This window comes from Balaenoptera physalus (genome assembly GCF_965194825.1).
Source record: "Balaenoptera physalus genome assembly, chromosome: 13".
Lineage (NCBI taxonomy): Eukaryota > Metazoa > Chordata > Mammalia > Artiodactyla > Balaenopteridae > Balaenoptera > Balaenoptera physalus.
The window spans coordinates 551,700-685,272 of NC_138892.1; the positions used below are offsets into that span (position 1 = coordinate 551,700).

The 133,573-nt window shown below is 59.4% G+C and overlaps 8 protein-coding genes and 1 long non-coding RNA gene across 37 annotated transcripts in view; 4 read left to right on the forward strand and 5 right to left on the reverse strand.

Annotated features, from left to right (window-relative positions):
* The first annotated feature begins 3,454 nt into the window (after positions 1-3,454).
* On the forward strand, positions 3,455-9,899 carry MAPK11 (mitogen-activated protein kinase 11). Of its 4 annotated transcripts, XM_082420454.1 has the most exons (12): positions 3,461-3,719; positions 5,978-6,107; positions 6,182-6,240; positions 6,311-6,422; positions 6,497-6,526; positions 6,609-6,656; positions 6,742-6,856; positions 7,179-7,250; positions 7,459-7,538; positions 7,998-8,076; positions 8,163-8,336; positions 8,617-8,842. In XM_082420454.1, exons 1-12 carry the CDS (start codon positions 3,604-3,606, stop codon positions 8,694-8,696), a joined length of 1,095 nt encoding a protein of 364 aa, XP_082276580.1. In that variant the 5' UTR covers positions 3,461-3,603; the 3' UTR covers positions 8,697-8,842. The 4 variants fall into 4 exon arrangements, with proteins under 4 accessions (XP_082276579.1, XP_082276577.1, XP_082276578.1 ...); XM_082420453.1 differs by having other exon boundaries at positions 3,455-3,719; positions 8,163-8,759; XM_082420451.1 differs by lacking the exon at positions 7,998-8,076 and having other exon boundaries at positions 3,458-3,719; positions 5,966-6,107; positions 8,617-9,899.
* A 589-nt stretch (positions 9,900-10,488) lies between these two features.
* Positions 10,489-20,056, forward strand: MAPK12 (mitogen-activated protein kinase 12). Of its 4 annotated transcripts, none has more exons than XM_082420461.1 (12): positions 10,552-12,068; positions 12,141-12,270; positions 14,016-14,074; positions 14,941-15,052; positions 15,160-15,189; positions 15,444-15,491; positions 16,063-16,177; positions 16,401-16,472; positions 16,616-16,689; positions 16,769-16,847; positions 16,942-17,115; positions 17,590-18,641. In XM_082420461.1, the coding sequence occupies exons 1-12, from the start codon at positions 11,944-11,946 to the stop codon at positions 17,742-17,744; spliced, it is 1,173 nt and encodes a 390-aa protein (XP_082276587.1). In that variant the 5' UTR covers positions 10,552-11,943; the 3' UTR covers positions 17,745-18,641. The 4 variants fall into 4 exon arrangements, with proteins under 4 accessions (XP_082276589.1, XP_082276587.1, XP_082276586.1 ...); XM_082420460.1 differs by having other exon boundaries at positions 10,792-12,068; positions 16,610-16,689; XM_082420462.1 differs by lacking the exon at positions 17,590-18,641 and adding an exon at positions 19,502-20,056 and having other exon boundaries at positions 10,820-12,068; positions 16,610-16,689.
* LOC309640963 lies at positions 18,615-22,105 on the reverse strand. The gene is made up of 2 exons (XR_014252465.1): positions 22,032-22,105; positions 18,615-18,920 (listed from the first exon to the last, which is right to left on the reverse strand). It is a non-coding gene; the product is annotated as an uncharacterized lncRNA (long non-coding RNA).
* Positions 22,106-22,188: 83 nt separating this feature from the next.
* Positions 22,189-27,846, forward strand: HDAC10 (histone deacetylase 10). Of its 11 annotated transcripts, none has more exons than XR_014252462.1 (19): positions 22,189-22,508; positions 22,588-22,722; positions 22,951-23,047; positions 23,278-23,375; positions 23,475-23,579; positions 23,742-23,810; positions 23,992-24,118; positions 24,297-24,362; positions 24,530-24,589; positions 24,667-24,756; positions 24,895-25,001; positions 25,082-25,149; positions 25,243-25,510; positions 25,636-25,720; positions 26,117-26,208; positions 26,351-26,449; positions 26,684-26,762; positions 27,021-27,147; positions 27,234-27,372. XR_014252462.1 is itself a non-coding variant. In XM_082420445.1 (19 exons), the coding sequence occupies exons 1-19, from the start codon at positions 22,450-22,452 to the stop codon at positions 27,420-27,422; spliced, it is 2,037 nt and encodes a 678-aa protein (XP_082276571.1). In that variant the 5' UTR covers positions 22,191-22,449; the 3' UTR covers positions 27,423-27,846. The 11 variants fall into 11 exon arrangements, 9 of the variants coding, with proteins under 9 accessions (XP_082276569.1, XP_082276571.1, XP_082276576.1 ...); XR_014252463.1 differs by having other exon boundaries at positions 22,190-22,508; positions 26,351-26,407; XM_082420445.1 differs by having other exon boundaries at positions 22,191-22,508; positions 25,282-25,510; positions 26,965-27,147; positions 27,234-27,846.
* A 137-nt stretch (positions 27,847-27,983) lies between these two features.
* On the forward strand, positions 27,984-49,860 carry TUBGCP6 (tubulin gamma complex component 6). 7 transcript variants are annotated; one of them, XM_082420437.1, is made up of 25 exons: positions 27,984-28,977; positions 29,846-30,009; positions 33,419-33,629; positions 38,984-39,157; positions 40,167-40,288; positions 41,052-41,130; positions 41,242-41,351; positions 41,514-41,605; positions 41,694-41,833; positions 42,868-43,017; positions 43,550-43,631; positions 43,716-43,804; positions 43,884-43,999; positions 45,197-45,335; positions 45,649-45,720; positions 45,913-47,542; positions 47,710-47,768; positions 47,973-48,108; positions 48,189-48,357; positions 48,446-48,587; positions 48,666-48,860; positions 48,939-49,071; positions 49,150-49,363; positions 49,436-49,635; positions 49,715-49,860. In XM_082420437.1, the coding sequence occupies exons 1-25, from the start codon at positions 28,237-28,239 to the stop codon at positions 49,804-49,806; spliced, it is 5,451 nt and encodes a 1,816-aa protein (XP_082276563.1). In that variant the 5' UTR covers positions 27,984-28,236; the 3' UTR covers positions 49,807-49,860. The 7 variants fall into 7 exon arrangements, 6 of the variants coding, with proteins under 6 accessions (XP_082276563.1, XP_082276564.1, XP_082276560.1 ...); XM_082420438.1 differs by having other exon boundaries at positions 49,017-49,071; XM_082420434.1 differs by having other exon boundaries at positions 47,710-48,108.
* A 69-nt stretch (positions 49,861-49,929) lies between these two features.
* SELENOO (selenoprotein O) lies at positions 49,930-70,880 on the reverse strand. Of its 2 annotated transcripts, XM_082420440.1 has the most exons (9): positions 69,643-70,880; positions 58,189-58,392; positions 57,071-57,251; positions 55,963-56,093; positions 55,274-55,554; positions 51,885-52,023; positions 50,748-50,933; positions 50,503-50,659; positions 49,930-50,409 (listed from the first exon to the last, which is right to left on the reverse strand). In XM_082420440.1, exons 1-9 carry the CDS (start codon positions 70,206-70,208, stop codon positions 50,233-50,235), a joined length of 2,022 nt encoding a protein of 673 aa, XP_082276566.1. In that variant the 5' UTR covers positions 70,209-70,880; the 3' UTR covers positions 49,930-50,232. The 2 variants fall into 2 exon arrangements, with proteins under 2 accessions (XP_082276566.1, XP_082276567.1); XM_082420441.1 differs by lacking the exon at positions 50,503-50,659 and having other exon boundaries at positions 50,239-50,409.
* Positions 70,881-74,703: 3,823 nt separating this feature from the next.
* Positions 74,704-84,245, reverse strand: TRABD (TraB domain containing). Of its 2 annotated transcripts, none has more exons than XM_082420464.1 (10): positions 84,122-84,245; positions 79,089-79,157; positions 78,704-78,782; positions 78,138-78,304; positions 77,803-77,943; positions 77,122-77,232; positions 76,887-77,026; positions 76,369-76,541; positions 76,173-76,284; positions 74,704-76,054 (listed from the first exon to the last, which is right to left on the reverse strand). In XM_082420464.1, the coding sequence occupies exons 2-10, from the start codon at positions 79,119-79,121 to the stop codon at positions 75,877-75,879; spliced, it is 1,134 nt and encodes a 377-aa protein (XP_082276590.1). In that variant the 5' UTR covers positions 79,122-79,157; positions 84,122-84,245; the 3' UTR covers positions 74,704-75,876. The 2 variants fall into 2 exon arrangements, with proteins under 2 accessions (XP_082276590.1, XP_082276591.1); XM_082420465.1 differs by lacking the exon at positions 84,122-84,245 and adding an exon at positions 79,822-83,791 and having other exon boundaries at positions 79,089-79,687.
* A 3,605-nt stretch (positions 84,246-87,850) lies between these two features.
* On the reverse strand, positions 87,851-97,377 carry PANX2 (pannexin 2). The gene is made up of 3 exons (XM_082420481.1): positions 96,954-97,377; positions 89,458-90,888; positions 87,851-89,102 (listed from the first exon to the last, which is right to left on the reverse strand). The coding sequence occupies exons 1-3, from the start codon at positions 97,177-97,179 to the stop codon at positions 88,759-88,761; spliced, it is 2,001 nt and encodes a 666-aa protein (XP_082276607.1). The 5' UTR covers positions 97,180-97,377; the 3' UTR covers positions 87,851-88,758.
* Positions 97,378-102,157: 4,780 nt separating this feature from the next.
* MOV10L1 (Mov10 like RNA helicase 1) overlaps positions 102,158-133,573 on the reverse strand; it is a 32,803-nt gene continuing 1,387 nt past the window's right edge. Inside the window, exons 3-22 of one of the 5 annotated variants that reach the window (XM_082421588.1) lie at positions 133,550-133,573; positions 132,010-132,204; positions 127,922-128,036; positions 124,552-124,729; positions 124,187-124,257; positions 121,058-121,149; positions 111,665-111,723; positions 111,114-111,211; positions 110,643-110,751; positions 110,187-110,359; positions 109,544-109,690; positions 108,958-109,079; positions 108,678-108,777; positions 108,421-108,585; positions 106,934-107,107; positions 104,405-104,554; positions 103,542-103,649; positions 102,844-102,981; positions 102,661-102,752; positions 102,427-102,553 (exon numbers count right to left, since the gene is read on the reverse strand). The exon at positions 133,550-133,573 is cut by the window's right edge and continues 88 nt beyond it. In XM_082421588.1, the coding sequence (XP_082277714.1) occupies positions 102,523-102,553; positions 102,661-102,752; positions 102,844-102,981; positions 103,542-103,649; positions 104,405-104,554; positions 106,934-107,107; positions 108,421-108,585; positions 108,678-108,777; positions 108,958-109,079; positions 109,544-109,690; positions 110,187-110,359; positions 110,643-110,751; positions 111,114-111,211; positions 111,665-111,723; positions 121,058-121,149; positions 124,187-124,257; positions 124,552-124,729; positions 127,922-128,036; positions 132,010-132,204; positions 133,550-133,573 (2,341 nt within the window). In that variant the 3' untranslated portion in view covers positions 102,427-102,522. Of the gene's footprint in view, positions 102,554-102,660; positions 102,982-103,541; positions 103,650-104,404; positions 104,555-106,679; positions 107,108-108,420; positions 108,586-108,677; positions 108,778-108,957; positions 109,080-109,543; positions 109,691-110,186; positions 110,360-110,642; positions 110,752-111,113; positions 111,212-111,664; positions 111,724-121,057; positions 121,150-124,186; positions 124,258-124,551; positions 124,730-127,921; positions 130,691-132,009; positions 133,324-133,549 lie in introns of those variants that run through there. The other 4 variants (XM_082421586.1, XM_082421590.1, XM_082421587.1 and 1 more) reach the window with 4 other exon arrangements.

Here is a 133,573-nt window from a genome sequence, read left to right on the forward strand (position 1 = left end):
ACAGCAGTAAAGGAGGCAGAAAGGGCCTTCCTTGAGGGAGCCCTTGTGTTCCAAGAATACCAACCCTAGCAGAAAAGGGATTTAGTGGCTCCATAAAGGCAAGTGAAGGGGTCCAGCTTCAGATATGGCTGGATCCAGGTGCTCACATGTCTTTGGGTTCCGTCTATCTGACCCTCTTCCCAACATGTGCTACTTTATTCTCAGACACCTGGGACGCTGGTGGCAGGCCACCCGAGCCTGTGTCTCCTCCACTTGGGGCACACCATTGTGGCTGAGAAGTCTCAATGGGCTAGGCCTTGATCATAAGCCACTTCTGTACAGGGACAGCCAATTTTGAGCCACATGGAACAAGAGTGGATATCTCCCACATGGAAGGGGTACTAGGCAAACAACTGACATCCCCCACCGCAGGGACCCCTGAAATGACAGTGTACTATGGTCAGGACCAGAGACCCAGATGGGCAGGAGATCTGAACAAGGTACTGCTAAACCAGAGCAGGGGCAGCATAGTCTGGGAGTGTTCACCCTGGGGGGAGCGGGGGCAGGGGGAGCAGGAACCTGGAGGCCTGGCTTCTAGACTGGACCCCTGTGGGCCACTTTCTCCTCAGCCAGGCATGAAATGGAGAAGAGTCAGTGAGCCCGCCTTTTGCTGCAGGTCCAACAGGTGGGGTTCCCTTCCCCCTCGGAGGACAGCAGTGTGAAGGGATCCAGGGGCCATCCTTTCATGGGGCCAGTGAAGAAACTGGGCATGGATGTTGGGTGCACAGGGGTGGGCAGGCCAGCTGGAGTGGTCAGGAGGCTGGCAGACCAAGGGGTGATCCAGCCTTCTGTCACTTTCCACTTCCCACTTTCCTCCCAATGCAGTGGGAGTGGGGAGATGCAGGGATGGAGGTGACCAGCGACCTCGATGACCTTTCCTTCCAAGTTGCAGAAAACAGCCCAGGACCACACCCCACTTGCTTGTTAAGAGCATGAGACCTCACCTAAATCATGGGGCCCCTCTGACAGGGCCAGATAGCATTTTAGGAAGCTCGTTCTGACCTCAGGGAGAAGTGCAGCCAGGAGACCAGTGTGGGGCTGAAGAGGGGATGGCCTGGACCTGTGGAGAGGGGACAGTGCACACGGAGGGTGGGGGCATCTCGGTACTTAGGGGTAGCTGTGAATCACAGCAGAGAGTGGAAGGAGGCCAGGGGTGGGGTGCCGGGAACCCAGGGCTCATAGGAGGCTATTCCGTGCCGCCCCATCCGTGCCCCATCCTCACACCCACTGGCAGGGCCTGCCACTCCTGGCTGCCCTCCATCCGCACCACCCTCCCTCCAGGCTCAGTCCTCGACCTGCCGGCCAGGACGACACTGTGAAAACACACAGCACAGTGCGAATAAAAATCTGAAATCCTGTCGGTGCTCCCTGCCCAGCCTGCCACGGCCCTGCACCCATGGCCACCACTCTCCATTCTGGTCCTCAAGTCAGGCTAAGTCCTGAGAGGCTGGACTGTCTGGAAGCTGGCCCAGCATCACTGCGGTCACTCCTGGGGGCTCTGACTGCGCTCTCCCTGCCACCCCACCACCACAGGGAATCCTCCCTGGTCATTCCCCTGCAGTATCACAGCCCCTTCCCCTCCAGAGGGCAACTTGGCTGAGACTGATCTGCCCGGGCGGCCGGGCACACTGCGGGCGCCCCTGTGCCAGGGCAGGTTTGCTGAACGCTGAGGGAGGGTCTCAGCGCGGTGTGTGACCGCTGAGCAGGGCAGTGAGGCTGCTCCCCTCTGGTCAGCGCTGACCACTCGCAGCTGGGATTCTGGGTCGACAGACACCCCTGCCCCCGTGGAGGAGAGAGGACAAAGGCCGCCCCTCCCTGCGGCGCGCAGCCGGTTCCCACGGCCCGCTGCTCCCTCCCGCCTCCTCTTCCCCTGCTTTAGCTGAAGCTCCATTAACTCCGCACAAAACCTCGGCTGCTTCGCCCGGCAGGCCGGGAAAGTGCCCCCAGCGTGAGGCCCCGAGGAGGCCCCGGGTGGGGCGGCTGGGGGAGGGGACACCGGCGTCCTCACCCCATCCCCGCCGACCTCCGCTGGCTCCCAGAGAGGGAACTGAGGCCGGAGCAGCTGGGCCTGGGACCCTGCTTCCTTTCTCACTTTTGGGCTCCCCCCAGGGTCCGGATTTGCCAGGCAGAAGTGTCCGTTTGCCTGGTACTGTGTTGACATGTTTTATTTTAATTTGGTTATCAATATTTAAATATCAGGAGATTTCACATGAAAACTCAGGTTTTAGTTTGTTTCAAAAAAGTGGAAGGTTGGGACCTCAGCCTGATTTCCCACTCTCCTGGGAGCGGGCAGCCCAGCCTCTACCCACTGCTTCCGCAGGGTGGAGGGTCAGGAGGCTATTTATATCCCAGGCAAGTGTTCTCTCCAAACCACTGTCACTTTAAGTGGGAAGTAGAAGTAATCGCTCTGGCCTAGAGCTCTAGGCAGATGCTGAAATAGGGAACATTCCCCTTCACAGGTACAGCCGCCTGTGCGAACTGCACCTTCCAGGTGGAGAGAGGAAATGTGCAGTGCTGGGCAGAGTTCACCAGATCTCGGGAACTGTGGTTTCCAACTAGGGGAGCCCCGCAGTACCTAGGAAAGTCAGGGTGGGCTTCCTCGAAGAGTTGACAGCTGAGGGAGCTGTTTCAGAAGGAGGAAAGGTACCAGGCCCCAAAGAGGACCCATTTGGGGAGAGCTTCTTACGGGCCCAACACCCCAAAGGCCCCTGGTGCCGCCGCTGTCCCTGGTCCTGAGGGCTGGTCTCTGGGCCTGGCCCAGCAGTCACGCTTCTCCCAAGGGGCAGCTGGGCCCAGCCCTGGAGCCAGCCCGTGCAGGATGCCACATCAGACTGTGGAAGGGTTACCGGGAAGCGAAGCACACCGCCAAGGCCGGATGGCCTCCACGGGGGAGGGAAGCCAGGCTGACCCAGGATCCAAGGCACTTCCATCTGCCCACGGCGGACGGGCCCTATCCAACCGAATGCCTAGCTTTTATTAGGGGGTATATTCTCTTCTGATAAAAAATACCTCCCATGGTTTGTCCCTGGCTTCTTTGATTTAGAGGATTCTATCTTCATTTCTGTGGGAACACGCTGGGGGAAGAGGTGCAGGGCCCGGAGCAGGTGAGAGGAGAGAAGGGATGCACGGACCAGAGCAGGTTGAAGGGGCGTTAAACGCAGGACCCGGACTAGGCGGATGGCGGGGTGCGGGGACGGGAGGTGGACAGCGGGGAGGTGCCGGCATCTGTGCCAGCAGGGGAGGGTGCGGGGAGCGGAGTCCTGAGAGGTGGTGGCGGCCTTGGTCCGGGCAGTGCCGCGCCGAGGACCCACGCGGCGGATATTGGGGAAGTGCGTGGACCCCGGGAGGTGGGCGGTAAGTCGTTCCGCGGCATCCCCCACCCCGCCCCGGGAAGGCCGGTTTCCGCTCGGCCGCCGCCTCGGAGGGGCAGGAAGCCGCGCGTTCCTCTGCGGGAACCCCCTCCCCGGCCCCGCCCCGCTCTGCTCCGCCTCCGGCCTCCGGCTCGGGCTCCGCGGGGCGGGGGGCGCGGGGCGGGGCGCGGGCCGAGCTGCGGCCGCTCCGGACATGTCGGGCCCGCGCGCCGGCTTCTACCGGCAGGAGCTGAACAAGACGGTGTGGGAGGTGCCGCAGCGGCTGCAAGGGCTGCGCCCGGTGGGCTCGGGCGCCTACGGCTCCGTCTGGTAGGGGCGGGGCGGGGCAAGGGCGGGGGGACTGAGCGCGCGCCCCCTCCCCGCCCGTGCGGGGTTCCCGGCGTGGGGAGGGGCTCGCCCTGCCTCCGCCCCCGGGCCTTACGCGGATCCGAGGAATGAATGGGGGGTGGGGGCGTGAGGGAAACTTTCCTACCCGAGCCTCTCCCCGGCGGGAGAGGGGTCGTCCTCCCGCCCCTCGAACCCGGAGTGTCCCCCTCCAGGCCCGAATCCTGCGGCGTCACAGCTGGCGAAAGGGCGGGCAGGTCTCCCGGGCCCCTGGATGTCTGAGCATGCATCTGGGGTGCCCCCGGTCAAGGTCCAGGCAGCCCTGGGCTCTGGCAGATACCCCCGCCCCAGGGTGGGTAGTTCCGTTTGAAAAAGAAGAGCCCAGATTGGGGGGTGGGGGGCAAAACCCCTCACCTGAGAACGACCTCAAGCTCCCCCGTGGGTCCAGTCCACTAACCCCATTTTCCAAGGGATCTCAGACTCCGAATGGGGCTTAGGCCTGATCAGAGACGCCTACCATCCCCCCTAGGGGGCGTCTACCCCCACCCCATTTTTGCCCCAACCAAGAGAGCTCACACCACAGCCTGCAGTTAGGCCCTGGAGCCCAGACAGGAGGGAGGGTGGGGACGGGGGAGGCCTCTGGACCTGGTGGGGTGGAGGCTGGAGGGGGCTTTGGGTGGCAAGGGGCTTGTGGACAGTCCAGGTTGCAGTTGCAGTGTTGACAGTGAGCCTGATTGTGGGTGTGGATGTTGAGAGGTGCCCCCCCAGAATCCAGAACCCGTGAAGTGTCAGGTGACTGCGGGGTCATGGGTGTGGGGAGGCAGGGCCCCTGGGGGCAGGGTGTTGCTCCAGGATCCTGCAGAAGGTTAGGAGTGGGACTTCTCAGACCCTCTTCCAAGGCCCAGCACTGGAGCCTGGAGCAGGGGTTTGGGGTCCCCTGGGCCTCAGATCTCACTCTGCCACTGGCCAGCCATCAGGAACCTCAGGCCATTCCAGCCATTCCAGCCACAGGCCTCTATCTTCATCTCTAAGACCACAAGGGCAGGAAGAGGGTGTGGGCCAATGTGTGAGTGGTCCCCGGGGGATCTGACAGAGCCCTTGCTGGAAGTGCCTTCTGGGAACTCCTAGGGATAGTCAGGCTCCCCAGGGGAGGTCTCTCTCCACCACTTAGCTCTGCAGGGCCCCCATGCCGGTGATGGGCTCCCTCCCTCCTCTGATGTCTGAGGAAGCTGGTGACCCGCTGCCAATTCCCACAGTCCTTTGTTGACTGTGCAGACACAAAAGGATCTGCTGCGCGCGCATAAGCGCGCGTGCACACACACACACACGCGCGCGCGCGCACACCCCGTGAAGTGAAGAGCCACTCCCCTACTTCCCACCCCAGCAGTGGCTTGGATGGGGGAGGGGCTTTCCTCCACCACCGCCTGGGCCCACGAGCACCCCAGGTCCTGCAGGAGCTGCTCCCTGGGCCGCGTGGGCGTGGGAGGTGGGCTGAGGCTCCACCCACTCTGGAGGGAGGCTGGATCCTGGAGACGGGAGATCAAGTGGGAGGGAAGGGGCGAGCAGCAGCCAGAGGGAACACTGGGCGAAGGCATCCCTTCCCGAGGGGCAGTGGGGCCACTGGACGACCCGGCCACTTGTGTTTGAGGATGATGCCCGTGAGTGTGGCATCTCCTGTGAAGAGTAGCTGCGTGTGGGGCTTGCGGGTCTGGACCTCAGGGGAGTGGGGTTGCACGAGGGGAGATGTTCTGTGGGTCCAGGCACCACCCTCTGCTGGGTATTTCCTACTGTCCAGTTTCTCGTTGTGAAAAACAATGATGGAATAAACCCCTTTGGTCAGGTTTTCCTCCATATTTTGAATATATGGGGGCTTTGGAGGTGACTCTGGAACCCCCTCAGGGGGCCTCCCAGACCCCCTGGCCTATGGGGGAGCTGGAGGACTGCCTGCTGTCTGCTGCTGGCTGTTTCCCTGGGCTGTTATTTCCACCCTGAGCTGGGGGCAAGAGTCACTGGGGCCAGGAGACAGGAGAAATCCAGGTCCTGCCCTGGGCTGCCAGGTGGGCTGGGAAGGCTGGGGGTCAGAGGGCAGGGTGGAGGGTGAGCTGACTCTGGAGGAAGGTGCAGGACCCCAGGAGGGAGGGGAGAGGCTTGGAGGGAGTGTTCAGACTGCCTCCTGGTGCCGGAGGCCTTCTGGCCTGTGGGGACCGCGCGATGGAGGCTCGGCCTCACAGGCCGCCTTGCAGCTCGGCCTATGACACGCGGCTGCGCCAGAGGGTGGCGGTGAAGAAGCTGTCGCGCCCCTTCCAGTCGCTGATCCACGCGCGGAGGACGTACCGCGAGCTGCGGCTGCTCAAGCACCTGAAGCACGAGAACGTGAGCCGGGGGCGGCCGGGCCGGGGGTCGGGGCGCCCGCGGGCCGCCGAGCCCTGACTGCCCTCTGCACCCAGGTCATCGGGCTGCTGGACGTGTTCACGCCGGCCACCTCCCTCGAGGACTTCAGCGAAGTGTGAGCGGCCGTGGCGGGGAGGGCGCGGGGTCGGGGTGGGGACTCTGTGCTGATCTGTGCCGCTACCCAGGTACCTGGTGACCACGCTGATGGGCGCCGACCTGAACAACATCGTCAAGTGCCAGGCGCTGAGCGACGAGCACGTTCAGTTCCTCGTGTACCAGCTGCTGCGCGGGCTGAAGGTGGGCGCGGAAGCGGGGGGCGGGCGGGGGCGCAGGGGGCAGAACCTGACGCCCCCGCCGTCTCCCCCTCGCAGTACATCCACTCGGCGGGGATCATCCACCGGGTAGGTGCCGCGCGCGAGGGGGGGCGCGTGGGGCTCCTGCGGCGGCGGCTTTGCCTGCGCTCACGCCGCGCCCGCCCTGCAGGACCTGAAGCCCAGCAACTTGGCTGTGAACGAGGACTGCGAGCTGCGGGTGAGCGGCTGGGGGAGGGGCTGGCGGGTCGGCCGGCGGGGAGGCGGAGCCCCGGAGGCGCTGACAAGCCTGGGGGTGCCTCTAGATCCTGGACTTCGGTCTCGCGCGCCAGGCGGACGAGGAGATGACTGGCTACGTGGCCACGCGCTGGTACCGGGCCCCTGAGATCATGCTGAACTGGATGCACTACAACCAGACAGGTGACGTCAGCCCGCGTGGGGCCGCCCCGTGGGGCCGGCGGGCCTGGGGAGGGGGTGGGGCCGGGGCCCAGAGGCCAAGGACCCCGGGGGGCAGGCCAGGTGTGGGACCTGCGTTCACAAACAGACCTTCAGAAAGGCAGAGCACGGTGGGTCCTGGGCTGACGCTTCCCCCTGCCCAGGGTTGTGTCTAGAGAGGAGGGGCTGCTGGCTTTGGGCCTGAGCGTGAGCGCAGGGCCACTGGGCTGGCGCAGTGCAGCCAGCCCCCGGCTCTCTGAGGAGGGACTTGGGGTGGGCAGACTGATGGAGACGCCTCCTCCCACAGTGGACATCTGGTCTGTGGGCTGCATCATGGCCGAGCTGCTCCAGGGAAAGGCCCTCTTCCCAGGAAATGACTGTATCCTTGGCGCAGGTTAGGGGTGAGCCAGGGTCTGCTGCTGCGCGGTGGGGGTCGAGGGGGGTGGGCTCTGCCCCACTCCGTGCCACCTTGGGCTCACTGTCCCCAGCGGCAGGAGAGCAGGTTCTGGGCAGTGACCCAACGTCTGGGGTTTGGGGTCCCGGGGAGAGTCCATGCTTGGCCGTTGGGCATTTCCTGAGCCAGGCAGACATCGACCAGCTGAAGCGCATCATGGAGGTGGTGGGCACACCCAGCCCTGAGGTTCTGGCAAAGATATCCTCAGAACATGTGAGTCATCGGTCACCAGCCCCCTCTGCTGACCAACCACTCCCCCGCCCGCACTCTGGAGGAAGGGGCGCTGTGGGAATAGATGGGGCACCACGGGGGAGCATGGGTCACAGTGGAATAGACCCCAAGGCAGGCGCTGACCCCTTCAGGGGGAAACAGGTGAACTGCGGAGACATTCCGGGCATGAGGGACAGTGAGGGTAAAACCTTGGCGCCTGCAGTGTCCCGGCCATGCACAGTGGAGTGGCACCAGGCCTGTGACCTGCAGGCACGTAGGGCCAGGCAAGGTGCTGGAGCCGCCACATCCAGAGTGGGGAGGTCTCTGGTCCGCGCATGCCCTTGCCCAGGCCTGCTGGAGTGACTGAGTCTGGGGGCTTCTCCTGGCAAGCCTCTGCCTGGCTTAGGGCCACGGGAGGCGGGCGTTGAACAGCCCCCTCACGCCCTTCCGCTGTGCTCCTAGGCCCGGACCTACATCCAGTCCCTGCCCCACATGCCCCAGAAGGACCTCAGGAGCATCTTCCATGGAGCCAACCCCCTGGGTGAGGATGGCGCCTAGGTCCGGGCTGGGCTCCACGTCTAGCCCTGGCTGTGGAGCTGACCACCCCCGCACCCCGCCCCTCGGCAGCTGTGGACCTCCTGGGACGGATGCTGGTGCTGGACAGCGACCAGAGGGTCAGTGCAGCCGAGGCCCTGGCCCACGCCTACTTCAGCCAGTACCACGACCCCGAGGATGAGCCCGAGGCCGAGCCCTACGACGAAAGCGTTGAGGCCAAGGAGCGCACGGTGGAGGAGTGGAAGGGTGGGCCTGAGGGCTGCATCCCCCAGAGGCTGGGCGCTGCCTGTTTTCTGCAGGAAGTGCTCCAGTTCCTCTTGAGAGTGGTCTGAGCGAGGCAACAACACGGCCCCCCAGCCCCGCTCTAGTGGGGGGCAGGTAGAGCTGGGGTTGGGTGTGTCCAGCAGAGGCTTGGGGGCAGCACGGGGCAGGCCCAGGAAGGGGCCCATGGGCCGAGGCTGCTCTCAGAGGGTGGTGGGCCTGGGCTGCTGAAGGCCTGAGCTCACCCTTCACCCTCCTCTCGCAGAGCTCACCTACCAGGAAGTCCTCAGCTTCAAGCCCCCAGAGCCACCGCAGCCGCCTGGCAGCCTGGATGTTAAGCAGTGAGGGGAATGCGGCTCGCCAGCTGCACTCGGACCCGAGGAGGGGCCTGAGCCTGCCTGCCCTCCCTCCTCGGCCTGCCAGACTTCCACGAGGGGCACCTCCCAACACCACTGCGGCCAGCAGTGCCCACCCCTGGCCTGGGACCCTTGTCTACACGCCGCTCCTTGTGGGAAGCCTGCACGTGTGTGAGCCATGGGTGTAGGAGTCTGGATAGAGCATCCTGGACTTCCTTGGTCCTCCTACCCCCTCCCAGCAACCTGGGTCTCTATTGGGACCTCGCTATGGGGGACCTGGGTGCCATAAGAGCTCCCCCCTGGGGAGTGTGTCTGTTTCCAGATCTCCTGGCTCGCAGAGGGCTGTCTGTGGGGGGTGGTGCCTTGGGGCCGGAGCCTCCTGGAGACAAAGGAAGGGGTCTCGATGGTCAGAGCTGCTCAGCCTGGAAGTGGGGGCTACCCTGGAAAGTGCTGAGACTCAAAGGATCTTCCATGGGGGTGGCAGAGTGCGGACAGCTGCCTGGAGCCATGTGTTCACCTATGCTGTGTGGCACATATATGCTCCTGGAATTCACATGTCAAAGCAGATGCAGGCGCATGTGAACCTGAGGGCACCTGAGGGCCAGTGGCCATGACCAGCAGGAGGCCCAAGTTGGGGTGGCTCTACTGTTGCCTCCCCTCCCCTCAGTTCCTGGTGTGGGTGGGGAGGGGGCATTGCTGAGATCCTGCTGGGCAGCATGCAAGGGGCTCAGGTGGCCGTGGGCAGCCATGTGAGCAAAAGCCCCCTGCTCCTTGGGTGTGAGGGCTGCAGCAGGGTTCTGAGGCATGAGGGCACCGTGCCAGCTGGGGGACTGGCAGGCATGGGGGCCTCCAGCCTTGAGGACACACACGCCGATGTGGACCCGGATCCTGGACCTTGGCCAGAGCTGATGAAGAAATCTCTGCCCACTCTACCTCTGCCCACCCTCTGGCCCTGCAGCCCGGCGCTGGGGTGCTCAAGTCTGTGGGTCAGCCCTTGTCCTCTTCCCACCTTCCAGAGTGGAGCTGACCTAGCGACCTCTGGGACAGGGCCCTGCTCCAGGCGTGTGGGAGGTGTGGGTCCTCCATCAAGGGGCGTCTGTCAGGTGGTGACCTCTCACCTTGCAGGACCAGGGAGGTCTGAATGCCAAGTGCCTGCCCCAGGGTTTCGCAATAAAGTTCCCCTCTCACTCGGCTTGTGTCTCCGGCTCTAGGTCCTGCTCCCCCGCTGCCCCCACTGCCTGGAGAGGGTGGCCATATCCCCCTGGTCCCTGGTCAGAGCAGCCATCTTCACCCTCCCTGCTCCCTGAGGGCCAGTGGGATCTGAGTTGGACAGGGCGTGATGTCCACCAGCAATCAACCCGCTGCCCTCAGAGGTTCATTGGGCAGGATCTGGCCCAGATCCAGACCTGCCCCTTCACTCAGTGGTCAGGGAGGACACGGGTGGGGGCTGTTGAGGTCTCTGGGAGCAAAGGCCTGCCCTTCCCCAGGGTCAGGGAGACAGCTTTCCTTTCCTTCCTGGTTAAGGGGAAAGAGGGCTGCTTCAGCCTTCGGGACACACACTGAGCTACCAGCCCCTGCTGCTCACTGCAGCTCAGGCTGGGAAGGCAGGGTATCCCCAGGATAGGGACCTTCTATGCCTTTGCCCTAGGCCCTGGGGGTGGGGGTGGGGATCATCTGGGAGCTGGGCCTGCAGAGGCCTGGTCAGTGTGGGTGCTGGTCCTCAGGTCTCGGAGAACCCCTGGAGACCAGGCTGGGCCAAGTCCTGTGGGGGGGGGGGGCGGGGATGGGAGCAGAACTGGGACATGCCCCATCTGGGAGTCTGGCCTGATGCAGGACCCTTCTGGACCCCTGGACCCCATCACAGGGAGTAAGGAGGCCAGCAGGGGGCTTCCTGGAGGAGACAGGTGGAGTGCCACAGGCAGCTCAGGGCATGAAGGGCACGGGGATGGGCGGTTGTGGCTCCAGTGACAGCAGGCTGCCCCCACTGACAAGCCTGCAACTCCTCAGCACCCTGATCAGATCACCGCGCAGCCCAGCTGTAAAGCTGCTCTGGCCAGGCCGGAGCTGCTGAGCTGCTGATTCATGGCACAGGGCACAGAGGGCGGGGCAGGGGGCCCTGGGGATCTTATTACCCCACTCTCAGGTCTGGGCCACGGGGCTGGGGGCTCTGTCGTCCAGCGGCATCTGGTCCAGGATGGGGCCAGACCCATGAAATGATGATGCCCCCACCTAAGGGTAAGGGGGCACCCACCGAGAGAGCCCCAGTAGGGCCCCCCTTCACCCCTGGGGTCAGGCACACCTCCCTGGAGAGAGTGGAGAGGCTCGGGCTGGGCTTTGAAGAGCAAACCTGAGGGCCTCCGCTGGGCAGGGGTGGGACAGGCAGAGGGACGAGCAAATCTCTGGAGCAGTCTCCACCCAGACGGGGGCAGCGAGGAGCAGCCTTCAGAGCACAGGGGCCCAGGGGGACCTACAAAGCCCACCCTCTCTGCTTCCGGCTTGGGAGGCAGCCTGAGTTTGGGAGACAGAATCAACTTCTTCACTGGGAGAGGGGGATGGAGGCAAGATAGGGGCCGGGGAACCCCGTACTGGGGGGTGGATGGGTCAGCCCCAGGGTGAGGGCGTCCTGGGGGCGGGGAGTTGGAAGTGGGCGGGGCTGGTGGACAGTGGTTTGCGGTTGGGGGTAGCAGTGGACAAGCTCAGGCTGCCAGGACGGGCCAGCGCCCTGGGGGCGCGGTCGTGAGGAGGAGGCGCGAGCCCCACGGCGCCCCGCTGACACAGCCTCCGCTCGGGTCCGCGTAGTTCATCCCGAGTGCGGAGTGCGGAGGCGGGCCGGGGTCTCGGGCGCCGCGTCTGGGTCTAGGCTGGGACAGAGCTGCGGGGCGGCGCTCCCCTCCCCCAGCCTTCGGCCTCCCCGGCGGCGGCCGCCGCCTCAAGTTTCCGGAGGGGCCGAAGGGCGGAAGGGGCGTCACGTGCGCGCGGCCCGGGGGCCGGTTGGTCCGCCCGCAGGGGAGGGGCCGCGCGCTACCCGGGCGGGGGCTGGGCTCGGGCCGGGGTCGGCGGCTCCGGAGAGCCCGGACGCGAAAGCCGGCAGCAGGGTGCCCCGGCGGCGGCGCGGAGCCGGCTCTGCCCGCGCAGTGGCCCGGGGTGCGCGCCAGGTCGTCTCACGGATCCCGGGTCCCCGGCCCTCGAGGCGAAGCGCCCGCGGGGTCCGCGGCGGGGGCGGTGCCCGGCCAGCCATGAGCTCTCCGCAGCTCGCCCGCAAGGGCTTTTACCGCCAGGAGGTGACCAAGACGGCCTGGGAGGTGCGCGCCGTGTACCAGGACCTGCAGCCCGTGGGCTCGGGCGCCTATGGCGCCGTGTGGTGAGCACAGGCCGGGCGGGGTGGCCGGGGGCGGGGTGGCCCGGGCCTCCCGCTAAGCGGTGCGCCCCGCAGCTCGGCGGTGGACAGCCGCACGGGCGCCAAAGTGGCCATAAAGAAGCTGTACCGGCCCTTCCAGTCCGAGCTGTTCGCCAAGCGCGCCTACCGCGAGCTGCGCCTGCTCAAGCACATGCGCCATGAGAACGTGAGTCGCGCAGCCCCCAGCTCCGGGCTCGGCGTCCATCACCTCACCTCTGCTCATCTCCCTCCTCCCCCCAAATCCTGCCCCGAAGACCCGGTCCTTTCTACCCAGCCCCTGGGCTGCTCCCCTGGGTGGCGGGGCGGGCGGAGGCGAGGGGTCAGGCAGTGTCCCCGGGGGTGGGGGGGTCACAGTGGTGAGGGCCGAGCCCCGCCTCGTGCTAAGAGAGCTGCTTCCCCGGGGTCTAGTCCGCTCCGCCTGGGCCAGTCCCGGGAAGGACTTAGCTCTTTGGCGTCTTCCCGGAGCCGCATCTGGCTCCTCGGCCCAGGGTCTGGTCAGGGGACGGCCACTTGCCCAGGCCGAGGGGATCCTCCAGGTCTCACTCCAAACCCTGCCTCCAGCCAGGAGCCCCGAGGTGAGAGGGGACCTCAAGTGGGAGGAGCGGTTTTCCTGGAAGCGGCACTTAGCCTCTCGCGGGCATCCCCTTGCCGCCCCACCCGACCCCCCTCCTCCAGCCCCTCTCCTGACCCCACTCCGCCTCCTGAGCCTCAGCAACCCCTCAGCGGCCGGGTGCCGCCGCCTCCCTCCAGCGCTGCCTTTCATAAACCCCTTTTTCTGGAGGAAGTAGGCTCTGAGAGGCTGAGGTCCCAGTCCTGCCCTTTCTGTGCCCGCTTCAGGCCTCCTCCCCCTCCCCCCAGTCCAGGCTGCCCTCTGCGCTGCGGAGGCCCAGAAGCCTCCACCAACCTGGTGGACCCCGTTTAACTTCCGGGATTCTTGCTAAATCCTCCTCCCGATGCCCGGGCCTCACCTGCCTCCAGGCCTCTCTCTGGACGTCCCACTGTTCCCTCCTCCCGCCCGCCCATGTCTCTGGCCCTGGTGGCTGCGTTGGTCATCTAGCTGTCCCTCCACCTAGTGTCCACTCTCACCTCACTCCGGTTTGTCTCCGTATAGCAGCCAGGGGACACATTCAGCATCACACCGATTTAAACTCTTCCGCTGTGGCTCCTAGGATTAAAGCAAGCCTTCACCTGGTGTCGAGGGCGTGCTTGGGTTTTCTTCGGCTGCTTTTTGGCTGCTCCCTGGCCTGGTCCTCGGCCACCTGGCCTCTCTCCCCGTATTCCTCAAGCGCTCCGAGTGTTCTGCCTCCTGCCCGGCCACCATTCGCATAACCTCTGCCAGGTGTCCCCCTGCCAGCACATCCACCTGTCCCTCCAGCCACTCTGATGTGCAGGCCTCCTGGGGTCCCTGGAGGCCCTGTCACCAGAAGCCCCAGGTGCCAGTTGTCACATTACCTGTCTGCTGTCCATCACCCCCGACCAGAGGGCTGCGGGGCCGGGTCTGGCTGTCGGTTTGGTCATAGTGCTGCTTGCCTGGACTTCTCTGGCAGAGGCATGGCCCCTGGAAGGGCCTGCTAGATACTGGCTGTCCCCACACTGTTCCTGGGTCTTCAGTGGGGATAGGAAGAGTGGGAGGAAGGGCCAAGGGGCTGGAGCTCCTTGGATGGCTGGGAGCTGACCCAGACTTGGGGCTGCCCCTCCCCCAAAGGACCCCGGCTGTCACCATCCAAAAATAGCCCTTGTTTATGGGCATGTGTGCCAGGGCAGGGTTGAGCTGCCAGTGGGCAGAGCTGGGCCCTGTGGGCAGCGGGGGGAGACCAGGACAGCTGCAGGGGCCTTTCCTGCCCAGAGCAGGGTGTGCCCTCCGCTGTATCTGTGTCCCCAGCCCACCTGGTGCTCTGGCCTCCTCCCCAGGTAATTGGGCTGCTGGATGTGTTCACACCCAATGAGACCCTGGATGATTTCACAGACTTGTGAGTGCCGGCCTGGGGCTGGCCGGGCAGAGCAGGTGGTGTCGGGTGGCTCTTGGGTGTCTGCTTCAGGTGTGGGGTTGGCAGGTGGGCCGCTTGAGGCAGGCCTTGCCTTGCAGCCTGGATGGGGGTCAGGTGCACACTGCCCACCCGCTCACCACACCACCGTCCACCCCCTGCCGCATGCCCCGGGGACCCACGGTGCTGGTACCACTGGGTGGATCTGGGCCTCCTCCTCCAGTGCTGGAGGTGTGAGCCTTGTACCTGAGCGTTTGTTAGTGGGTCCCGTGCTCTGGAAGCTTGGCGCTAAGGGTGTGGCCTGTAACTGGAGCTGCTGACCTTTGCTGGCGGGCAGGGGGGACCCAGTGCTGCCCTGCGCCTGCCCGGGTGGCCACCCCTGGCCTCACACTGCTGTTGGCCGAGAGCCAGGGGCCTGGCCCTGGAAGGGCGGGGCAGGACAGGCTCCTCGTTGCCTGACCTGGCAGAGGTCAAGGACTCATGCTGGCAGGGTGTCCTGGCGGGGTGCTAAGCACCCGTCCAGGTGTCTCCGTCCACCTGCCCAGCCTGCCCCTCTGACCCAGATGTCCTGCTGTCACACCCCTGCCCGCAGGCACTTCCCTCCTTTCTCTCGCCCCCTCCCCTGCCTATGAGCCTCGGTCTCCCAGCCCCTAGGCCACCCTTCAGGAGTCCCCAAAGCACAGTCCGACCTGCCTGGCATCGCAGGGCCCGGTGGGTGGCCGGAGGGTAGAGCCCAGTGCAGTGCTGTGGGAGGTGGGGACCGGGTGCTGCGGGGTGACAGGGTCTTCCAGGGCCTGAGCCCAGGCCCACGGGCGTGACCCTGGCTGTCTGGCCCCTCCCTTACCCCGCAGTTACCTGGTGATGCCGTTCATGGGCACCGACCTGGGGAAGCTCATGAAGCACGAGAAGCTGAGTGAGGACCGAATCCAGTTCCTCGTCTACCAGATGCTCAAGGGGCTGAAGGTGGGGACGTGGGGGGGCCGCCAGAGTGGGTGGGGTCCCCCTAGGCGGGGCCAGGGCTCTGACGTTCCTGCGCACTGACCGCTGCTGACCCCTCTGTGTCCCCACAGTACATTCACGCTGCTGGCATCATCCACAGGGTGAGTCCTGGCCACGGTGGGCGCTTCCCCTGGCGGTGGGCGCGCGAGGGGCTCCACCTTCGGAGCTTCCTGTCTCACCCGCCAGGGGGCACCCTGCCTGCACACAGCCTGGGGGCTGTGCACCTCCACCCTTCCTGGAAGGGCTGCGGGGTGGCCCGGCCTAGCCCGATGCTCGCACATTCAGTAGCTGCCCGGGCCCGGGCGCTTGCGCCCTGGTGGGCGGGGCTGCACGGCCACCTTTCTTCTGTTCCCAGGACCTGAAGCCCGGCAACCTGGCCGTGAACGAGGACTGTGAGCTGAAGGTGTGTGTGGGGTTGGGGGCTCGGGGCCCCCCCAACACCTGCCCATTGGCCCGCCGGCCCCTTGGCCCTCAGGCCTGGAGGTGGACTGGCCCAGGCCCGGGCGGAGGGACAGACCACAGCCATCCAGGCAGTGGCCGAGCAGCTGATGGGCAGATGGGCCCTGGGGAGGCACTGGGTGAGGTGGCACGGGGCACACTCCCATACCTGCTTGAGGGGAAGGGCGGGTGGTGTCCCCAGCTCCCCGTGCCTGAGCCAGGGCAGGGCTGAGCAGGCCTTCCCAAAATCGCTGGCTAGGGCCCGGCGGTTCGCAGGGAGTGGAGGAGCAGGGGCAGGAGAGCCCCCTGGGGTGCCTGTTCTAAGGGTCAGGGGCAGGCATGGTCGGTTGGGCTGGGTGCACTGGCTGTGGGGAGGAACCCGCAGGGAGGCTTAGGGGTACCTGGCTGCGACCTCGGGCCCCAGAGGGTTGGCACGAGGCCCCGGTGTGCCCAGTCCCCTTGGGGTCTTCTGGACCACTGCTGGCCCACCCACTCCCCAGGGACTGCTTTGCCCTACCTTCTGATTCTGGCTGTAGATCCTGGACTTTGGCCTGGCCCGGCAGGCAGATAGCGAGATGACTGGATACGTGGTGACCCGGTGGTACCGGGCGCCTGAGGTCATCTTGAATTGGATGCACTACACACAGACGGGTGAGGAGCTGCCCGGAGATGCGGCCCCGCGGCACCAGCTTCCTAGCCCGCCCCTGCCCGAGCTGCTCTGCGGGGAGGCTGCTGAGCTGGGCCGGGGCTGGGCAGGGCGTGGTAGGCTCGATGGCTCCTGGGCCCATGCCCCCCTCCACTGCCCCCACTCCCGCGTCTGTGTGTGCCCCCCTCCCCAGCCCACAGGGCCCTGATGGAGGGGCTTCTGTCTCAGTGGACATCTGGTCAGTGGGCTGCATCATGGCTGAGATGATCACAGGGAAGACGCTCTTCAAAGGCAGCGACCGTATCCTACACTTGGAGCCGGGTGCGGGGGAGGCTTGCCCTACACCTGCGGGGAGCAGGCCAGGCACACTGCCCAGGCTGGGTGGGTAGGTGAGCTCTGCTCTCTGGCCCTGCACTGTGCTCCTGACCTCAGCCAAGACCTAGACCAGCTGAAGGAGATCATGAAGGTGACAGGGACGCCTCCCCCTGAGTTCGTGCAGAGGCTGCAGAGTGCCGAGGTCAGTCGGGAGCCGGGCGTGAGCTGGAGGCCTGGGTCTGGGCCTGGGGGCCGGCGCCTCACCCTTTCTTCCCACACAGGCTCAGAACTACATGAAGGGCCTCCCTGAGCTAGAGAAAAAGGATTTTGCCTCCATCCTGACCAATGCGAGCCCTCTGGGTAGGGTGGGACTGCGGTGGGCATGGGGTCAGTGACATGGGTACTGGGGCCTGGGACCCTCCCCTCGGCCTGGCCTGATCCGCCCTTCCCCCAGCCGTGAACCTCCTGGAGAAAATGCTGGTGCTGGATGCGGAGCGGCGGGTGACGGCGGCCAAGGCGCTGACCCACCCCTACTTCGAGTCGCTGCACGACACAGAGGACGAGCCCAAGGCCCAAAAGTACGATGAATCCTTTGATGACGTGGACCGCATGCTGGACGAGTGGAAGCGTGAGTGGGGGGCTCTGGGCAGGGCCTGTGGCTGGACCCCACCAGCCCCGTGCAGGTGGCCAGGGCTCAGAGTCCTGGGTCCCCCCACCCTGGGATGCAGGTTAGGTGAGGAACACAGTGGAGGTCGGGGCAGCTGGGCTTCCGGGCCAAGGCCACCTGAGCACTTGGCCTCTCCCGGCCCCCAGGCCTGCCAGCGTGCCTCCCCATGTCTAGGCCAGAGGCCGGGCTACCCTGGAGGCCCTCAGCACCCACTCCCCCAGGCCTCTGCTCATACCTCTTGAATCTTCTGGCCTGTGTGCCCCTTTCAGGACCCCTCCTACCTAGACAGCTGCACTCCCCTCTCGTCCTGCCAGCAGGATGAGGTCCACTCCAGGCAGCCCATAGCACCTCCCCCTTCCTCACTACCCCTTGCCCGTCCCCTCTAGCCCCACTGAGCACTTCAGACCTCCCTTTACCTGTGCTCTGCATCTCCAGGCTTTGCATTGGCCTGGAGACCAAGGGCCCCTCTCTTCATCTCTGAGGGCTCCCAGCACCTGCTCAGCCTGAGGCTGGGCTCGGACGCCTGCCCAGTCCCCGGGCCTCCCTCTGCTGGGGCCCTGACGTCCCATGCTGGAACGGGCCTTGTCTAGCTCCACTCCGGCATGGCAGGCGTCTTCTCTCGGTGGCTGCGGGACCCGCCTGGGGGAACAGGGACGTCTGAGGGCAGCAGTTAGCGCCGACGGAGCTGTGGCACTGGTCGCCACTGTCCTAGACCCCGTCCTGGCTGTGCCTCAGACCTGGGGCCGCGGTCCTGGATGTGGGGGGTAGGGGTGGGGCTGGACGGGTTGTGCTTCTCAAACCACATTCTTCAGGGTCATCGGGGAGCCCCAGCAGGGGCTCTGCCCTTATCCGTGCTGTGTTTTGTGCTTGTAAGTTCTCTGTTGCTAGAAAGATAACAAGAAGACCGAAAACCATGGGCCACAGGATCCTCTCTGTGGTCTCCGCCACAAACTGTAGTGAGAGCTTTTGCTTTTACTACAGACCATGGTGGACACGTGGTCTGTTTGTGGTTGAGCCCCTGGTCAGGAATGCAAACTCATCACCTCCTGTTTCCCCGGGAAAAGCCAGCTTTACAGCAAGGACCTCTCCACACAAACCTTCCCTGTGTGGATGGGCTCCCGCACCAGGGTTAGATGAGGGCCTGGGAGGCACCCCACGGGGTAGGGATACAACTGTGCCGTGTACTGTGCAAACCACACAGACCACCTGCTCTAAAGGCACAGTCCCTCCTGAACTGGGCTTGTGGAGTACCAGTGGTCCCCCAACGGGCGTTCCCGTGGCCAGGTGAGCGTGGGCACCCTGGGGCAGGTGGCGCGGAACTGTCCTTTTGCAGGCTGCTCAGAGGGGAGGCGGAGCAGCACCCCCCTTCCTTTGGGACGGCTTGCTCTGGGCATGGTGCAGGGGACATGAGCACTGGTGAGGAAGCTGGATGCTGCAGGTGGTTGGTGGGAATTCCACACTCGTTTATAAATTAATTTATTTATTTATGTATTTCTGGCTGCATTGGGTCTTCGTTGTTGGGTCTTAGTTGCTGCGCGTGGGCTTTTTCTAGTTGCGGCGAGCGGGGGCTACTCTTCGTTGCAGTGTGAGGGCTTCTCATTGCAGAGCTTGGGCTCTAGGCGCGCGGGCTTCAGTAGTTGTGGCACGTGGGCTCAGTAGTTGTGGCTCACGGGCTCTAGAGCGCAGGCTCAATAGTTGTGGCGCATGGGCTTAGTTGCTCTGCAGCATGTGGGATCTTCCCGGACCAGCGGTCAAACCCATGTCCCCTGCCTTGGCAGGCGGATTCTCAACCACTGCGCCACCAGGGAAGTCCCCACACTTGTTTAAACCTTTATAGATGTTCTGGATCCAGAAGCTGGGGTGTGCCCTGGTGGGACCCTGAGCAACTCCACTCAAGTGAACACATTGGTTTACATTCCTCAGATGTCCTCTGTTCACTGAGGCATGCTGTGGAGCCAAGGCCACCCTAGGGGCCGTGGGTGTGGGTTACAGGAGCCCTGTCAGGGTGGACAGTCCCTGTGGATGGACACAGGTGGACTTGCACATGTGGGACAAAGGAGCCCACCTGGTGCCTGAACCCCAGCGGTGATCTCTGACCCTGTTATTTTGGGGGGCGGGTGGGCCCCCTAGTTCAGTGACTAACAGCCTGCGCTCTGGGCCTCCTCTCTCCACCCCCACCCCAAGTGGAATCTCATGGGACTTATCGCTGGTCCCCGTGAGCACCAATGAGCTGGGCCCAGTGCTTCGTCTTGGTCACTGGCGTCCCTCCTTGGTGCGCACTGTGGAGCTGTCTTAACAGGTGATGGGCCCCTTCTCCCATGACTCTGTCCCTCTCACCCTGCCCCAGGTGTCACATATAGAGAGGTGCTCAGCTTCAAGCCTCCCCGACAGCTGGGGGCCAAGGTCTCCAAGGAGACGGCCTTGTGAATACCCCTGGGCCCTGGGCCTGGAAGGGAGATCCTGTTTGCCACTGGGACCTTGGCTGGGGCTTGCATCCCAGGAGTCCCCTCGTTCCATGGAGCCTCTTCTGGAAGCCTGTTCCCCTGCTCTCAGACCCCACCTCAGCCTAACCTTGGAGGAGCATCTGGACTTTCTGGACAGGACGCCCCCCTGACCTGGGGCTGGGCTCTGACCCCCTGAGCAGTGGTCCCCTCCCCCAGGGTGCAGCAGAAGCCACAGAACCTGTGGGGTGGGATGGGGTTTGGGGTCAAAGCCTAGTCTCTGACCCTGCCTGCTCTGGACTGTGCTGAAAAGGAAGGACGGGAGGGTGCAGAGCACTGACTCAGGGACACGTCTCCTGGGGGCGTTGGTGTGGACGCTCCTGCACCACCCCCCTTAAATGTACATTGGCCGCGTGGTGTGGCCACACGGCTGGAGGAAATAAACCCTTTTGTAGCTCCCACTCTGCTTCACTTCCTGATTCCTGGGCTGGATCTCCACCTTTAGGCTTCTGTATGGAGTAAGGGGGCTGGCCTGGGAGCCTCGGCCCCGTCTTGAGCCACTGGGCCTGGGCACCTCCTCCCTCCCAGGTCACAAAGCTGGTGCCCACCTACCCCCAACCCCCCGTCCTGTGCCAATGAGCCCCAAGTCTGGAGCCCCCCACATTAGGGCTTGGCCCTGCCCCTCTTGTGGTGTGGCCTTCCTCTAAGCTAAGACCCCGGACCCAGACCCAGGGCAGGGCCTGATGGGGGTGAGGGGGTTAGGGTTCAACTTGGGTCTCAGTCCCAGGTGTTCGGGCTCCCTGCACTCTCCAAGGCCAGGTTCTTGGGGAGGTGGGGTCACGCCAGACACCTCCAGGCACCTCGGGTGTCTCTGAGACGCCTGTGCCTTAGAAGGGTGGTTTCTGTGCTCTTTTTCCTGCGCCTCCCCCGGCCGTGCCCCACCGCCATTGGCGAGCCCGCGGAGCCCTCTGCCGGCCATTCGACATCTCCGAGGACTGGCAGCTGGGTCAGGGGCCACTCTAGGGCTCCTGCGCCCGCCCTTGCTTCTCTCACCTGTCCCCCGGCAGGCGCGCCCAAAGCGGGGCCAGGCCGTCACCCTTCTCCCGGCATGGGGCTCAGATGGACGCGCCCAGTTGGTCCAGCCGAATACGGTCAGACGAGTTGCCAGAGTGGATACACGCCTCCTCTGCCCAGGGGCCCTCCCGCGCCTCCGCCGGAGCCCCGCCCAGGCCCTCCGCTCTCAGCGATCCAGGCGGGGCGGTCTGGCGCAGGCCCCGCCTTCGCGGCCACGTGCCCAGGACGGCCAATCAGCACGCCGTTTTCCAGCCGCCGTGATTGGCTCAGGGGCGGGCACGTCTTCCCAGAGCCCCGCAGGCCGCCGGCTACCCGCGCCAGCAGGTAGCTTGGCCAGGACGGTGGCGATCCACGCGGGACTGCTTGCCGCGGGCAGCGGGGCCCTGTCAGGGCCTCCCTCTGCATCCATCCTACCTTGGGGATCGCCCCCGAACGGCCGGGGCGACCAGAGAACGGGACGGGGGCACGCCCGCCCCAGGGCCCCACCTCCTAGATTTCAGGGCCCCTGCTCACGTCCCGCCTCCAAGAGACCCGCCTCCAGGGCTCCGCCTACAAGACCCGGGACCCCACCCGCGGCGGCCCCGCCTCCAAGATGCCCGCCTTCCCAGACGCCCACCCCAGGAACCGCCCCCTCATCCAAGCCCTGCCTCAAAAAGGTCCGCCCGGGCCCCGCCTCCAAGACCAGATCCCGCCCATGTCCCCGTCCCCAAAGACCCGCGGTGTCTTCAGTCCCCAGAACCTCTCCGTTTGAGGCCGGGGGCTCCCGGTTTCCTCCCCTCTTTGGCCATCTTGTTCTTGGCTGGGCCCGCGCCTCTTCCTTTACTGGCCTCATTCGTTCACTCACTCATCCCTCGCCCAGACACTCCCTCTGTTGGCCTCCGCCCTGCCTCCCCCGACGCTGCGCCTCTCCTGTCCAGCTTCTCTGCCACAACCCTGACCCTCCGACTCTTCCGCTCTTCGGTCAGGGGTCTTCCTGGAGCTTAAATCGGATACTGTCACTCCCTTCTTGAGCCTTGGGGGCAGCGCTGCGCTGCGGCCGGGCTAAGCCACGACCACCGTCCCCTGTCGAGGCTCTCTCCTCCTTGTGGCCTTGCCCCTGAGGACCCTCGGCCTCGCGCTCCTTCCCGCGTAGCTCCTCCCTGAGCCCTTGCTGGGGGGCCTCGGTCAGCGCTGGGCGCAATGGGCTACTGACGCGTCTGACCCGTGGCCTGCGGGGTCAGGGTGGGCCTGGGGGAGGCTTGGGGCGGAGGGGCACGGACCCGCGTGGCTCGGCTCATAGCACGCAGGTGGGGCCTACGTGACGGTCCGCAGGAGCCTGGGCACACTGGCCCTCCGTCCTCGCACCCGTCCCCTCCGACTTACGCAGGGGCGCCGAGGCCGGCGACCCTCTCCCGGCTCCGGCGAGAATAGGAGGTGGAGCCGCAGCTGGAGGGAAGGGCGGCGTGGGCAGAGCCCCGAGGGGCCCAGTCTTCGGCCCGCCCCGCTGCATCGGGGCGGGGTTTGGGGCAGTCGGAGGCGGGTCCATGCCAGGTCCGAGTTGGAGGAAGACGGAAGCCAAGCCCCGCGAGCCACCCTATCGACCCCTGCCCAGCTCTGGCGCCAGCCGGGCCTGGGGCCTCCTTCCTGTCCGGGCTCCGCGCCCGCGCCCCCGGCTGTGCTCCAGGCGTTGGGCTGCTCCCTGGGGCTGCCAAGGGGGGCGGGCAGTGCACTCACCTGCCTGTGAGTGGTAGTGTTTGGGTCCTGCCCACCCTGAGTGGCCCAGAGCGACCACGGTCAGGCCATGGGGACCGCACTTGTGTACCACGAGGACATGACAGCTGCCCGGCTGCTCTGGGACGAGTAAGTGGGACCTGGCAGAGGCAGAGACGGGGGATGAGGAGGGGCTCTGCTCTGGACTCTGAGCTCTCTGTCCATTCAGCCCCGAGTGTGAGATCGAGTGCCCGGAGCGCCTGACCACAGCCCTGGAGCGCCTGCAGCAGCGTGGCCTGGAGCAAAGGTGTCTGCGGCTGGCAGCCCGGGAGGCCTCGGAGGCGGAACTGGGCCTGGTGCACAGGTCAGACTTGGGGCGGGCCTCCTGCCCCTGAAGCCGCGGTCCAGGACCTGGGCCTGCCCCAGCCTGCTGGTGCCTGGCAAACAAGCCTCCCCCCAAAGCCTCAGTTTCACCGTTGGATGGGTGGGTGAGGGAGCAATGAGGGGGGCGGTCCCACTCGGGGTCCAGGCCCTGTTTCTCCTCCACCTGCTCCTCCAGGTGACCCTGCCTTGCCTGCCTGCCCCTTTGCAGCCCGGAGTATGTGGCCCTGTTGCAGGGGACCCAGGCCTTGGGCACCAGGGAGCTCCAGACCCTGTCTGGACAGTACGATGCCGTCTACTTCCACCCGGTGCGTGCCCTGGGGACACACCCACCCACACAGTCACACATCCGGGTACTCGTGCCTGTTCACGGGCAATGTTCCCGTGTGCCAGTGCCCTGCTGGCTGCTGCTGCGGGCACCCGGGACTGGCCTGGCCAGTTCTGCTCAGTGCTTGGTGCCCTGCAGCCTGGCACAGGACTTGGTAGAGCCTGTGAGGGGTAGTGGGCAGGGGGCTTACCTGCACCCCTGCCCTGGCAGAGTACCTTCCACTGTGCCCGGCTGGCCGCGGGGGCGGCGCTGCAGCTGGTGGATGCAGTGCTGGCGGGAGCTGTGCGCAACGGGCTCGCCCTGGTGAGGTGAGAGCTGCCCCCTCCCCTGGCCGCCCCGACCTGTGGGTGGCCCTGTGAGGACACAGGATGACCCTGACACGCCCCACACCCCACTCACACCCCCAGGCCTCCTGGGCACCATAGCCAGAGGGCTGCCGCCAATGGATTCTGCGTGTTCAACAACGTGGCCATAGCAGCCAAACATGCCCAGCGGCAGCACGGGCTGCACAGGTTTGTGCCAGTCTGGCTGCAGGGTGAGGCCCAGGCCAGAGGGGAAGGCTGTGGAGGGGGCCTTTGAGGGACCCTACCCAGCTCCTTCCCATCCTGGGCCTGGCTCCTGGCCTGGAGGTGGGAGGCCCTGCCCTCAGTGACCCCAGAGCTGTCTGTCCCCAGGATCCTCATCGTTGACTGGGATGTCCACCATGGCCAGGGCATCCAGTATATCTTTGAGGATGACCCCAGGTAAGCTGGGGGTGGGGACAAGACCCCCCCCTGCGACCCTACTTTTCAGGACGAGCACAGCCCGGCCTGGGAAAGTCTGAGGGAGCAGACGTGGCTGTGTGCTCGGTGGGGTGGGGTTAGGCTTCTGCAAGGAGCCCTGGGGCTGAGGGGCCTGCCCTCTGGCCCCGGCTGACTGTCGCAGTGTCCTTTATTTCTCCTGGCACCGCTATGAGCACGGGCGCTTCTGGCCCTATCTCCGAGAGTCAGATGCAGACGCTGTTGGGCAGGGCCCGGGCCTTGGCTTCACTGTCAACCTGCCCTGGAACCAGGTGCTTGCCCCTCACCCCGGGCCCCCCACCCAGAGCCCCTCCCCCTGCCCACATTCCCCCCTCCACCGAGTGCAAGCCCAGGGCGTCGTGCCAGGATCCCCCCCAGAGCCCGGGCCCCAGGGGTGAGGACCCTGCCGTCCTCCCTGGCAGGGCCAGCACTGATGCCCCTTGGCCACAGGTCGGGATGGGAAATGCTGACTACGTGGCCGCCTTCCTGCATGTGCTGCTGCCCGTGGCCTTTGAGGTGACCGTGTGGGGGGTGGAGGTGGTCTCAGTGGCAGGGGGTGGGGGCGATGCGGTGCCCAGAGTGGAACAGAGCCCCTGGGGTGAGGAGGGTCTCTCTGGAGGGGCCTCCCCTCCGCCTCAGCTCCAGCTTCTTTTCTGCCTCTCCCCACCGGGCCCTGCCTGCAGTTCAACCCTGAGCTGGTCCTAGTCTCCGCGGGATTTGACTCAGCCATCGGGGATCCCGAGGTGAGGGCCTGGCCTGGCTGGGGAGGGCTTCTGGAGTCCTGGGGCCAGGTCCTCATCACACCTGGCTCTGGTTGCAGGGGCAGATGCAGGCCACGCCAGAGTGCTTTGCCCACCTCACGCAGCTGCTGCAGATGCTGGCTGGTGGCCGGGTCTGCGCTGTGCTGGAGGTGATTGTGGCGAGCTGGGAGGGTGCGTGGGCCGGAGGCTGAGAGGTGGTTGGAGGGGTCCTGCCTCGTGGGGCAGGGCGTCCTGCCTGGGACCCTGACACCCCTGCCCTTCGTGTCTCTGCCCCCTCCTCATCCCAGGGTGGCTACCACCTGGAGTCACTCTCGCAGTCCGTGTGCATGATGGTGCAAGCGCTGCTGGGCGACCCTGCCCCGCCCCTGTCGGGGCCCATGGTGCCGCATGCCAGGTGCGAGGGGCAGGACGGAGGAGGGTGGGAAGGGCCAGGGGTGGGAGGCCCGGCCTCACTGATCCTGCTTCTCCTCGCAGCGCCCTGGAGTCCATCCAGAGCGTCCGGGTAGCCCAGGCCCCTCACTGGATGAGCCTCCAGCAGCAAGGTCAGCGTGGCCCGGGTCGGGATGGTGCCTCAGGCTCTCGGGATGGCGCCTCAGGCTCTCATGCAGTGGCTGTGACACTGAATCACCCCCTAGGTGTGGCCCCTGTACTGAGTCCCAGCCCCCGCTCCCCAGAGGGGAGGCCCTCGCCTCTGCTGCTGCCTGGGGGGCCCGAATTCAAGGCAGCAGCGACCCAGGACGTGGCTGCCCTGAGCTCCCTCCTGGACCAGCTGCGCCTCAATCCCACGCCCCCTGTACGCACAGCTGTTGCCTTGACTGCGCCAGATGCTGCCCTGGCCCTGCCCTCTGATGTCCTCTGTGAGGAGAGGTCAGCCCCACAGGAGGAGACGCAGGCCTGGGCCAGGTGGGCCAGGTGGGCAGGGTGGGCCTGGGGAGAAGCCCAGGACCATGTCTGCACGTGTGCCTGTGTGACTCATCTGTGGTCTGTGTGTCATTTTGTGTCGTGCTCTTCTGGTTTGTCCACCACAGGCCACATGAGGCCCTGGCCCAGGACAGGGCCCTCACTGCACTCGGGAAGGTCCTGTACCTCTTGGACAGGATCTTGGATGGGCAGGTAGGGGCACTGGGGAGGGGCTGGGGGGTGGCCATGGAGTCAGGGGCAGGGCCCAGGACCTGCCTGCGACAGGTGGCCTGTCTAGGGGAGGTCTGGGTGGTACAGAACCATGTGGACATGAGCATTGCCTTGTGCCTTGTGCCCAGGACCCTTCCCAAAACAGCCCCCAGGGACAGGGTTCAGGAACACCCCCCTCAGTTCCCTCAACGAAATGCTCTTTGGTAGACAAGTGAAGGGGATGATTTATAGTTTTATGCATCTTATTTTCAGAAATGGAGCAATTTGACCTCAGAGTGCACAGGTGACAGCCATGTAGACACGAGCCAAAAGAAGGGACAGATGGGTCTGTTTATGTGGTTTGGGAGTTACCCTCTACACCTGTTATCCACTCCACAGGTGAGCAGTGGCATTGCAGTCACCCCAGCCTCTGCTGCAGCTGCCACCCTGGATGTTGCCATTCGGTGTGGCCTGTCCCACGGAGCCCAGAGGTAAGCCTCACATGGCTGGTCTGAGGCTACGAGGCAGGGCCCATGGGCACCCCCTGCCCTGGCTGGCCACGTGGCAATGGCTCTGGGAATGGGCTCCAGGCGGGGTGAGTGCAGCTTATCCAGGAGCCAACTCTTCCTCCAGGCTGCTTTGTCTGGCTGTGGGACAGCTGGATCGGCCCCCAGATCTCACGGATGATGGGTATGACTCTCAGGTCATGTGTATGTCCGGTTCTGCAAGTAGGTGGGTGGGCACATCACCCTGGATCCCCAGGGGTGACAGGTGGGTGGGGCGTCCCGCAGCTGGAGTTTGGCAGAAGGGCCCCTGGGAGCAATGCCAGGAGGGTCTCCAGCACAGAGGGTCAGCTGTCTTAGCACCGCTGCCCCCTGAGCTGTCCTTCTTCTGTCCGGGCTCTGGACAGTGGGCGGCGTCTCACACACAAGCTCATGTATCCATATGCTTGCTCTCCCCTGGAAGGAGGAATCTATGGCTGAATATTGGGGGCAAGGAGGCAGCTGCCCTGTCCATGTTCCACGTCTCTGTGCCACTGCCAGGGGTGAGTGGTGGTGTCACAGGGCAGGGCAGCTGCTGCTCACTGGCGTCGGCATGAGGGCCAGACCCCTGGCCTTCACTTGCCCTTCCTGGGGGGGACTGTGGGTGTGTCTGCCCACCTGAGATTGGGAAGTGGGGTGGCCTGAGCCAGCTGGAGGGGTGTTCCCTGGATGAGGGGTTGGGCTATGCTGCTGTCCCTCCCATAGACGACTGGAGGGTTTCTGAGCTGTGTCCTGGCCCTGGTGCTGCCCCTGGCCTACAGCTTCCAGCCTGACCTGGTGCTGGTGGCGCTGGGGCCCGCCCATGGCCTGCGGGACCCCCAAGCTGCACTCCTGGCTGCGCTGCTTCGGGGCCCAGCAGGGGGCCGAGTCTTGGTCCTTGTGGATGAGGTGAGTTGGGCGGGGTGGACCTGCTGTCGGGTGGGAGGTGAGGAGAAACCAGCAACTCACTGCTTCCACCTCTGCTGCTGACTCAGGAATCCACACCCCAGCTCGCGGTGGTCCTGGCCAGGGTGTTGCATGGAGCGGCAGCCCCTAGCCTGGGTCCCTTCTCCATGGCCTCCCCAGAGGAAGTGCAGGCCCTGATGCAGCTGAGAGGGCAGCTGGAGCCACGGTGGAAGATGCTGCAGGTGGCCAGTGAGGCTGGGGGGCCAGGCTCAGGCTGAATGCTTGGGGCCTTGGGCGACAGCTGCCTTAGAGCTCTGTGGCGGGACGGGCTCACGTCCTGGGGAGTGGGGTGCTGCCCTGAACCAGCTCATAGCCGCGTCAAGCAGTTGTGCACCTCTTCCCAGCTCCTCCTTGAGTGCTGTGACCTGGTAGCTTGAAATCGGCCAGGGTGGGAGTATTCACACCCCGGAAAAGACACCACCAACTAGTCCCCCAAGAGCCTGTTGTTAACCATTCACCAGCACACTTCTGCGCGAGGCCTCTTTCCTGAGGGCTAGGCTACGGGGCTGCCCGGGACACTGGTTCAGGGGCCCTGTATCCCCCGCCCCAGCGCAGACTCCCCCCTCCGGCGACCCGCCTCTGCACGGATGGCCCCTCCCTCGCTCCCTCCCCGCCCAATCAGTAAACGTCGGTTAAGCGAAAGTCTGACTCCGTCTCCCTTATTGAGCCCGATTTAGTTAACTCAGTTGATTACGGCCCCAGTTTCCCCACCCGTGGGAACGAGGCTCCAGGCCGGAAGTGCCCTTGGTAGGCGGCCTCCAGGCTCCGCCCCCTCCGCGCGGGCCGCCCGCCTCCCGGGTGACGCAGTTCCGGTGCGCTTGCTCCGGCTGTGTAGCCGGTCGCGTGGTGGTGACGCGGTGTCGGGAGCTGGGACCGCGCGCTGTCCCCAGAGTGAGGGGACCCGGCGGGCAAGCGGGCGCGTGGGCCTGGCCCACGCTCCGTCCTCGGCGGTGCCTCTGCCGGCCGTCCCCTCTCCGAGGCCCCGAGAAGGCGAGCCAGGCCGCGCTCGAGGGCCCGGCGTGAGGAGGGGGCATGGCCAGCGTCCCCCAGCTGGTGGACGACCTGTGCGAGGCCCTCCTGCCGGCCGCGAAGGCTCACTATGGCCAGCGCCGCGGGAGCCGCAAGAAGGCCAAGCAGAGCCTCAAGAGGGTGGCCTACAACGTTCTGTTCACGAGCCTCTTTCAAGATGAGACCCGCAGGCTGCAGCCCGGCCTCCCGAGACTCCCGGTGAAAAACAGGATCCTCATGCTGTCCTTCGACTTGCGAGTGAGCGGCCTGGGTGCCGAGGCCGACCGCCTGGAGGAGTTGGTGGAGGAGCTGGAGGCCGCGCATCGCCGGCCGCTGGCGGAGCTGGGATCCGTGCTGGACCTGCTGGTGCGGCTGGCGGGCAGCGGGCCCCCGCGCATGCTGCGGCGCCGGCGGGACTTCTTCTTGCACAGCCGGCCCGTCGGGAGAGACGTTCCCTACGGCGGCTACGACTGCGCCGACCTGAGCGGGTTGGAGGCGGACGTGCGGTCGCTCATCTCCGGAGAGGAGTATTTCTGTCGGGACCTGGTCCGGAAGACGCTGCAGGTGATGGAGGCGGCGCCGGGCACCGGCCTGCCCGCCGTCGGGCTCTTCTCGTATGGCGACCCCTGCGGGGACAGGTTTGAGAGGGACACCCGTGTCTCGCTCTTCGGAGCCCTGGTGCACAGCCGCACGGCCGACCTGGACGTCCGCCTGGACCTGCCCCCGGTGCCGGACAGCGCAGACCTCTCCGGACTGGCCATCAAGGTAGAGTGTTTGCTTCCTGCCTCCGGCTCCCCGGGCTTGGGAAGGGCCTCGTTTGACCTTCCTTCCATCGGGGCAAAGGGAGGACAGCTGGAGTCCGGGGCACTGGCGGCTGAGCCGTGGGGCGGGGCTGCCGGTGCGGACCCCCACCCCACCTCCCTCCCGCGCAGCCCCCGGCCACGTGCCGCTTTCCTCTTGTATTTAGTGTTCAGTCACTTCTGTTGTCGAGTTGATGTTTAAATTCAAGTTCATGAAGATGAAATAAATCCGGTTCTTCCCTGCGTTTCAAGTGTTCAGTAGCCGTAGGTGGCAAAAAACATTTGTCCGTGCTGTTCGTGCAGTGTTATATGCTTTTTTTCTCGGTAAGGTGGGATTTTTCCGTTATTAAGTAAATTGCCGTTTGCCTTTGCATTTTGCAGTTTTGCTGAAAGGGTGCTCTGTCATCGTTCAGTTATTCCCTTACTGTGAGGCACTTAGATTGTTTTCAACCATAATGCTATAGCAGACATCTTGGCGGACGTGAGTTTTTCTGTGTCTATATGATTTTTTTATGCTGGGTTCCCCAAAATGGGATTTCCAGATCAGAGACATCTTGTGAAAAATGTCATTGTAAGTTATTTTGAGGCTCGTGAGCCTCAACAAGCCTGTGTTGTGTGAAATTGAGAATTGGTAATGAATTAGTTTAATTCCTTAAGTGATTCCCTAGGGGTGAAAACATGGTGTACTACTTACGTGCTTGAGAAAAATAGAAGAAGCGTTCTGTCGGGTCTTTCCCATAGTGTAAATGGAAGCGTCCCTGGAACTGTCATCCCACTCGGGTGAAATCTAGACACCACGTCCAGGTGAAATGTCCTTTTCCCTTGGCCTCCAGGTCCCTTCGAGCGTGGATCAGTCGGAAGATGAAGGGTTCCAATCAGCATCCAATCTGACTCCTGATTCCCAGTCTGAGCCGGGCGTGACTCCAGACATTGACCTGTGGGACGCTGTACTCACCTACGAGGCCAGCAAGCGGAGGTGCTGGGAGCAAGTTGGATGGTTCGTGAGCTTTGCCTTAAAATGCACAGTGCCCTCCCCCCTCTCCTGGCCTTTACTCGGAGAGCCCAGGTGGTTGGGATTCGGAACTTGGAAGTTTCAGTCAAGCTGTGTACAAGTTGTCTGCACCCTAGGGGTTGAGAGAAGTGCAGGGGGAAAGGGCTCTTGGGCCTATGGAGGTTCCCACTGAACCAGTAACTTCTGCACATCACACTTTGCAGTCCGAGTGGTCAGTTGGCAACTGAGTTACATCCTGGCCACGGTGGCTCCCAGTCCGAGGTGTCTGAGGGCGGCCTGGCAGGCTGTGTGGTCAGTGCCGGGCATGGGGTGCTGACGAGGGAACGTTCTTCACATCTAGAACGACTGAGGGTGGTCCTCTCTGGTGAGAAGTTCGGTCATCGCAGTGTTTCCCTGATTGGTGCTCTTCCCGTCCACGGCCTCTGCACACAGGACCTCTCAGTCTGTAGTGTGCTGGTGTCTCGCAACCTCCCAGAGCGGGGGTAGAGGACACATTTCCCAAATGTTTGGTCATGGGATACTCTTGTTGCATCTCATCTGCGGCATTTCTGTGGGATGCCGGTTTGGGGAGCACTGAGTGAGAGAGGTGGGGTTCACAGGGAGCCGAGTGTCTTCTGGTGCAGCCTCGGCTCCTGCAGGGTCTCCCAAGGAGGAGCACGCACTCGGGGATGTTGTGTGGGCCCTGCTCCTGCTGGGGTAGCTTTCCTGGCGTGGTCATCTTCCCCCACGTGGATTCCTCCAGGCAGGGCCAGCTTCCTGCTTCCCCAAGCACCGTCGGTTTTGGTGGTTGTCTTGTCTTTGAGGGGCTTCTCTGCCCTGTGACTTCCTGTTAAGTCTTCACCCTGTCTTGTGTGTACAAAGCAAATCTAATCACTCCGCTGTTTGCTCACCCCTCACAAGTCTAAACACTGGCCATCAAGCAGCTACTACTTTCTTTTGTAAATCTTCGCTAGCGCTGTTTCATTGAGCAGTTCCCACTTTTCTAGGCTCAGTTTTGCAGGTCACTGTTCAGGAGACGTGGTTGCTCAGCTGGTCAGCATCCTCGTCCCTTTTTCTGAATGCGCCTAATCTCCTCAGTGTCCCCCGAAAGCAGAGCTGACCCCACAGCTCCAGCGTGAGGAGTACCTCGCGGTGTCCCTTCCAGGAGGACGGCAGCCAGCGCGGTGGCCTGTGCCCCGCGCTCCCGCAGGAGACGCCCGGCCGCCTCGCGGCTGGGCACGGCCTGAGCTCACTCCCCCCAGGCTCTTCCACTGCCTGCTCCGTCATAACCCGGTGCCCCAACCCCTGAGGCCTGTCACTCAGGTTCATTTGGAGAATCTTGGGAACTCGTTGCAGCGAAATCCCAGCCGCCTGCTGGTTTCCTGCCGGGGCTCTGACGAGCGGGCAGTGGAGGCTCCCTGCCCACCTGCAGCCCCTGGACTGTGAACTCTGCCCTGGCCTTGAGAGCCCCCAGAGCGCCCCCGCCCCTGCGCTTCAGCCTGTGAGCCAGCGTCGGTCTCCCTGCTCCCGGGGGTCCTCTGCGTCTGTCGCCCTCTCTGGGGAAGTGGTTTCACTGGTGTTAAGGGCCAGGTTCTCTGTGGGGACAGGCGTGAGTTTGTTTTCCTTCACGGGCTCCCCTCCCTCAGCTCTGAGCCACCGAAAGGCTCGTGTGGCCACAGGGGTCGGGAGTTGACCCTGGAAGGGTGGGCAGGAGCCTAGCACTCGAGTGCGCGGTGGGATGGCGCCCGCAGCACATGCACCCCCCCCGGGGACCCCTGGAGGGCCGTTCGGAAGGACCCTGGAGCTCCGAGTCTCCTCCTTTCCTCGAGCTCTTCCTGCCCCGAGGGAGTGTGGGCTGGTGTCGTGGCCCGGCTGGGCCCCACCTGCTGATCGGGGCACTCAGGACCGGCCTGCCCGTTTCTCCTGCCCACTCAGCTGTCCTCCGCTCGGCCAGCACCACTTTCCAGGGATGGAGATCAGAGGTGCGCCGCCCCTTCCCCTGCCACGCCTCACGGCCTCCCCATCTGGACTGTGGACCGCCGGCCCCTGCCCTCGCCCTCCCCACACTGAGCCCCCAGCACCTGGCCCCTTTCCCTTCCTGTCTCTGGGCTTTCACGCAGGCCGCTCCCTCCGCCAGGGGCGCTGCTCCAGCGTGGCCTTGCTCCCAGGGCCTTCCCACCGGGACCGTGTCCTGGGCGGTGAGTCGCGCCTCCTCGTAGCTTGTGTCTGCGCACCTGCACCTGCCCCGTGAGGACAGGACTGGGCTCGTCCTGCTCTGGCCGCTGCTCTCAGACACTTGCTCGATGAGGGAAGGAGCGCATTATGGTGCAGTGTTCGTTAAAAAGCATTTTTGGTTTTAACAAGTTCTGAGATTTTTCCTGGGCTCCTTTTATTAAGAAATTACTTTTTCCAGTGGACTTTAAAAAACGATTCTTTCATACTTTCAGTAGGGGTTGATGGTTTCCAAAGGAATATTTAAGAAGTGATACTGTCTTTTTGGCCTTTTTTGAACAGTGTGACTGGGCTGGGCAGACACTGGTAGTTCCTGAACTTCCTACAGGACCCCCATAGGCAAAGACCTCAGGGGTGGACGTGTGCCCAGAGCCACCCTCTGTGAGACCCAGCCCCCCTGATTTCTCCTGGAATTGCAGGAGACTTTTTGCTCTGTACGTTCTTTGTGCTTTTCTGGGGGGAGGGTGATAAAATGCCCGTAACATAAAATTTAACATCTTAACCCTTTTTAAGTGTACGGTTCAGTGGCATTAAGGACATTCATGTGGTGTGACCATCACCACCATCCGTCTCCAGAACTTTTTCATCCTCCCAAACTGAGACTCGGTCCCCATTACACACTCACTCCCCCTCCCCCAGCCTCTGGCCCCCACGCTTCTCCTTTCTGTCTCTGTGGTGTGACTACTTCAGGGACCCCACAGGAGCGGGGTCACTCAGTACTTGTTCTCTCGTGACTGGCTTGTATCACTTAGCGTCACGCCCTCAGCGTTCCTCCATGTTGTAGTATCTGACACGTTGTGTCAGAATTTCCTTTCTTTTTAAGGCTGGATAACAGTTCCCTCGTGTGGACGGATCACGTCTTTATCCACTCCTCTGGCGATGGACACGTGCGCTGTTGTTAATGTTCTGCTCCGAGCTTGGGTGTTGTTTCCCACGTAGAGGCCATCGCGAGCGAGTGGTCAGCCGGAGGACCGCCGTGTGCCCGGAGGCGCTGGGCGGTGCGGGCATTTGCTGCTGCTGCTGGACCCTTTCTGCGCGGCGCTGTCTGACTGCCTGCCACACGCTGCTGGGGGACTGGGGCCGTGGGGAGTCACACCTGGTCTTAGACGTTTTATGCTCTTGAACCGCTGTTTGTCCCGCCTTCTGTTCACGTCCGCTCGCTGCCCCCCTCTGTCCCCCACAGCCCGCCTGGCCACCGAGAGGAGCCCTACCTCACCGAGGCCGGAAGGGCCGCCTTCGACAGGTCCTGCCGGCTCTGCCAAGCGGGACTGCAGGTGCTGGGCGGGGGCCTCCTGCAGGCCCCGCAGCCCGTCCTGGTGAAGGAGTGCGAGCTGGTGAAGGACGCGCTCAACATCCTGATTGGGGTCGTGTCCGCCACGTTTTCCCTCTGCCAGGTAAGGACACGCTCACACGCGACACACCTGGGCGCTGGGGGAGGGTGGGGCAGCGGCCACAGAGTCCAGGGTGGCATGTGGTCGGGAAGCCGACTTGGCCTCCTGCCTGGTGATCGTCTTCTCGTTTCAGTTCTAAAAAGTATTAATTTATTAACATCCTTTTAAAAACTGAGTAAAAGATGTTTCTTGCCATCAGTGAAAGAAGAGAAATGTACCCGTTTCCGCAGATCCTCGAGAAGTGCTGGGGTTGGGGGGCCCTCTGAGCCTTCCCTGTCGCTCTCTCCTGGCCGCGGGGGGCCTGGCTCAGCTGGGCAGTCGCTGCACTTTATCCAGCCTTTGCCTCTTGCTGGGTGTTTACTGAACAAAAGACATGTTTACGAGAATGAAGCCTTTCGTATGTGTTGTTCTGCAACTGCTTCTTTTGTCCTGTGCCCGGTCTCTGTCTTCAGTGTACTTCCCAGGGCTGTTCTCAGGTGGAGCGTGTGCTAGAAGCACATCCTGGGCTTGGCTCAGACACGCTCCAGCCGGCTCCAGGCGGTCCTGGTGCTGGTGTGGGTGCTGGTGCTGGCGCTGGGGTGCCCTCTGGGATGCTGTTCCAGACTCCGTGTTCATGGCCTCATAGTGTTCTGTTGTGTGAATGGTCCTTCTCTATGGAGTGGAATCAATCCTCTCTACCCTTTTTAAATTGTGGTAAAACAGACGTAACTTAAAATTTACCGTCTTACCCACTATTAAGTGTACTATTCAGTAGCATTAATTACATTCACAATGTTGTTGTAATCATCCCACTATTTCCAAAATTTTTCATCTTCCCAAACTGAAACTCTGTCCTCGTTAAACACTGACTCCCCATTTCCCCCTCCCCCAGCCCATGGCACCCACCTTTCTACTTCCTGTCTCTCTGATTTTCCTCATATGAATGGAATCATACAGTGTTTGTCCTTTTGTGTCTGACTTATTTCATTCAGCATAATGTTCTCAAAGTTCATTCATGTTGTAACCAGTGTCAGAATTTCCTTCCTTTTTTAAGGCTGAAAAGTATTCCATGCATATATAGACCACATTTTGCTATCCATTCATCAAGTTGATGGACACTTGTGTGGATTTCACCTTTTGGCTGTTGTGAATAGTGCTGTGTGAACATGGGTGCACAAGAATCTGTTTGAATCCCGGCTTTTAGTTCATTTGGATATATTCCTAGGAGTGGAATTGCTGGGTCATACAGTAATTCTATGTTTAACTTTCTGAGGAACCAACAGATTATTTTCCACCATGGCTGCACCCTTTTACACTCGCTCCAGCAGTGTCCTGGGGTTCCAGTTTTTCTGCATCCTTACCAATACTTGTTATCCCCCCACCCCTTTTTTGGTAAATAATAGCCATCCCAGTGGGTGTGAAGTGGTATCTCATTGTAGTTTAGATTTGCATTTCCATCATGACTAATGATGCTGAGCATTTATTTTTTTTAAGATTTTTTTCCCTTTTTGTTTTTAATTAATTAATTAATTAAGTCTTGGCTGCGTTGGGTCTTCGTTGCTGTGCGCAGGCCTTCTCTAGTTGCGGCGAGCGGGGCTACTCTTCGTTGCGATGCACGGGTTTCTCGTTGCGGTGGCTTCTTTTGTTGTGGAGCATGGGCTCTAGGCGCATGGGCTTCAGTAGTTGTGGCACACAGACTCAGTAGTTGTGGCGCATGGGCTTCTTTGCTCTGTGGCATGTGGGATCTTCCTGGACCAGGGCTCCAACCCATGTCCCCTGCATTGGCAGGTGGATTCTTAACCACTGCCCCACCAGGGAAGTCCTGAGCAATTTTTCACGGGTATATCTTTTTTGAAGAAATGTTTATTCTAGTCCTTTGCCTTTCTTTTTTGGGGGGGGGGGGTTTAGAGACCGGAAATGTATTTTCCCATAGTTTTGGATGCTGGAGGTACAAGGTTAAGGTGCTTGCAGAATTAGTTTCTCCTGAGGCCTTTCTCCTTGGCTTTCAGACAGTTGCCTTCTTACTGTGTTCTCACATGTCCTTTGCCCATTTTTGAATTGGGCCGTTGAGCTGTAGGAGTTCTTTATACATTCTGGATATTAATCCCTTATCAGATATATGATTTGCAAATATTTTCTCCCATTCTGTAGGTTGTTTTTTCACTCTCTTGATAGTATCCTTTGAAGTACAGAAGTTTTTAATTTTGATGAAGTTCAGTTTATTTATTTTCTTTCTTTCGTTGCCTGTACCTTTGGTGTCATATTTAAGAAATCACCAAATTCAAGGTCTCTATGTTTCCTTCCAAGAGTTTATTGTTTTAGCTTTTAAGTTTAGGTATTTGATCTATTTTGAGTTAATTTTGTATATGGTGCAGGGGGAGGGTCCAACTCAAATCTTTTGCACGTGGATGTTCTGTTTACTGAGCACCATTTGTTGAAAAGACTGTTCTTTCCCCATTGTATGGTCTTGATATCCTTATGCATTAATTGACCATATATGTGAGTGTTTATTTTTGGACTCTGTTCTGTTCCACTGGTCTTCATGTCTGTCCTAATGTCAGTACTACACTGTTTTGTTTTTTTGGGGTGCCGTGCCGCACAGCTTGTGGGATCTCAGTTCCCTGACCAGGGATTGAACCCGGCCCATGGCAGTGAAAGTGCCGAGTCCTAACCACTAAGGTAGCAGGGAACTCCCCAAGTTCTACACTGTTTTGATTACTGTAACTTTGTAGGAAGTTTTGACCTTGGGAGGTGTGAGTTTTTTTTAAGATTGTTGTGGTTATTCAGGGTCCCTTGCAATACCACTATGAATTTTAAGATGGTTTTTCCTATTTCTGCTAAAAACACCATTGGGATATTGATAGGGATTGCATTGAATCCATAGATCGATTTGGGTGTATTATTATTATTATTTTTTTTTGGCCACACCGCACAGCATGTGGGATCTTAGTTCCCTGACCAGGGATTGAACCCGTGCCCCCTGCAGTGGAAGTGCTGAGTCTTAACCACTGGACAGCCAGGGAATTCCTTGGGTGTATTATTATCCTAACATTATTAGACATTCCAGTCCATGAACATCGGATGTCTTCGCATTTATTTAGGTCTTTAATTTCTTTCAGCAATGTTTTCTAGTTTTCACTGTAACAAGTCTTTTGCCTTCTCAGTTAAATTTATCTCTTAAGTATTTTATTCTTATATTACATTTGTAAATGGAATTGTTTTCTTAGTTTCCTTTTTTTGGATTGTTCGTTGCAAGTGTATAGAAATACAACTGATTTTTGTATGTTGATTTCATATCCTGGAACTTTGCTGAATTCGTTTATTAGTTCTAACAGGTGTTTTGTAGATTCTTTAGTGTTTTCTGTGTATAAGATCATGTCATCTGCAGACAGATAATTTTCTTCTTCCTTTCCAATATGGATATTAAATTTTCTTCTTCTTACCTAATTGCTCTGGCTGGGACTTCCAGTATTATGTTGAACAGAAGTGGTGAAACAGGCATCCTTGCCTTGTTCCTTATCCTAGGGGAAAAGCTTTCAGTCTTTCACCACTGAGTGTCATGGGAGTTGTGGGTTTTTCACACGTGACCTTTATCCTGTTGAGAAAGTTCCATTCTTTTCCTAGTTTACTGAGTGTTTTTATCATGAAAAAGTATTGAGTTTTGTCAGTTTTTTTTGCATCAGCTGAGATGATCATATATAATTTTTTCCTTCGTTCTGTTAATGTGGTGTGTTACATTGATTTTTTAAAAATAAATTTATTCATTTATTTATTTTTGGCTACCTTGGGTCTTCATTGCTGTGTGTGGGCTTTCTCTAGCTGTGGAAAGCCGGGGGCTACTCTTCATTGCGGTGTGCGTGCTTCTCATTGCAGTGGCTTCTCTTGCTGCGGAGCATGGGCTCTAGGCACGCGGGCTTCAGTAGTTGTGGCATGCGGGCTCAGTAGTTGTGGCTCGCGGGCTCTAGAGTGCAGGCTCAGTAGTTATGGCGCACGGGCTTAATTGCTCTGCGGCATGTGGGATCTTCCCGGACCAGGGATCAAACCTGTGTCCCCTGCATTGGCAGGGGGATTCTTAACCACTGCACCACCAGGGAAGTCCCTACATTGATTTTTGTATGTTGAACTACCCTTGCATTCCTGAGATAAAACCCACGTGGTCATGGTGTATGGTCCTTTAACATGCTGATAGATTCAGTTTGTTAATATTTTATCAAGGATTTTTGCACCTGTGTTCATAAGGGATGTTGGCCTGTAGTCTTTTCCTTGTAATGTCTTTATCTTGCTTTGGCATCAGGGCAATACTGGCCTCTTAGAATTAGGAAGTGTTCCCTCCTCTTTAATTTTTGGAAGAGTTTAAGAATAACTGGTGGTAGTTCTTTAATTGTTTGGTAGGATTTACCAGTGAAGCCATATGGTGTTGGACTTTTCATTTTTGGGTTTTTGTTGATTTTATTTTCTTTAAATTATAAAATTCACATGACGTCAACAGTTACCATCTTAACTTGTTGGGAGGTGTTGTGCTGGTCCCAGCCTATTTTTTTTTTTCAATCAATCAATCAATTAATTAATTAATTAATTTAAGGCCGCGTTGGGTCTTTGTTGCTGTGTGCAGGCTTCCTCTAGTTGTGGCGATCGGGGGCTACTCTTCGTTGTGGTGCGTGGGCTTCTTATTGCGGTGGCTTCTCTCGTTGCGGAGCACGGTATTTGTGGTGCGCAGGCTCAGTAGCTCCACAGCACGTGGGATCTTCCCGGACCAGAGCTCGACGCGTGTCCCCTGCACTGGCAGGCTGATTCTTAACCACTGCACCACCAGGGAAGCCCCTCTATTCCCTTTTTTATTGTTTCTCTTCTTCTGTTAGCTTTGGGTTTCATTTGCTCTTTGTCTGCTTCATTAAGGTGTACGGTGTGGGTATTTATTTGAGACCGCCTTCTTGTTAATGCAGGTACCTGCAGCTGTACGTTTTCCTGTTCACACTGCTTTCACTGCATCCCACGAGTTTGGTTGCAGTCAGCCCTCTCTTAGGTCGTTGCCGTGCTCTGCGGTTGTCAGCCATATTGTGGGGAGCATGCCATGGCAGATATCTGTGTGCCTTTTCCATTATTTCCTTGGGACAGGTGCCTGGGAGTTGAATTGCCAGATCTAACGGCAAGCACTTTCTTACAGCCTCAGCCCCAAGCAGGTGTTTGTGTGCCCTCCTCAGGTAGCTTGGAAGGCCTTCTGCCTCCTGCGCCCTCTCCTGTGTGTGTCTGGGTCGGGGCACCTGGTCTTGGGGGCGCTGTGGGCAGCGCTGTGGTTGGGTGCAGGGCTGGAATGGGATGCAGCACCACGTGGGGCTCTGGATACCCGGCCCCAGTGACCTCCCCTCTGTCCTGCGCAGCCAGCTCCGGCCTTCACGGTGAAGCAGGGCGTCCACGTCTCAGGAGCGTCCCCCGAGAGCGTCAGCGGCCTCCTCTCGGAGGTGGCCGAGTGCGGGACCCACTACGCGCGCCTGAGCCACTTCTCTCTGCAGCCTGTGCTGGACGCCTCGTGCAGCGAGGGCCTCGTGTTCCAGGTACGGCCCCGCCTCACGCTGCTGCAGGCGTGCCTGAGAGCCGTCCGCAGGTCCTGCACCAGGGCCTCTGAGCACAAACAGTGTTCTCCTCGGTGACGTCCAAAACCCGTCAGTTACCCGCCAGGAGTGGGGTGGCCGGCGATTACGCCTTACCTGGCCCGTCACTTCACTGGAAGCCTGGGGCAGACGTGTTGGGGCCACGAGAGAGTGTGAGGCAGGTGTGGCCAGTGCTGGGGGCCCCGGGGGCAGGCCAGGCGGTGTGTGGGGGGCCCATGCTGCCTGTTCCCCACTGGGTCCCTGGCGTGGGGCTGAACCAGGTCCTCTTGAAAGCCTTGTCTTTGGCCCATTCGCGGGCCACAGCCCCCAGGACAGCGGGGGCAGCTGCGTGGGAGGGGCATCCAGACTGAGAGAAGGGCGCGGGCGCCGCGGCGGGGTTGCTGGGGTGACGTGATGAGACTCAGGTTCTAGGACGGGTCCCACAGGGCTGGGAGGGCGGAAGGAAACCAAGACAGGACTGCTGTGTCGGCTCTCTGGGGTGTGAGGGCGGGACGGCCGTCTCCTTGCTGGTGGGTGCCTGACGTTTGTTCTGGAGTGTTCCACGCAGACCTCCTGGAACGGCGTGAGCTGAGCTGGGGCCGTGCTGCTGTGGTGCTGCCCAGGACACGTGTGTCCTTGAGACCCCAGTGGTCTGAGCAGCCAGAGACCCTCTGAGGGCTGGCGTCTGTGCGCAGAGCCCAGCTGCTTGGGATCCGCAGGGTCCGATTTCCCGGTGCAGCTGGCCCTGGCTGCGGGGACAGGATTTGCAGTGGCCTCGGGCTCCCGGCCAGGCTGGGTGTCTGCACGTGACCCACAGATGCCCGTTCCTTGGAGCACGGAGCCCCAGGACTGGGGGTGGAAGCCCTGCCTTTTGCCTGCACCGGCTCACGCTCCGGTTCTGAGCTTGGTGGCAGTGCCCCAGCGCCCGGCCGCCCTCCTCCCAGCCCCCTGCCCCCTGCCCCCTGCCCTGCAGGCCTTCACCAGCGGCCTGAGGAGGTACCTGCAGTACTACCGGGCTTGTGTGCTCTCCACCCCGCCCACCCTGAGCCTCCTCACCATCGGCTTTCTCTTCAAGAAACTGGGCCGGCAGCTCAGGTGAGCCTCAGCACGGCAGCCTGGTAGCTGGACAGGGGCAGGTGTGGGGCTTGCTGGGTGGTGGGCAGCCATGAAAACAGCCCTCCTGGCGGGCGTCTGGACAGCCCCTTGACCCAGCTGAGTTCACGAGGTGCTGGGTGCTGTCTGTTGGCAGCCCACCACGCGGGCCCTGCCCAGGATCGGGGGCTTCTGCCTGACAGGCACACAGGGTGCCTACAGACAGACCCGGCCCCTGGCACCCAGGAGCCAGTTAGTAAACGCCAGGCTGAGGCCCGCTGGCAGGTGCCACCTGGAGAAGGCAGAGTGGGGGGCTGGGGCGGGCTGAGGGGTTCAGTGGGAGAGGAGTTCTTGCAGGCAGAGGGGAAAGAGTGTGGAGGTCCCGGGGCTGGAGATGGGAGCCTGGGGGCGTCTGGAGGGTGCTGTCGGGGGCCACGCTGCCGTGTGGAGCACGGCCTGAAGCGGGGTGTCGGGGGCGAGGGCCCCGAGGGGGACTTGGCAGCCATCCAGGGCAGAGGAGGTGGCAGCCTGGGGGAGGCGGGAGAGTGGCAGGTTTGGGGAAGGGTGGTGGACTCAGGGGAATTCAGTCTTGGCCAGACCTGGGAAGGAGGTGGAGATGCGTGGGGCGCCCTGGGAGGGGCCCGGCAGGAGGCTCACACCTGAGGTCCTTGAGGTGCAGGTGGTTTTAAAGCCAGACCATCTGGACAGGCAGAGGAGGGCCTGGGACGTGTTCTGCTCCCCTGGTCTCACCGGCCTGTGTGTCCAGGTACCTGGCTGAGCTCTGCGGTGTCGGCACTGGACTCCTGGGCGCTGGGGGCGGAGCGCCTGGGGCTGCGTTCCCCACTGTGAGTCTGGGTTCCTGCTGGGTGCGGGCCTGGCCGGCGCCGGGGGACGGGCAGGGCTCCCTGCCTGCTGCCTGTGCCATGTGCGCTGAGCCCTCGCCTTGCCGCCCGCAGGGGGTGAGGCTGCTCTCCTACCTGTACCAGGAGGCCCTGGATAACTGCAGCAACGAACACTACCCAGTCCTGCTGTCCCTGCTGAAGACCAGCTGCGAGCCCTACACGCGGTGGGGGCCGCACGGGCTCGGGGCGCCTGCTCGGCGCGGGGATCAGAGATCGGGGCGGCGCGGGGAGGGCGGGATGGGGGGTTCGGACTGTGGGCTCCGGGGCGCAGCTCTCTACCCCCGTGGGTGCCACCCGCCTCACCACCGGCCCACCCGCCCTGGCAGGTTCATCCACGACTGGGTGTACAGTGGGGTCTTCAGAGACGTCTACGGCGAGTTCATGATCCAGGTGAACCATGAGTACTTGGGCTTCAGAGGTAGGTGGTGGCCGGCTGGGGCCCCGCACCCTCAGGTGGGCCAGGGCCGTGGTGGGACGCAGACCCGGCTGTCCCGTCCCTCACGTAGATAAGTTTTACTGGACCCACGGCTACGTGCTCATCTCCAAAGAGGTGGAGGACTGCGTCCCCGTGTTCCTGAGGCACGTTGCCCACGACGTGTACGTCTGCGGGAAGACCATCAACCTGCTGAAGCTCTGCTGCCCCCGGGTGAGGAGGGGGGCTGGCGCGCGCCACCTGCAGCACGCTGCCCGCCTGTCGCCTGCCAGCCCCGGCCCCCTGAGGCCTGGCCATCTGTCCTGAGCTCTGGGTCAGCTGTGTTGGACCAGGGGTCGTGGTGACCTCTCCCTCAGTTTCCCTTGAGAGTTTCACGAGCTCAGCTTCAGTTGAGTTTCTGGGCACTTGTTCACAGACGGGAGGAGAGCTGAGGGCATTTCAGAGGCCAAGGAGGCAGTGGGCTCCTCCCCCCGCCCTCCGCATTGGAAGCTGCCCCGGCAGGACAGGGGTGGGCTGCGTCGCCAGGAAGGTGGACCCAGGGAGTCGTGTGCAGGCGTCACAGGGCTTGGCTGTGCTCCATGCGGCTGAGGCTCTGTGGAAGATGGCCAGGTGGCAGTGGTCACCTGGTGGGGTGTGGACCGGCAGCCTCTGCCTGGAGGCGCTGTCTGATGTCTGAGCAGGCTGGCCAGGTGTGTGGACCTGGGGGTTCCTGGCAGTGGAAACGCCGGGTGCAGGCCGGATCAGGGGGCAGCAGCCGGCTGAGTGCAGGGCTGAGACCAGACTGGAGCGGCCAGGACACGCTCAGGGCTGGGTGGGAGCGGCCCATGCAGGGGAGGAGACCCATATTGGTGAGCCCCCAGGAGCAGCCTAGAGGTTGGCTGCGGGGAGGTGGGGCTCTGGGGAGGGCGGGACTACATGGTGGGCTGGGCCCTGGGGAGAGGGCTGGCGGCTGGGGCAGTCCCGTCTGAGCTGACCTTAGGAAGTGCGTGTGGGTGTGTCCGGCTCTTGGCGGCTTCTTCTGAAGTGTTACTTGTGGGAGCCAGACCTGGCTTCTGCCACAGGGCAGCCTTGGCCTGGGCGGAAGCCCACCCAGCCTGTGACGTCCCGGAGCCGTGGAGGATGTCAGTGAGGAGTGCAGCGTCTCTGGGGAAGCAGGCTGTCCGCGTGGGTCGCCAGAAACAGGGAGGCAGAGAGGGGTGTGGGTCTGAGTGCCTCTGGGCTCATGGCAGGTCCTCCCTCCTCGGCAGCATTACCTCTGCTGCTCCGATGTCCCCGTCCCTCGCATCTCGGTGATATTCTCCCTCGAGGAGCTGAAGGACATCGAGAAGGACTGTGCCATCTACGTGGGCCGGATGGAGAGGGTGGCGCGCCACAGCTCCATCAGCAAGGAGGAGAAGGTGAGGGGGCACCTTGGGCCACGGGCCTGGCCTTGCGCCTCCCGCTCCTCTCTCCTCCCAGGGTGGGCTGGACAGTGGGCTCCCCTCCTGCTCAGGAGGGGCACGTGTACTGGGGCCCAAGCTGTGCGCCTCCTGTGGACTGGGGAGGGGTTTGATGGAAAGTCCTTCCTGGCCTGGCACCTGGTGGGCAGCGGGGAGATGTGGGCCGGGCAGACCCCAGAGAACAAGTGGTGGGGTGGCGGGGAGCGCTGGAGGTGCAGGAGGCTGTATACCCCACTGGAGCGCCCTGGCCTGGCCCTCCGTCCCTGCAGGGAAGCCCGTCCCCTTCAGGGTGGGCATACAGGCCTGGGGCCTTGGCCCCAGATTGCTCTGGGAGAGTGTGTCGACTGCCTGGGAACCAGCCTCACCACTGTGTGGGGCGGGCACCGTGCCCCCGGAGCCCACCCGGGGTCTGAGCGGACCCCTCTCCCAGGCCGTCCCAGGGGCACGGGAGGGAGGATTAGATGCATCAATCACTGGTGGTCTTTTTCAGGAATTACGAATGGAAATTGCAAAACAAGAATTAATTGTCCAGGCCCGGGAAGCTGCGTCCAGGGTCCTGAGCGCGCTCAGCGGTGCGTGTGGCTCGGGTCCCCCTCTGTGTTGGGGGGCTGCCTGCTGGGGCTGCTCATAACGTGCCCCTTACTCTCTCGTCGCAGATCGGCAGCTGTCTGAGCGGATGGCCTTAGATGCCCAGAAGCGAGAGCAGTTTCAGAGGCTGAAGGAGCAGTTTGTGAAGGACCGGGAGGTGAGTGGGGTTGGCCTGGGGGTGGCACAGGCTCGGGAAGTCGGCCTCACCATTGGGGCCGCCGGGGGGTGTTGTGCAGCGCCGCCGGGTGGCCAGGCAGGAGGAGCTGGATGATGACTTCAGCTACGCCCGCGAGCTCCGGGACCGGCAGAGGAGGCTGAAGGCCCTGGAGGAGCAGCTGGAGAGGAAGGCCAGGTAGGCGGCCGCGGGCGCAGGGGCCACTCCGGGTCGGCCTCCCTGGGACGAGGGCACCGCGGGGACACCGTGGCTCATTTGATCTCTGTGATGGCCCTTTACCTTTTATTTTGAAACCTTTCAGGTGTACGTTCAGGCTGGAAGAGTAGTGGTCTGAACTCAGAACGTCTTCTTGCGGTCGGTTTGTGTGGATTGGGATTCAGGATCGGTCCACACACTGTGTTCCTGTCGCCTCTCTGTCTCTTTGTTTCTTTTAAGTTAAACAGCTCCTGTTCTTCTAATTTATTCTTAAACCTGTTAGCAGTTTGACAGAGAGACAGGAATTTCTCCAGCACAGTACCTGAGAGTCTGTCTCTTGCTGTGCCGTCAGCTTGTCCCGCCCTCCCCTGCATTTCCCATAAGCTGGCAGCAGAGCTGGCATCTCGAAGGGGGGACCTTTGTGGGAGGGGCTGTCCCTTCCTACTCATCGTCTCGGGGTCTCAGTTGTCCTGACCTTGGGGATGGTTTATGGAGCTGTGACGGAGCCAGCAAGTGATGAGTGCACGTGCCTCCGTGCTGTCTTGTGTGTACACACGTGTGTGTGTGCGCATGTGAGTAGATGTTATTCACCTGTTTACACGAGGAGGAAACTAGGTGTAGAGGCCGTGTCCCTGGCCTGTGGCAACCGAATTAAAAATGGCCGGTCCAGGTTTGAAACCAGTTTCCTGATGGCGAGAGGATCAAAATCGTTGGGTGTTGACATGCCAGGCCAGCTTTGAATTAAGCAAATAAAATGTTTACACTGCACCCTGTGTACCCTTTTGCATTAACAATCAGTTCTCTGGGGTTTGCTTCAGCGGAACGGGAAGTTGCCTTTTATGCGGCTGAGGAAGCGAGGCCTTACCTCCTAGAGGGCCTGGGCAGCCCCCGGCCCCTCGCCAGTCCCTCTGCCCCAGGCTGTGTAGGCGCTCATTCTGGTGTTCACTCAGCAGAGTGAATTCACTGGGCCTGCCCGCTGGGGGCTCCTCGTCTGGGGGCCAGAAAGACCTGCCCAGCGAGGCCCCTGCAGGTGTTGCGGAAGCAGCTGCCTGGCCGGGGAAGGCGCTGGGCGTGTGGCCTGCCCATCGGGGGCCTCTGCCACGGAGAGCATCCAGCCCACGGGGCACTGGCTGGACGGTGGGGTGCCCGTGGTGACCAGTCCCCTGTCGGTGGCTCCAGGCAGGCGCTGGTGGATCGTTACAGCCAGCTGTCCGCAGAGGCAGCTCGGCGGGAGCAGAAGGCGCTGTGGACGGTCCGGAGGCACAGATTGGCTGGCGCTCGGCTTCGGTTTCTCTTGGAAGATCAGAGACGCGTTCAGGTAGCGCTGCCGTTCACCCGGGAGCTCTTTCCCGGTCCCCGGGGGCCTCAGAAGCCCCTGAGGTCGCATGCAGACCTTCCCGTGTGCCCGCTGGAGGAGGATGAGTAAGGCTCTCATCACATGCTCAGAAGGGTCGTGACCGGGAGAGGCCATGCTGCCCTCAGACGACACAGGTGGTGCCGGGCGCCAGCCGGGCTGCGAGCCAAGTGCTGCGTGAGCCCCGCCGCATCGCGGTGCCCGACAGGCGCGGGCCGTGGGGCTGTGGCTTCCACCCCCACGGCTGCCGCCGCACATCCTGCTGGTTGAATTTCAGGAGCTGCTGGAAGACATGGCTGAGGGGAAGCCCCTGGAGCCGCTGGCCGTCCTCCCGGGTGCCCGCTCCCAGGTGAGTGCCCGCTCCCGGGCGAGGGGCCGGGGCAGGATCCAGGGCATGTAGGGTGGGGCTCGGAGCTGGCTGCCCCGTGCCTGGCCTGTGTCCCCACTGCCCCCCTAGCGTGGGTTTTGGTGCTGGTTGCAGAACTGAACTTGGGGGACAGAGCCAGATAATGGGAGGGATCAACGCGCACTTGTGTTTCAGGCTTCCTTTCTGGGCCCTGAGCTTCCAGACGGAGGCGGCAGCTGCAATTCTGGGTGTGAGGAGCAGCACGAGGCTGCCCGCGACGGCCCCGACAGGCAGAGCGTGCTGACGCCGCAGCCCCTCGAGTCTCCAGCAGCGGGTGCCTGCGGCTCAGGGCCAGGCGCAGGCCCGCCGTCAGAGCAGGCGGAGGAGCCGGGGCCGTTCTCTGTGGGCCTCAGCATCCAAGACTTCCTGCCCGCGGCCCAGGGGGCTGAGCAGCCTGTGCTCACCAGCGCGGCCCCCGTCCTGGACGAGGCGCTGCAGACCATCGGCTCGGACCTGCCTCCCCTGGCTCCGTCCGCAGCAGCGGACACGGGGCCCTCCGGGCCACAGGAGTACGATTTCAGAACCATCCTGAGGCCGGCTGTGGCCGCCCCCGCTTCCCCAGGGGCCCTCCAGACTGCAGGAGGCAGCTTGGGCAGTGAGGGGCAGCAGCTGCGGGAGGACACTCACGTGCAGCCGGACACGTGTGTCCCAGATGGGCGGGTGGCTCTGCCTCACGCGCACCCCCCCCAGCACCCCTCCCGCCAGGAGGAGAGCAGCCAGGCCACGGGGCAGCTCTGTGGGCAAGTGGCAGAGCCTGGTGTTCCCACAGAGGGTTATGCTTCTGGAATGGCTCTCTCCCGGCCACGGTGGAACGTCCACGGACACGTGTCTGATGCCAGCATCAGGGTGGGGGAGAACGTGTGGGATGTGGCCCCCTCCCGGCCACGGTGGAACGTCCACGGACACGTGTCTGATGCCAGCATCAGGGTGGGGGAGAACGTGTGGGATGTGGCCCCCTCCCGGCCACGGTGGAACGTCCACGGACACGTGTCTGATGCCAGCATCAGGGTGGGGGAGAACGTGTGGGATGTGGCCCCCTCCCGGCCACGGTGGAACGTCCACGGACACGTGTCTGATGCCAGCATCAGGGTGGGGGAGCACGTGTGGGATGTGGCCCCCTCCCGGCCACGGTGGAACGTCCACGGACACGTGTCTGATGCCAGCATCAGGGTGGGGGAGAACGTGTGGGATGTGGCCCCCTCCCGGCCACGGTGGAACGTCCACGGACACGTGTCTGATGCCAGCATCAGGGTGGGGGAGCACGTGTGGGATGTGGCCCCCTCCCGGCCACGGTGGAACGTCCACGGACACGTGTCTGATGCCAGCATCAGGGTGGGGGAGAACGTGTGGGATGTGGCCCCCTCCCGGCCACGGTGGAACGTCCACGGACACGTGTCTGATGCCAGCATCAGGGTGGGGGAGAACGTGTGGGATGTGGCCCCCTCCCGGCCACGGTGGAACGTCCACGGACACGTGTCTCAGTCCAGTGTGATGCTGGGGGTGCTCTCAGGGGAAGCCGAGCCCAACGTGCCTGGGCCCCCCTGGGCGCCCCCTGACCATGGGTCCCAGTCAGGCCTCAACTTGGGAGCCCAGAGCCCTGCCCGGGAACAGGAGCCACGGCTGCCTGCAGAGACGGCCTCAGGCGGCTCCGGTGCGCAAGTGGCTGGACCTGGCTCTGGCCGTGGGGAGGAGAGCGGCCTGCAGGCCTTGCTGTCTGCGGAGGCTGCACCCGCTGCTCTGGAAGATGGTATCCCTGAGGAGCCAGGTCAGTGGGGCCCCCAGGGCTGTCCTGTGATGGGGGGCGTCTGTGAGCCCAGGGGGGGCGGAGGGAGGGCGGGTGAGAAGCTGGCTGCCCTGGGGACTTGGTGGGGCGCTGCCCTGCGGCAGGTGCTGGGCCCTGATGCCCCCTCCTACCCCGTTTGTTTCGCTCAGGCTCGGGGGCGAGTGGGGACTCCCAGGATCTCTCTCCAAGTGGCCCTCCGAGCTCACAGGTCAGGGCAGACGTGGTCAGGGGTTGGGGATCGGGAGTCGGGGGAGCGTGTGCTGCTGGTGGGCCCGCTGCCCCCACCTGGCCTGTCGTGGGCAGTGAGGGCTCCGTCCTGGGACTGGGCAGCACGTGGGGGATTCCCCCCGCCCCGTCCATCCTCTTCCACACGAGGGGAACAGGCGGGTTCCTTGAGGCTGGGTTGTCTCAGGAGGGCGTGGACACCCGGAGCAGCCCAGGCCCTGGCGAGGAGGCGGCCCAGCGCTGGGACAGGGAGCAGGCCTACTTGGCGGGCCTGGCGGGGCAGTATTGCCTGGAGCAGTACCCGGACAGCTACGAGGCCATGTGTGAGTGGGCTGGCCGTGGTGGGAGGGAGCCTGGCCGGCGTGTCCGTGGTGCGGGACCGTGGTCCGTGTCACCCCTGCAGCAGAGCCTCCCGTCGCCCGCCTCCTGCACCATGGGCTTCCCCGAGCTTTCGCCCTCCCCGAGGACCCCGGGGCCCAGTCAGACGCGGACGAGAGCGCGGTGCAGCTGAGCGAGCTGCTGCCACTGCCCGTGCTCATGAAGCACTCCATCACGGCCCCGCTGGCTGCCCAGTGAGTGCCCGCCTGGCCCGCCCCGCCCAGCCCTCCTGCCCGGCCCTCCCTGCCTTGCCGGCCAGTGACGCCAGGCCCCTCCTGCCAGCGTCTCCCTGGTGAACAAGGCCGCGGTTGACTACTTCTTCGTGGAGCTGCACCTCGGGGCGCACTTCGAGGCGCTGCGGCACTTCCTGCTGATGGAGGACGGGGAGTTTGCGCAGTCCCTCAGCGACCTGCTCTTTGAGAAGGTGAGCCCCAGGTGGGGCTGCGGGAGGGGGTCCGGAGGCCTCGGGACACCTTGGGACACCTGTGCCCTGCTGCTGCAGCTCGGGGCGGGACAGACACCTGGGGAGCTCCTCAGCCCGCTGGTGCTCAACTCCGTGCTGAGCAAGGCCCTGCAGTACAGCCTGCACGGCGACACCCCGCACGCCGCCAACCTCTCCTTCGCCCTCAAGTTCCTGCCCGAGACGTTTGCCCCCAATGCCCCGGACGTGCTGAGCTGCCTGGAGCTCAGGTACAAGGTGAGTAGGGCCCCCTTGTGCAGATGGGTGGGGGATGGTCCCGGGACGCAGGACGTGCTAAGTCGGCTTCCCTGGCAGGTTGACTGGCCCCTCAACATCGTGGTCACCGAGGGCTGCTTGAGCAGGTACAGCGGCATTTTCTCCTTCCTGTTGCAGTTGAAGCTCATGATGTGGACACTCAAGGATGTCTGCTTCCACCTCAAGCGCACAGGTGAGCCTCGCAGGGCCCCGGTGTCCCCTCAGCCCGTGGCCGTAGCTCAACACCCCCCCCACCCCATCCCCCCCGCAGCACGGGTGAGCCACGCGGCCGGCTCGGTGCAGTTCCGCCAGCTGCAGCTGTTCAAGCACGAGATGCAGCACTTTGTGAAGGTCATCCAGGGCTACATCGCCAACCAGATCCTGCATGTCACCTGGTGTGAGTTCCAGGCCAGGCTGGCCTCGGTGGGCGACCTAGAGGAGATCCAGCGTGCCCATGCCGAGTACCTGCACAAGGCTGTCTTCAGGTGAGGCGCGGGGCCGGGGCCGCGTCCCCCGGGTCGGGCGCGCTCACCGCAGCCCCCGTCTCGCTCCCCCAGGGGTCTGCTGACAGAGAAGGCGGCGCCCGTCATGAACATCATCCACAGCATCTTCAGCCTGGTCCTCAAGTTCCGCAGCCAGCTCATCTCCCAGCCCTGGGGCCCGGCCAGCGGCCCCCGCGGCCCCGAGCACCCCAGCTTCGCCCTCATGCAACAGTCCTACAGCACCTTCAAGTACTACTCCCACTTCCTCTTCAAAGGTGACCCCTCCCCTGGGCCGGGCAGGGGCAGGTGGGGCGGGGGCGGGGCTGAGCTGCTCACGGACCCCCCTCCCTCCAGTGGTGAGCAAGCTGGTGAACCGCGGCTACCAGCCCCACCTGGAGGACTTCCTGCTGCGCATCAACTTCAACAACTACTACCAGGACGCCTGAGGCCTGTGTGGCGTGGCGGGTGCCTGGGCTGGAATAAAGGTGCTGCCCGCCCCACTTGTGCCTCTCTCTACCGGGCGGGGGCGGGGGCGGGGGCGGGGGCAGAACGAACACACGGAGGCGACCGAGGGAGCTGCCAGTTTATTTAGGAGCTGCGTGCCCCGCCAGGCTGGCGAGGTGGGCGGGGGCCGTGCGTGTCCGCCGGTCCCCTCTGCTGAGCCGTCCTGGCGCAAAGCAGCCTGTCGCTGGGAGAAGAGCCTGGGGCTGGGCGGTGCTGCCGAGTCCGCATCGGACAGAGACGGGTCGGGTCCTGACTGGACGTCTCTGCCGTCATGGAGAGACGGGCGGGGTGGGCGCCGCCTCATGGACTCACTCAAGGGCTTGGGCCTCGGGGCTCCTGCGTGGAGGCCTCCAAGGCGCTTACGACGATCACGTCACACACAGCTCCGCCGCCCAGAGCGGGGGCTTGCTGCTGTACGAGTGCCGCCGGCCGGCTGCCCCGCCGGCCTCCCCACTGGCCTCCTCGGGCTCGGCGGCCTCGCGGGCCTCGGCGGCCCCCCCCTCCCTGCGGTAAGGGGTCTCCAGCAGCTTCAGCACCCGCCGCACCTGGAGGAGAGCAGAGGGTGCGGTGTTTGTCGGGGGCCGGCCTCGCCCGCAGTGGGAGGGGACCAGTAGGGGAGGGCCGGGCAGGCCGCTTGCCTCTGAGAAGTCTCCGCTCTCGGCAGCCTCGATGGCGCCCTGCGCGATGTAGTTCCTCAGGACGTACTTGGGGTTGTTCGCGTGCATGACGCGCACGCGCTCGGCCTGCCAGGCAGCGGTGTCGCCGGCGGCCTCCTGATCCTTCTCCAGCCGGGCTCTGGAGTCACACCCGAGCCGAGCGTCAGCAGAGCCGCCCCCCCCGCTGCCCTGGGGTCCCCGCGGGGGGTGTGGGGAGGGGGGCCCACCTGTACTCCAGGAGCCAATCGGCCCAGCGGCTCCTGTTCCTGCCGTGCAGCTCGGCCGGGCTCAGCTGCTCCAGCTGCGACAGCCGCTCCACGCGCTCCAGCTCCCGCGCCAGGCTCGCCCGTGTGCCGATGAGCGCCAGAAGCTGCGGGTTCGACTGCGCCAGCATGAGCATCATGGACAGCTGCCTGTGTGGAGCGGGCGCGTGAGGGGCCCCAGGCCACGTGGTCCCCACCACCACCCTGCCGCGCCCCTGTCCCCAGCCCCACCCCCACCAGGGGTGAGCCCGGGTCCGACAGACGAAGCAGACGTGGGACTGCTACCAGCCGTCCGCCCTTGTTCTACCGCAAACCCCGCACGTGACGGGGCACACGGACACCGCAGGCTGACCCGGGCCAGCCCTGGCTCCCGGCTGGCGGCCACCCACCGACAACCGACCCAGGACCCAGTCCCTCTGGGAGAGGTTCACTGCTGTCAGCTCCTCCCACGGTGATGACAGGGCTGGACGCTTCTCCACCTCTGGGGGCACCTGGGGGCAGGGCAGCCCCTGACACCCCCTTCCCCAGTTACCCTGGCTCCATGCTCAGCAGGTCCTGCCAGCTTCAGCCCCTCCCCACACTGCTGCACTAGAGTCCTGTCTGGCACGGGACGGGACACGTTGGTGATGGGTTTTGAGCGTGGGCTGCACCCTCAGGACACGACACGATGGTGCAGAAAGCGCGGTCTGGCTGGAGACTGCGGGCCCACACCCAGGCTCTTCCTGGCACGGGACGGGACACGTTGGTGATGGGTTTTGAGCGTGGGCTGCACCCTCAGGACATGACATGATGGTGCAGAAAGCACGGTCTGGCTGGAGACTGTGGGCCCACACCCAGGCTCTTCCTGGGGAGCCTCCCTGGAGCAGAGACCACCGTGCCCCAGCCTGTGCCGCCTGGCCTCCCCATTCCAGTGTCAGCACCTCCATCCTTTCCTCTGGCCAGCGGGCCTCAGTGCCACAAAGCCAGGGTCTGACCATCCCACTCCTGGGAGTGGAGCAGCCGCCTGGGTGTGCCATCTCCAGCGTCCTCCTAAAGGCTTCGTTCTAAATGTTCCTCCCTTCCCGGAAACAAATGCTAGGGAAGCAAGACCCAAGGACCCACCGGGGATCCATCTGGGGTCGGAAGGCGCGCCTCAGCTCCTCCAGGGAGGCACACTGTGCAGTCAGCACGGCCAGGAACTCGTCCAGGTCCTCGGCTGGGAAGGAGCTCAGCAGGTAGAAGGAGTTTGTGAAGTCAGCACCTGTAACACGCAGCTGCTCAGGGCGCCGTCCTGTCACCAGAGGACCGTACGTGTTCATCCACCACGTGTGCGGCGCCCTGCTCAGCCTCAGGCCGGGGACTCCTGAGCCCTCCCCTCAGTCCTCCCAGCTCGGTCCCCACTCTGAACCTGACGAGTCACTCAATCTCTCAAGGCCTCCAGGCCTGGTTTCTTCATCTGTAAAATGGGTAAATACAGTAAAGGCACCGAGGCCGGGCCCTGGCCCTCATCACTGTCACGGCAGTTAGCACCATCTGCTTCAGGAGCTGCGGGGTCGAGATGGCACAGGACGTGAGCCATGACAGACACTGTGAGGGCCTCAGCCTGACTTGCTGAAACACTGTCACCAAAACCCCCAAGGAAACATCCAAAAAACAGACACAAGGGAAAATGAGAAGGAAACCAGAACGGTATACTGCAAAAGATCACCTAAGCACGAGAGCAGTAACAGAGAAAATAAAGGACAAAAATGGTGTAAGACAGAACACAAAGAGCAAAACAGCCTAAGTCCTCCCTTATCAGTAATTACTTTAAAAGTAAATGGATTAGGGAATTCCCTGATCCAGTGGTTAGGACTCTGTGCCTTCACTGCTGAGGGCACGGGTTCAATTCCTGGTTGGGGAACTAAGACCCCGCAAGCCAAAAAAAAAAAAAGTAAATGGATTAAAGTCTCCATTCAAAGAGCAGAGACTGACAGAATGGATAAAAAAACCATGATCCAACAACTACAGTAAGATAACTTGCTGTAGACTCGTAAGTCAAAAGCGAAAGGATGGAAAAAATATCCCATGATTTGCATACTGACAGTAACCTAAAGAGAGCTGGGGTGGCTACGCTGACGTCAGAAAAACAGACTATGTAAGAACTTGACAAAGAGGAGCATCGTATATTGATGAGTCAGTTCAGCAAGAAGATGTAACAATTACAGACTTGCACCAAACAAGAGCCCCCAATACACAAAGCAAAGACTCAAAACTGAAGGGCGAACACATTTCAAATCAACTATACTCCAATTTAAAAACAAACAAACAAAAAAACCTGAAGGGTGGACTCGAGCAGTTCTGTAAGAGTTGGGACGTCAGCACCCAACACCTGGACAGAAGGTCAACAAGGAAACAACGTGAACAACAGACACAACACTCCACCCAAGCTCTCAGGTGCACGTTCTCCAGGACAGACCACGTGTTGGGCCATAAAACCAGTCTTAATACACTGAAAAGACTGGTGTCTTCTGCAACCACGATGGCATGAAGTCACAAATGGAAGGACAACTGGAAAATTCACAAGTAATGTGAAAATTAACTACTGGTTCTAAAAAGAAATCACAAGGGAAATTAGAAAAATACTTAGAGGTATGAACCAAAAGCAGCAGTGCTCAGAGGGAAGTTTATAGCTGTAAATGCCTGCGCTAAAAGCGCAGCTCTCTCATCACCAGAAAAAAATAAATTTGTCACTGTGTGGTGATCATTTCACGTTATATACATACAGCAAATCACCATGTCACACACCTGAGACTTACATAATGCTATACGCCAGTTCTCAGTAAAAAACGATTTCAAATCAATAATCTAATCTTACATCTAAAGAAGTAGAAAAAGAACTAAATAAGACCAAAGTTAGCATAAAGGAAGGAAATGAGATTAGAACAGAGATAAATGAAATAGAGAACAAAAACAAGAGAAAATCAATGAAACCAAAGTTGGTTCTTTGAAAAGGTCAGTAACACTGACAAAATTTTAGCTACACTAACAAAAAAAGACACAAGTAACTAAAGGAAATAAAAGTGGGGACGTCACTGCAGACTGTACAGAAATAAAAGACTAAGAAAACACTATGAATAATAATTTAGATAACATAGATGACATAGACGAATTCCCAGAAACACATAAATTACCAAACCTGACTCAAGAAGAAATAGAAAATCTAAATAGTCCCATAGCAAGTAAGGAGACTGGAAACTTCCTAACACAGGAAATGTTAGGACCAGACGGCTTCACTGGTGAATTCTACCAAACATTTAAAGAAAAATTAACACCAATCTTTCTCAGACTCTTCTGAAAAATAGGAGGGAACACTTCCTAACTCATTCATGAGATCAGCACTTCCTCGATACCAAAGCCAAACAAAGATACCACAAGAAAAGAAAACCACAGACCAGTATCCCTTGTAAAAACAGATGTAAAAGAAACCTCAGCAAAACATTAGAAGGAGCAAGTAGGGTTTATCCCCAGAATGCAAGGGGTCTGTGTGTCCCCTGCCCGAAGCCATATATGGAAACCCAACTCTGCAGGGCGATGGTATTTGGAGCTGGGGCCTTTGGGAGGTAGGCCACGAGGGCGGAGCCCTCACAGTGCGCTTCATGCCCCTGCTCCCTATTCTGCCGTGTGAGGACACAGCCAGAAGGCGGCACCCTGATCCTGGACCTCCAGCTTCTACACCGTGAGAGGCAGTTTAAACTAAGGCAGGATACGGATGAAGAAGTAAAACCTGGCGATCACCTCAACTGAGGCACAGTGTGAAAACACCCAATGAGGGACAGAAGGAAACATCCTCTACTTGAAAAAAGCCACATGTGCACAGGCCAACAGCTCACATCACACTCGTGTGAGAGGCAGAGATTTTCCCCAAGAGCAGGAACAGTAAGTGACGCCTGGTCGGCCACTTCTGTTGAGCGGCACCAGGCGTCCTAGCCAGAGCAGCCAGGAAGCCCCAGGCACACCCCACAACGGCACCCTGGAGAGGATGGGAAACAGGAACGCAAAGACACGGTACGTCTGTGTCCACAGCAGCGTTATGCATGGTGGCCACGGGGTGGAACAGCCCAAGTGTCCAACAGACGATGGACGAGCAAAAGGCAGGCCATCCGCACAGACTATTCGGCCTTAAAATCCTGACATGCGGACAACAGGGATGACCACCGTGGAGGACGTCATGCTGAGTGGGGTGAGCTAGAAAAAGAGCCGCGTGAACCCCTTGCCTGCGGTCCCTGGAGGCGGCGAGTTCTTGGAAAGCAGGCGTGAGGTTACCAGGGCGAGGGGCGGGGCAAGGGGCCAGGGGGCTAGTGCTTCGCGGGTGCAGATGTCCGTCTGGGAAGACGAGAAAGTTCTGGAGACGCTGGCCGTGGTGGTTGCGAGACAAGGTGAATGTGCTTAAAGCCACTGAGACGTGGTCACAGGTCGGTTTCACATTCTGTTTCAGCACGACGTGGCGCATGCACCCCACCCACACTCACCAGTCAGGTGCATGGTCTCCAGGAGCCTGGCCACCAGGGCGCTGTCCTCCTCCCGCTCAGCCTGCACGAGGCCCAGCTTCCAGCGCATCTTCTGCAAGTAGTGCCTGCGGAACTCAGCGTCGAACTCCTCCGCCAGGATGGCCTCGGCCAGCTCGAGGGGCAGCGCGGGCTCCAGGGCCTCGGCCAGCTTCTGCAGGTTCCACTTGCACACCTCGGGCTGCCTGCTGTACGAGTAGCGCCCGGCGGTGTCGGAGGCATTGCACACGTGGTCGGGGTCGTACCTGCCGTGTAGGGAGAGCCAGGAGCTGCCTGAGGGGACCCGCCGAGCAACAGTGCAGGCCCGGGTGGCTGCCGCTCCCCTGCCTGTCCCACGGGGCCCTGCAGCCTCTAGAGCAGGGAGGCCGCACTCCAGCGCGGCCCCCTGCCTGGCTCCCGCCCCCGCCCCTTCAGCCCACTCTCCACCTGGGAGCCGAGGGGGTGCCGTTCAAAGTGCTTCTGTGCTCAGAACCCTCCAGGGATCCCTGCTCTGGGGACGGCCGGCTGACCAGGCCTTGCTGAGAATTAAACACCGAACAAAACATTAACAAGAGCAGCCACACAGGCCTGCAGGTCCTTCCCGTGGCCTTGAGATGCCCGCACGGTCACGTGCCTCCCCGCCAGGGGCCCCTGGCAGGCGGCGGGATGCCCACCTGTCCAGGAAGCCGAAGGGCCCATAGTCGATGGTGAGCCCCACGATACTCATGTTGTCCGTGTTGAGCACGCCGTGGCAGAAGCCCACGCACTGCCACTCAGCCACCAGCTGGGCCGTGCGCCGTGTCACCTGCAACAGTGCCACAGGACGGCTGCCGGCTGCTCCCCTCCGCACCCCCCCCAACCAGCTGTGCCCGCTGAGCCGGTCTCGCTCTGCGGTGACTCCCAAGGGGCCCGACCCAGTGTCCTGTCCTGCCAGCTGACGCTCAGCCGTGGGGAGAACATCCGAGGACAGTTAAGAAGGAAAGAGTATTTTGGATGAGTTGATACGAGTGGCTCTGCTCCTCACATACACCGTCTACCTCTTTTATATACTCACTGTTTTTTGGCTTTTATCCAAACCAGAAAAATCAGGGAACCTGGACATTCCCATGACTCACGCCCCGTAGGATGACTACGTGGAAACAAGGACGTTACCACGTTCTCAGGCGAAAACTGCCCAGGTCCAGACACTGTGCCCAGGGCCCCGCCTCGCCCTGGGCTGCAGGGAGCGAGGCTCAAACGGCCCAGCTGCCCAGCCCAGAGTCCGGCTGCCAGACCGGACTTGCTTCCCGTCTGTCACGTGGCATCACCCACGTGACAGACTGGAAGCAACAGTGTGGCTGAAGTGGGGTCCAGGGAGTGACAGGTGCAGGACAGTGCCCACTTCTGGTGCAGAGCGCTGGCCGCGGGCCTTCGGCCCTCAGGCAGACCCCTCACCCTGCCGCCTGTTTCCCTGGCTGAGGCTGCACCACCTCCCACAACTTTGACTGTCGTGTGGGACGACGCCTGAGAGTTCTGGGGGAGATGGAGAGGCCAGGGGGTGTGTGTTTGGGGCCACCGTGAACACACGCCCCATGCGGGAGGCCCAGCACCCACCAGCCCTGATTCCCTCCCAAGCTCTCTGCGTGGCCCCTCGATGCCGCTCAAATAGTGACCCGGGGGTCTGTCCCAGGACCCCGACCCTCAACGGTATCTGAGAAGTTGCCCCTGGGCCAAGCCAGTGGGTGGTGACTCAAGAGGGCCGGGCACCCAGCGTCCGCCCACGGGCGGGCAGCTCCCACCGACCTCCCGGAAGAAGGCAGCGTGCCTCTGCACGCTGTCGCTGGCGTGAGTGGCCTGGATCTCAGGGTAGAAAGTGCTGATGACATAGTCAAGCATCTGCACTCGGATGTCGTTCCTCCCCACGCTGGGGCCTGCGCGCCCCGTGTGCTCGTCCGAGGACTTGAAGATCTCAAAGGATCCGAACCTGGAGGGAAGACCCGCGTTGACAACAGGTTAAACGTGACGCCTCCCCCTCATGAGTAAGGAAGGAGGGAGGGTGCTGCTAGCCCTCGTGGCCGGGCGGGGGGGACAAACCACCAAACGTAGCTGGTCGTTCAGTGACTCAGGCAGACACAGGGCACTTCCCGGGGTGCGTGGGGCCGGGACTGCCACGGCTGCCCTGCAGGGACGAGAGGGGTTCTGTGTCCGGCCTCCCACACCGAGGGATGCGCCCATCACCGGCGTCCTGTAGTGGGGTGACCCGCAGGGTCAGCGGTGGGGCAGTTATACGCCCCAGGGGGCGGGGCAACGTCCGGAGGCATTTTTGGTTGTCACGACGGGGGTTACTACCAGCAGCTCGTGGGTGGAGGCCAGGAACGCTGCCTGACACCCTATGAGACACAGATCAGCTCGCAGCAAAGACGACCTGGTCCAAACGCCACTAGTGCAGCTGTGCCCAGAGGCCCCGGGTCTCCCAGGACGAGGCCAACGCCTGCCCCGACACCTCCACCCCCGGAGGACAAAGGGAAAGCTGGTGACAGCTGACGCACAGGGTCGGCTGGGGTCACCTGACCCCGCCAGACCGCCACAGCCACCTCCTGGCGACTCTGGGTTCAGGTGGTCGGTACCGAGCACCCGACGCCAGACAGCGTGGTGACGTCGAGGACTAACAGGCCCCGCTGGAGACAGCAGCCAGGAGGCCTCCAGTCAGTGAACAGCGGCCAGAGGAAGCGGGCACACCGGGCGTCACGGCCGCTCGTCCAGCAGCACAGTGAGGCCGTTTTCTTGGTGCATCTTACGTAGCTCCTGGTCATAAACTCCAGGTCCACAGCTCTGGACACGCCGCCCCAGGCCCTGCACCCTGGCCGGGCAGCTGCACTCTGGCCACCGGGGCAACACGGGAGCACGAGGACGGGCGTTACCTGAGGAACGTGGGGGCCACGCGCAGCACGACCGCGCACTGCTCGTGCCTGGGGTTGCCGTCGTAGAACACGTCCCGCTCGACGGAGGACTGGGACGTGACGCAGGCGCCGGCCCGCGTGGTGGGGATGCCCAGGTGGAACATGGCCTCGCTGCACAGGAACTCGCGGATGCTCGAGCGCAGCACCTTGCGACCGTCGGCCTGTCTGAGGTCAAGCACAGAGGTCACTGCCGGGCTCCACTCAACACCAAGGTGTGGTCACAGAGGGAAGGGACTGGAAGAAAGCCTCCTAATGGCTTTTTAAAAACAACCCACGAGCAGCTCTGACATCACTGTAAAAAGAGTCTGTTTTGGACAATCTCAGGTGCTAAGCCCCTAACCTCCTCCAGGTCTGGAACTGCAGCACAGGGTGCCTGGCCCGCGGCAGGAGGCCAAGTCCATACAGAGGTCAGGGAAGGCTACTCCCAGGGTCACACACACGCTCGCAACTCCGCAATTCTGTTTTTATGAATTTACTTTGTGAAAATCCTTTTAAAACAGCACAGACACAGAGCATCATCTGCAGCGGGGGGAGGACCCCAGTCTCCCTCGGGCAGCTCTGAATGACGTGGATGTTTTCCTCTTATGCTAAACCTTCGTTATTACTATTCTTTTAAATAGACTTTATTTTCCTAGGCAGTTGTAGGTTCACAGCAGCACTGATGAGCAGCCAGAGAGATCTCTCATATGCCCCGCCACCACACACACACAGCCTCCCCCACGATCAGCATCCCCGCCAGGGGAGACATTTGTCACACTCGATGAAGCCATGCCGGCACGTCGTCATCACCCAGAGTCCACTGTCTGCATCAGGGTGCACTTTCAGTGTTGTCCACTCTGTGGGTCTGACAGAGATCCACCATTACAGTGTCATACAGAACACTTTTCACGGCCCGAAAAACCCTCTGGGCTCCACCTGGTCATCTGTCCCCTCCCAACCCCTGGTCTTTTACTGTCTCCATAGTTTTGTCTTTTCCAGAATGTTATAGAGTTGGAATCATACTGTGAGACCTTTCAGATTCACTTCCTTCACTTACTGATATGCATCTAAGTTTCTTCCATGTCTTTTCATGGCTTGATGGCTCATTTCATTTTTTTTTCTTTCTATTCTTTTGCTGAATAATATCCCATTGTCTGGATGGGCCACGGTTTGTTTATCTATTCACCTTGAAGGACATCTTGGCAGCTTCCAAGTTTTGACAATTATGAATAAAGTTGCTGTGGACATCCATATACAGGGTTTTCGTGTGGACGTGTTCTCAACTGCTTTGGGTAAATGCTGAGGAGCATGGTTCTTGGGTCATATGGTGAGAGTACGTTTAGTTTGGTAAGAAACCACCACACTGTCTTCCCAAGTGGCTGCACCGTCCTGCATTCCCAGCAGCCGTGAATGGGAGCTCCTGTTGCTCTACATCCTCGCCAGCGTTTTGTGCTGTCAGTGTTCGGGAATTTGGCCATCCTCCTAGGTGTGTAATGGCGTCTCCTTGTTAATTTGCATTTTCCTGATGACACATGATGTGAAACATCTTTTAAAGTGCTTATATGTCATCTCTGTATCTTCTTTGGGGAGGTGTCTAACAAGGTCTTTGCCCCATTTTAAAATCAGTTTGTTTTCTTATTGTTGAGTTTTAAGAATTCTTTGTATATTTTGGATAACAGTCCTTTATCAGATGTGTCTTTTGCAGAGATTTTCTCCCACTCTGTGGCTTGTCTTCTCATTTCTCCTGACATTGTCCTTCACCGAAGTTTTAACTTCAATGAAGTACAGCCTATCAATTATTTCTTCATGGATCCTGTCTTTGGTATGGTACCTAAAAAGTCATTTCTATACCCAAGGTCATCCAGATTTTCTATTTTATCTTCTAGGAGTTTTACAGTTTTGCATTTTGTTTAGGTCTGTGATCCATTTTTTTTTGTTTTGTTTTTATTTATTTATTTATGGCTGTGTTGGGTCTTCGTTTCTGTGCGAGGGCTTTCTCTAGTTGCGGTGAGCGGGGTCCACTCTTCATCGCGGTGCGCGGGCCTCTCACTATCGCAGCCTCTCTTGTTGCGGAGCACGGGCTCCAGACGTGCAGGCTCAGTAATTGTGGCTCACGGGCCCAGCTGCTCCGCGGCACGTGGGATCTTCCCAGACCAGGGCTCGAACCCGTGTCCCCTGCATTGGCAGGCAGATTCTCAACCACTGCACCACCGGGGAAGCCCTGTGATCCATTTTGAGTTAATTTTTGTGAAGGGTGTCAGGTCTGTGTCTAGATTTTTGTTTGTTTGTTTGTTGATATCCAGTTGTTCCAGTACAATCTTGAAAATACTATCATTGCTCCATTGGATTGCCTTTGCTCCTCTGTCAAAGATCCACATCTATGCAGGTCTATTTCTGGGCTCTTTGTTCTGTTCCATTGACCTATCTATTCTTTGGCCAAAACCACTCTTTTTTTTTTTAAATTTATTTATTTTTGGCTGCATTGGGTCTTCGTTGCTTCGCGTGGGCTTTCTCTCTAGTTGCAGCGAGCGCCAGAAGCAGAAGGAAGCAGGGGCTACTCTTGGATGTCGTGCGCGGGCTTCTCATCATGGTGGCTTCTCGTTGCGGAGCACGGGCTCTAGGCACGCGGGCTTCAGTAGTTGCAAAACCACACTCTCTTGATTGCCAAAGCTTTATGGTAAGTCTTAAAGTGGGGTAGTGCCAGTCCTCTGACTTTGTTCTTCTCCCCCAGTATTGTGAGGGCTATACTGGGTCTTTTGCCTCTCAATATAAATTTTAGGATCAGTTTGTCAATATCTACAGAATAACTTGCTGAGACTTTGATTGGGATTGCACTGAATCTACAGATGGAGTTGGGAAGAACCAATATCTTGACAATATTGAGTCTTCCTAGCCATGAACGTGGAATATCTTTACATTGATTTAGTTCTTCTTTGATATCTTTTATCAGTTTTGTAGTTTTCCTAGTAGACATCTTATATTTTGTTTGTGAGTTCACACTTAGGTGTGAATCTAATTTTTAGGATTGCTAATGTAAACAGTATTGTTTTTAATTTCAAATTCCACTTGTTCACTGCTGGGATATACTAAAGTGATTGACCTATGTAGTAACTCTGTATCCTGCAACCTTGCTATAACTGCTTATGAGCTCATTTTTTGGTCAGTTCTTTGAGATTTTCTACATAGATGTTCATCTGCAAACAAAGACAATTTTTATTTCTTCCATCTCAATCTGTATGCCTTCGATTTTCTTCTCTTGTCTTGTTATATTAGCTAGGACCTCCAGGGATGTTGAAAAGCAATAGTAAGAGGGAACATCTTTGTCTTGTTTCTAATCTTAGTGGGAAAGCTTTGAGGTTCTCATGATTAAGTAGATTTAGCTATAGGTTTTCTGTAGATACTCTATCAAGTTGAGGAAGTTCCTCTCTATTGCTAATTGACTGAGTTTTTATCATGAATAGGTCTTGGGTTTTGTCAAATGCCTTTTCTGCTTCAATTGAGGTGATGATGCGAGTTTTCTTCTTTAGCCTGTTGATCTGATGGATCACGTTAATTAATTTTTGAATACTGAACCAGCCTTGCATACCTGGAATAAATCCCATTTGGTGGTGATGTATAATTCTTTTCAAACATTGTTGGATTTGATTTGCTAATATTTTGTTGAAGATTTCTTTATCTATGTTCATGAGGGGTTTTGGTGTGTAGTTTTCTTTTCTTGTATTGTCTTTGTCTGGATTTGGTATTAGGGTAATGCTGGCCTCATAGAATGAGTTAGGAAGTATTTCCTCTGCTTCCATTCTCTGAAAAAGAGTGGAATAATTTCATCCTTAAATGTTTGGTAGAATTCACTGGTGAGTCCATCTGGGCCTGGTGCTTTCTGTTTTGGAAGGTTATTAATTGTTGAGTCAATTTCTTTAATATATATAGGCCTATTCAGATTGTCTTTTTTTTTTTTTGGTGAGTTTTGGCAAATTGTGTCTTTCAAGGAATTGGTCCATTTCACCTAGGTTGTTAAATTTGTGAGCATAGAATTGTTCAGAGTAATTTTACTATCCTTTTAATGTCCATATGATCTGCATGATTTCCCCTCTTTAATTTCTGGTATTAGTAATTGTGTCCTCACTTTCTTTCTTAGTTAGCCTGGCTAGAGGTTTATTGATTTTATTGATCTTTTCAAAGAACAAGCTTTTGGTTTCACTGATTTCCTATTTCCATTTCATTGACTTCTGCTCTAATTCTTATTATTTCTTTTCTTTTGCTTACTTTGGATTTGATTTGCTCTTCTTTTTGTAGCTCCCTAATGTGGAAGCTTAAATGATTGGTTTTAGATCTTTCTTCTTTACTAACATATGCACTCAATGCTATAAATTTCCCTCAAAGCACTGTTTTCACCGTACCCCATACATTTGGTGTTTTCATTTTCATTTAGTTCAAAATACTTAAAAATTTCTCGAGATTTTGTCTTTGACCATGTGTTATTTAGAAGTATGTTGCATAATCTCCAAGTATTTTGGGATTTTCAGTTATCTGTTATTGAATTCTAGTTTGATTCCATTGTGGCCTGAGAACAGACACTGTATGATTTTTATTTTAAAAAATTTGTTAAGGTATGTTTTATAGCCTAGAATGTGGTCTCTCTGGATAAATGTTCCATGTGGGCCTGAGAAGAATATGTATCCCATTGTTGTTAGATGAAGTAGGCTATAGATGTTCTTTATATCCAGTTGATTGATGGTGTTAACTGAGTTCAAAGATGGCCTTACCAATTTTCTGCCTGCTGGCTCTCTCCATTTCTGATAGAGGGGTGTTGAGTCTCCAACAATGACAGTGGATTCATCTGTGCCCCTTTGAATTTCTGTCAGTTTCTGCCTCATGGTACTCTGATGCTGCTATCTGGCACATACACAGTAAGGACTGTTTTGCCTTCCTGACCCCTTCATCATTTTGTCATGCCCCTCTTTATCCCTAATAACTTTCCTTAGTCCGAAGTCCACTCTTCCTGAATTAATATGGCTACTCCTGCTAACTAGTGTTAGCATGGTATGCTTTCCTCCATCCATTTTTTTTTTTTTTGTATTTTGGCAGCATGTGGGATGGTTCCCCAACCAGGGATTGAACCCAGGCCTCTGCAGTGAAAGCGCCAAATCCTAACCACTAGGCCACCAGGGAAATCCCCCATCCATTTACTTTTTTTTTTTTAATTAATTTATTTATTTTTGGATGTGTTGGGTCTTCACTGCTGGGTGCAGGCTTCCTCTAGTTGCAGTGAGCAGGGGCTACTCTTTGTTGTGGAGTGGGGGCTACTCATCGTTGCGGTGCGCAGGCTTCTCATTGTCGTGGCTTCTCTTGTTGCGGAGCACGGGCTCTAGGTGTGCAGGCTTCAGTAGTTGTGGCACGTGGGCTCAGTAGTTGTGGCTTGCGGGCTCTAGAGCTCAGGCTCAGTAGTTGTGGTGCACGGGCTTAGTTGCTCCACGGCATGTGGGATCTTCCTGGGCCAGGGCTCGAACCCATGTCCCCTGCATTGGCAGGCGGATTCTTTTTTTTTTTTTTTTTTTGGCAGGCGGATTCTTAACCACTGGGCCACCAGGGAAGCCCCATCCATTTACTTTTAATCTACATGTGTCTTCATATTTAAAGTGGATTTCTTATGGACAACATATAGTTTGGTCTTGTTTTTTTATTTATTGGCCTTGCTCTTTGTTTTCTCTTTCACTCTTTTCCTGCCTTTTGTGGTTTTAACTGAGCATTTTGTGATTCCAATTTCTTTTTCATCAGTTCTCGCCTAGCGTATCAGTTACACTTTTTTGTTTTGTTTTGTTTTACTCTTTAAAAAATGGTTGCCCTAGGACTTCCCTGGTGGTGCAGTGGTTAAGAATCCACCTGCCAACGCAGGGGACACGGGTTCGAGCCCTGGTCTGGGATGATCCCACATGCTGCGGAGGAACTAAGCCCGTGCGCCACAACTACTGAGCCTGCGCTCTAGAGCCCGTGAGCCACAACTACTGAGCCCGTGTGCCACAGCTACTGAGGCCTGCACGCCTAGAGCCCATGCTCCGCAACAAGAAAAGCCACCGCAATGAGAAGCCCATGCACCACAACGAAGAGTAGTCCCCGCTCGCCACAACTAGAGAAAGCCTGCACTGAGCAACGAAGACCCAACGCAGCCAAAAATAAAATAAATAAATAAATAAATTAAAAAATTTTTTTAAAAGGTTGCCCTACAGTTTGTAATATATCATTTACAACTAATCCAAGTCTACTTTCAGGTAACACTATCCTGCTCCATGGGTAGTATGAGTACCTTATAATAACAAAATAATCCTAATCCCTCCCTCCATCCGTTATTTGACTGGTGTCATTAATTTCATTTATACATAAATGCATCGTTACTATTATTTTAAACAAGCTATTACCTGTTATATCAATTAAGATGAGGAAAAGTAAAGGTTTTTATTATACTTTCACTTCTTTCTCCTATGCTCTTCCTTTGTTTATGTGGATTCAAGTTTCTGACCTACATCATTTTCATTCTCTATAAAGAACATCTTTTAACATTTCTGGCAAGACAGGTCAACTGCTAACAATTTCCCTCAATTTTCGTTTGTCTGAGGAAGTCTTTATTTCTCCTTCACTTTTGAAGGATAATTTCACAGGGTATGGAATTCTAGGTGGGTGGGTATTTTTTTCCTTATCACTTTACATACTTCACTCCACTTTCCTCTTGCTTGCCTGGCTTCTGAGAAGTCAGATGTAATTCTTATCTTTGCTCCTCTGTAGGTGAAGTGTTTCCTTCCTCTAGCTTTCACTTTTTTTTTCTTTACTTCTGCCTCTCTGTAGTTTGAAAATTATAAGCCTAGGTGTAGTTTTGTTTTTGTCTTTTGGTGGGGGTGGGGGAGGCATTCATCCTGCTCGGTGTGCTCTGAGCTTCTTGGATCCGTTTGGTGTCTAACATTAATTCAGGGAAATTCTCAGTCATTTCTTCAAATATTTCTTCTGTTTCTTTCTCTCTTTCTCTCCTGGTATTCCTATTACACATGTGTTACTACTTTTGCACTTGTCCTACACTTCTTGGTGAGTGTTTGGTTTTTTTCAGTCTTTATTTTTTTTGCTTTCTATCTTTGAAAGTTTCTCCTGAGATATCTTCAAGCTCAGTGATTCTTTCCTCATCTGTGTCCAGTCTAGCAACATGTCCATCAGAGGCATTCTTCGTTTTTGTTAGTGTTTTTGCTAGAAATCTCTAGCATTTCCTTTTCGTCTTTCTCAGAATTTCCATCTCTCTGCTTACACTGCCCATCTATTCTTTTTGTTTTTATTTATTTATTTATTTATTTATTTAATTTTTGGCTGTGTTGGGTCTTCGCTGCTTCGCGCGGGCTTTGTTGAGGTGCCTGGGCTTCTCACTGCGGTGGCTTCTCTTGTTGTGGAGCACAGGCTCTAGGCGTGAGGGCTTCGTTAGTTGTGGCACGTGGGCTCAGCAGTTGTGGCTTGCGGGCTCTAGAGCATGGGCTCAGTAGTTGTGGCGCACGGGCTTAGTTGCTCCGCCTGCCCATCTATTCTTTTTTTTTTTTTTTAAAGGTTTTATTTATTTATTTTTTTGGCCATGCCAAGCAGCTTGAGGGACCTTAGTACCCCGACCAGGGACCAAATCCAGACACTTGTCAGTGAAGGCCTAAGTCTTAACCACTGGACCACCAGGGAATTCCTCTAGTCTCATTTTATTTATTTTATTTTTTTTCAAATAAATTTATTTATTTATTTATTTTTGGTTGCATTGGGTCTTCGTTGCTGTGCGCGGGCTTTCTCTAGTTGGGGCAAGCGGGGGCTACTCTTCGTTGTGGTGCGCAGGCTTCTCATTGCAGTGGCTTCTTTTGTTGCAGAGCATGGGCTTTAGGTGCGCGGGCTCAGTAGTTGTGGCATGCAGGCTCAGTAGTTGTGCCTCGCGGGCTCTAGAGCACAGGTTCAGTAGTTGTGGCGCACCGGCTTAGACGCTCTGCGGCACGTGGGATCTTCCCGGACCAGGGCTCGAACCCGTGTCCCCCGCATTGGCAGGCGGATTCTTAACCACTGCACCACCAGGGAAGTCCTGCCCATCTATTCTTGAATGCTGCCTACTTTATCCATTAGAGCCCTGAGCATAGTAATCATAATTGTGTTAAATTCCAACACAATTGGAATTTTGTTGGTCTGACAATTCCAACATCTCTGCCATGTCTGAGGCTAGTTCTGATGCTGGCCCTGTCTCTTCCAACTGTGTTTTCTGCCTTTTAGTATGTTTGTAATTTTTTCTTGATAGCCAGGCATGATGTATGGGGTAAAAGGAACTACTGCAAGCAGGCCTTCAGTGATGTAGAGGTGGGTTACAGGTGTCAGGTGGAGGCCTCAGACTCTCAGTGACCCTGTGCCTCTGGACTGAGAGCTTCCACATGTGCTTTTCAGTCTCCTCTCCGCCAGAGGGCGCTGGAGCTGGGCATTTCCCTTCACCAGGTCCGCTGGGCTCTGATAACAGCCCAGCAGGTCAGGCTCTGGTTAATCAGCTTCCCCCAAGGGCAGCCTTGTTCAGAACAGAGTGCTCTGGTGTACTCCACACAGCTCCTTTCCCCGCTCCTGCCAGAAGCACAAAGGGATTTTCCACCAATATTCACTGTGAGAAGACAGCAGAGCTCCAGGAGGTACAACTCACCAGAGTGCGGGGCTCGCTTACGACTGGGCCCCGAAATTTTCAACTGACTCGTACACACTGAGCCTCCAGCAATTCACCAATTACAGGGCAAGGATCTGTGCAGACTTCCGCTCTGGTAACTCATAATTCTTTGTATTTGCCTGTCAGTCTCTCCAATTTGGGGGGTGGGGCAGCAATTTGCCCTCTGACCTCACTTTTCTTGCAGATCTAAGAAGACTTGTTGATTTTTCAGTTTGTTCAGCTTTTTACTTGTTAGAATGAAGTGATGATTTCCAAGGTTTCTTACATGCTGGACTGGAAACTGTATTATTTTTTAAAATTAAAGGAAAGTGGCAGCAGCACACGAGGACAGCTGGCCTGCGTGAGCCACGTCCTCAGCCCCTCCTGGTAAGATGAAGGGCGCTGGGCACTCCGACCTCCAAGAGCCCCCACCCAGCAAACAAACGCAACAACAAAGTGAGCTTGGATCTCTGCCCTTCAGGGTCAGGCCTGGCTTCCTGGCCTGGCCCAGGGCATGGCAGCGTCCCAGCACTCTCCCAGGCAGGAGGGCACCTGAAACAGTTTGGAAAATTCTCTAGGAAAGAACAAAAACTGGTGGGAAGACACTGGGCTCACTTCCGTCTCATCTGCAGAAGGACACCGAGGCTGAGTGAAGGTGCCCAGGGTGCACGTCTGCCCACGTCCTCTGCCGGGAAGAGGCCAGAGCCGGGCTCAGTATGAGCTTGGGGTGCTGGGGCCTAGGCCTGGAGAGCGGGGCCAGGGAGGCCGGGAGCCAGCGAAGATCTCTGCAGGCCTCCTGCCTCACCCTCACCTGGGAGCCTGGGTGTGGCTCATTCCAGGTGTGAGTGACACCTCTAGAAACCCGGCCTGACAGTCACCCTGGGGCTGTCTGCAGGGTGACTGTGCCTGCCTCTGGCTGACAAGACCCTCAGTCCACAGCTGCATTCCACTCACCCCTTCCAGTCTGTAATCCGTCCTCAAATGTCACTCCACACCGGCCCCCCCCCCGCCCCGCCTGTTTAGCAGGAAGCCAGTACAGTCCAAGCTAATTGTGGATCTGGTAAAAATGATCCAGAAAACAAGCTGCCTATCTCCTTGCCCGGGGCAAAGTGCCCGAAGCAGAAACCAGAACTGAATAATGATTACACAGCAAGGGTACAGGGCCTCAGAGTGGCCCTGCCCCCAGAGAGCCGCATGGACACGTGACAACGGTCCCTTCTCCTGGGCGCCCACGTCTGTTCCCAGCCAAACTGCTGGCGTGGACCCAGCTGAGGACAAGCTCTTCTGCACCTGGCAGGAGAGGCCGTCCTGAAATCCCAACCCCCATGGGAGGCAGAAGCAAGAAGCCACCTGCGCACCCCCCAAAACCCACGCCGGGGGACTCGAGCAGCTGCTGGCCTTAAGCCACTCACACCACTTCAGATGTTAGCCTCAAGCCTTGTTGAGGCTGGGGACCCCAGGAAATGCTGGGGGTGCTGGGTGGGTGCACATCTGGTAAGGGTCAAACAGCCCCTTTCTTTTAAAGGACTTCAGGTCTGGAAACACTGACTTACAGCTCAAGTCTTCAAATATTAAAAGCAACTTCCAACAGCAGATTACTCTCACAAAAATGTTTTTTATAAATGGCAAAAACAAATGATTAAAATGAACACATAAAGTTGAAAGATGCTCATACAATGTGCAGGCCCCAGGGCAAGACATTTACACGTGACCCCAAGGAGAAGAAATGCTTCTGCCGGCCACGAGTGCAGACAGCTCTGAGCAGGCTGTTCCAGGCGGGTGGGGCGGGTGCCAGGCTGCACTCAGGACATTTCAGAGACACCAAGGTTTGAAGACTGGGGGATGAGGAAGGACCAGTTATCCTGATGATCTGAGGTGGAGCTGCTAGAGGTGGGGGCCCGGTTCAGTCCCGGGAGGGAGGGGAGGGGAGAGCTCATGGGAGGGGCCAGACCAGGGACACACCCTCGGGATTTCTTGGAACATAAAACGCCAAGTTAGGTGTGATTCTTTCAGCCATTCAATAAGCACTTAACAAATATGAGTTAAATACATGAACTTTTTTAGTGAAAAGCAGCAGAAGAGACTATCAGCACCGTGTGTACAGGAGAGGCCTGACAGCTGCGGGAAGGGCGCCCTGCTGGGTCAGGCTGTGGGCATCTGGACCCGGGCCCTGGCCCACGAGCCCCACCTCACTGCGGGGTCAGAACATGGCTGGCCCCCAAGTGCTTGGAAGCCCGGGCCTGGGAGAAGGTCCACTGGGCAGAGGATCTGTCCCGGTCCAGGGCACCGGCTGCACAGTAGGCATCTGCAGTGCCAAAGTGTGCGGGAGGGAAGCTGACAGCCCGATCAGCATTCAGAGGAAGCCGGAAGCCGAGTGCGCCGAGCAGGCAGCAGGGCTGGGCACGCGGTAAACATGAGCGTGCTACACGTAGAACTGACTCCAAACTCTCTGGATAGTTTATGAGAACAGAGCACGAGCAGCTGCCAGCGCTGTGTGATCAGACGCTCAGCCTGACCTGAGGGGCAGCAGGACCCTCCCCTCCCCCCTCTTCCAGGCAGACGGGGCAGGGGCGCTCCGAGGCGGCCAGGAGCCACAGAACCTGCTCCCTCGCCTCCTGTCCTGGCCTCAGGGCCTTTGGCTCGGGCGCTGCTACCCACCACGTTCTACGTCCCCACGTCACATTCCTTCGTAGTTAATCTCACCCCCAACCGCCCCACGGGGGAGGACAGCTCCGCGGGTACGGGCGCAAACACACCTGGAGAAGGGCGTGGGGCCGGCGCCCTTGAGCTGCAGCTCCCAGCGCTCGCCGGCCGCCGTGCACACCTCGCCCAGGTACATGGCGGCGCCGTCGCCCAGCTGCCCGGCGAACTGGCCGAACTGGTGGCCGCAATAGCAGTGCGCGGCGGGCTCGGCGCCCGGCAGCAGCGCGTTGCCGCTGAAAAAGAGCGCGGCCTCGGCCTCGCGCGCCTCGCGGGCGTCGGCGTCGGCGGGCGGCGCGCCCAGGCCCAGCAGCGCCAGCGCGGGCTCCGACAGCGCCACGACGCGCGGCTGCCGCAAGGGCGCGGGCCGCACGCGGCTGAAGCAGGCGCCGGGCACGGGCCGCGGCGCGGACGGGGCGCCCTCTGGGCCAGGCGGCGGCGTCTCCACCGGCAGCGCGAGCAGGGCGCGGTTGTCGAAGCGCAGCCCCGCCAGCCAGCGGGGCTCAGGCTCCATGGCGCCGGCCGACGCGGAGCAGGGCGCGGGCGGCGGGCGGCGGCCGAGGGGCGGCCGGGTGCGGGCGGCCGCGAGCGAGGCCGCGAGCGCTACCCGGAGCACTGCCATCCGAGGCGCCGCGGCGGCGGAAGTCCCTCTGCCCCGACCGGAAGCCCCGCCCCTCGCTCCGCCGCCCAATTGCCGGGGGCCGCGCCCGCGAAAGCCTGGCTCTGATTGGTCACGCCATCTATCTGCTTCTGCTCCAGGTCTCGCCTCGGGGACTGCGAGGTCCCGGCCCGCCCGGGTCCCGGTCCGCGGGGCTGCGGCTGAGGGCTGGATCGCGCGGCGGAGACTGGGCCGTCCGGAATGACTGCCCTGCGCCACAGCGGCAGGTCCCTGGAGGTCCGCCCCGGAGGCACCGGCCAGTCCGGGCTGAGCGCTCCGGGCCGGTGGCCGTGACGAGTGACGTGCCCAGGGGACCTCCGGGGTGCCTCCCAACTCCGCGGTGAAGCCAAGGTCAGACCCGGCCCCACGCTTTGCTGAGGTTTGGCCCTGGATTGTCCTTTGCCCACTGCGCACAGGGCAGGAGGGAAAGAGGACCTTTGTCCAGATCTGGCTGAAAGTCGGGGGACAGTTATGGGCCAGGAAGAGCCCCAGGGCGAAGCCAAAGCCGAGAGCCTGCCAGCCTGGAGCCCGGTGACTCCCTCGTGCAGGGCCTTTGCTCCTGCCCTTTCCCCGCTCCAAGCAGGGTTCCTCGCACGCGGGCTGGATCCCAGGCCCACCTCTCCTGCCTGCCTCCTGTCACCCTGTGTTTTTCCTTGCACTTCTCTCTGAAATTAGCTCATTCCCTTATTTTCCTGTTTCCTGTGTGTCTTTCTCCTCACCCACGCTCTGGAAGGGCGGGAGCCTTGATGATCTGGGCACCAGTTCCCCCAGAACAGCGCCAGAGAAACCCCCCATAGATGCCCAGGAGGCCTGGGGTGGGTGCAGGGCTGGGAGGGCCAAGCCTGGCCTTGAAGGGCCCGCCCCCAGGTGAGGAGCTGGGGTCAGTGCTGCAGAATGACTCAGGGGTTCAGTTCAGAAGAGCCTTGTGGAGGGCCCCCCAGGGGACCCCGCTGATGCCTGCGTGGCGCGGGTGGTCCTTGCAGGGGTTTCCAAGCCCCTGCCCGCCTGGACCCAGAGTCACACCCGAGACCGCGGACAAACTCACGAGCTCGCCCGTCGCCAGGGCTGTTCCGTTCCCGCCGTCCCGATTCCACACCAACTTCAGGGAGATGCCTCGGAACCTCCTGCTGGGGTCCCAGCATGGTGCCCCAGACCTCTTGTGAACCAGCTCCGCCCCTGCCGGCGCTGTGACCTCGGGGAAGCCCTCACCCCCTCCAGCTTGGGGGCCTCTTCCCTGCCATGAGCAATGACACTGCCTTCTGTGTGGGGTGGGGGGGTCCCACGGACAACGGGGACAACGTGGTGAGGGCCTGGTAGGTGCTCGGCGCCCTGGAGCCCCCGCCTGCAGCCTGACGGCTTCCCTTCCACCTGGACCCACCTGGGGTCTTCCCCACGTGGCCTGCTGGCAGAGCGGTCCCCTGTTCCCAGCCTCCTTCCCAGCTACCTGGGAGACCTGACCTGAGCCTCCCCTCTTCCCCAGGCCCAGGCCCTCCTGCCCCATCTCCTGGCCGCCTCACCCCACTGTCCTACCCCTACTCTGGAATCTGGTGGGACTGGGTGTTTGAGGGCCTGTGAGTGCCGGGCTCTGTGCCCTGCTGCCTGCCCTGCCTGAGCTCACAGCAGAGGGAACATCTGGTGGGTTCCAGTGGTTCAGCAGGTCAGTGCGGGAGGGTCAGTGGCCCTCCCAGCCCTGGCAACCTTGCCTCTGCCTCACTCTTGGGCTGCATGGCCTCCTGGACCTCCCTAGGCCCATCCGGTACCTGCAGGTGCCGCTGGAGCACAGGGTCCACGTGGCCCTGATGCATGGGAGCTGAGCTTGGCCCCTTCCTGGCCCCTCCCTGCAAAGAAGACTCAGCCGACAGCCAGGCTGCACCATCCTTGCAGGGCAGGCCTAGGCCCTGTGGGCCGCAGGGCGAGTGCGCAGCCCGCTAGAGTGCAGGGCCGGCCCACGGTCGTCCAGCGCATGCCTGAGTCGGCCCTGGTGCGCTCCGGCCTCGGTGTGTTGAGGTTGGCCTGGCCGCCATCGCTGTACCACCAGCCGGTGCCTGAGGGCTCGCGGCTGCAGCTGGCAGAGGTGTGGGCCATCGGCGCAGGGCGTTTGGCCGTCGGCGCAGCGCTTTCAGCCATCGGGCGTGTGGTGCAGCGTGCTGAAGCCACAGCCCTCCTGGTTGTGGGCACCGCCGGAGCCCTGGAACGTGTCCCCTGTACGGTGTCCCCTATGCAGCCCCTCAGCCGCACCCCCATCGTGGATCCTGGCCATCTGGGCCCCCCGGCAGGTGGTCCAGGAGGAACATCCTTCCCCGGAGAGCTGAGGCTGGCAGAAGTAGGCTGAGAAGTTGGGGACTCTGGGGTCCCAACCTTCTCCCCAGCCCCTAGCCCGGGAAGCATGTCAGCAAACTGCGATGCTTGTGGGCAGGGGGGTGGCACGAGAGCCCCCAGCCCTCCCAGGCACTCACCTGTGGCCCTGAGTACAGGCCGAGAGGTAGAGCCAATAAAACCGGTCTCCCTGGTTCACGCGGAAGCTGTCAGAGCGGGCCCACAGCGAGTGGTCGCCCACATCCCGCAGATCCACCGTCAGCTCGGTGCACAGGCTGGGCTGGGAGGTCAGGCCCAAGATGTGTTCCAGCCCCGGCCAGTGGTCACCTGCGGGGAGTGGGGCACCCAGGCTCAGGCCTGCCCTGTGTTCTCAACAAGGCCCCGGGGCCCTGGCTGCACGGCCTTCCTACCTCTCCCCAGTCTCCAAAGCCCTCTTTGTACTCCTGCCGGCACCTCTCAAAATCCAGCAGCCTCTCCCCACCCCAGTCTTGACTCTGAATCACCGTCCAACCACTGTCTGCGCGCTTGTCACAGAACCTGGGGTGGGGTGGGCACGTCAGCGCCTCCTGTGCTGGCTGTGCCTGGCGGATCGGAGGGGCCTGCCCCTCCACAGTCCAGGGGGGAGGGATGTCCACTCTCCCCTAAGCACTCTTTATATGTTTGAAAAATGAAACCTTGTTTTTCTGCTGGTCAGTGTAATACAAACTTGCATTGGAATACATTTAAATTCTCAGAAATAGGGTGAAGATTCAAAGTAACTCCCCAGGCCTCAGGCTGATGGCTTCAATTTAATGGATGTTATTTTATACTTAACTTGTATCCTGGGCATCTTCGTTTGTTCCCTTGGAAGTAGACTTCTCCTCTCCTTTCCTGACTGTGGCCAGCGCTCAGAGAGCATCTCTGTCCCAGGTGCAGGTGTCTGGCCTGGCGCGGCCCTTCCCTCCCAACCGCCAACGGTAACATCCGTTTTTGCCAAAGTGATACACGAACTGCAGGCTGCCCTCCTGGACGGGGCACTGGCTCCTCTGGCTGGCTGGCGTACACACCACTGGGGCCCTCTGGTTCTCCACCCATTTCTGAGAGCAGCCCCTCCCTGGGGAAGACTCGGGCCAGGAGGGGTCGGAGTTCTCCAGGTGACCAGACCCAGAGCCTGAGAAGGGCCCATGGACAATCCAGCAGATGACTTATAACCTTGGTCCTGGCCGACGGGCAGCCACTGTCCTCTCACCTTGGGCCACACCTGCCTCAGGCCTCTTCCCTCCTGAAGTGGCTGGCCTTTAGGCTCCTAGCGTTTGCTGGCCCCCAGCCCTCAGTCAGACCCTCGATTCCTCCCGCTGCCCCTGGACACCACCTCTCCCTGTGGGTCCAACATGGCCTTCACCTGCTGCCCTAGGAGGGTCTGCCTTGGCTTCCCCGCCTCCCTCCCCCGGCCCAGCTGGCCCCCCCTAACACCAGCCTGGAGGAGGCCTGGTCCTTGTCTGCCCCTCCCCCAGGCTGTTCAGGGCAGGTGGGTCCTCACGGGGAGTGAGAAGCCTGCAGGCCTGTGGGTGACAGCTCAGAGGCCACCCAGCCAGCATGCACCGGGCCCCTCCCACTCCCCCACACCCGGCCAGACCTTGGGGTTCCAGCAGGACCGCCTGGACCTGTGGAGAGAAGACGCCGGGCAGAGGAAGCTCAGTAGCCCCGGGAGCCCCTGGCCCACCATGGGCCCGCCACCCACTCCTACCAGCCTTTGACCAGGTACCTCAGAGCTGGCCCAGGGCAGAGGGACGCAGAAGAGCCCCGAGACCCAGCGCAGGGCGGCAGCCATGCTTCCTGGGGGGCAAACACTGCGGAGAAGCGCCATCCCGCCGGCCTCCTGCCGTGCCCCCGGGGCGGCCCACACGCCCCTCCGTGCTCAGTCGCCTTTCTGGGCAGATGTAAGCCGCTGGTCCCCACTGAGTTTTGTTCAAGCTGCCGGGCTCGCTCCCACCTCCTCCCCTCCGGCGTGCCAGGGTGGGGCGCTGAGCAGGGAGGGGAGCCCCAGGGTGTGGACTAGGAGGGCAGGGGTCCACAAGCGATGGGGGGGGCCACCAACACCCTGATGCCCTTCCCCACCCTCCCTGTACTTGAGTCCCGTTCCCGCACATTTCACAAAACAGGCTTCCAAAATTAGATTTTATTTCAGTCTCTAAGGGACGTGTACACGAGCGTGTGAATGACAAGGACATGGCCCAGCCCAAGGCTCCCCGGCCCAGATTGTGGCCGTGGGTTTCACCTGATTTAGACACTGAGTCAACACAGATACAACCAAACGTGGCCCTGGGCCCCTGACGGGATGCACAGATGCTACGTCGAAAACAGGTGACCAGGACACGACGCAAACAGGTAATGACCGGGGTCAAGTGCTGTGTGGGGCCAGCTCGACCTTGGGCCCAGCTGCACCCAAGGCGGTTTCTGTGCAAACTGGCGGGCCCTGGTGGACAACTGCCACCCATCCACTGAGGGTCGGGGTGACCCCCAGGTCCCACCACCAGCTGCACAGGAAGCAGGTTCAACCGCCCACGGGCCAGGCAGGCTCCAACCCGAGACGGTGGCGGCCCTGGGCCCCCCACGGCTGCTGGAGGTAGACCACGGGGGCAGCCGGATGGGCAGCGGTTGGAGGCCAGCCTGGCTGCCCATGGCCGAAACTGACCCCCGTCACACCCCTGTCTTCCTGGGACCGAGACTCCAAGAGAAAGATGTTCTCTGTCCCAACCAGATTTAAGGCTAGTATTTCCTGACATTTATTTCAGTTTGTTTTAAGTTAAAATTACCTGAGTAGAAAAGTTTCAGACACTTTTAAGAGCCAGAAACACACAACCTCTGTAGGCACAGCTGTTGCTGGCGCTCACCCGGGGCCACCGCCCCCTCAGGGGGCGCCAAGGAGCCACACGAAGGGCTGCACGGGCCAAGCTGCCCTTCGCCAGCGTGCTGGCCCGGCACCCCCGCGAGGCGCCCCCTGCAACGCGGAGAGAAGGCACAGTGAGGTAGGGGCTGGCCGGCTGCGGCCCACCGCGCCTCACCCCTCCCCCGCCAGCTCATCCTGGGCCGGTGAACTTCCTAGCGGCCCGCAGGGAGAGGGTGGAGGGGGGCTGCTGGGAAGCCCGAGCTCAGACAGTGAAATAATTCTTTATTTGGGCGGGTTGGGAGAGGGCAGGCGAGGCTAGGCCGGACCCCCATGGGGGGTGGCACCCTGGAGCTCCTCAGGGGGCCGGCCCCCCGTGACCCTCGGCCGTGTCACAGGAGCAGCCGCGGGCAGCCCCCTGGACGGACGTGGTGGCTCCCTCTGTCCTTCCTACTTGTGTGGCCAGGCCTCGGAGGCCCTCTGCAGACAGTACTGGGCGGCAGGCAGTGACAAGACCAGGCTGCTGGCACGGCGCCCCATCCAGTACAGGCCGTAGCCCAGGAGGCCCAAGAAGGTGGCCTTCACGGCCAGCCAGGACACTCTGCTTGAGATGGACGGCGGGGGGACACTGGGGGGGAGAGGGAGGGCGGGCTGGGCCTGGCTGGGGGACGCACGATCCCCCAGCCCCCAGCCCGGCTCTGCGCGGGTGGGGTGTGTGGGGCGGAGGGGTGGGCGGGCGGACTCACGTCATTATCTCCTGGATGTTGAGGTCGGTGGTCCAGTTTTTCTCGATGCCAGGGACGTGGCCCATGCCCACGACGCCCACCACCACGGAGGGGACGCACTTCCTGGGCTCAGCTGCAGGGGGGAGTGACGCGTCAGCACCACCCACCCGCCTGGCCCCGGCAGGTCCCCAGTGACTGCCCGGCAGCCCGTCCCCACCGTCAGAGGCGCGAGGCAGCTCCAGGCGCCGGGCCGCCTGCCTCAGCATGTAGGTCAGGTAGATGTCCCGCTCAGACACGATGGTGCGGTGCAGGTCGGGGAACTCGCCGATCATCTCGGCCATCATCTGCTCTAGCAGGTCCTTCTGCTTGCACCGCTCTACATCATCCTTGCTGGGGGAGAAGGGCGTGCCGCCAGCCCGAGGGACGGCTGACCCAGCGCGGGCACGGCTGACCCAGGGCGGGCGCGGCTGACCCAGGGCGGGGACGGCTGACCCAGCGCGGGCACGGCTGACCCAGCGCGGGCACGGCTGACCCAGGGCGGGGACCCCGCACCTTCCGCCTGGGATCCTGGCAGAAGGAAGGGGTGGGGAGGCCCTGCGTGAAGGAGGCTCAGCCCAAGAATGAGAGGAGCGTGCCGCATGGTGGGCTGGGCCAGGCCAGGTGTGGACCGAGTGCTCTGTGGGCATCTCAGGCCACTGGGCACTATTCCCGGGCCGGGAGGCCGAGGGGCCCTACCTGATAGGGTCCGACAGGAAACACAGGCCCCAGGCCAGCTTGATCTTCTGCCAGAAGGAGAGGGCGGCGATGGCCCTCTTGAAGGTGACGGGGATAGGCCGGTCGCCCAGGTGGAACTTGCAGAAAGGCACCTTGCTGGCCTGGGCAGAGGCTGGGTGTTGGCGGGGGAGCCTCAGGCCCCGGACAGCTCCCTAGTGCCGAGCCCCCTCCGCCCCCCGGCCAGGCCCGGGCCCACCTCCTTGAAAGCCTCCCTGAACTCGCCGCCGGGGGCCACGCCCAGCTGCTCAGTGATGTGGGCGGACACCTTCAGTAGCAGCATCTGCATGAGTCCCGACATGACCCCGTTCTGCAGGGAGAGGCCCGGTCAGCCGGCGCGCAGCAGAGCACGAGGTGCCTGCGGCCCTGCGGGAGGCCTGCCCTGTGCTCTGGGGAGGAGCGAGGGCCAAGCTGACGTCCAGCAGGGCCTCACGGTGGGCGCCTCACCCACGGTGCACGCTCAGAGGCCCCTCCCGGCCCTTCAGACAACCTTCCCAGAGCAGGCCCACCGCAGGCCGCGCAGTCTCGGACCGGCTGCCTGGCCTCTGCCCCACGGGTGCCCCCTTTCCCCCTCACCCCTCCACGCCAGACCCCCAGCTCCTCTGCCCACATCCCCCTTGGGGCACCTGTCAGTGTGAGTGGACTTGGGTCCTGTGTCCAGAGCCCCTGAGCGAGGCGCAGTGGGGTCGCAGCTCTGGGCCACGTGACACGCTGAGGCCCCACCCCCGCCCCTGGTGACCTGCCAGCACACTCCCAGGGCCCTCAGGGTCCCTGACCAGCTCCTGCCTTGGGGTTGGGGCCTCAGCCACCTCTCCTCACTGTCCCTCGGGCCAGGGTGAAGGGTCCCGGACCAGAGTCCCCACGGGGCTGGCACGCGCACCTGCCTGACGGCCTGCTGCAGCTTCTCCAGGCTGATCTCCTTGGCCTCACGCAGCAGCGTGCGCTCGTCCATCTTCAGCATGGACACGCGGTACTGGCACAGCTCCACCACCACCACGTCGGGCTGCACCTCCCGGATGGTCTGCGACGGACACGCCAGCTCACCGCGGGCCCCACGGGCAGAGCCACGCCGGACCCGGAGGCCCACCCCCAGGGCGACCCCACCGCCGGTCAGCCGCCGTGGAGACAGCTCGGTGCTGGAAGCGACTACGGAGGCAGGGACGACCTGGCTCTGCGTGTCCTGCAGCAGCAGCAGTGGCGGCTCACGGGCCTCACCTTCACCACGTCCTTCTTGCTGTCGTCGCTGAAGTGGGCCGTGCCCACCACGTACACGCGGCTCCCGTCCTCGGCCACCAGCTCGGTCACCGTGCGCGGCAGGTTGGGCCGCTCTTGCCGCCTCTTCAGCTTCATCTCCAGGAGCAGGTTGAAAGCGTCCACGTCGGCTGCAGGGACAGCAAGGCCCGGCTCAGGGCCATCCTCCCGCACGGGCGGCCTGGGCCTCCGGGGCGCAGGGACGGGGGTGTGTGCTGCCCCGCGGAACGCGGACGCACATGGGGGCCTCTCCCGGCCTCGAGCCACTGGTCCTTGCTCACCAGGACGTGCGGCCAGGCCCCACTCCGAGGGGAGCCCCCAGGCTGCCGAGGGGCCCAGGACGGGGGTGCTGTGCAGGGCACCCGGCCTCCCCACCTGAGGAGGGGGCTCCTGCCGCAGCCCTGCTCGCGCTCAAGAGCCCTCCCGCCAACACCCTAGGGTGCGCCGGGGCCCCTGGTCCACCGCAAGCTCTGGAGATCACCCAGCCCAAGCCCCTCCCGCCCGGCACGGTGACCCCAGGGAGCACGCACACAGGCTCTGGGGCTCTCCGGGAAGCCCCCTGGGCACCACCTCCGAACCCCCTGAAGTCACGATGGGCTCTGTGTTGGCCTGCAGAGGGAAGGGGAGCGTTCGAGTGGCGGTACTCGCCTCTCCGGGGCCTGCCAGGACTCGTGCGGTGGCTCCAACAACCCCCGGGACTGTCAGCCGCGTGCCCCGCAGACCATCTCCTCACAGGCGGCCCACCCTCAGGGCGCCCTGCCCCGGGCCCCTCGGCTGACTAGCCGCATCCCAGGAAGACCAGTGAAGGGCTTCTCTGCACAGAGGCCAGGGTGACCCCAGGGAGCCTCACGCGGGGGGGAGCCCCACACTCCACGGGGTCGCCCTGGCCCCCAGCCCCCAGCCCAGGGCTCTGACCTCGCGAGGCGGCTGCTCCTCCTGTCCCTCCATGGCGGGGCGGCGGCTGCCGGCAGCGACGAGTGAAGCCTGAGGAGACACAGGAGCCGCGTCCTCACCTGGAGCCCCGGGGCCGGGCACGGGGGTCAGCGCCCCGTGGCGCCGCGTCCGTCGGGAATGATCCGCGGGCAGGACCTCGGCCCCAGGCACGGGTGATCTCGGGATCTGCGGTGCGGGGCTGAGAGCAGGGTGGGGACACCCGGGCGGGGAGCCCGAGTCACCCAAGGGCAGGACGTGCCGCCCGGCCTCCTGCTCGCCCAGCAGGGGGATACCCCGCGGGGGCAGCTGGCCAGACCTGGATGCCTCCTTTTTGACTTTGGAATAAAACACAATTTATAAAATTCCCTAAAAAGACAAAACCAGGCGGCAGAAGGGAACCTGTGTGCTGGGCTGGCGCGGAAGGCGGTGCGGCTGCAGCCCCGCTTTCAGGAGCCACATGTGGTGACAATACGTGTCACCAGCAGCATCACACAGGCGTCGGCACAGACTCAGGAGGAGGAGGGGGAGGGATGGCGAACAGCACAGGTGTGTGTCGGCCTCACTGAGAACCGAGACTTCTTCTGGTTGCAGAAAAGAGGCACAAACTCGAAGAAGCTGAGCTAGGAGCCGAGCCCCGGAGGTCACGCGGGAGCCGCTTGTGCTGTCCCTTCTGGAGGGGAGACGGGGTGCAGGAGCCCAGCAAGGCTGCTCTCACCAGAGAGAAGATCCGCGCTGGGCCCGGGACACGTTGTCCTGGACATCTGCCACACGGACGTCACCCGAACCTCCTAAAATCCTGCCGGAAACTCAAACCAGAGTCTGACAGAGCCTCCGGTTCCAGCTCTGAGTATAGAGCCGGGGTCTGGCCGCCAAAGGACAGGGGGCTTGGCACCCGCAGGAGGGGCCCGCGGGAGAACCTGACAGGTGACTGGAGACCATCCCGGGAGGAACGACTCTAATTTGGTTTCAGTCGTGGGCGCCGTATCGTGGGTTTTTAGAGTCCGTGTCTGTCACACGTGAACCGATGGGACGTGCCGGGAGGCCCCATGCGAGCAGTGGGACACCCCTGGGGCGCCTGTCAGTTTCACTGTTGCACTTTCACAACAAAGAGGAAAAACAAATAATAAATAAACACGACGCTAGGTCAAGTTCCTTCCCCCTTGCACCCTGTGACCCTGAGCCCAACCCTAACCCGGGCTCTGTTCCCGGCCCGCTGGGAGCTCCGCTTCCTCGCCTGCGGCCGGGAGGACCGGCTCGGGCAAGTGGCTCAGCGCAGGGCAGCCCATCCCAGGACGGCTGTGCCTTCTGGAAGAAATGAGGCTGGGGGAAGGGTCTGGAAGAGAAACTGGCTCAGGACCAAAAGGGGGCAGGCCCGCCAGCGGAGAAGGGTGGCAGGCAGAGCCGTGGCCTCTGCACGGGGCAGGGGAGCCGGCTCTGGGGTCTGAGCCCGGCCTGGGCCCCCGGGCGCCCCGCCATCGGGGAAGGAGCAGCAGCGCCGGGGGCGCCTGGTCCCCACGGGCAGCGGCTCACCCGGCCTCACCACTCCCGGGGCCGCCTCCTTCCCACTTCACAGACGAAAGCGCTCCACTGATGCAAGGCACCGACCGAAATAGAAACAGGAAGCTGTGTCTGTGGCCGAGCTGGGGCCCGCCCGCCTCTCAGGTTCCCGAGCCGGCCCAGGAGAGCATCCCCCTGGTCCGCTTCACACAAGGCTGCCAAAGTACTGGAGAAACTTCTTAAGGAAGCATCCAGTGCTGTCCTGGGAAGCCTGTGTGACAGCCGGTAAGAGGAGGGCCACCGAGGCCGAGGGCTCCCTCCCACAGGGGTGGTGGTCACAGGTCTGGGTCGGCCCTGCCCTTGCCCTCCTTGCACTTGGCCTGGTCAGGCCAGACTCACCCTCTGTCCCCAGGGGGCAGACGAGCCTTGAGCCCCGAGATGGCGGGGCCACCAACCGCAGCACCAGGACCCAGGTCCCCTCGAGCTCGCTGGGGCGGGCGCCTGGCCTGGGAGGGGTCAGGCAGGAAGGCCACTGAGGCCCCTTCAGGGCCAAGAGCCCGTGATTCTGAGAAGCGTCTCTCTGATGTTATCACATGCACACACTTCCCAATATCCTGGTTTCCTGCAACCTCAGCCAGGGCCCCTGCTGATACCCTTGTAGGACGTATCAGTAAGTTCAGTGGGTCATCAATCCCTCCTCCCCTAGGGAGCCCCGCTCACCATGATGCACTTTCAAATATTTACGGCTGGGACCCGAGCCTCTCTAAATATTTACGGGAGGGGAGCAAAGGGCCCAACGCCATAGAACCCTGGGCCCGGCCTCCATCTCCCACACCCGCAGGCTGTGTTTCTGGCCACAAAATCTCTGGACGACGGGTCCTGGCAGCTCATCACACCACCACAGGCTGCAGCGACCAGCAGACCCCAGGCTAACACCCTCGCGGGGAGATCGATGTGCCCCCTCCTAAATCCAGGCTCCAGCGCCCAGCTCCCACCAGCCAGCACAGCCCCAGGGAGGCCGGAACCAGGCTCCCGCCCGGCAACCTGGCCCCGCCGCGGCCACCACCGCCGAGACCCTGGGGAGCCCGGCACGACGCAGACCCTTCTGCCCGGTCCAGGTGCTCACCGCCCCCAACAGGTGTCACTGCTGAGCCGGACGGTCCACGGAGCACGGCCTGGGGAGGCATCAGGCTCAGCGGCGGGAGAGGCCTCCCGAGCCTGGCCACCGAGGCCAGTCCTCTAGGCGGCTGCCAGCACCCGTGCTGCGGGGGACGGCTACAGGGTTGGCCAGATCTCAGGCTGCTGCTTGGCGCGGCGCGGCCTCGGGCAAGTCGTTCCAACCCGCCAGGCTCTTAGCTCCTGCCTTCAGGGCCGAGGTGGTTAGAGCAGCCACCCAGCCATCCCACGAGCAGCACGAGGCGTGCCACACTGAGATGTCACCTCAGCTTCCCTCTGCTGGGGCATGAAGAGAACCAGCCACCTGGTTTCAGGAGACTCGTCCACAGAGAGGGACGCCACCCTTATCTGGCTCCACGCAGATGACACCCACACGCTTCTAGGAAAACAAGCTCCAGATCCGAGGGAATCCCTGACCCCCGTGAGGACCGATCTTGTTGGGTTCACCAGAGAATGCACCTGCTCACAGGGCAGGGAGAGCCCCACCTGCATTAGGGACCCCCAGGGAACGTGTCAAGGTGCTCTTGCTGGATGGGGTGTTAGCACAGGAAACGGTTTGCTGGGTGCCCCTGGCAGGACAGACCTGAGGACACCGGAGAGTGCAGGCTGCGTGGCAGGCCACAGCTCCCGCCTGCCCAGCCCAGGCAACTGTCCCCTTCCAGGAACAGCTATGGACTGAACTGTGTCCCCTCATAGTTTGAAGCCCTAACCCCAGTGGGGGTGAAATTAGGAGGCGGGGACTTTGGGAGATGGTGAGGGTTGGGTGAGGTCATGAGGCTGTGCCCCAGGATGGGATCAGAGCCTTCCTGGGAAGAGACCCGGGAGAGCAGCCCGGTGAGGGTACAGTGAGAAGGCAGCTGTCTGGAGGCCGGGAAGAAAGACCCCTCACCAGCAACCAGATCAGCCAGCACCTTGATCTTGACTTTTCCGCCTCCAGAACTGTGAGAAAATCGTTCAGCCCCCTTCAGTGGTATTCTGTCATGACTGCAGAGCAGGATGAGACAGCCATTCTCTCTCATTCATCCCTCTAAAAATTAGGAAGCCAGAAACTGCCTCCCAGACCAAGAGCTGATGGAGTTCCCAGAAAAACCATCTCCCAACCAACCCACTAGGCCTGCTCACAAAGCCAAGGGTTCCAAACTGGACAGACTAGCGGGCTGGAGAACTGGGAGGCAGCAGGGTGTGGCCCAAAGCCCTGACCCCCTACATCCATCCCCACTCCTGAAGCCTGGGCACCTTGGCCACCGAGACCCTCCTGGGTCTGGCAGGCTCTGCTTTATGGAGGTGTGGCCGAGGGTAGGACGGGGGTAGAGGGCACATGCCAACTCACACCTGAGCTGGAAGCCTACCACACCTGGCCAACCCTCTTGGAACCTGGACTCTACCCAGTGCTGGGTCCCCACACTGACCTCCACTGCAGGGCGCTGGGTAGGGGCCTGCCCGCCCACCGTGCCAGGCCCTCTCCTGGCTGCAACATCACCGCCATCCTGTAAGGCTGACCAGTGGCCCCAAGGTCAGGGCTCCCTCCCAGCCACACAAGGGGGCAACAGCGGCAAAAGGGAGAGGCCCAGGGAGAGTGGAGCCTGCACAGGAGGGCGCCGAGCTGGTGGCCTGGACATCTTCCTCTCCAGGGGACCCCGAAAGCCAGGAGGATTCAACCTGGAAACCATCAATCTCCTGACGAGGCTGCCCTGACGCCCAAAGTCAGCCGAGGACTTCTGAGCGAGTTCCTCGCTGTCTTCGGTGTGCTTTGCTTTCCTTTCTCGGGACAGTTTTCACAAAGACGCATACGTGAACTCTGTGGTGCTTTATGGCATGTAAGTTATGTCTCAATAAAGCTCTTCACAGAAACAAGGTAAGTAAAGACCTACAAGGCCTCGGAAGTTTGGTCTCCTTTGCCCATATGGCAGCCCTGCTTGCTCAGCTTGAAGGGCAGAGGCCTCCGGCACGCAGAAGGGCCCAGGGTCTCCACCGAGACCCTGCCGCCGCCGCCTGGGGAGGAGGGGACCCTGCCCCTCACGCCCGGTCCCCCGCCCCCGACTCCGGCCGACCCCGCCCCCGGCCCCGACCCCCGACTCCGGGCCCCGGGCCCCGCCCCCCGGCCCCGCCCCCGGCCCGCACCATCCGAGCCCTCGAACCCTCGCGACCCTCGCCGTCGACTCCGGCCCCGCGCGCACTCCTCGGAGGTCGGGGCTGATCCTTCCGGCCCGAGACCTCACGCTGGCGGCTGGCTGGGCCCGGCCCGAGGCGGGGCAGCATCCGACCTGGACCGCGGGCTGACCTCGACCCGCCGGAGCCCCCGCGCGCCGCCCCCCGCCCCAGGCCCGTGCCGCGCGGCGTACCAAGGCGGGGCGGCGCTCCTCAGCCGGCCTCCATGCGGCTCGTCGCCCCACCAGACGGGGCGGACCGCGACCGCGGGGCGGGGCGGCCGGACGGGCCGGGGCCGGAGGGCCGGGCGGAGCGCGGCATGCCGGGAAGCGTAGTTCCGCGCGCCTTCGGCCCGCCCTTGCAGCGAGGCTGTCCCGTGCCCGTGGACTACAGTTCCCAGGGGGCCGCGCGCGAGCAGCCGCGGACTTCACTTCCCAGGAGACCGCGCGCGAGAAAGCACCGCCCCGCCCCGCCCCGCCTCCAGCGTCGGGATTCGAGGACTCAAGCGGCGGCTAGGGCCCCGGGTTCGAGTCCCAGGCCTGCCACCCGACTGGGGCGGCGTTGCGAAGCGCCCCAAAATTCTCTGGCCGCAGCTCCCGGTCAGTAAAGGGGGTGTGACGTTCATATGGCCTGCTATGATACAGAACCATCAATCCCGCCCGAAAGGGTCAGCGATAGTGCAACGCGAGGAGCAGAGAGTTCGGATCGTGGATTGCACCCATGTGGGCGCCTGGGCCACCCCTCGGCCTGGCAGCTGGGGTCCGGGGAGGCGCGGGCGGGGGCGGTGGGACGGCTGGAGGAGAGGGGGGCACGGGGTGGGGGCGGGGCCCCGGGGTGGGGGGCCCGCGGTCGGCCCCGGAGTGAGGGATAGCCCCGTCCGGCCCGGGCCTGGTCTGGGCCTGCCGGGCCGGCCCACCAGCGGTCCGAGCTGGGCGCCGGGCCTCCCCTCAGGTTCCAGGAAGGGGGTGCTGGCCCAGCCCTGCTGTCCCGTGCAGGTCCCAGGTTCCCACATTCTGAGTCTGGGGGTGGCCCTCCTGTGGGCTGGCTGACGTGGGAGGTGATGGCCCGTCCACTCTCGTGCGGGGCAGGCTCCTGGTCGGCAGGCGGGCTCTGTTAGGCGAGAGGCTCTGGGTTGACGTTTATCTGCCCGGCTCGTGGTCCAGGACCCCTGTCCCGCCCTCTCTGTCTAGTTCCTATTGTTCATCTCCTTCGTGCTGGCACAGATCGCTTCTGCCCGCCCCCCACCTTGGCCACCCACACAGGAGAGCTGGAGTGAGGGCACTGTTGTCCCCTCGAGGCACCAGCCCCACGGCCTAGAGCCAGTCTGGCTGAGATGCCCACGCTGGGCTGTGTGATGGAGAGAGGCCTGGGTTCCAGGCCTGGCTGTCTGGGGTGGGTCTGAGCTTCTCCCACAGCCCCTCCTCTTGGGAGAGGGAAGGCACCTCTACTTGCCCTGCCCGGGGCTGGAGGGAAGGAGCAAGGAGGCAGGTGTGGAGGGTGTGTCAAAGGAATGCTGATGCCCACGGTGCGCCCTCTGCCCCCTCCGGGCAAGGTGGCATCCCTGGCACATGCAGGAAGAGGTCTGCTTCTGCGGGACGCTGACTCCCTTCTGTTCCCCAGGGCAATGGGTCAGTTCACACACCAAGGAACAGGCCGCTGGAGGAGACTGGTCTGAAATGTCCTGCCAGACCTTGGCTCAGGGGGCAGGGCTGGGCACAGCAGTCCCGCCGAAGACAGAGACCGGGGGCGGGGGGGCGCTCAGTGGCCGGTGTGCCTTAGCCCCGCCTGGACGCATGTGCATGAGGAACTTCTGTGGCCTCCGTGGACTCAGCGCACGGCCAGGCAGCGTGCCCCGCGGGTCTCTGGGGCTGTCTCCACTCTGAGCGGAGCCCCTGAGTGTGCATGGGCAGGGGTGGGGAGCCGGTCTGGGCTCCAGCCCCGCTCAGGGATTGCCAGGGGGCCCGTGGCAAACGCTGCTGCCTGAGGTGAGTGGGAATTGGGCTCCTGGGTGGGCAAAGCAGCCCCTACCCCTGCAGGGTCACCTTGGCCCCAGTGCCCGGCTCACCACCACCACGGAGCTGGCTGCCCACGTGGGACCGAGGGGCCAGGGGCTCATCCCACCCTGCAGGACCTGGTCAGCCTGCCTGGGTCCTGTGGGGTCCCTTCCCCAGATGAGTGGAAATGGTGAGTGCCAGCCCAAGAGGCAGCAGGCCATATGACCTGGGATGCTGGGCTGGGGAGAGTGTCCTGACTCGGGTGAGGGTGAGTGCTTTCTGGGGACAGGGGCTATGAATTGTACCGTTTTGCCCTCTGGGGCCCTGCCGACCCTGGAGAGACTGCCCCTCCCAGAGTCAGCCAATTCGTAGAGACAGCAAACAGTTTCACAAGCAAACCAGCCATCCACAGCCCCAGACCATCCCTCCTCCATGGGGTACTCCATGTCCTCGGGGCCACCCTCTGCCTGCCCCAATCACCTGGGCCAGGCACCGACAACTAGGGGCAGCCCCTCCGCCCGGAGCCCACCGAGATTATTCACGCTGGCCGGTCCTGAGCCTACTCACCCTGCCTCGCGTCTCTCCCTGCGGAAACCCAGTGAAGGCTCCTGCCCACGTGTCCCCTCTCCCTGCCTCCTGACCGGCCCTGGGGCCCCCTCCTCTTGGGACCTGTGATAAACTGTCTTTGCAGTGGCAGTCGTCTCCTGATCTCTTGGCTTCACCATACCTCAGTGATGATGAAAACCTACATCTAAAACCCAAGTTGGGGGACTTCCCTGGTGGCACAGTGGTTCAGAATCCGCTGCCGGTGCAGGGGACATGGGTTCGAGCCCTGGTCCGGGAAGATCCCACATACCGCGGAGCAACTAAGCCCGTGCGCCACAACTACTGAGCCTGCACTCTATAGAGCCCGCGAGCCACAACTACTGAGCCCGTGTGCCACAACTACTGAAGCCCGCGTGCCTAAAGCCCGTGCTCCGCAACAAGAGAAGCCACCGCAATGAGAAGCCCGCGCACCGCAACCAGAGAAAGCCCACACGCAGCAACCAAGACCCGATGCAGTCAAAAAAAAAATAAATTTATAAAAAACAAAAACAAAAACACCCAAGTTGGGATGCAGCCCCGGATGATGGATCGACCGCAATCCCGGGAAGCCCAGCCTGCCCAGCTCAGGGTTGCTCCAGGGAGGGGCCTGCGGAGGGGCTTCGAGGAGGCCAGGCCAGTCAGGCCTCCACACGGTGCGGCAGGTGGTCCCACCCTGATCTCGGCTGAGCCCCCTTGTGATTGAGGCCCGCACCCCAGCTGCTCTAGCCCCCAGAGGTTTCTGGCCCAGCTGCCCCGCCACCTGCCTCCAACGAGCCTCTCTTCAGACCCTCGGGGTCTCCTGCTGTGGCCTATGGTGTGTGTGACTCCTTGGTGCACGCCCGGGACCAGCCTCATCCCCACCTGCATGCTGGGCCTGGTGAGGAAAGCCGCCCCCCACCCGCGATCCCCGTGACATGAACACCTCCAGAGCACATTAGGGGCACCCCTTCCAGGAAGCCCTCCTGAGTCCTGCCAGTTCTTGCTATTCCCCCCAAGTGTACCTGGCAGCCCCTGCCCTCAAGCATCTGATGGGGGGGTCGGCTTCCTGGGCGGGGCTCACTCCATCTCCACTGAGTCTGTGTGAATCACCCTGTGGCCCAGTATGCACGCACGTTAGCTGGAAACCACAGTGTGTCAGCCGCATGACAACTGTGTGTTCTCATTCAGCTGTGGATGCAGCAGGGCCCCCAGGCGACCTGGAGGGCATCGGGGCGCCTCCCACGGCCCTGCCACCCCCCACCCCCAGCACCTCCATCCCGTGCAGGTTGGGTGGAGGCCCTGGACACAGGAGGCCTCAGCTGGACCACAGGCCTCCGGCAGGATGGACCACTCAGGACTCAGGGGTATCAGAATAATCTTTATTGATATGCTCGGTGCTACCTTGTTAATACTGTCACGTTGTCGCCGTGGCTGAGGTAATAGGGACGGCCCCGCCCAGCGCCGGCCCTGGGCTCCCACGGAAGCGTCGTGGACCCTCGGGCGGGGGGGTGCTGATGGCCTTGGAGGGGACGTGGTTATTGCGTTGGATTCCTGCCCTCGCTGGCACACTGGCGCCCTCGCCCAGCCTCACCCCGTGCCCACTCACGCACACACTCGCACACTTACCCGCTAATGCACACACCCACTGGCACGCTGGCGCCCTCGCTCTCTCGCCCGCATGCTCCCACACACACACACAACATCCTTTGTTTTGAATGCGTCTGAAGCCTCCTGGTAATAAATATACTCGCTAGTTACAGTAATCATAGTAAAATAAAGTACAGGTTTGTCGGGATACGAGGAGAAAGTGCACGTTGACCTTTGACTGGAGGGTGGCCCCTCCCACCGAGGGCTCCCGGTCCCTGCAGGGGGCAGCCCTGAGGTGCCACCACCCCCAGCTCCCTCCTGAGTTGTCCTGCCACCGCCCGGCCCCTCACGGGCCAGCATCCCAGGCCCAAGACAAAATCAACTAAAAAAATAAATCTTCATCTCACAGCCCGAGCGCCTGATGCAGGGGAGGGGGGTGGCAGCTCTGGGCCTTTCTGGCCACGGGCCCTACAGGGGTCACGGCCAGCCCCTGGCCCAGCCAGCGCCCCGACGATGCCATCTGAGGGGCCGGGTAGGCGAGGCGCTGAGCCCCGTGGCATGCGGACAGGAGGCCGGGGTGTGGGCAGTGCCGGGCGAAGCAGAGGCCGCGTCCACAGGGGGCTGGGGGCAGTGGCACACTGCGGTCATGCAGGGGGGCCTGCGATGGCCTGGGCAGCCCTGTCCCCTCAGAACTCCACAGTACTCACTACTGTCCTGGGCTCCTCAAAGGTGGCGATGAGGATCTGCTGGGGAGGAGGGATGGGGATGAGGCTGCCCACATCCGGGGGGGCTCGGGGGGCCCCGTCCTCCTCCTCCCGTGCCTCATACAGGGTGCTGATGTGCAGCAGCGGGTGGGTGGCGTTGCGGCTCAGGATGGCGAGGGGGTCAGGCTTGCCCAGGCTGGCTGGCGACAGAGGGGCCGTGGCGGGGGCAGCGGAGGGCGAGCAGACGTGAAACGGGCCCCCCGAGGGCAGCGTGGCCCGGGCTGGCTCTGCTGGGAACAGGACCTCCTTCTCGGGGAGCGGTGCATCTGCAAACAGCCCAGAGCACAGAGCCTCTGGAGGCCCCTCTCCCCACCTGCTGCCTCCCCGCTCCTCCCGCCTGGCCGGCTCGAGCTCTGAAGCTCCCGCACACAGCGGCCGGCCTGGGGGGACTCTGGCCGCCCCAGGAGCAGTGGCGCCCGTTTCCAGAAACTTCTTCAGGTGCCGAGCAACCTTACCGTGTGTCCCCGCCAGCCCTTCATCCCATGTGCTTCACAGGGCCCTCGAGTGAGGGTCCCGCCTGTCGTCACCCTGGCAGCTGGCTCCCTTGCCCACCCCCTGCTTCCATCCGGCTGGTTCAGTCCTTAACCCCTGTGACGCCCCTCCAGCCCTGCCCATCCCTACCTGTGGTGGTTGCCGCGGTCAGGCCCAGCCCACACTCCTCTGCCTGGGACAGGAAGCCCCCTTCCTGGCTCCGGGAGGCCGGCAGGGCGGCAGGCATGGCCTCGGCCTTGGCCTTCTTGGTGCCCAGGATGTAGGGATGCACGTCCAGGGAGAAGTGGCGGGCATGCTTCTTGTCGGGGGGCGGGCCCGCGTCGCCCCCGCCGCCCTTGTAATGGTGCGCGGCGCGCGCGCCCGCGTCCAGCAGCGGCGCGATCAGCGTGTCGGTGGCCGTCTTGCGGCGCACGGGCTTGGGCTTCTCGGCCTTGCTGTTCTCCACGCGCATGATGGCCAGAGGCTCCTTGAAGGGCTGGGGCAGTGGGTTGCTGGTGGGGATCCACTTCATCTTCTTGCGGGGCCGCTTGACCACGGGCGGCTCAGCGTCGCCCTCGGGCTCGGCGGGGTTGGCGCTGGGGTCCACGGTCTGCACGGCCGCGTCGCGCACGGTGGGCGTGGCGTCGTGGTTGGACTGCGCAAGCGCGGCCAGCAGCTGCCGCACCACGTTGTCGTACATGAGGTCGCTCTCGTTGGTGATGAAGTCCAGCCGGTTGAGCGACTTGATGTGGTCGCGGTTCTCGTTGCAGAACATGGCCAGGATGTTGATGTCGCAGAACTGCGAGCGGCGCCACTGCCGGCGGGTCTTGATGCCCACCTTGTGCAGCTTGTCGAAGATGAAGTTGCTCTTGCGGAAGATGAAGAGGTGGACGAGGTTGACGAGGATGGTGAGGTTCATGGAGCAGAGCAGCACGATGTCCACGCCTGCCACGATGCGCTGCAGCTGCACAGACGGCAGCTTGCAGGTGACACGCACGGCCGGGCCGCCCCCCGGGGCCGCGCCCAGCGCGCAGGTGAACTCGTTCTGCTTCTGGGTGGCGTAGTACGTGCACAGGTAGGAGATGGGCGCCACGCTGAGGAGCAGGATGAGCAGGTGCCGCGCCAGGTAGAGCTTGGCCAGGAAGTTGCTGCGGCCGCGGCGCTCCAGGTACTTCTCGAACAGGTTCTGCTCGGGGCTCTTCTCCTTCTCCGCGTTCTCGATGATCTCACGCCGCTCGCGCTCCGTTATGCCGGGCCCCTTGGATTGGATCTGCTTCTCGATCTTGGGCGCGCGGCCCTCAGCAGCCCGGTGGTAGCAGTTGTCGATCTCCTGCAGCAGGAAGTTGAGCTCGGAGGTGAGGCGCGTGGACGCCAGGAACTCCCAGCCCAGCGCGGGCACGTACATGATGGCCGCGAAGGCCAGCAGCGAGTAGGGCAGCAGCTTGTGCTCAAACAGCGACGGCCACAGGCTGGCGTCCACGCCGGGCAGCGCGTCCCGCAGCTCCGTCCAGCAGTAGCCGCGGGCGTACAGCGCCTGGTCGCGGGTGAAGTTGTGCGGCGTGTAGCAGTAAATGGGCTCCTCTGGGGGCAGAGAGGAGAGGGGGCTGGGGGCGAGCCGGGCATCAGACCCCTCCCGCCTGCCCCGCGCTGAGTCCCCTTCTGCACATCTCAGCGTGGTGGCGTGGGTCTCACCCCGGGTACCCCGCCCCTCACGTACTGCAGTCAGCTGTGGCACAGACAGAGGTGGGTTGGGGGTGGAGGGTACAGCCGTGCCCACCCCGCCTTGGGGGGCCTACCTGCACTTGGAACCTCAGGCCCCCCTCCGAGTGCCATAACGTCCCCATGTGCACACAGGGACGAGTCCCAGAGAGGGCGGCACAGGCCACACCACTCAGCCGGGGCTTCTCTTCCAGTGGCACAGCTGGACCAGCCCCCAGCCTGGCACTGCCCCGGGCTCCATCTTGAGAAGGGCAGGAGGTATCCTGGCCAGGTCCTACCTACCCAGAGGCAGTTACGGTGGCACAACTAAAGAACAACAAAAGTGGCCCTGCCTGCCCTTGAGAGTTGAGGAGTGTCCCCCCAAGACCCACTGTCCTGGGAAGGGCAGGCCTGGGGTCCCTGGACACTGTCCTGGGGAAGGGCAGGCCTGGGGTCCCTGGACACTGTCCTGGGAAGGGCAGGCCTGGGGTCCCTGGACACTGTCCTGGGGAAGGGCAGGCCTGGGGTCCCTGGACACTGTCCTGGGAAGGGCAGCCACCCCGGGGATCCGACAGGGAGGATTCACCACCCAGCCCGCCATGTCACGCAGGAAAAACGGTCGTCACTGAGCTGTCTGCCCCCAGGTGAGGAGAGGCACAAACCAACAGCGGAGAACGGAGAACGTGGGACGCTGTCCCCCCGCTCCCTGCCCTCCAGCTGGGCCTCCCGGTGAACGCTTCTCAGAGGGGAGAGCTTGGCCGGCTCGGAGCCGTCCTCAGGGCAGGGCGTCACCGTTCACGGCCCCTGAAGGCCGGGCCACTCGGCCGTCAGGCCAGGCTCCAGTCCTTGTCACCACAGACCGGGCGCGTGTGCCCTCTTGCCAGTGGCAGAGCCCGGGCCCCCCGCCCAGAGGGCAGCGTCCCACCGACAGGAGGTCAGTGCCCCCAGCCCGACCACAGCTAGCGTACGTGCCAGCCCGCCCTAGCCTGGACCCTCCCTCGCAGCCCCCAGGGCGGGTCCGCTGAGTCTCCCTCTGCTCCAGCGTAAGCCCCTCACCCCACGAGGCTTGACACCAGGAAGCAGCGGGGACCAACGCACCTGTCTTGTCTATGTCTATCTGTCTGTGCAGGCCCCTCCCAAGGCCTGCCCCACATTAAGCCCGGCCTTTGAGGCCGGGAGAGGCAGATGGTCACTGCTGGTGCCCCGGCTACACATCTGGGCACGGAGACCCCACAAGTGCCTTTGGTCCCAGCGCACGGAGGTCATCTGGCCTCTTACATACATACGCAGAGCCCCAGCCATTGCCCCCAGCGGGACAGCCCCGCACCATCCTGAGGGTTGAGGGGGGCTTGAGGTGGGCCTCAGGATTGCCGGAGTGGGGCCCACAGCTCGTTCCAGGTGGTGTGGTCCAACGGCCATGGCAGCAGGACCTGGGGCTCCACGTGGCAGGCACTGGGGAGTCACGGAGGGCCTGGGAGCAGGAGTGACAGGCGGGTGAGCTTTGCTTGGCTGTGGTGGCGAGGCCAGGGGCTCCATGAGGAAGCTGTGCCATGGGCACACGAGGGATGGGGCTGGGTCAGGAAATGCTGGTACCCACAGCCCAAGGCCCCTGACGAGGACACAGATTTGGGGCCTAGTGGTGAGTTGGGCTCAGAGAACATGGAAAAGGCACAGGATCCCCCCTCGTGGTTGAGAAGATAGCATTTTATTCACTGGCTTTTTGTCCTCACAGCCAACTCCAGGCCAAGGAAGGGCAGACGCTCTTCTCTGGGGGAAAAGGACGCCGGGGAGAGGTCCCCGGGACCCCCAGGCCCCTGGTCCAGGCCCCAGGGGAACTGGGAGGGTGCCGCGGCTCTGGGGCACGGAGGGGGCCTGTCCCCTGGCCGTGAGTGCTGCAGGCACAGGGGAGCTGGGTCACCCGTGGATGGAAGCAGGGCCCCCATGGGTCCCCACGTCCTCTCACGTCTGCCACTGCCCCCTGGCTGCTGGGAGGGGAGGAGGGATGAGCCCTGGCTCAGGAGAGGCCCAGCTCCAGGGCCCCTCAGGCTCTACACCAGGGTCTCTGTCTTTCCCTGACCTGCAAAGCAGGTCCAACAGCCCAGCAGAGACCGGGTGTGTCATGCAGGTGCCTCAGGACACACGGGTGCAGTGACCCTGGCCCGGAAGAGCTGTGGCCGCATGTCCTGACTTGAGCTGCAGGGGCCTGGGTGCTGGGCCGGACTCTGGTTGGGGGTGGGGGCGACCGCTGAGCCAAGGGCCCTGGGCACCGGGCGCTCAAACGCTGCGGTGCCAGCACGGGTGTCCGACGGGGACATGCAGACCCAGCCAGCTCACCCAGGACACCTTTCCTGAGGATGGCACTGTGGACTCTGGACCCGAGCACCCCAGGCTATGCCCCGAGAGGACACCGGGGCCAGGGTCCTCGCAGCCCCGGGCGCTCCCAGAGACCCCGTCGTGGAGCGCGCAGGGCTGACTGCGGTGCCGTGGAGAACATCGAGCCAGAGCAACAGCCAGGGCTTGCGAGGCCGCCTCGGGGAAGAAGCCGTGTGTGCGATTCCGAATTCGCTGCAATTCCGGGGCTGCTCCCGGTCCCCAGGCCAAGCCCAGCCCTCGACAGCGTCCCCTCCCAGCCCGAGCGCCCTAGTTCCTTTGGAGACCCTGCCTGACGGGGGGTAGAAGAGGCACACCCGTTACAGGCATCTCGGAGATGTCGAGGGTTTGGTTCCAGACGCCAGCAATAAAGCGAAGATCACAATGAAGCAAGTCACACAAATTCTTTTCTTTCCCAGTGCGTATAAAAATAATGTTTATACTATACTGTAGTCTATGTCTACATGCTGTATGTATGTCTAAAAACCAATGTACATACCTTAATTAAAAATACTTTATTGCTAAAAAATGCCACCCATCGTCTGAGCCTTCAGCGAGTCGCAATCTTTTCGCAATAGTAACATCAAAGATCACTGCTCACAGGTCACCGTAACAAATGTATTAATAAGGAAAAAGTTTGAAATAGTGTGAGAATTACCAAAATGTGGCACAGAGACACGAACTGAGCAAATGCTGTTGGAAAAATGGCGCCAGGAGACCTGCTCGTCGCAGGGTTGTCACAAACCTTCAAATCGTGAGAAACGCAATATCTGCTAAGCACAACAAAACGAGGTCTGCCTGTGTTTGGCTATTTTAGGAAAAAGCAGCTGTTGGTCCCCTCTTCCCAGGGCCCACATAACATCTGGAGAAACCGGTAACCCTTCAAGGCCCCGCTCCCCCGCCATCCTCTCTTTTGGCCGCGCGCCTGGCTGGCCCTCCGCCCGCCACTGAACGGGTCTGCACAGTGGGGGTGTCTGTGGAGCCACGGGGGCCTTCCCGCCACCTGCCACCCTCCAGCCTGGGGATGCGCACAGGCCCCGGTGTTCAGGGAGGTCCCCGCCTGGCTGGCTCCTCACCATGAGCCCAACGGCCAGCATGTGCTTGCCCACGTGTCACCAACAGGCAGACACGTCGGACCCCCATCCCCCGCACCAGGGCACCAGGTGAGGATCTGGGTGCTGGGTGGGCTGGTGGGGGTGAGCACCGGGTCCCCTCGAGCCGAGCCGGGCTCCAGTGGATGGGACGTGGATCCTTCCAGCAGTGGCAGGACATACCCACACCCCTGGGCTCGGAACCTGAAGGTGGGTGGTGACCCAGTGCTGAGGGGACGGCTCGCGTGTGCTCCTGTCTGGGGGCGGGGGATGCAGCTGGAGGGGCCTCCAGCGCCCCTTGAGGGTCAGAGCTTCTGACCTCGCTTCCTCTTGCCCCTCTTTGGTCCACTGCAGTGGTCCCCTACTGTCCTCAGATCTGGAGAAGGGACCCAGGGACGATTCTGAGCTCTGTGAGGAATGCCAGGTAGACGGACCCTGATCCAGGAGAGCAGGAGACGCAGCCGCCACTGCCCCGAACCGCGGGGGGTGCAAGGGGACCGCGCGGCCTCAGTCACTCAGCAGCGGGAGAGCTCGTGAAGCCACTGCCACCCCCTATTTGCTCTGTGACCTGGAACAGGATTACCACGGGGCAGACCTGGGCCCCGCGCGCCAGACACGCTCCACCGGGTGGGTTTTGGGTCGCGGGATGCTGGGCCGCAGGACCGGCACCCGCCTGCCCTGGCTCAGAAGGCCTGCCTCGCCCTCGCTAGGGAGGCACCGGGCCCCTCCTGACCAGCATCGGGCCCAGGCGTGTCCCCAGACACACACAGGTGGGTGTGAAAGGGCAGGTGGCACAGGGAGGCCAAGGGTACCGCCAGGAGCAGAGATGAAGGAGTCGGGGAGACCCAGAAGCCCAGCCTGGCTGGATGCAGAGGTGCTGAGGCCCCCCGACGTGGGGGGAGCTGGTTCACAGCAGAATATCAAGGTGGTGGCCCTGTCCCAGGAGGTCGCCTGAGGGCGTCTGAGTCCTGAGCCTGCCCCACCGTGTGCATCTGGAGTGGTAGGATTGTTCCCCCAAAAGATGTTCTAGCCCCAAGCCCTGGTACCTGTGAATGTGACCTTGTTTGGAAAGAGTCTTTGCAGATGTGATCAAGTTGAGATGAGTCACGCTGGATCAAGGGAGCCCCGATCCAATGACCGGTGTCCTCATAAGAGGAGGGAAATTTAGACAGACACCCAGCAGGAGGTGTGAAAACGCAGGCAGAGATCAGGTGATGCGGCCACAATGAAGCCAAAGAAGGCCCAGGACTGCGGAGCCTCCAGAACTGGAGAGGCAAGGAGGGACCCTCCCTGGGGCTTCCGGAGCATGGCCTGCCCACGTCTGGATTTTGGACTTTGGACCTCCGCACTGTGAGACAATAAGGCTCTAGTGTTTGGAGTCACACGTTTGTGCCAACCTGTCAAGGCTGCCCCAGGAGACACCTGTGCACAGCCTGACTTCCCCCCCAGGCTCCTGGGGAGCGTGCTGACCCCGGGAGTGGCCCCACCCGGGGGGAGGACGAGGCAGCCTGGACAACGTCCACCCTCAGGTCACAGGGTCCCCTAACGGGTGAGTCCTTTGTGCAAGGAAGTCTGTCCACGTCCCTCAGGGGAGAGTCGCCCTCTCTGCCACGGGCTGGTGGGCTGCGGAGGGGCCTCCCTGGACATCTGGGCCCTGAGACCGCTTGCCAGCCAGACCCTGCGTGGGGGGCCGTTTCCCGTCTCCAGCCGCCCACCCACCTGCCTCGTGTGGACCCTTGGGCCCCGGGAGCCCACTCCTCCTCCTCCTTCCTGCCTCACCTGGGGTCACCTCTCGTTAGGAGGCCCTCAGGTGCTGCCCAAGTGCGCTGAATCTGCTCAGGACCACGTCTGTTGACGGGAGCTTCAACCTCTCATCACGTCCACGCTGCCGTGGTCACTGCCCTTGTCCGGTTTCTTCTTCTACCCGCACCAGCCTCACAGGGGCTGGGCCTGCTGCTCCTCCAGGCCCTGCCTGGCCTGGGGGGCCTCTGCCCAAGACCTGCCCAGCCTCCCGGTGCCCCCCAACCAACCGACCAGAATCTGCCCACTTCTCAGGGTCTTCATCCCACCACCCGCCCCAGGACCCTGCCCAGAGGCCGTGCTTTGGTGTCCGCTGTCCCCATCACCTGTAACTTCCTTTCTTGGTCCCCACCTGGCCACTCCTCCTTCCCTCAGACCCTGCCCACTCCCCCTTCTGGTCGCCCCTCTTCCACGCCAGACCCCACGTCTCCTTGATGCCTGCGACCGCCGGGTCCGCCCGGTGTGAGCCAACGGAAGGTAAATTCAATACATCGGAAGAGAGGGGTCAGGGAAGCAGCCCCAGCGACCGGCGACACATGCAAGGTTGGGGGAGTGTTGAGGGTCTGCGGGGAGACCCCGGGGCACCGCCCACACTGCCGGCCCCAGTGGGGAGGCCCGCGGCGGCTGGCGCAGCGAGGGTGGCCCGAGAGGGCACGCGCCCCTCCCGCCGCGCGCCTCCGGCCTCACCTGCGAAGTTCTTGGTGAAGACCAGGGTGACCAGCAGGATGGGGACGAGCACGGTGCCGATGGTGACCACGCGATCGAACGGCAGCTCCAGCTTGAGCTGCAGCAGCAGCGCGGCCAGGGCGCCCGCCTTGTCTTCCTGCGCGCCGGGCAGGATCAGCTCGCGCAGCTTCTCGCCGGCCAGCAGCGCCGTCGCCATGTCCGCGGACGGCTCCAGGAGGTGGTGCATGGGGGGCGCGGGGGGCCCAGGGCGCGGGGCCCGCGCTGGGGGCGGGTGGCGCTCCGCCGCCGCCCCCCGGGGCAGGGGTCGGGCCGCCCGGGCCGGCGCGGGCTGCGGGGGGCGCAGGGGCCGCCGCCCCCGCCTCGGCTGCAGCCCCGGCGTGGCCCCGGCGCGTCTTTCCGGCGGGGGCGGCGGCGGCACCCCCCCGCCCCGAGCGGCGGGCGGCGGCTGCGGTCCCGCCGCGGGGAGGGGGCTGTTTACCTGCGGCGACGCGCGGCGTGGCTCCGCCCCCCCGCACGCAGATGCGGCGCCGGCGATGACTTGGCAAAAAATATTTAAATTAAATAAAAATGAATGAACAATGGTTCTTCCTCTTCCTCAGGGCGGGGAGGAGGGGCAGGCCGAGTGGGGGGGCTCCCCTCCCCCGAGGCGCGGGCGTGGCTGCACGCGGTGGAGATGCGGCGGGGCCGGCCGCGTCCTGGGCCCCCGTCCTCCAGCCCCGCGTCCCGGAGCCGCCCCGCGGAGAGCGGTTCCTCGTCCGCCTCCCGCACCCGCTCTCCGCTCTCTACCGAAGCCTGGCCGCCACCGTGGGCGCTGAGGCTCCCACCCACCCGGGCTGCTGCGGACACAGACGGGGGACTGCCACCCGCCACGCGGGGCGGCCGGCCGGCGGACGCTGCGGGGCGTCTCCTCACGGCCTCTGCACTGCAGCCGTCGCCCCGGTGTCCTCCCCCCGCCCCCCCCAGCCCGCGTCGCCTCCACGCGGTCCCGCGGCCTCTCTAGCCCTGCACCTCCTCCCCATCACCCCATCCGTTGCCTTGGTCAATGGCATTCTCCCGGTCGGCCTGTGCCCGCATCTTCCTGACCCTTACCCCCTCCACTCCGACACCCCCGTGCCCACCCTCAGGCACCACCCCTCTCGCACCCTCCTGGGTTCGGTCTCTGGCGCAGAGCCCAGCTGCCACCTTCATGCCGATTGACTGCCAGACTCGCTGTTTCACTTCTTATTCTTTCATAAAAGGTTCCCATCCTACTGTAATAGGATATACACGTGCTCTTTATAAAATATTTAGCATAGTTGGAGTTTCAACTTCACTCAATAATTCATCCAACTATGTCTTAAGCACCCATATTTGCAGGCCTTGGGTCACTGCTGTGAGCTAATTTCCCACCCCCTGCCAGGGGGCCTCAGAGAGGGGGGATGTCCTCTACAAGCCTGAGCTTCACACTTTTTTTTTTTTTTTAAAATATTTATTTATTTAGGCTGCGCCGGGTCTTAGTTGCAGCATGCACGCGGAATCCAGTTCCCCACCAGGGATGGAACCCGGGCCTCCTGCATTGGGAGCGTGGACTCTTAGCCACTGGACCGCCAGGGAAGTCCGGGGGTCGCTGTGCTTTTGAAGACTCACCAGTGTTTCTGAGCGACGCCCACCCGTTCTACCTGTGTACTGCTCACTGAGGGAGTCGGGCTGCTTCCATCCCCAACAACCCAGACACCTCCAGTCAGGGGCTGGCCTCTCCCCTGCAGCAGCACGTTTCCGTGATCCCACATGCCAATGGAGGTCCCCCCCATTCTCCTTTTCCCTTATTTAATGGCTTAGGTATTCATGGCCTTTCCTTTTCCGTATACGTTTTGGAGGATGGGGAAGGTGGAAGTCTGCGCTGCCTTAGGCTGTTCCATCGGTGAACAGGGCACGTCCCTCCATTACATCTTCTGTGCCTCCTGTAATAGAATCATTATTTCTCTGTAACGTCTTGTTGGTTCTTCAGGTTACTTCCTAGACACCCTGTAATAGCTCCGCTGTAAACAGCCGCCACTTTCTGTGGTGTATTTCAGTTGGTTAGTCCGGTTAGGAGAAAAACCGCTGGTCTCCGTGTGCTCTCAGAATTGGCAGGTGGCAGAGTTGCCACTGGAGCACAGCGGGTGTGCGGTGGATGCTGGCAGGACGAGCGCATGGCGCCCACAGGACGGAGGGCGCAGCCGGGGCTGGCGGCTCTGCACCCCTACCCCCATGTTACGGCAGCCCCTCCGACGCTGTCCTCATCCCAGAAAGAGGCCTGGGTGGGGAGGTGACACCTGGTTAGGGGCTCTGATCCCGCAGAGGCTCCGAGCTCCGCCCTCCCTGCCCCTTGGGCAGGGGTGGACAGCAGGGGCTGCGCCGGCCCTCACCCCCGGCCGGCCCAGACTGGGTGGCTACTCTCCCCAAATCCTGTCTCTGGGGCAGGATGGCATTAGGGGGGCAGCCTGCCCTTCCTCGTGCTGATCCACTGACATGTGGCTTTTGACACATGGAAGGACTTTGGAAGGTTGAGGGACATTACTACAGCAAAACCTTCATTCTCATCTCTATTTAGGTGACGTTTTATCAGCTCGCATATCAATGAAGACGAAAAATAGGAAAAAGCCTAACGCTGAACCCTGTCTTATTACTTGGGCGAACCCCAAGTAATGTTCGCCCTTGAAGATGGGCGGCTCATTAACTGACGCATTTCCAATTGTACTTCGACGTTCATTTACGAAAATTCGCCATGTCTGTGCCTCGTGTTGATCGAGTACGTACCTAACGATTCTGAGAACACAGGAAGTTCTTGTTCCCAGGTCTGGCCGCATGGTCTCACAGATTAGGACAAACGACCCCCTCGATGTACTCCAGGTATTTGTCTGGGAGCAGCCGAGGGTGCTGGATAGGACAGGCCATGGCACAACACGGCAGAGGGTCATCTCACCCCACACTTGGACAGCAGGTGGGCTGGGAGCTCTGCACCACCGGCCCCCTCACTCTGGAGACTGGAGCCACCGCCCTGGGGTCCCCAGGCACCTGGCGGAGGAAGTGGAGCTGGTAAGCTGGTCCACTCGAGCCCTGTGGCACTTCTGTTGGCCCTTCGTTGGCCAGAGCTCTCAGCCAGCCCTGCAGGGCTGGGTGGGGAGGCAGGTCACAGCCCACCGTGTGCCCGGGAGAACAGACCCTCTGTGACGCCATAACTTTCAACCCAGCACATTCCACACTGGGGTGCCGTTCTGTGGGAAGGAGGAAAAACATGATGTTTACAGCTGTGAAAGGACAGCTTGCTGGGGTCCTTTTTAAGTGGACGAGGGCGAGCGTCAAATTGCAATGGCATTTTGAATCTGTCGGAGATGCTGAAAAGGCTGCTGGAACTGTTCTACTTTAAAATGATAACATTTACAACACGCTGGGCATGAGCAGTTTTAAAAAGTGAAAAGCTTGGATAACTTACGAACGAGGGGCGGGACACACAATTTCCAAGTTTCATTTAGGGGATCTCTGTGCAGCCACACCTACCCACGGTGCGCTTTTTTTTTTTTTGGCTGCCTTGGGTCTTTGTTGCTGTGCGCAGGCTTTCTCTAGTTGTGGCGAGCGGGGGCTGCTCTTTGTTGCAGTGCGTGGGCTTCTCATTGTGGTAGCTTCTCTGGTTGTGGAGCACGGGCTCTAGGCACGCAGGCTTCAGTAGTTGGGGCACGTGGGCTCAGTAGTTGTGGCGCACGGGCTCTAGATCACAGGCTCAGTAACTGTGGCGCACGGGATTAGTTGCTCCGTGGCTCGTGCGATCATCCTGGACCAGGGCTCGAACCCGTGTCCCCTGCATTGGCAGGCGGGTGCCTAACCACTGCGCCACCAGGGAAGCCCCTGTGGCGCCTCTTACCTCTGCTCCACGGGGTGTCCATGCTGGTCTAGGTGGCTCGGCCTCCCACAGACTCTGACCCTTGGCGGGCAGGCACCGTGTGCTTCTGCCCACAGGCAGCAGAGGTCCCTGCTTGGGCACCGGCCCCCATCCCCATCCAAAGGTCACATGGGGGCGCCTGCCTGTTCTGGCCCAGCCAGGCTGTGCAGCGCCCTCCTGCCCTTGGCACACAGGTGTGCCCTGAGTACTGCCACCCCAGACACACCTCTGGGTCCCTGCTGAGATGTTCCCTGGCCCGCCCAGCCCCTTACTGCCCCTTACTGCCCCTTACTGGGATACTCGCCCAGCCCCTTACTGCCTGCAGCTCCTGCCCTGGCACGTGGTGGTGACCAAATCCTGCCACTCGCCACCAAGGATGGAGGGTGGGACCAGCCACGTGTACTCAGCCAACACTGGCTCCCCCCCGGAATTTCTAGGTCTCCACTGTCACCGGTTGGTGTCAGAGGCCCGGCCCCCAAGACCCTGCTCTGGAGAAGGTGGCATGGCAAAGCAGAGTGAGCTGGACTGGGACCCGGTCACGGAGAAGACCAAGGGGGCAGAGCCAGGTGGCAAGTGGGCAGGAGATGCAGACCGAGGGGGTTCAGCGGGACCCTGACTTCCACTCAGACTCTGCCAGGTGGGGCTCGAGGCTGCTCAGAGTGACCTGGCAACTGTCCTGGCCGCCCACGCACGCAGCCAAGGCCAGAACCTTCTCGTGTCCTGACAAGCTACTGGCTCTGTTTCTGAACCCAGCCCTTCCCCCAACTGACCCACAGCAGCCATTTGTGGTGTGTCCGCAGTTAGGAGAGCCCAACCCCAGGCCTGGGGGCCCCAGTGGGCCCCGGGCTGAGCCACCGGGGCCTCTACTTCCCCACCTGTGAGCCAGGAGACGGCGTTCCCAGTGCTCACAGCTGTCGGCAAAGGGACAAGGCCCTGAGGAGCAGGGGTGGGGGCAGCCAGTCATGGGGGTGCTAGGGTCCTGGGGTGGCCTTGGGACCCCTGGTACGGACACTGTCTGCCCTGTCCCTCCCGCCACGCCCTCCACCTCTGCAGCACCCACGGGAAGGTCTCTGTGGCCCTGCCTGTGACCTCCAAAGACTCGGATACAGGCCCCGCCCAGCTGCAGCAGGATGCAGGCGGGGGAGGATGCTGACCCCCACCCCTGCCCTGCCGGCCCAGCCCTGGGCAAAGGCCCCCAGAGCCCCCAGGCTTCACACAGCTGGCGTGTGAAGTGAACGTGGCTCAAGGGCCTGGAGGCCATGTGAAAGCCTGACCGCCACCCCCAACACTGGACGCAGAGGCCACGCAAGTGTCCCACTCAAGCGTTTATTTCGGTGACAGCTGCAGGGACTGCCCAGGGGTGGGCACAGGCTGCGTGCGGAGCTGACAGCAGCGAGAGCAGACGTCAGACCAGGGGCCCCAGGCCCGTGGCCATGGCTGGAAACTAGGCAGGCCGCAGCCCAGATGGCGTTCCCTCGGGGCGTGGAACGCGGCCTCTGGCCACCGCTTCTCAGCAGGGGCTCTGCTGGGCAGAGAGGGGTGGCCGCACACCAGGCCATGGCAGCAGACTTGGAAATGCGGGGTCCAGTGAGTGGGGCTCCCCGTGACAGCTCAGGCTCGCGCTCAGGGACCACCGCGGGGGGCTGGCAGCCTCCTCTTCCCAGGGTGGTCTTACGAGGGGCACTGAGGTTTGCTCATTAAGCTGTGAAAGGAAGGAGGCGCTGACCTCAAATGTCATCCCAGGACCGGGTGGAGGGTGGCCGCAGCCCAGGGGCAGGGCCCACAGGGGCAGGAGACGGCAGTGCTCACTTCTGCAGGGGCTGCAGCTCGGGCGGCAGGTTGCATCCCGTGTAAACCCCATTCGCGATGCTGTACTCCAGCAAAGCCCCGAAACACGGATCCTGATGACACACGAAGGGGCGGGGCTTGTACCTGACAGCCATCCCGCTGCCCCACTGGGCCCCTCTCCCTGAGCCCTGGGCCGCAGCTCACCCTGACAAGAACATGAGGATTTCCCACCACAATCAGCAAGGCTTTGGGTCTGGTGATTGCAACATTAAATCTTTTTGAGTTGGACAAGAATCCCAAAAAATATCTATCATCTTCAAATATGTCTTCATTTGACCGCACCTCAGAAACACAGAGATGGATAAAAATAGTGTTTAAAATTTTTCGGTGTGGAAAGGAACTCAACATATAAAAGCATTTAAAAACGTTAAACATCAGTATGACTCCATCTGTGGTCAAAGAAGAGAAAGACAGTGGGCAAGGAGCAGGCCTCACCGCGTTCTGTCTACACCCAAGGGGATACTCCAAACACCAAGGGGTGACCTCCGGGTGCGGGGTTTGAGGCAACGCTGCTTTTCCTCCTACCTGAACTCCCCAACCTGCCTGCAGTTAACACGCACTGTTCATAAAGGGAATTTTAAAGAGAAGAACAGACTTCCGAGAGCCGAGCCACCCTTCCCGGCCCGCAGGCTCCTTGCCAATCCCGCCCCTTCCACATCCCAGCCCTCCTTCTCCAACATTTAACTACTTCTTCCTGGGTTTCTGTACTTCTTCGTTTTGTTTTTTCAAAAAGAACACCCTACAGTTAACTGCTCGAGGTGACGGCCCAAGGCCCCTCCTGCCCCCGGGAGGCCCCGCACGGCAGCCAGCCTGGCGCGGGCCCCTGGGACAGGGGTACCTACAGTTGAGATGATGATAGCCAGATACTCTTGCCCTTGAAACTCCTCCACGGATCCAACCTTTACATCCATCAGATCAACATTTCGCAAAAGAATTCTGATTTTCTCCACCTTTGAACGAGATGAGATCAAAGATAAAATTTCACACATCTGACCATTCTTTACATCGTACAGCGTAAGCTGAACGTTAACCACTGAGCCCCCGTGGCCTTTCAACCCCTGGTCTCGGTTCATCAACTCGAAGCTGCTCACAGCACAAACCCCGATCTCAGGTGGGGTGTACGGGGCCGGGGCAGCACCCCCCAGGAGCAGGGCTTTGCGTCAAGAGGTGAGGACTCCCTGTGCTGAGAGTGGGGGCGGGGCCAGAGCGCCCCCTGGGGTTGGCGGGGAGAGAGCGCCCATCCAGGGGATCCCACCCCCGGGGCCTGAGTGGTTATGACAGGAACCAGGCTGTGTGGCCACAACAGGAAAGCCAGGAGGAAGAGGACGGGGGGACGGTCCTGAAGGGGGGGGCAGCTGATGAGCTGAGCAAGACCGGGGGTGTGTGAAGATCTCCAGAGGGCGCTAGTGAAGGAGAAGCAACTTGAAATTGTGAAAAGGAACATATAGTACTTGGACAAAAGCTCAGCTCCTGCCAGCGCAAGAGGCTGGAGGGCGGGGACCAGAGGCGGCTCCCTCAGCACCCAGGGGATGGGCCTTCTCACACCCAGAGACCGCACGCGCGCCGAGGTGAGGTCACCATGTGTCCCCAGCCCCCGCCCCCCACCCCACCCCACAGATGCAGAGAGCGCCGTGTCCACCTTCCTGCCTCAGACCCCCGAGGAAGGCAGGAAGGCGCAGAGGAGCTGGCTGGAGCAGACCCACACCTGCTTCCGGTAAGGCGTGATCACGCCGATGTCGCCGGCGGACACCGGGCTGGAGATGCTTCTGGCCAGCAGGCAGCAGTAGCGCATGACCTGGACGGCCTCGGCAGGGCTGAACCACGACGGGCTTCGCCCCTCTCGAGCTTCGTCGCCCTGCGTTAGCAGGAAGACAAGAGAATGGCAGGTCCGTCACAAAACGCCCTTTTCTCGACAGGAGTCTGTGAAGGGCCTATGAATTAGGGGAGGCGTCAGGGTGATGGCTCAGCAGAGACAGAGGAGCCCTGCTCTCGTGCAGACCTGTGTTCCAGCAGGACAGACGGACGCTCAGCAGTAAGGACTCGTCCTGGGTGCACAGATGCCGGGGCAGGAGGGTTGGCTGGGCGTGTCTGTGAACTGGGACCCCACCCCCTGCCAAAATGCCCCTGCGTCCTGGCGAGAGCACACCTCGTGGACTGGGGGAGGCGGCCGGCTGGCTGATACCTATTTGGCCACAAATTTTTAAGAGCAGAATTTACAGGCCCTTGTTCTTGGTCAGAACCTAATAAAATTAGAAGTAAAATATAGGTCACCCAAACAATCTTAACCGCGTGGAAATATACTTCTTTAGAACTCCTGGGTCAAAAAGGAAAATAAAGTCACAAGCACCTCGACAGACATGAAGACACACGTGGAAGGGCAGAGCTGGGAGGGCGCGGCCACCCGAGCCCCTGTGAGGAGGACACGGAGCACAGGGGCCAAGCGTCCATCTCACAGGAATTACGACAAACGAAGCAAAGATGAGCAAGTCAGCGAGGGGAAGGGGTCAAGAGAAAGCTGAAATTCATGAAGCAGAAAACAGGTGAAGATAAAGTCCAAAGCTGGTCTTCCAAGTAGACCAAAGGCCGGTGCCTCTCCTGTAAGGGGCCAGACGGTAAGAACCCGAGGCTTGGCTGCAGCCACGCTGCCCACTCAGCCCTGCCGTCTGGGCGCAGGCTCCCGGCTCCCGGCCGCACTTCCTTTAGGACAAGACCCCAGTTGCCTTGGGCCCGGCCCCCCTTGGGCGCTCCTGGGGCTCAGCTGCCCCCTCGACTGGGCCCCTCTGCGAGATGCCCTGGGCTGGGGACAGAGCAGTGAGGCAGATGGGGGTCCTTCTGGAGCTCTGGGGGAGGGGCTGACGAGGGGAGCATATAGGTGACACCTGGAGGTCTCATTCCAGGGACGGAGCGCCCTGCCGGGGAGCGAGGGCCCTGGCAGTGCTGCAGCCTTGTCACAACGGACGGCAATGCCCTTTTGCTCCAACGGTGGGAGCGGACCCCGCCGTTCCCTGCGAGCCAGCCCCAGAGGCCTCACCCTCATTTTCTTCTGGGGGCCCAGAATGGAGCCAGTACACGGTCAGGCCCCCGAGAAATACCCACTAAATAAGGTAACCTTTCTGGACTCTGTTCTTTTCACACCGAGCACCTCCATCTCCACAGCTCCATGGTAGGTTATCCAGTGGACCTGGAGTCTCCATTTCCTTCTACACAACGTCTCTGCACATTTGCCACTCCCTTCTACACCCAGTTTTTGTCGCGAATGAGCCTACTGTGACCCTTACGTAGCTTGCAGGAAGCACACGGGCTGCTGTGGGCAGAGCTGAGCCCTCCTCAAGGCTGTCCCTCCACCGGGAGCGCGGGTGCTCTCGGGCGGACCGCCCCTCCTTGGCTGACGGCTCTGCTGCCCCTGAAACCTGGGACGCCTTCGAGCAGAGGCTGGGGGAGCGGCATTCCTCGAGGGGCCTCGTGCCTAGCGACCACGCTGGTCTCCCCACAGAGCCCCCTCTTCCTCCAACTTGCCTCCATCCAGAGGATGGACACCCCAAGCCACACCTGGACACACGAACCCACCGCTGACAGAGCGGCTCAAGCTAAACGTCGAGGGGCCAAGCGCTGTCCCCGGGAAGGCAGGCTGCTGAGAGGACGGGCAGACACTGCTCCAGCCCCAATTCTGCAGGAGAGTTTGGCGGGGGAGGGGGTCACGCCAAACCTGACTTCTGGTTCTAACCACCAAACTCCCAGTACAAACTCCCTGGTTTTAGTGAGCGCTACCGGGCATCTAACACCTCCCTCTGGGGACCCCCCGACCCAGTGAGGTCTGGGGGAGGGCAGGCTCTGTCCCCAGGATCAGTCCTCCCACTCGACACCACCGAATCACAGGGGGAAGGGGTGGGGCGGCGGCCGGAGCTTCCTCAGGTCTGCTCACCTCCCAGCCCCCGACCAACCCTGTCAACTCCCTCAGGATGCCCCCCTTCGATGCCCACCTCGGGCCAGCCCCCTCCGGGGCCTGCTGTGCAGTCACCTGAGTGCCAAGGGGCTGGTTCTGCGGGGGCAGAGCCCCCTCCTCACTGGCTTCTCTACCCCGGGACCAGCAGGGAGCAAGCCCACCACAAGCTCTCAGGAGATGCTGGGTTAATGACACCGGGTTAAGGACCAGATTCAACATGGTAACCAGGACACGTGTAACCATGGGTAGCACTGAGGGGTCGCCCTCCTGCCGAGCCTGGCCCACACCCACCCTCACTCCGTGGAAGATGAGAGGGAAGTCCTTCCTGAGTAACTTCTCCCAGCCCAGCAAGGAGGTCACCACCCTGGGGTCTGCGCAGACTTCCAGCTCTCGGTGGTAGAACAGTCTGGACGGTAGGGCCAGCAGAGCTGAGTGGGACCTGTAGTTCTTCACGAGCTTCGTCACCTGCAGGTAGGAAGCAGGGGCAGGTCCAGGGCCAAAGCCAGCACGTGCACCCGACGTGCCTCCAGGGGAAAGGTGCCTGGTCACCTCGAATCACACCCGGGTGGCCCTGCCTGTGATGCCCGCCCCCGTCACCTCCGCGGGACTTGGAAGCGCTCTTGGCACCTCCACCTCGGACGACTGGGCTCTGACAGAGAAGAACAGGAGAGAAAGTGTCCCTGTGCGGGGCTGCAGGCTGTCTGCAAGCTGCACCCTGATTCCCTGTGTCGCGACCCCGGCCGTTAGAGCAGCCCGGGGAGCCGGGCCCTGGGCCCCGAGGCAGGATGGCTGCCCACAGCCAGCCCCCCGAGGCGCCGTGGGACGAAGCACCAGGACGGGGAGCAAGGACAACTTTGCTTCCTGCCGCCAACTGGCTGGGAAGTTCATCCTAGTCTTTCCTTTTTCCTGGGGTGAGAAGGCCAGAGGCCCGGGACTCTCCTGCTGACAAACTTCAACTCAGTCACCAAGACGGGTCCAGCCTCTGAGACACTGATCGAAACCCCAAACCCGACTCGGCAGCACGGCTCCTCCCTGGGCCGGGCTGGGCCGGGCCCCGCGGTGCTGGCCTGGACACCTGCCCGCCGCCCCATCCGCCCTGTGCCCACGTGCCCTCCCTGTTCTCCAGGGGCAAAGGGCCCGGGGCTGACAACCCGGAACGCGGAATAGGCCCCAGGCAGTTGCCCTGACCATCTGACCACCATCACCGCACCTGGCTTGCTGTTTAAAGTCCAGAGGGGAACCTCTCCTTGTCTCTGTACTGGGAGAGCCCAGAGAATAATGTTATTGGCTCACCTCAACAGGGGACCCCATGGACACAAAGCTCCCGAGCTCCAGGGTGCTGGGGGCTCCTGAAATGCAGACCCTGAGGCCCATCCCTCTGCGTCATCAGAGGTCGGCTGAGAACCCAGGAACTGGCACTTTCACCAGTACGTCGGGAGACCGCAGACACGCTGCCTTCTCTTCCAGGTAAACTTCCAGAGCTCCCTCCCGTTTCCCACAGTGACACAGACTGAAGCTCTCTTACTGAGCGGCTGGCACTGCCTGCAAGGGCCGGCCCCCCAGGGAGCCCCTCAGCAAACCCTGGAAGCAGTTCCTGAGTTCCTGGGACCGTGGAGTTGGTGCAAGTGCCTCAGGTGCACTTTGGGGGTGGTGGCAGAAGGAGGGTGGGCTGCTTGGGCCCTGCCCCTGGGTGTGGCTCGGGGGACACAGGGTGGTGAGCTCCCACGTGGGCCCCTCTGCTCGAATCCCAACAAGGAGCACGTGGGGTCCAAGCTCACCAACAAGGGGTTGTAGGCACCACAGGCTCCAAAAGCATCTTCGTCTCGCAGATACGCTGGTCGGGACATCAGTCTCTCCAGCATAGAGACGTGCAGCCCATAGGCCACGGCAAGTCTGGACTTGATGACCGGCCCGAGCTGCATGGGGTCTCCGGCCAGGACGACCTGTGGCACGAACAGGATGGCCTCAGGGTGAGTCCCCTGGTGTGTGGCGGGCAGGGGCCAAGGTTGGGGCGACCGCAGTGCGTGGGCCTCACCTGGCCGCTGACGTCTGAGACCAGCCCCAGGGGGATGAGGCACTCGGGCTCACTTGCCTGGCCCGCTTCGTCCACAAACACGTGCGTGAAGTGTCCGACTCTAGAGCAGGCACGTTCCCGGGGTCACTCTTGTCCACGTGTCCTGCCCAGAAAGGCCTCGTCTCGCTGCCCGGGGCGCCTGCCCCCCTGCTCCTGCCCGTGCCCGCGGGCACCTCCCGACTCTCCGCGAACACACCACCTCCTCCTCCCCGCCTCCGCCCGGGACGCCCCAAGAGCCCACCTCAACCCTATCTGGTAGAAGAGCCCTGCGCTGCTGCACGTGGTGACGACCACCCTGAAGCGAGAGGCCTTCCAGATGTCTTCCCCGTCTCTGCAATACGGCCTGATGGTCTCTGTGATGCTCTGTGGGGGGCAGGCCACCTGCCAGGTTACTGAGCATTTCTTTAAACTGGACATAATCACAAAGCTGAATGGAATTCTAAATGATAACCTCATCCTGCTGCCACTTCTTAGTTGTGACTCAGTATTAAGATTGTTTTTTATATCAAAACGTCTTATGTTTTCCTATCAATTTAGTCCACGTTTTACAGACTCTGGAACCATGAATATAACAGAGAATCCTGCAGATCCTTCCCCAAGACAACCACATACATTTTCTAGATTCAATCTCGTCTGTTAACCAAACTGGGAGCTTTTACAGCAAACCAACAGAACCAAAAAGCAACTGTACCTTTGGGGAAAAATAAGAGAGTCGCAGCAGCATTTAACAAAGCTGGGAACGCCCAGAACGTCACTAAACGTTCAGGAAGGAACGAGCCCTCGTGTTCCGGTGTGGTGTCGGGACAAGGTCCGGGGAGGACGCTCACCTCCTCGAACCTGCAGGTGGCGTTCACGCGGACCATGGCGCCCAGCCGCAGTGCCTGGCTCTCGTGCAGCCGCAGGCACACGAGGTCGGTCGCGCTGTTGGAGGGCGCGCACACCAGGATCCGACTGTCCGGCAGAGCGTGGAAGACCTTCCCCAGGACACACGGGAGGCAAAAGGGGACGGGTCAGCGGCCAGTGCCAAGCCCACCCGCGAGGGCTCCTGACGTGGACTCGCTGCGTGGGCCCACGTCACCCCTCACGCGTCTGAGCCTGGCCCTGCCACTGTGTGCAGGTGGCGGAGTCCCCATCTCCCGGACCCTAAACTGCCCGGGTCTGGGTACCCACGGGCGACCCGAGTCCCCAGCGACGCAGGACACTGAACACACAATGTCCACAACTCAATTTAAATCTCGATGGAGGCGCCAGACACTTGTGCAGTTTCTATTCTGAAGTGGAGTGATTCCTGTCTAAACCTAGGAAATGAGCTCTTAGAGTCCTATAGCCACATAACAAACTTTGCTAAACATGAAACGACTGGGATTTTCCAAACTCTTTCCAACGTTCTCACCCATGGTTTAAACCGACGCTTCCCGACGACAGGCGCGCACAGCTGCTTACCGCGCCCCCGGCCCCGCCCGCCGTCACCTGGAGAACAGCCTCTATGACGGTCACCGTCTTCCCGGTCCCAGGAGGCCCGAAGAGCACATAGGGGACCGGGCGGCAGTCTCCACTCAGGATCCTCCTCACCGCCAACTGCTGGTTTTCGTTGAGCAGGGCGTTGAAAAACTCCTTCTCTCTCGCTTTCGGGGCTCCGCTGACTGCGTCAAAGGGGAGAGACAGGGTCGGCGGAGGTCACGGCTGGTCCCCTCACGACCCGTCCCAGCGTCACTCGCGTTCAGGACAGTCGGCTGAGAGCCAAAGCGCAGGCCACCCCGCCCGCTCCCCGCGTCACCTGTGCAGTGTCACCGAGGTGTTAAGAGTGGTTGTTAACAGGTGGACAAGAGCAGCCCACCATCAGGAAGGTCAGGACACATGTCTCCTTGGCTGCCCGAGATCCCCCCCACCAAGTCCTGCAGGAGCTGGCTTGGTCCCCAGACTCACCCAGCCCGTCGGTCTCTGTGGCGAAGGCCCACGGCCCTGGTGTGTCTTGGGCACCCGCCCGCTGCTCCTCTGGGGTGTGCTTAGTTTGGTCCTTCAAGGCTTTCCTATTCTAGAAAAATCATGCAGAAAAATGGCTTAAAAAGAAAGCTTTGGGACTTCCCTAGTGGTGCAGTGGTTAAGAATCCGCCTGCCAATGCAGGGGACATGGGTTCCATCCCTGGTCCGGGAAGATCTCACATGCTGCGGAGCAGCTAAGTCCGTGCGCCACAACTACTGAGCCTGCGTGCCACAACTACTGAAGCCCGTGCGCCTAGAGCCCGTGCTCCGCAACAAGAGAAGCCACTGCAATGAGGAGCCCACGCGCTGCAAGGAAGAGTAGCCTCCACTCGCTGCAACTAGAGGAAGCCCATGTGCAGCAACGAAGACCCAGCACAGCCAAAAAAATAAAAAATAAAATAAATAAAGCAATACCTTGGAGGTGGGCTGTCCGTGGTTTTTGATGTCTTGTGCGTGTTTCCAATTCCATGTCACTTGGGGAGACTGTAAAATGATTTCTTCTGGAAACAACACTTTTAAAACAAGAAAAAGCGAGAAGGCAGACATTACTGAAAAGCTTAAGAAAGATGAATAGAGGCAGCTAGTCCTGAAGAAATTCATGTCTGTGTATTCCTCTCCTCTCTGGCCCTGTGCACTGCTTCTCACCTACAGCATAGTGCCAGCACTGCATATTCTTTGCAACAAAGCCATTTACTTGTCTATTTGTAAGTACAAAAATGAGTTACGTTTAGGAGGGAAAGCAGAGTGCAATCATTTTATTTTTAATAACTTAAGCATGCCATTTCTACATAGCTGAAATTGTAAGAAAACACTGAACATCCCCAATAGAAAGGAAACCACTGGGTATCACATAGTTTTACTTCTAATGTATGAATGAAGAGACTGTGGTTTACACAAAATTTTACGTGATGCTTCTAAAAATACTCCGGGAAGATGTAACACCGTCATCCCACAAAACTTAATACCTTTTACGCCCAAGTAGACAGCTTGTTCAAGTGCAAAGTGACACCGTCTGCTGGTGGTCCTGTGGGAGAGAGTGACGCGGGTCAGCACCCTGGGACCCTTAACAAACACTCACATGAGACCGGGCTGGAGGCACCAGCAGGAGTTTTACGAGAAAACTCTCAACACCTGTCAGGACAGCAGGGACGCCTTCCTTTCTGGGAATACTCCAGTTTTAATGTATAAAGTGGACAAGTAGAAAAAAGAGAAAACATAGCCTGTGAAGTGTCAGAGCTGCATCAATAGGGAAGTAACTTTGATGGTAAAGATTCACTCCTGTGAAATTTACTGAGAACAACAGTTAAAAAATAAACTGAAGCATGTTAAAAATGCTAAGTATTGGGGCTTCCCTAGTGGTGCGGTGGTTAAGAATCCGCCTGCCAATGCAGGGGACATGGGTTTGAGCCCTGGTCCGGGAAGATCCCACATGCTGTGGAGCAGCTAAGCCCGTGCGTCACAACTACTGAGCCTGTACTCTAGAGCCTGTGAGCCACAACTACTGAAGCCCGTGCACCTAGAGCCCATGCTCTGCAACAAGAGAAGCCACTGCAATGAGAAGCCCACGCACCGCAACGAAGAGTAGCCCCCGCTCGCTGCAACTAGAGAAAGCCCACGCACAGCAAAGACCCAACGCAGCCAAAAATTAAAAAATTAAATAAATTAAAAAATTATTAGACAAGCAAAACAGCCGGAAAATAAGAAGCATCCTCAGGGGAAAAGTTAAAAGAAACAGACCCAGAAATGAACTAGATACTCAATTAGCATACAAGAAGTTCAAAACAGTTGTTATAAATACATTTAAGATTTAAAGATGGACATAATGGTTGAGAAGATGGGGAATCTCTACAGAAAAGACCCAACACAGCCAAAAATAAAATAAAAAAAGAAAAAGTTAAGTTTATTAGGGCAAAAATTGATTCGAATCAGGCAGCAAAGCATCCCATTAGCAGACAGAAGAGCTCTGAGGGGATGCGCGGGACGCAAGCCTTCTGCAGGCAGGAGGGGGCGGGGCGGGAAGTGATTCAGGCGAAAAGTCGGGCTGGCTGGGGCAAGGTCACTCTCCTTGAGCGGACGGCAGGGGTCATTCAGGGAGATGACCCCCCAGTGCTGATCACGGGGTTCCTGGCTGACTGGTTCACGATTCCATTTCTGAGACAGCCGAGACTGCAATTCAGTGAAACCTCAATTTGGTGACGTGGGGCTCAGTATAAGCGACTCCACTGTGGGCCTGTTCTCCTTTTTTTTTTTTTTTTTGGCTTTGCCACACGTCAAACGGGATTTTAGTTCCCTGTTCAGGGATAGAACCCCCGTGCCCCCTACAGTGGAAGCGTGGAGTCTTAACCACTGGACCGCCAGGGAAGTCCCTGTTCTCTTGTATTTTAACACAACAAAAAGAACAAAAAATGGAAAATAAAATTCCACCTTCAATGGAACAAGATGACCAAAGCTCCAAAGCACAAAAGAAGAGAATGCTCAGTAAGGAGCATCTGGCCTCAAACAAGCAAAGGCACGAGAGCTGGTTCACGCCACCTCAGAACTCCGGCCACAGGCGGATCTCCGGAAAATGCAGGTCACCGTCAGGACCCGTTCCCACAGCGCAGTGTTCTGGGGGCGTGTATGGGGCCAGAAGGAACGGGAGCCTCACCTGCAGGGCCCCAGGCTCCAGGCAGCCCCATCACCCCTGGGATACAATAAACTCCACTCAAGAGGAGCAGCAACCGGAAATGACCCTCCTAGGACTTAGCAGGGCTGACTCTAGGAAGAAAAAACAACTTAGAGCAGATAAGTTACAGAGGAAGAAACCTTCCAGTGGGAAGTCACCATAATGAAGACTCTAAAACGCCCAGGAAACCAGACACCCCGTCAACCTGCAGCCCAGCGCTTTACCCCTAACAGCATGAAAACGCGAGCCAAACGTTTCCCAGTAAATCCTTGGAGCACGTTACGGAAGGAATTCACCACACAGAACACCACGTTTTTCATCTTGGGCCTATAAGAAAGGTTCGACAGAAAGTTATCCAGTCGAAATATCCATCTCCTGAATAGGCTGAACAAAAAAATTATTATCTCAAGAAATGCCAAAAAGGAAATGAATGTAATAGCTCAGAATAGAAACTGACACTTAAAATTCCTTAACACAATTAATCCGGAGGACAGCAAGACACTAGATGGTAAAATACTAGCAGTATTTACTAAAATAAAAAACAAGACGAAGACACAGGAGATGGAAACCATGAGAGAACAGTAAAGCAGCTGGGTGGGAACTAACACAACAACAGACAAGGATTCCAAAGGAGGACAAAGAACGGAAAGAAAAGAGGAATTAAAGGAAACTTTCCTAGGTACAAACTGTTGTCCAAGAGGAGACCCCATATGGCAAAGACGACAATTCTCCCTGTATTTTAACATCATGGTACAAAGATGTAAGAATGTTTATTGCTTCACTGTCTGTGATAGGAAGAAGCTTAGAACCTAAAGGTCCAGCAGGGGTAATAAAGACCAGAGCAAAACCCAACGGACTGGGAGTGCCCTGGTGGCCCAGTGGTTAGGACATGGGCTTTCACTGCCGTGGACCCGGGTTGGGGAACTAAGACCCCACCAGCCATGCAGTGCAGCCAAAAAAAACCCCCAAAAAACCCGATGGACTAGAGACAGAAACACACGAGAGAATACTGATGAGGCTGGAAGTCCGTCCTTCGATGATATCAGTAAAGCCGACAAAGCTCTAGCCAAACTGACAGGAAAAGAAAGGGCAGACATGTTGCCAGTCCTGGGAACGAGAGTGGTAATGTCAGCAAAGACTCTACAAACACTAAGCGAACAATAAGGAAATATCATGAGCAATTTCACACAAATACATTAGATAACTCAGATGAAACGCACAAATCCGTAAAGACACACACACTACCAGAGTCCACGCGGCAAGAAACGAAGGGATCTTAATCTCTTAAAGAAACGAGTTTGTAGTCAGGAAGCTTCCCACAGAGAAAACTTCAGACCTAGAAGGCTGTACTGGTAAATTCTACCAAGCATTCAAGAAAGAAGTGATGAAATTCATATTTTAAGGCAAGACAAGAAAAATCTAAACATAAACTTGTTCTCTGCCCTTTGGCCTCCTCCCCCCTCACCAGTGTGCATCTGCATCTGCGTTATGTGTTAACCTGACCTCCCCCATGGCAGAAATACCTGCTCAACCAAAGACTGATTTTTCTCCTTCTGGAGCCAGCCACGTAACTCCTTAGAAGATAACATTCCTTTCTCAGTCCCGTGAGGGGTCACGGTGACCCACCACTCACCTTGTGCACGTGCAGACATCTTTGGTGGACTTTATGGACAGGGCAATGTGTCGTTTCCCTTAAAGACAGTGATTGGTGCAGAACAGACAGGTCAGATGACCTGGGGAGACTCTGGGCTGCAGTGAATGGGAGTTCTCAGCTTAAATACTTATGACCTTATTAGTGTGACCAGCTCTATTACCTGTACTCTTCCTATTCTTCCTAACAACAAGATTATTGTTTCCTGCATTACCAAATGTGTGACTGAGCCCCCGATAAAAATAATGATGACTAGGTGACCTGAAACGATTGACCAAATACATAGTTCCATAAGCTCAATGACTGCAACAGAGTAACTCTAGATGTGGGAAGAAGCAGCCAGAGGGAACCATTTCCTGGACCATAAATGACTAGAGGGACAGCTGGTCCAGAGGCTCTGGGCTACTGTTAACAGGGCCTAGGCCAGCACACTGAGTGACCCAGCAATGAAGTTCTCGTCTGAGCTGGGAATGAGCAGTCCTAGCACCGTGGGACAAAATGGTCACCAAGTGCCTCCCAAACCTTGGTTGAAATTAAGACTGAAAGGGAGGGGACTGTAACGTAAAGAATGTTGTCCACCCTCCAGTTCTACAAGAATCAAGTCGTTGACCACTGCACAGTACGTCCCAAAAGGAATTCAGGGAAGATCAGGATGAAGCATTTTGTGCTCTGGGAAAACGGGCAGAACTGGCCCTCAGATAGTTAGATATTTTCAGGAGAAAATTTTTATAAACCCAGTATTCTGCTTCTTCCCATGTTTAGAAAAGCACTAAACCATTAGCTAAGGCATCTGTTCCTTGTGCATAGCTGTGTGCTTGGTTGCACGCACCCCTTCAAAATGACACCTATACTGGTCTCCTCCCTACCTCTTGGGAACGGTCCTCAGAGCCTCTGAAAGACTGTCCCCCAGGTTATAATCCTCAGGTTAGCTAAAATAAAATTCTTCATTTGTTTCTTAGACTGACTGCTGATTAATATTTTTGTCAACATAAGTAATACCCATTCTACACAAACCGTCCCAGAAAATGGAAGAGGAGGTGACACCTTCCAATGTACTGTGAGGCCAGTGTTACCTCGTACCAAAATCAGAAAGAGATACTTCAAGAGACTAAAGACCAATATTCCTCATGAACACAGACGAAAAAATTAATACAATTTTAGCAAACCAGATCTAACAACATATAAAAGGAAATTACATCAGGGCCAAGTAGGGTTTATTCTAAGAATGCAAAGTTGATTTTACAATCAATGTAACTATCTTAATAGACCAAAACTGAAAACCCACATGATCATCTCAATAGATACAGAAAAAGCATTTGACAAAATCCCATATCCATTTTTGATTAAATAAATCTCAGCAAACTAGGAGTCTATCTCCTTAACCTGACAGGGCCAAATACAAAAACCTACAGCTCACACAGCACTAGATGGTTCAAGACTGAACGCTACTGGCCTAAGATCAGGAACAAGGCAAGGACGCCACTTCCCGCCACTTCTACTTAACACCATTCTGGAGGCTCTAGCCAGCGCGAGGCGAGAAGAAACAAGATGCATCCAGATGAAAAAGGAAGCAGCAAAACTGTCTTTATTTGAATACATGATTTTACTGTATACACAGTAGATCCTATATAACCTGTAAAAAGCTACTAGAACTATTAAGTGAGTTTAGCAAGCTGGCAGGATACAAGATTAATATACAAACATCAATTGCATTTAAAGAGTCAGGGACAAATTTGACAAAAGATATACAAAACCTGTACAGTGAAAAGTACAAAACACTGCCTAAAGAAATGAAAAAATGCCTAACTAGATGAGAGATATACCATTTCCAAGGGTTAGAAAACTCAATATTAAGATGTCAATTCTCAGAATACCACTCAGCCATAAAGAGTGAAGTAATGCCACTTATAGTAACATGGATGGACCCAGAGATTATCATACTAAGTGAAGTCAGACAAAGACAAATATTATTTGATATCACTTATATGTGGAACCTAAAAAATAATACAAATGAATCTACTTACAAAAAACAGAAACAGACTCACAGACATAGAAAACAAACTTACGGTTACCAAAAGGGAGAGGGGGGAGGGATAAATTAGGAGTTTGGGATTAACAAATACACACTACATATATACATAAAACAGACAGCCAACAAGGACCTACTGTATAGCACAGGGAACTATATTGGATATCTTGTAATAACCTATAAAGGAAAAGAATCTGAAAAAAATATATACTGTATATAACAGAATCACCTTGCTGTACACCTGAAACTAAAACAATATTGTAAATCAGCTATACTTCAATTAAAAAAAAAAAGGATGTCAATTCTCCCTTAAGTGGACCTAAAGAGTCAATGTCATCCTGATCAAAATCTCAACAGGCTTTTTGTAGAAACTGACAGGCTGAGTCTAAAATCCACATGGGAATACCAAAGACCTGGAATAGCTACAACTCTGCAGGAGAGGGACACAGTGGAGGCCGTCCCCTCCCTGATTTCAAGACTTATCACAAAGGCACAGTGACCGAGACTCTGGTGTAGGCTGCAAGACTGACAGACGCACCAGTGGAGCCGAATGGACAGCTTAGGGATAGATCCACATGCGTAGGCCAATCGGCTTTCTTTTCTTTCTTTTTTTTTTGTGTTTTATAAACCTTTATTTTAAATGTTATTTTAATATATGTATTTTAATTGGAGTATAATTGCTTTACAATGTTGTGTCAGTTTCTGCTGCAGAACAAAGTGAATCAGCTATATGCATACATATATCCCCTCAACTGGTGTTCAAAAAGGTGAAAACGTCACTCACTGGACAAAGGACAGTCTGTCTTCTCAACAAATGGTGTGGGACAACCGGACAGCCCCCGCCAAATCAATCCATACCTTGCATCACTTGTAAAAATTAACTTGAAATAGATCACAGCCCTAAATGTAAAACTTCAAGCCGCAAAATTTCTAGAGGAAAACGTAGGAGAAAATCTTTGTGACCTAGAGTTTGGCAGACTTCTTAAATGCGTCACCGAAAGCATGATCCATGAAAGAAAAACCGATAAACTGAACGTCATCAAAGTTAAGAATCCCTGCTCTTCAAAAGGCACTACTAAAAATGAAAATACAAGCCACAGTCTGAGAAAATATTGGCAAAAAACATACTTGATAAAGGACTTGTACTGAGAATATGTGAACAACTCTGAAAACTCAACAATAAAGCAAACGATACAGAACATGAACCGCAGACCCGAGCGGGCACCTTCCCAAAGGCCAAGTGCCGGCCAGCGCGCGGAGGAGGCGCTCGGCGTCGGGCACCGCAGCGAGGCGAGCGCCCGCTGCACACCTAACACGGGCCTGGGGAGGGACCACCGAGCACCCCAGGGTCTGTGCATGTGGGGAGCACGGTGGGGACACAAGCAGCGCGGCCTTTCGAGGAGAGTCTGGCAGTGTCTCAGGACGCTCAGCGCACACCTGCCGCCGTGGGCAGCCATGGCGCTGCCAGGCGCTTACCCGAGAGAAATCAAAATGCCTGTCCACACGGATGTTTACAGCAGCTTCATTTCTAACAGCCAGATCTGCAAACAACCCAGCGTCCACCCACAGGTGCCTGGATTAGTAACCTCAGGTATGTTCTTATAATGGAGTATTACTCAGTCATAAAAAGGAACGAATTCATGCAAAAGCAAGGCTGAATCTCAAAATAATTAAGCTGAGTGAAAGATGCCAGGCAAAAAAGAGTAGGTCCTCACGTAAATTCTACAAAATGCACACTAATGTGTGGTGCTTGGGAGCTGGGGCGCAGAGAAGGAATGACAAGGGCAGCAGGAAACACCTGCGGGGCCAGATCTGCCCACAGTCTTCACCGTGAAGCTCGTTTCACGGGGTATACAAATGTCAACACCATCAAGCCGTATACTTTAAACAGGTATAGATTATTTTACGTTCATTACCTCTCAGTAAACCTACTTTCTTAAAAAGGAAAAATACCTGCAAACAGCATAAAGGTGCAGCCGTCTGCCCATCCAGCGGGCCCGGCCTCTTGGCTCTGTCCCTCCTGCTGCACTGTGGTGCTGCCCAGTCCTCCCGTTTGTCAAAACAAGTGGTAAATACAGATTTTTTTAAAGTGTGAAATCGCCTGATTTTAAGTAACTTAATGCAAAACCACCAAAAACTTATGTGGGGCGAGCAAACCCTCTGTGCGACAGAAGAGGCCACCGGCCCTCGTTCCCGCCTTGCTCCCCACTTGGATGGCTGCAGACAGCATCCCCTCTGAACTCAGATTCCGACATCCTGCCTCGACCTGAACTTCCTGTCTTTCCAACACTCTGGGTCAGGAAACTGCCCGGTGGTCTTCAGCCCCACGGCCCTCTGGCTTCTTCCTGCTCGCTTTCTTCCGAGGCTCACGTCCCACAGCGCATCCGTCCGCCCACCTGCCTGTGTCCTTCGGTCGGGCGGCTCTTGCTCCGACTGCAGCAGTGTTTCCCCTGCCCCCGCCCCCGCCCCAGGTCCACGTCCTCTTCTTTCTCTGCGAACACCCTCCCCTCGCATCCTAGAGCGACAACGAGCCCTTACAAATTCCCACTCACCATCAGCTCCCATCTCCTGGGTGCCCAGCACAATGGAGGACGTGCGCCTCCGCCAAAGACCACGGCCTCGGCCTGAGCCCGCATCCCCACGCATCACTCCTGCTGCCCGGTCACCACACCCACCTCATGGGCTTCACACGAGCGGTGCTGGCTCCTCTCACTGTAAGCAGCAAGCCAGGCAAGGCCACCCGGACCCTGGGCGCCTCCTCACCCACTCGTCTGTCTGTCCTGCCTTCTCTGCTTTCCCAGCCAAACACCCTTCAAAAGGGCCAACTCCACGTCTGCGCCATCCATTCACCCGCGACACCTTCCAACCTGGCTGCAGCCCAAACACTGAAAGAGTTCTTAAACAAGACATGAAAAGCACTAGTATACAAAAACCCTGATAAATTCCACTATCTTCAAACTACCACCTTCTGTTACTCAAAGGATATTTTAAGAAAGTGAAAAGACAAGTAACAAACCCAGAGAAGTTGTCTGTAACAGGTGTATCTAAGAATAGTCTAGCAAAAAGAATACACAAAGGACAGCTACAAATAATTTAAAAAATCAAATTATAGTCAATAAAAGACACGAGAAAGCATTTCACAGATGAAGGAATTTTACGGCCAATAAACAGGGGGACTCTCGACCTTAGAAGTAATCAGAGAAACATACATCAAGACCATAGCGAGACACAGCTCACACCTACCAGGCTGGCACGTGCCCAGGAGTTTCACAAAATCAGGTTTCGGGAGGGCATTACAGACCCTGACCTGCGGGGCACTTCTGCCACCACGTGTAAAGCTGGAACATTAGCATCCCCCAAACCCCGACCCCACTCCTAAGCGCGCAGCCAAGAAAACCTGGGGATGGGTGTGCACGAGGAGATAGCGGGCGTCCACAGCAGCCGCCAGAGCGCGGGCAGCGCTGTGTCCACCGGCAGGAGGGCAGACACGCGCCCGGTGGGGCACAAGTACGCTGCGGACACGGCCCGCCGACCTCCTGTCAGCAAACCCACACCTCCAGACCACAGGCGGCAAGTGCAGAAGAGCTGCAACTAACGCAAACTCTTTCCTGTGTGTGTGTCTGTGCGCAAACACACCAACTTTTGTTTTAAAAAGCAAAGGAGAGAGAAACACAAAATCCCAGCTGATGGTGGGGGCTTGGTGGAGGAGGGGGAGAGACAGCTGGTGGTGGAGTCCCCACCTCGTGACATGTGACAAGTGAGGTGAAGGAGGAGCGGCTGGTGGTGACGGCGTGTGAGGAACCACAGATTCTCACTTAAGATCCAAAAAGGAACCAACATGCAAACGTTTACCAAACGGCTGGTGACAAAGCTATGATCACAGAGGCATGTGACACGGGTGCAGGGAGCCCACTCACAACCTGCGAGCACGCAGGCCGCCACCTAGGTGTCAAGGGACTGAGGGAAGGGGAGACAGCCGCCCACCCAGAAGGAAGAGTCCCTGGAAGCGTTACCTGTTGTACGTAAATTCCACATCCATAGGTTCAGAGTTATATGCTTGTTCAAACTCTGGATTAAGTTTAAGGGTTACATCTTCTTCATGAATCTAAAAATAAACAAATCATTTACTTTTTATACTTTGTACTTGATTTCTTGGGACAATCTTCTATCCATATTCAGCAACTCATCATGAAGCATTCATCCTACAGATCTGAGCTGAAATCTGGCATCTGAAATGAGTGCAAGATGATGGGAAAGGACTCAGTCACCGCGCTGTTCCTCCCCTACCCCCAGCAGCACACCTGCCGACGCTTCCGCCGGGCGTACGGGCTCGCGAACACAGAGTGCGCAAGACAGGCCGCCGCCCCTGAAGGAGACACGTGAACGACCGCGAAGAGCAGGTGGTGCCGGCCACGAGACCCCCTCCCCCACCAGGACAGGGAACCAGACGTTCAGGGACCCTCCAGCCAAAGCTAGGTCCCGCGTAAGATCCTCAGAGGAGCAGGAAGGAAACCCCACGCTGAGAGGAGCTGAAACAGGACGGGAGCGCTAGGCAGCGGGGCCTCCCAAGAGCTGGGGGCCAGCAAGGGCAGAGGCTGCGACGTGAGGCTCACGGTGCCCCCTGCTCTCGGGAGAAGCACACACAAGCCCCTTAAAAGGAAAGCAAGCCCAGCACAGGGTCCTGGGTTTCCCAGAGATTAAGACAAATGAAAATGAATCTGTAATCACAGACCATCAGGCACACAAGGAAACCACCAGCAGTGCGGGTTGACTTGAATTGCCATCAACAGACTGAGGCCCTGAGGACATCATATACTGATGCTGTCATTTACAGAAATTTGAAAAACTATGGAAAAAAAAAAACTGGGAAAACCAAGATAAGCAAGCATAAGATAACATAAAACAACACAACAGGGCAGCTTTAATGAGTCAAATAGCGTTTAGAAACGAAAACTCTGCTTACGGAGCTAAACTCAGAGAGAAGGGAACAAGTGACCTGTTTGCTCCCAGCAGACAGGGAGGCCCTCTGCGGACGTGCGGGTGGGCCAGGGGCAGTGCTGGCTCAGCCCAAGGAGCCTTCCGTCCCCCCCCCCCGCTCCCTGAAGCACCAGGCTCTGCCCGCCCCACCACCCGGCGGCGCTCCTCAGGGCCCCGGTGCCTTCACGGTACCCAGGCCACTGTGCTGGCCACGGGGTTCCAGAGAATCACGTAAAGCAACGGCCAAGACCTGAGACAGCACAGCTTTAGCGGGCACCCATCACTCAGGAGCGGCCAGCTTCACGGACGGTCCCGTGGGAAGGTCGGTAGGGCAGCTTCAGCTCTGGACTCGCCAGCCTGGGAGTCGGGGCCAAGGGGGCCTCAGCCCTGAGATCCCTGGCCCTGCTTCTTCTGAGGTTTAGTCCACAGGGCAGCCCCTAGGGGCACAACTGGTCTACTCTCTGGAAGCTGAGATGGTCACTTGGCCATTCTGGGCTCCTCACGCCCTTGCCAACAGCTAAGGGGGCTCACGCTGGTGAGGGTGATGGGCCCTCTAGCTGAGGCTGGGCGGCTCCTGCCCTGCAGCGGAGGGGGCACCCGGCCAGGCCGCCTGTCACCGAGGAGAGTGAGCTCCTGCCCCAGGAAATCCCGGCTCTGGTTTCACAGGCGACAAGGGCTGTGGCTGTGACCATCTTTCTACAAACGCCCAGAAGACCCCCTACCCAACCTCCCGTGCTCTCCCTCCCTTCCCAGACGTGGGCCCCTGTGGCCACGGTCACGGGCCCTGAGCACGCCCTGAGGAGCACAGGGACAGGCGTCCCGAGACGCGGCCCGGGCCCTGTGGGGGGAGTGCTGAGTGAGGGACTGGGACCACCCCCTCGGGGGGTGAGAACCTTGTGTGCAGAGCCGGGTCAGTGCAGGACGTCAGTCAGGAGCAAGACGCTTCCGCAGGGAGAGGGTGACGCGGACGCCTGCAGGTAGGGAGGCTTCCGGTCCCCAGGACCTGCGCCCTCCAGGGCGGTGACTTACCCTGGCTAAGCCGCAATACGTGAGGCCTGAGGGGCTCGCCCGACCTTCAGGCCTGGTCCAGCGGCCTGGGGCGCGGACACAGCGCATCCTCTGTCTCGAGGGTGGCGGGAGCATCTGCGCCCGAGCTTCTCTGATTTGGTGGGAGCCAACGCTATCATGAGACCAGGCGGGGGCACATTTCTGCCGCAGACCAGCCTGCACCCCGACCTTGTTCTCCAGGCACAGCTCGCCCACCTGAGAGGCCCACTCGATTCAAATCACCGCCTCTTCTGCTTCCATCGGCCCCAGCGGGCTCGTCTGATACTGCGGTCCTGGCTGGCGTCCCTGCAGCCCGTATGGCGAGGTCTGTGGTGTTTGAGTCCCCAGCCTGGAATGGCAGCCCCTGTGATGTGCTCACGGCCGTCTCGCCTTCGGAAATGCCTTCTGGGCCCTTTCCACTAACAACACCCTTTCTGTCTTCTACGGTGATCAGATGCCACTTCCTCGTCTTCTTGAGGAGATGAACGAGCCTCCACACTGGATTATTCACGCCCGTCTTCCCCTCGTCCCCGGGGGCACACCGCCTGCTGCCCCAGCGAGGGCCCGGCCCCATCCTCGGCGGAGACTCTGCTGGTTCTCGTACCCCTCAACCCTGGCTCAGGGCTTCGGTGCCCTAGTTCCCACATCAGGCGGCGTGCGGGCTTCAGGGGTCCCTCCACATGGCCCCCGAGCTCCGTCCCTGCGCTGTGCCCGGCAGGGAGCAGGGAGACTAGCTGGAGAAGCCCTGAGCGTGCTTAGAGCCGCACGGGCACAGGGCCTTAAACCAACACAACCTTCCCCATGGAGACACCAGAGTATTCAACGTGTAGGTGTGTTTTTCCTTTGCAGGCTCGCTCTCCTAGAACATATTCAGAATGCCCGAATCTGACTAAATGCACGCCTTACATGTGATGTACTTAACAGGTAAAGTGTGTTTTACACGGCTGAAAGTGGTAAGATTTCTTTACACGTCACATTTATTTAAATATTCACTTGATCCTCAAATTTTCCAAACTACCATCAACACCAGGGGACCCCCGCCCCAAGCTGAGGCAGGAAGTTCACCTCTGCAACCGCCCGCTGGGCTAGCCCAACGTGAACTAACAGCGGCCTCTCACCTCAGTCACATAGCCGATGTACTCGATGACGTGTCCGCTGTACTCTTGAGTTTTTAAAATCAGTTTGTCACCTAGTTAAAAAACACATCACCACACGTAAAACTACAAACTCAATAAATTTTGTTGCTGTTCTGTAAAATCAAACACTCTGAAGAAGCGGAGTAAGACAAAAACATTCCTGGGACCAACAGCTTAAAACCACGCCAGTGCGATGAGAGGGGCTGGCCAAGCTCTGAGTGGAATTAGAACCCAAAGCAGAGAAGGTCAGGGCGGCTATGGTGCTGCCAGTTAAGAGCGTTCTTCTTCCTGCCTGTGGCTCAGCGTTTCTAGCCCATCTAGGAAGACATGACGCGCAACAAGCCTACCTGTGTAAAGAGAAGGCCGACTCTCAGCTAACCCTGGGACCTCCAGGACCAGCAAATCCCCGTTTCTTTTCAAGGTGACCCCACTCATATTATACTCTTTCAGTTCTATTTCTGCATGAATCTCCTCAAGCCAGAGCAGAGTTGAAAACTTCTCCTTGTGATTTGACATGTTCAAAAGCTGCAAAAGAAGCCAGCAGGTTAGCGAGAGCCGAGGAACACTCCACACACACCCACATCAGGAAGCCAGCAGCTCTGGGGTGGGTAAGTCCCACGGACAGATGGAACAGCCTTCAAACACTGACGACCGGGCAGTGCAGGGCAGTGGCCCTGAGATGGGGAACCGTCTGAGTGAGCCCCCAGCCGCCCAGCTCCTATCAGACAGAGCCTCCAGGCTCAGCTCGGAGAGAGCCTGGGGCAGCCCTGCGAGCCCTCAGCCGCGCAGCGGTCAGCGCACGCGCGTGAGAAACGACATCAGGTGGGGAGACGCATGTGCTGGGAGCAGAGCGGGGCTCCTCCGCCTCGGCACGTGCGGCGCTGGGGCGGGGCCGGTCTCCGGGGAGGGGCTGTCCCGGGCTCTGCACGGTGCCTAGCAGCATCTCTGGCCTCCACCCGCTGGACGCTGTTCACGCTCTCAGTCGTGACAACCAAAAATGTCTCCTAGGGGGGAAAGCTCACCTGTTGAGAACCCCTGGGTCCCAGAACTCACACGGGGCTGAGAATGCTGTGGGTCCCACCAGCCCAAATGGAAAGGCTTCAGATAAAGCGGCACTGGGTAGAGTACTCAGAAGGAATCAGCCCTATATTAAAAACAACTCTGGTCCCTCCTAACAAGGCTTTAAAGCCAGGCTTAAAAGTATCTGGCCATTTCCAAGTAACTTAAGTGCATCCCAGAACAAAGTTCAAAAATATTTTCAAGAACGGAAAAATATGAAATACCCAACAAGGTAAAATCCAGAATGTTTAGCGTCCAAACAAAGATGACCAGGCACGGAACTAAGCACACCCATAAGGAGGAGAAAAACCTATCAACAGAGACAGAATCAAAAATGACACCTGTGATGGAATCAGTATCACAAGAACATTAAAACACTTGTTGTAACTGTACTATATACATTCAAAAAGTTGAGGGAAAAAAAAACCTGAAGAAAAAAAAGGTGAGGAGACACTAAGCATATTAAGTAGAGACAGAAAATATAAAAAAAGACCCTAATTGAACTTGTGGAGATAATAACAACAACGTCTGACATAAAAAAATACACTGGATGGGACTGCACACTGCCAAAGAAAAAATCAGTGAACTTGAAGCCACAGCAACAGAAACTACTCAGAATGAAACACAGAGGAAAAAAGACCGAAGAGAAATGAACGGAGCAGCCGTGAGCTGTGGGGCAACTTCACGTGGCCTCATACACATGTAATGGGAACGTGGAGAGCGGGGCAGAAAGAATACTTGAAGACGGCATGGCCAAGAACTTTGAAATTTGAGAAGAACCGTAAATTCACTTTCTCCAGTAAGCTCAAAGAACCCAAGCCAAGGAACGTGAAGAAAACTACAGCAACTCACGCTGTAAATTAAATTCCTTAAAACTAGTGAAAAAGAGAAAATCCTAAAAGGAGCTAGAAAAAAATACAGACTCCGTGCAAAAGAACCAAGGTGAGAAGGAAAGCAGAGCCCCTGGAGAAACGCCAGGAGGGAGGAGGTGTGGGGCAGCGTCTCCGCAGCGCCTGCCCAGAGGTCAAGACCAGGCGAGACCCACAAGGCTGACAGACCAACCACTGCAGGGGATGCTCAGGTCCCCCAGAAGGATGGGAGGAGCCCCAGGAAGGGGACCTGCATAGGGGGGCGGTTACAAGGGCACAGGAAGTCAGGAAGTACTGGGGTGACACATGCATGAATTAAAGAATCACAAAGGGGCAAGTACTCTGGAACCTTAGACCATACAGCACTTTTTCATGACCATTACCATCATACTATTATGAATGCTGAAGACACCCACTTTCTTCTGGTAACTGCTACGCTCAAGAGGAGGTCCCTTCCCGGCACCCAGGCCACGTTACAGGAGAGGTGCAGGCGCACTTCCTGCACACGACGGTCCCAGAAGCTGCATTCGCACCGGCATCGATTTCTCAGCCCCGAAGTTCTTCTCTAAGGTGTTTTAGGGCTGGTTTGCTGCTCCGGCCTCAGTTCAGGCCCTACAACCATCACTGCAACAACTGCCTGGCGGGTCTCCCCGCTTCCAACCCACAGTCCTGCCCACATACCCTCCTTGGTGCTGCTCCTTCTGTGTGGCCGCGCCGCCCCTGGACGGCGCCCAGTGCCCCTGCGGCACCCTCCCCGCTGCAGGACGCCAGTGTGGCCCTGGGGTGGGGCACCTCGGGCCGGTGGCACAGGCAGCATCGCAGCACCAGCTCGGGGGGCAGCTTCTGGCCCAGCCCTGCCGCGGGCCCAAGGCCCAGCAGACAGAGGGCTCTGTCCATCAGTCCAGGGCAGGCGTGCTCCTTGGTGCCACCCAGCTTCCTCTCAAGCCTCCTTTCCTCTCCGCCTGCCACCCCAGCTCTCCCAGCTCAGGGCTCCCTCACCCTCCACGAATCTCTGGCGAGCCCCAAGTCTCCCTCCAGCCACCGTCCAGTCTCTTCCCTCCTTCTCGCCCTGATGCAGGCCCCGGCCCCCATTCCACTCACCCACTCCTCAGCCAACAGACACCCAAACCCTCGGGAAAGTGCCCTCCTGGAAAAGGGCCGCGCTCCCCCATTGCTGCCAGCGGAACAGACACTCTCCCTCCCTCCCTGGACCCCTGCCTCAGCCTTGCTCAGCGCTGCCCCTGCCCTTGGCCTCCTCTGGCAGGTCCACCCCTTCTCACAGCTCCGACCACCACCTGCCACAGCGGGCAGGCTCAGACCAGGCCTCCCCCAGAGGATCTGAGTAAGCCTGAGACCAAAGAAGCAGACGAACAGCCCAGCCAGGGAGGGTGACAAGGAGACGTCCTGGCAGAGCAGCCCTACGGGAGGCCTGGCCTCCTCCTCCTTCCACCCCCCAACACTGGTCTGTGCGGCTACAGGCCTTTTCCCAGCTCCCCTGCTTAGCTGCTCAGAGCCCTGTCACAAAAGGAAAGCTGCTGAGAGGCTCGGCCACGGGGTAGAAGAGAGGCCAGGCCGGGGGCAGAGGGTCCCCCCAGCCTCCACAGCGCCGACTATCTGCAGAGGGACACAGCGGTGGGCCCCGCCGCTCGTGCTTCTCCCGCTCCCAGCTTCCTGGGGTGAACACAGCCCACACGAGGTCTGAACCCAACAAAGGTTCACCCTGAGTTTGTTCAGAAAACAACTCGGGTGTGGTGAAGAATCAGTACTTCACATGAGACACTTTTCCTACCTCTGCGAGTAGCGGCTGAAAGGTCAGGATGTCGATTTTCTGCCGCACGCATTCTTTAAGCCTGTCTGGTATCGGGTACTGCGGGAGAAAACTCGGAAGCTGTCGTCTCAGGTTCCTTAAAAGGAGATTCGCAAGTTAGAAACAGCCCTTCAGCACCAGGCACTTCACCCCAGACGTTTCCACTTAAACATCCTTTCCTATTTCAGAAAGAGAGAGGTTCAATCACCAAAAACAACTGGTACGTGAACTGCTGGCCTCAGGCAGTGGTTTGCAAAGTGCTATTTAGCTTTGGGGCCGCTCTCCCGGGAGCTGCTTTGCCTCTAGCAGAAGAACATGCCAAACTCCCAAAAGCCCCTGGGACCAGTGAGCTTGAAAACACTGTTTCTAAGCTTCCAATAAGCTCAACTCTTACGCTTTATTTTTTTCCTTCCAGTTTCACGGACATATAATCGATGGCAACACCGTAGACATTTAAGGTGTGCAGCATAATGATCTGACTTACATGCATCATGAAATAATGACCACGGTCTAAGTGTAGTGACCACCCACCTTCACATACAAAGTTAAAGAAATAGAAGAAAATATCTCCTTGTGACGGGAACCCCCAGGCTCACTCTCCTGACACCTTTCACACATAACGCACTGCCATGTTCATTACACGTGTCATGCTGTACGTTACATCCCTAGTACTGATTCATCTTATAGCTGGAGGTTTGTACCTTCTGACCCCCTTCATCCAATTTTCCCTCCCCCAAACCTCACCTCCGGTGACCACAAATCTCATCTCTTTTTCTGTAAGTTTGTTTTTGAATCGACCTACAACACTGTTATTTCCTGTTACACAACACAGTAATTTGATATTTCTGTACATTTCAAAATGACCATCACAGTAAGTATAGTTATGGTATGTTACCACGCAAATATATTACATTGTTATTGACTATATTCCCCACAATGTGCATAGCTATCTATCCCTCCACCTATCCATCATCATCTATCCATCCATCCATTCATCCATCTATGGTTATTTAAGTTGCTGGTCTCTTAAGTTCAAATGCATTTTTCTTTAAAATTAATTAATTAATTAATTTATTTTTGTCTGTGTTGGGTCTTCGTTTCTGTGCGTGGGCTTTCTCTAGTTGTGGCAAGCGGGGGCCACTCTTCATCGCAGTGTGTGGGCCTTTCACCGTCGCAGCCTCTCTTGTTGCGGGGCACAGGCTCCAGATGTGCAGGCTCAGTAATTGTGGCACACGGGCTTAGTTGCTCTGCGGCATGTGGGATCTTCCCAGACCAGGGCTCGAACCCGTGTCCCCTGCATTGGCAGGCATTTTCACTCTCCTCCCATCATGATTATTGTTTTTTTAATATTATTTTTAATTTTGGCTGCTTTGGGTCTTTGTTGCTACACGTGGGCTTTCTCCAGTTGCGGAAAGCAGGGGCTACTCTTTGTTGTGGTGCGCGGGCTTCTCGTTACGGTGGCTTCTCTTGTTGCGGAGCATGGGCTCTAGGGCTGCGGGCTTCAGTAGTTGTGGCTCACAGGCTCTAGGGCACAGGCTCAGTAGTTGTGGCGCACGGGGTTAGTTGCTCCGCGGCATGTGGGATCTTCCTGTAGCAGGGATCGAACCCGTGTCCCCTGCATTGGCAGGCAGATTCTTAACCACTGCGCCACCAGGGAAGTCCCATGATTATTGCTTTTGACATCATATTTTACATCTTTTTGTTCTGTGTATTCCTTAACTGCTAATTGCAGATATATATGAGTTTACTACTTTTGTCTTTCAACCTTATGACTAGCCTTATACAAGGCTGGCTTTACTACCTTCACTGTATATTTCCCTTTTCCTATAAGCTTTTTCTTTCATAATTTTCATGTATGTAGTTGTGGTCTTTTCTTTTTTGCTAAAAGAAGTCCCTTTATCATTTCTGGTAAAGCTGGTTTGGTGATTCTGAACTTTTTTAGCTTTTGCTTGTCTGTAAAGCTTTTAATTTCTCCATCAAATCTGAATGAGAGCCTTGCTGGGTAGAATATTCTTGGGTGTAGGTTTTTCCCTTTCATCACTTTAAATATATCATGCTACTCCCTTCTGGCCTGCAGAGTTTCTGCTGAAAACTCAGCGATTGTCTTATAGGAGTTCCCTTCTACCTAACGTGCTGCTTTTCCCTGGCTGCCTTTAATATTCTCTATCTTTAATTTTTGCCTTTTTAATTACAGTGGGTCTTGGCATGGTCTTCTTTGGGTTGATCCTGTTTGGGACTCTATGCGTCCCGGACCTGGATGTCTGTTTCCTTTCCCAGGTTAGGGAAGTTTTCAGCTGTTATGTCTTCATGTATGTTCTCTGCCCCTTTCCCTCTCTCTTCTCCTCCGGGACCCATTTGATGGTGTCCCAGTGCCCTCTCTCTCTTTTTTTAAAATATACATTATTTGCATTTTCTTTTTTTTTTTTTTTTAATTTATTTTTTATTTATTTATTTTTGGCTGTGTTGGGTCTTTGTTGCGGTGCACGGGCTTCTCATTGCGGTGGCTTCTCTTGTTGTGGAGCACGGGCTCCAGGCACACGGGCTTCAGTAGTTGCAGCATGCAGGCTCAGTAGCTGTGGCTTGCGGGCTCTACAGTGCAGGCTCAGTAGTTGTGGCGCATGGGCTTAGCTGCTTCGTGGCGTGTGGGATCTTCCTGGACCAGGGATCGAACCGATGTCCCCTGCATTGGCAGGCGGATTCTTAACCACTGTGCCACCAGGGAAGTCCCGAGTGTTCGTTTTAGGGACGCTCCTGTACAGTGACAACGTATTAATATTCAACGGGGAAAAACTTACCAGAGGATTACATACTTGTGCTGTTGCTCTATCTCACTCCTCTAGTTAAGCCAAACTGTAACAGGAAAGCCGCTTGGTGCACCACTAAACGACAGCCAGAGGTTCTTAAAAGCTCCTGTAACTGGAGTAAAGCCATGTGGACCTGCTGCCCGCAGGCCACGTGACTTCTTGCTCCTGTGTTCAGGTTCCATCCCTAGAGCCACTCAACTACTGTTTACGTGCCCAATGACTGTTCTTACTTACTGATTGCTGTTGACTGCTCACTGCCAGAAATGGCACGTGTGGGGCAGGGGGGGACTAGCACTTTACAAATGAAACTAAGGCTCAGAGAGGTTGAGAAACTGGCCTGACATGGCACAGCTTCCTGGTGGCAGTGCTGGGGTTCAAACAATGCTCTAACCCCAAAGGTCAATAGGCACACAATACTTTAACGGATTTCCCTTCAGCCCACGAATCAGTGGAAGCCCAAAGTACCTTATCTTCAATTGTTCCCAGGTCAGATGTGATCTGAGATTCAGGACTTCCCACCACAGAAAAGCAGCACATGCCATCCCAGTGAGTTCTGGGCAGCAGCTGAGGGGGCGTGTCCACACGACTAAGTCGTGGAATGTCTTCCAGCTTATAGGTCATGACTTTTTGGCACCGAACTTAAAAAGGCAAAATCGGCTTTTCAGAGCTTTGGGGTTTATAACTGCAGACGAGAAGCGTGGGCGTGCAGCACTTTCTCCAGACGATACCCCAGATACAGTCAGGTCGTCCCCAAGCCCCCAGCCACGTGCCGCTAGCAGATTACATGCTTTTTTCTTAATTTCATTTTCCAAAGGTGTCACATCTTCAAATGGGCTTCAAACAGCCAAGCAACCCTGCTGCCCTCGACAAGCGATACTCGGGTGCTGTGAATGGCCCTCGAAAGCCATGCCAACCACGTCTCACTGACCCCTCGCTGCTCGGTGCCCTGGGTGCCCATGTGGGACACGGGCTTTCTTGGGAGGTGGGCGGCCTGGGCTGATGGGAACATGAAAGGTGGCAGGAGCCGAGGGCAAGGGTCAAATCACATCCTGCGTTGTGAGTCACCTTGAGACTAGCTGGGGTGCTGCAGCCCACCCAACGCTCGCCGTCCTCACAGTGTGTCCCCAGGACAATGGAGGGCGCTGGGCCGCAGCTGCACCCTTTTATCCAGGACGTCCACCTCCCTCCGACAACAGCAGCTACGTGCATCCCTCACACAGTGAGCCCAAGATCTGGGCTTGCATTGTCGTCTGCTCATGGTGGTACCTTTTCTGCATGGTCACGACAACTGTAGTTTTGGTGGAAGCTAACACTTGAGAACTTTTAGACTTCTTCCATGAAAAGGGTTCTCGGACAGCTATCAGTGATTCCTCCTCACTTATGACGTTCACTTCAAGGAATCGCCCGATTATGAAATTGGAGAAGCAAAGCAGAAGGAGCTCCTTGCAGCGGCCAGAATTCCTGGAGAAACAAGACACAATTTAGTGTGAGTCGTAAGTAATACAGGCAGGTTCAACACAATCTCCCTTCGTTCACACAGGGAAAGTCACAGAGCTAGCAAACCAGTCACCCTTAGCTTTTTTATTATTTGCTTAAAATTAATTTATTTCTTTATTTTTGGCTGCGTTGGGTCTTCGTTGCTGTGCACGGGGTTTCTCTAGTTGTGGCGAGAGGGGGCTACCCTTCGTTGCGGTGCATGGGTTTCTCATTGCGGTGGCTTCTCTTGTTGCAGAGCATGGGCTCTAGGCGCGCGGGGTTCAGTAGTTGTGGCACGTGGGCTCAGTAGTTGTGGCTCGCGGGCTCTAGAGCACAGCCTCAGTAGTTGTGGTGCATGGGCTTAGTTGCTCCGCGGCACGTGGGATCTTCCCGGACCAGGGCTCGAACCCGTGTCCCCTGCACTGGCAGGCGGATTCTTAACCACTGCGCCACCAGGGAAGCCCACCCTTAGCTTTTAATAATTCTATTAGAGGGAAAAAATGGACATTCTAAAATAAGCAATGTTAACGTTTTCCCAAGCTAAAATCACACACTTGAAATGGTATTGTCTGTAATTCTCACGCTTAAGAATGGAAAGAATATTTCTAGTATTCCCAAGTTTAAATCAGAGCAGTGCAACATGACCAAAGAGACACCAGCTCCCACTCTGCCTTCTGCCCACTTTCGGCTGCTGCTCGAGTCCGGCCCCACTGTCACACGTCACGGAGGGCACCTCGGGGGCTGCATCACCAACCACTGACGCGAGGACTGCCCTTGGCTCAAAGCGTCACCCGCGGCCTGAATCAAGGCGCTGATTTAATCAGAGCCACCCTCTGACAGATCTAAAATCAGCAAGTGTAGATGAGATGAGGGAGGGAAGAAGGGCTGCACCAAAGCGCCCAGCTGACAGGGGACCAGCAGGCAGAGCCGGGGGTTCTGGACATGGGGAAGGAGTCAGGAGAGGGAAGGGCCCACGAGGGCTCGGGAGCCCATGTCTGGCCGGGCTGCCCGGGTGGAGGGAGAAGGGCAGGAAGGTCTCAGGGCCGAGCTGAAGGCAGGCCTGGGGAGGAGCAGCAGGGGCCTCGAGGCCCCGGCTTCCCAAGGCTGTGGGGGCTTGGCCGTGCCCGTCCTCCATAGTCAGGAGTCAGCGTGGGTACCCTCACTCAAGCCACTTTCTGCACTAGCGCTTTTCCTCGTGATTTCGTCCCATCAAAATAGTTACCAATACTTTTTACAGCATCCAACCTAGAAGTACCATAAGCGAAACCGAACAAGACAAACGTGCAGATGCCCGCAAAGTCAACTGCCTCCATACCCTCCAGCCACGTACTTTGCATCACAGGTAACGACGATC

Excerpts from the sequence above, each read along its gene's own strand:
- TUBGCP6 (XM_082420434.1), top strand. The coding sequence starts at position 28,237 with ATGGCCAGCGTCCCCCAGCTGGTGGACGACCTGTGCGAGGCCCTCCTG. Across the intron at positions 43,805-43,883 it reads AGTTTGTGAAGGACCGGGAG|CGCCGCCGGGTGGCCAGGCA; the intron begins GTGAGTGGGGTT and ends GGTGTTGTGCAG. Across the intron at positions 47,543-47,709 it reads TGGTATCCCTGAGGAGCCAG|GCTCGGGGGCGAGTGGGGAC; the intron begins GTCAGTGGGGCC and ends TGTTTCGCTCAG.
- TRABD (XM_082420464.1), bottom strand. The coding sequence starts at position 79,121 with ATGGAGGGACAGGAGGAGCAGCCGCCTCGCGAG. Across the intron at positions 78,783-79,088 it reads AGGAGCAGCCGCCTCGCGAG|GCCAACACAGAGCCCATCGT; the intron begins GTCAGAGCCCTG and ends TTCCCTCTGCAG. Across the intron at positions 77,027-77,121 it reads TCAGGGAGGCTTTCAAGGAG|GCCAGCAAGGTGCCTTTCTG; the intron begins GTGGGCCCGGGC and ends GCCTCTGCCCAG.
- MAPK11 (XM_082420451.1), top strand. The coding sequence starts at position 3,604 with ATGTCGGGCCCGCGCGCCGGCTTCTACCGGCAGGAGCTGAACAAGACG. Across the intron at positions 7,539-8,162 it reads CAAAGATATCCTCAGAACAT|CTGTGGACCTCCTGGGACGG; the intron begins GTGAGTCATCGG and ends GCCCCTCGGCAG. Across the intron at positions 8,337-8,616 it reads CACGGTGGAGGAGTGGAAGG|AGCTCACCTACCAGGAAGTC; the intron begins GTGGGCCTGAGG and ends CTCCTCTCGCAG.
- SELENOO (XM_082420440.1), bottom strand. The coding sequence starts at position 70,208 with ATGGCAGTGCTCCGGGTAGCGCTCGCGGCCTCGCTCGCGGCCGCCCGC. Across the intron at positions 56,094-57,070 it reads ACGCTGCCTTCTTCCGGGAG|GTGACACGGCGCACGGCCCA; the intron begins GTCGGTGGGAGC and ends GCACTGTTGCAG. Across the intron at positions 55,555-55,962 it reads CCCTTCGGCTTCCTGGACAG|GTACGACCCCGACCACGTGT; the intron begins GTGGGCATCCCG and ends CCTACACGGCAG.
- MAPK12 (XM_082420460.1), top strand. The coding sequence starts at position 11,944 with ATGAGCTCTCCGCAGCTCGCCCGCAAGGGCTTTTACCGCCAGGAGGTG. Across the intron at positions 12,069-12,140 it reads GGCGCCTATGGCGCCGTGTG|CTCGGCGGTGGACAGCCGCA; the intron begins GTGAGCACAGGC and ends TGCGCCCCGCAG. Across the intron at positions 15,190-15,443 it reads CTGCTGGCATCATCCACAGG|GACCTGAAGCCCGGCAACCT; the intron begins GTGAGTCCTGGC and ends TTCTGTTCCCAG.
- HDAC10 (XM_082420442.1), top strand. The coding sequence starts at position 22,450 with ATGGGGACCGCACTTGTGTACCACGAGGACATGACAGCTGCCCGGCTG. Across the intron at positions 22,723-22,950 it reads GAACTGGGCCTGGTGCACAG|CCCGGAGTATGTGGCCCTGT; the intron begins GTCAGACTTGGG and ends GCCCCTTTGCAG. Across the intron at positions 25,150-25,242 it reads GATGAGCCTCCAGCAGCAAG|GTGTGGCCCCTGTACTGAGT; the intron begins GTCAGCGTGGCC and ends ATCACCCCCTAG.
- PANX2 (XM_082420481.1), bottom strand. The coding sequence starts at position 97,179 with ATGCACCACCTCCTGGAGCCGTCCGCGGACATGGCGACGGCGCTGCTG. Across the intron at positions 90,889-96,953 it reads CTTCACCAAGAACTTCGCAG|AGGAGCCCATTTACTGCTAC; the intron begins GTGAGGCCGGAG and ends CTCTGCCCCCAG. Across the intron at positions 89,103-89,457 it reads GACCGCGGCAACCACCACAG|ATGCACCGCTCCCCGAGAAG; the intron begins GTAGGGATGGGC and ends GGCTGTTTGCAG.